Here is a 144,179-nt window from a genome sequence, read left to right on the forward strand (position 1 = left end):
TCTGGAACTGGTGACTGTGGTCCTCATCTGGGTCTCACCTGGACTTGGTGAATCTCGTTCCCACATGAACCACACCTGGACTTGGTGACTGTGGTGTTCTTGTAGACTCACATTTACCTGGTGACTCCGGTCCCCACTAGGGCCTCACCTGGATCTGATGACTCTGGCCTGCAAGTTGGCGTCACCTGGACCTGGTGAGTGGGGTTGCCACCTGAGCCTCACACATATCTGGTGACCCACGTCCCCACGTGGGCCTCTTGGACCTGGTGAATCTTGTCCTTATCTGGTACTCTTCCAGACCCAGGGACTCTGGTCACCACCTTGGCCTCCCTTGGGCCTGGTGAATCTGGTCCCATCTGGGCCTCACCCAGTCCTGGTGACTTTGTTCCCCACTTGGAACTGATTGCTGTGGACTCTTTTTGCCTCACCTGGAACTGGTGACTCTGATCCTATCTGCGCGTCACCCAGATCTGGTGACTCTGGAACTCACCTGGGCATCATTGATACCTGATTACTCTGTTCCACACCTGAGCCTCACCTGGACATGATGACTCTGGAACCTCTCTGGGCCTCACCCTGACCTGGTGACTCTGGTCCCCATCTTGATGTCACCTGGACCAGGTGATTCTGGAACCCCTCTAGGCCTCAACCAGATCTGGTGACTCTGGTCCTCAAATGGGCCTCACTTGGACCTAGTGAATATACACGATCTGGGCCTCATATGGACCTGGTGACTCTGGTCCCTACCTGGGATTCATCGGGACACGGTTCCTCTGCATGGCCTGCAGGTTGGCCTCACCTGGACCTGGTAACTCTAATCCCTACTTGGGCTTCATCGGGACACGGTTCCTCTGCATGGCCTGCAGGTTGGCCTCACCTGGACCTGGTGATTGGGGTTGCCACCAGGGCCTCACCCATATCTGGTGACACAGGTCCCCCCGTGGGCCTCACTTGGACCTGGTGAATCTGGTCCTTACCTGGTCCTCACCCAGAACTGGTAACTCTGGTCACCACCTGGGAATCACCTGGACCGGGTGAATCTGGTCCCCATCATGGCCTCACCCAGTCCTGGTGACTTTGTTCCCCACCTGGACCTGATTGCTGTGGACTTCTTCTTGGACTCACCTGGACCTGGTGACTCTGATCCTATCTGCGGGTCACCCAGACCTGGTGACTCTGGTCCTCACCTGGGCATCATTGGTACCTGGTGACTCTGTTCTACACCTGAGCCTCACCTGGACATGATGACTCTGGAACCTCTCTGGGCCTCACCCTTCCCTGGTGACTCTGGTCCCCATCTGGATGTCACCTGGACCAGGTGATTCTGGTACCCCTCTAGGCCTCAACCAGATCTGGTGACTCTGGTCCTCAACTGGGCCTCACCTGGACCTAGTGAATATGCTCCATGTGGGCCTCATTTGGACCTGGTGACTCTGGTCCCTACCTGGGCATCATAGGGATATGGTTCCACTGCATGGCCTACAGGTTGGCCTCACCTGGACCTGGTAACTCTGGTCCCTACCTGGGCATCATCGGGACATGGTTCCACTGCATGGCCTGCAGGTTGGCCTCACCTGGACCTGGTAACTCTGGTCCCTACCTGGGCATCATCGGGACACGGTTCCTCTCCATCGCCTGCAGGTTGGCCTCACCTGGACCTGGTGAGTGGGGTTGCCAATTGTGCCTCACCCATACATGGTGACACAGGTCCCCACGTGGGCCTCAGTTGGACCTGGTGAATCTGGTCCTTACCTGGTCCTTCCCCGGAACTGGTAACTCTGGTCACCACCTGGGAATCACCTGGGCCTGGTGAATCTGGTCCCCATCTGGGCCTCACCCAGTCCTGGTGACTTTGTTCCCCACATGGACCTGATTCCTGTGGACGCCTTCTTGGACTCACCTGGAACTGGTGACTCTGATCCTATCTGTGCATCACCCAGACCTGGTGAATCTGGTCCTCAACTGGGCATCATTTGTACCTGGTGACTCTTTCCACACTTGAGCCTCACCTGGACATGCTGACTCTGGATCCCCTCTGGGCCTACCCTGACATGGTGACTCTGGTCCCCGTCTGGATGTCACCTAGACCAGGTGAATCTGGAAACCCTCTAGGCCTCAACTTGTCCTGGTGACTCTGGGCCTCAACTGGGCCTCACCGGGACCTAGTGAACATGCTCCCACCTGCGCCTCATCTGGACCTGGTGACTCTGGTTCTACCTGGGCATCACCGGGACATGGTTACTCTATTCCCCACTGGGACAGACCTGATCCTGGTAACTCTGGTCCTGACGTTGGCATCTTCTGTACCAGGTGACTCTGGCTCAAACCTGGGTCTCACCAGTAACTAGTGACTCTGATCCAAAGCATGGCCTCACCTGACCTGGTGACTGTGGTTCTCATCGGACCTCACCTGGACCTCAGGTCTCTGGTCCCACCTGGGCCTCACCAGGACCTGGTGTCTCTGGTACCCACCTGGGCAGCATCAGGATATGGTTACACTGTTCACTATCAGTGACCCAGTCGGACCTATTAACTCTGGTCTTCACCTGGGCACAACTGGACATGGTGACACTGGTTCCCACATGGGTCTCACCTGGACATTGTGAGTCGGATCCCCACCTGGTCGTCACTGGTAACTGGTGATTCTCGTTCCCAAATGTACATCATGCGGTCCTGGTGGCTGCAGTGTTTCTAGATTCTCATGTACCTCGTGACTCTGGTCTCCACCAGGGCCTCACCGGGACCTGGTGAGTTTGGTTGCCACCTGCACCTCACCTGCACCTGATGATTCTGGTCTGCACGTGAGACTACCCTGGATATGGTGATGTGGTCCCCACCTCGGCTTCACTGCTTTGGGGACTCAGGTCCCCATCTGGGCCTCACCTGGCCCTGTTGACCATGGTCCTCAACCTGGCAAACCTGCGACCCGGTGACTGTGTTCCACAACTGGACCTGAACTGGACCAGGTGACTCTGGTCCCACTCAGGGTATCACCGTGCCCTAGTGACTGTGAACCCCACTTTGGCCTGACTTGGACCTGCTGACCCTGGTTACCACCTGCTCCTGACCTCGAAGTGTTGACTCTGGTTCTTTCAATGGCCTCCCGTGTACCTGGTGATCCTGGTCCCCACGTGGGCCTCACCTGGACGTGGTGACTCTTGTCACCCCCGGGGACTTCCTGGACCTGCTTACTGTGTTCCACACCTGGGCCTCAAGTAGACCTGTTGACCATGGTCCCCAAGCCGGCCTCACATGGACCTGTTGCCTCTGATCCCCACCGGGGCTTCACGTATACCTGGCAACTCTGGTCCTCACCTTCGCCTCATCTGGACCTAGTGACTCTGGTCCCCACCTGGGCTTCACCTGGATCTGATGACTCTGGTCCCCACCTGGACTTCACCTGGATCTGGTGACTCTGGTCCCCACCTGGACCTGACCTGCATCTGGTGACTCTCTTTACAACATGGACCTCTCCTGGATCTGGTGACTCTGGTCCTTAGTTTGGCCTCACCTGGACCTGGTGTCTCTCGTCCCCACTTGAACCTAACTCAGAACTGCTGAATCTTGCCCCAAACTAGGCCGCATCCAGACCTGGTGACTCTTGTCCCCACCTATGCCTCAATTCGACCTGATGAATATGGTCCTCACGTGGGCCTCACATGGACCTGGCACTCAGCTGGACCTGGGACTCAGCTGGATAGACTGGCTCTGGTTCCCAAAAGGGGTCACCTGATACTGGTGACTGTGGTTTTATTCTATGCCTCATTAGGACCTAATGATTCTGTTCCCCATCTGGGCCTGCATGGCCCTAGTGACTCTGGTCCTCACTCAGGCATCATTGGGACCTGGATACTCTATTCCACACTTGGGCCTCACTTTGACCAGGGACCTCTGGTCCCATTCTGGGCCTCAAACTAAACTGGTTACTCTGGTTCCCCCTCTGGGCCTCACCCTTACCTGGTGACTCTGGTCACCCCATGGGCTTCATTTGGGCCTGGTGAATCTGGTCCTTAGGTGGTCCGCACCTGGATCTGATGACTGGTCGCAACCTGGGCCTCTCCTGACTTGGTGAATCCTGTTGCCACCTGGGCCTCACTTGGACCTTGTGACTGTGGTCCCACCTGTACCTCACCTGGATCTGGTGGCTCTGGTTCCCATATGGGGCTCTCCTGGACCTGGTTCCTGTTATCTCCATCTGGCGTCACCTGTAACTCAATGACTCTGATCCATATTTGTGCCTCTCCTGCACCTGTTGACTCTGGTCCTTACCTGGGAATCATTGGGACCTGGATACTCTCTTATATACCTGGGCCTCACCTGGACCTGGTGACTGAGGTCCCACCTTGGCCTCACCTGGATGAGGTGACTAATTCCCACAGGGACCTCACCTGGTCCTGGTGACTCTGGTCCTCATATGGGCATCATGGGACCTGGTTTCTCAGTTCCACATAGGGGCCTCACCTGGACCTAGTGATTCTCGTCCCACTCTGGGCCTCACCCTGACGTGGTGAGTCTGGTCCCCACCTGGATATCACCAGAACCGGGTGACTCTGGTCCCCGACTGGGACTCACCCGGAGCTGGGGACACTGGTACTCAACTGGGCCTCAACAAGACCTGGTGAATCTACTCCTCACTCAGGCCTCGTCTGGACCTGTGACTCTTTTCCCACCTGGCATCAATGGGACATGGTTACACTGTTCCCCACCTGGGCCTCACCTGGACATGATAACTTTGCTCCACACTTTGGCCTCAACTGGTACTGATTACTCTGGTCCCCCCACCTAGGCCTCAATCTGGACCTGGTGACTGTGGTCCCCACCTGGGTCTCACCTGGCCCTGGTTACTCTTGTTCCCACATGAACCACACCAGGACCTGGTGACTGTGGTGTTCTTGTAGACTCACATTTACCTGGTGATTCTGGTCCCCACTAGGGCCTCACCTGGATCTGGAGACTCTGGCATGCAGGTTGGCCTCACCTGGAACTGGTGAGTGGGGTGACCACCTGGGCCTCACCCATACATGGTGACTCAGTTCCCCACGTGGGCCTCTTGGACCTGGTGAATCTTGTTCTTACCTGGTCCTGTCCCGGAGATGGGGACTCTGGTCACCACCTGGGACTCACTTGGACCTGGGGAATCTGGTCCCCATCTGGGTCTCACGCAGTCCTGGTCATTTATTCCCCACCTGGACCTGATTGCTGTGGACTCTTTCTTGGCCTCACCTGGAACTGGTGACTCTGATTCTATCTGCACATCACCCAGACCTGGTGACTCTGGTCCTCACCTGGGCATCGTTGGTAGCTGGTGACTCTGTTCCACACTTGAGCCTCACCTGGACATGATGACTCTGGAAAATCTCTGGGCCTCACTCTGACCTGGTGACTCTGATCCCCATCTGGATGTCACCTGGACCAGGTGATTCTGGTACCCCTCTAGGCCTCAACCAGATCTGGAAACTCTGGTCCTCAACTGGGCCTCACCTGGACCTAGTGAATATGCTCCATCTGGGCCTCATATGGACCTGCTGACTCTGGTCACTACCTGGGCATCATCGGGACATGTTTCCACTGCATGGCCTGAAGGTTGGCCTCACCTGGATCTGGTAACTCTGGTCCCAACCAGGGCATCATCGTGACATGGTTCCTCTGCAAGGCCTGCAGGTTGGCCTCACCTGGACCTGTTGCCTCTGATCATCACCGGTTCCTCACGTGTACCTGGTAACTCTGGTCCTCACCTGGGCCTCATCTGGACCTAGTGACTCTGGTCCCCACCTGGGCTTCACCTGGATCTGGTGACTCTGGTCCTCACCTGGACTTCACCTGGATCTGGTGACTCTGGTCCCCACCTGTTCCTCTCCCCGACCTGGTGACTCTCTTTCCAACATGGACCTCACCTGGATCTGGTAACTCTGGTCCTCAGTTTGGCCTCAACTGGACCTGGTGTCTCTCGTCCCCACTTTGACATAACTCAGAACTGCTGAATCATGCTCTATCTAGACCGCACCCAGACCTGGAGACTCTTGTCCCCAGCTATGCCTCAATTCGACCTGATGAATCTGGTCCTCACGTGGGCCTCACATGGTCCTGGGACTCAGCTGCATAGAGTGGCTCTGGTTCCCCAAGGGGCTCACCTGATACTGCTGACTGTGGTCTTATTCTATGCCTCACCAGGACCTAGTGATTCTGTTCCCAATCTGGGCCTCCATGGCCCTAGTGACTCTGGTCCTCACCCAGGCATCATTGGGACCTGGATACTCTATTCCACATCTGGGCCTCACTCTGACCAGGGACCTCTGGTCCCATTCTGGGCCTCAAACTAAACTGGTTTCTCTGGTCCCCCTCTGGACCTCACCCTTACCTGGTGACACTGGTCACCCCTTGGGCTTCATTGGGCTTGGTGAATCTGGTCCTTAGATTGTCCTCACTTGGATCTGGTGACTGGTCGCCACCTATGCCTCACCTGGACTCGGTGAATCATGTTTCCACCTGCGCTTCAGCTGGACCTTGTGACTGTGGTCCCACCTGGTTCTCACCTGGATCTGGTGGCTCTGGTTCCCATATGGGGCTCTCCTGGACCTGGTTCCTGTGGTCTACATCTGGCCTCACCTGGAACACAATGACTCTGATCCATATTTGTGCCTCTCCTGCACCTGTTGACTCTGGTCCTTACCTGGGAATCATTGGGACCTGGATATACCTGGGCCTCACCTGGAACTGGTGACTGTGGTCCCACCTGGGCCTCACCTGGACGAGGTGACTGGTTCCCACAGGGACCTCACCTGGACCTGGTGACTCAGGTCCTCATATGGCCATCATGGAACCTGGTTTCTCAGTTCCACATCGGGGCCTCACCTGAACCTAGTGATTCTCGTCCCCCTCTGGGCCTCACCCTGACGTGCTGACTCTGGTCTCCACCTAGATATCACCAGAACCGGGTGACTCTGGTCCCCCTCTGGGACTCACCCGGAGCTTGAGACACTGGTCCTCTGCTGAGCCTCCACAGGACCTGGTGATTCTACTCCTCACTTAGGCCTCGTCTGCACCTTGTGAGTCTTTTCCCACCTGGCACCAATGGGACATGGTAACTCTGTTCCCCACCTGGGCCTCACCTGGACATGAGAACTTTGCTCCACACTTTGGCCTCAACTGGTCCTGATGACCCTTTCCCCCCCACCTAGGCCTCAATCTGGACCTGGTGACTGTGGTCCCCAGCTGGGTCTCACCTGGACCTGGTGACTCTCGTTCCCACATGAACCACAACTGGATCTGGTGACTGTGGTGTACCTGTAGACTCACATTTACCTGGTGACTCCGGTCCCCACTAGGGCCTCACTTGGATCCGGGAAATCTGGCCGGCAGGCTTGCCTCACCTGGACCTGGTGAGTGGGGTTGCCACCTGGTCCTCACCTATACCTGGTGACTCAGGTCCCCACGTGGGCCTCTTGGACCTGGTGAATCTGGTCCTTACCTGGTCCTCTCCCAGAACCGGGGATCTGGTCACCACCTTGGCTTCACCTGGACCGGGTTAATCTGGGCCTCACCCAGTTCTGGTGACTTTGTTCTCCACCTGGACCTGATTGCTGTGGACTCTTTCTTGGCCTCACCTGGAACTGGTGACTCTGATCCTATCTGCGCGTCACCCAGATCTGGTGACTCTGGTCCTCACCTGGGCATCATTGGTACCTGGTGAGTCTGTTCCACACCTGAATCTCACCTGGACATGGTGACTCTTGAACCTCTCTGTGCCTCACCTTGACCTGGTGACTCTGGTCCCCGTCGAGATGTCACCTGGTCCAGGGGATTCTGGTACCCCTCTAGGTCTCAACCAGTTCTGGTGACTCTGGTCCTCAACTGGGCCTCACCTGGACCTAGTGAATCTGATTTATCTGGGCCTCATTTGGACCTGATGACTCCGGTCCCTACCTGGGCATCATCGGGACATGGTTCCACTGCATGGCCTGCAGGTTGGCATCACCTGGACCTGGTGAGTGGGTTTGCCACCTGGCCCTCACCCATACCTGGTGACACAGGTCCCACTTGGGCTTCACTTGGACCTGGTGAATCCGGTCCTTATCTGTTCCTCACCCGGAACTGGTAACTCTGGTCATCACCTGGGAATCACCTGGACCTGGTGAATCTGGTCCCCATCTGGGCCTCACCCAGTCCTGGTGACTTTGTTCCCCACCTGGACCTGATTGCTGTGGACTCCTTTTTGGCCTCACCTGGAACTGGTGACTCTGATCCTAACTGGACCTCACCCAGATCTGGTGACTCTGGTCCTCACCTGTGGACCATTATGACCTGGATACTCTGTTCCACACCTGAGCCTCAACTGGACATGATAACTTTGTTCCACAGTTGGGCCTCAACTGGTCCTGATGACACTGTTACCCTCTTAGGCCTAAATCCGGACCTGGTGACTGTCGTCCCAACCTGGGTCTCACCTTGAACTGGTGACTCTCGTTCCCACATGAACCACACATGGAGCTGGTGACTGTAGTGTTCTTGTAGACTCACTTTTACCTGCTGTCTCCAGTGCCGACTAGGGCCTCACGTGGATCTGGTGACTTTGGAATGCAGGTTGGCCTCACCTGGACCTTGTGAGTGGGGTTGCCCCTGGGCCTCACCCATACCTGGTGAGTCAGGTCCCCGCGTGGGCCTCTTAGACCTGGTAAATCTGGTCCTTACCTGTTCGTCTCCCAGCCCCGGGTTCTCTGGTCACCACCTGGGCCTACCTGGACCTGGTGAATCTGATCACCATCTGGGCCTCACCCAGGCCTGTTGACTTTGTTCCACTCCTGTATCTGATTGCTGTGGACTCTTTCTTGGCCTCACCTGGAACAGGTGACTCTGATCCTATCTGCCCGTCACCCAGACCTGGTGACTCTGGTCTTCACCTGGGCATCTATGGTTCCTGGTGACTCTGTTCCACACCTGAGCCTCACCTGGACATGATGACTCTGGAACCTCTCTGGGCCTCATCCTGACCTGGTTACTCTGGTCCCCATTGGATGTCACCTGGATCAGGTGATTCTGGTACCCCTCTAGGCCTCAACCAGTTCTGGTGACTCTGGTCCTCCACTAGACCACACCTGGACCTAGTGAATATGCTCCATCTGGGCCTCATTGGACCTGGTGATGCTGGTCCCTACCTGGGCATCATCGGGACATGGTTCCAATGCATCGCCTGCAGGTTGGCCTCACCTGGACCTGGTAACCCTGGTCCCTACCTGGAGATCATCAGGGCATGGTTCCACTGCATGGCCTGCAGATTGGCCTCACGGGGACCTGGTGCGTGGGGTTGCCACCTGGGTCTCACACATGCCTGATGACACAGGTCCCCACGTGGGCCTCACTTGGACTTGGTGAATCTGGTCCTTACCTGGTCCTCACCCGGAACTCGTAACTCTGGTCACCACCGGGGACTCACCTGCACCTGCTCACTGTGTTCCACACCTGGGCCTCAAGTAGACCTGTTGACCATGGTCCCCAAGCTGGCCTCACATGGACCTGTTGTCTCTGATCCCCACCTGGGCCTCACGTGTACCTGGTAACTCAGGTCCTCACCTGGGCCTCATCTTCACCTAGTGACTCTGGTCCCCACCTCTGCTTCACCTGGATCTGGTGACTCTGGTCCCCTCCGGGACTTCACCTGGATCTGGTGACTCTGGTCCCCACCTGGACCTCTCCTGGACCTGGTGACTTTGTTTCCAACATGGACCTCAGCTGGATCTGGTGACTCTGGTCCTCAGTTTAGCCTCACATGGACCTGGTAAATCTGGTCCCAACCTGGGCATCATCGTGACACCGTTCCTCTGCATGGCCTGCAGGTTGGCCTCACCTGGACCTGGTGAGTGGGGTTGCCACCTGTGCCTCACCCATACCTGGTGACACAGGTCCCCACGTGGGCCTCACTTGGACCTGGTGAATATGGTCCTTACTTGGTCCTCACCCGGAACTGGTAACTCTGGTCATCATCAGGGAATCTCCTGGACCTTGTGAATCTGGTCCCCATCTGGGCCTCACCCAGTCCTGGTGACTTTGTTCCCCACCTGGACCTGATTGCTGTGAAATCCTTATTGACCTCACCTGGAACTGGTGCCTCTGATCCTAACTGGCCTCACTCAGATCTGGTGACTCTGGTCCTCACCTGTGGACCATTATGACCTGGATACTCTGTTCCACACCTGAGCCTCACCTGGTCATGATGACTCTGGATCCCCTCTGGGCCTCAGCCTGACATTGTGACTCTGGTCCCCATCTGGATATCACCAATACCAGGTGAATCTGGTACCCCTCTATGCCTCAACTAGACCTGGTGACTCTGGTCCTCAACTGGGCCTCAACGGGACCTAGTGAACATGCTCCCCACCTGCGCCTCATCTGGACCTGGTGACTCTGGTTCTACCTGGGCATCATCGGGACATGGTTACTTTATTCCCCACTGGGACTGACCTGATCCTGGTAACTCTAGTCCTAACTTTGACCTCTTCTGTACCAGGTGACTCTGGCTCAACCTGGGCCTCACCTGTAACTGGTGACTCTGACCTAAGCATGGCCTCACCTGATCTGGTACTGTGGTTCCCATCGGGACCTCACCTGGACCTCATGTCTCTTGTCCCACCTGGGCTTCACCAGGCCCTCGTGTCTCTGGTCCCCACCTGGGTAGCATCAGGATATGGTTACACTGTTCACTAACAGTGACCCACCCGGACCTATTAACTGTGGTCTTCACCTGGGGAACACCTGGACATGGTGACACTGGTTCCCACCTAGGTCTCACCTGGATATGGTGAGTCTGATCCCCAACTGTGCCTCAATGTAACTGGTGATTCTCGTTCCCACATGGACATCATGTGGACCTGGTGGCTGCAGTGTTTCTATCTTCTCATGCACCTCGTGGCTTGGTCCCCACCAGGGCCTCAGCGGGACCTGTTGAGTGTGGTTGCAACCTGCACCTCACCTGGACTTTGCTGATTCTTGTCTGCCCCTGAGACTACCCTGGATGTGGTGACTGTGGTCCCCACCTGGGCTTCACCTGGATTTGGGGACTCCGGTCCCCATCTGGGCCTCACCTGGCCCTGATGACCATGGTCCTCAACTGGGCACAATTGGGACCCGGTGACTGTGTTCCACAACTGGACCTCACCTGCACCATGAGACTCTGGTCCCCCTCTGGGTCTCACCGTGCCCTAGTGACTGTGAATCCAACTTTGGCCTGACTTGGAAATGCTGACGCTGGTTGCCACCTGCGCCAGACCTCGAACTGTTGACTCTGGTTCGTTCAAGGGCTTACCCTGTACCTGGTGATCCTGGTCCCCACCTGGGACTCACCTGGACGTGGTGACTCTTGTCACCACCGGGGACTCACCTGGACCTGCTTACCTTGTTCCACATCTGGGCCACAAGTAGACTTGTTGACCATGGTCTCCAAGCCGGCCTCACATGGACCTGTTGCTTCTGATCCCCACCGGGGCCTCACGTGTACCGGGTATCTCTGGTCCTAACCAGGGCCTCATCTGGACCTACGGACTCTGGTCCCCACCTGGGCTTCACCTCATTCTGGTGACTCTGGTCCCACCTGGTCCTCTCCTGGACCTGGTGACTCTCTTTCCAACATGGACCTCACCTGGATCTGGTGCATCTGGTCCTCAGATTCGCCTCTCCTGGACCTGGTGTCTCTCATCCCCACTTTGACCTAACTCAGAACTGCTGAATCATGCCCCACCTAGGCCGCACCCAGACCTGGTGACTCTTGTCCCCAGCTATGCCTCAATTCGACCTGATGAATCTTGTCCTCACGTGGGCCTCAGATGGATGTGGGACTCAGCTGGATTGAGTGGCTCTGGTTCCCACAAGGGGCTCACCTGATTCTGGTGACTGTGGTCTTATTCTATGCCTAACCAGGAAATAGTGATTCTGTTCCCCATCTGCGCCTGCATGACCCTAGTGACTCTGGTCCTCACCCAGGCATCATTGGGATCTGGATAATCTATTCCACACCAGGGCGTCACTCTGACCAGGGACCTCTGGTCCCATTCTGGTTCTCAAACTAAACTGGTTACTCTGGTTATCCTCTGGGCCTCACCCTTACCTGGTGACTCTGGTCACCCCTTGGGCTTCACTTGGGCCTGGTGAATCTGGTCCTTAGCTGGTCCACACCTGGATCTGGTGACATGTCGCCACCTGGGCCTCACCTGGACTTGGTGAATCCTGTTGCCACCTGCGCCTCACCTGGTCCTTGTGACTGTGGTCCCACCTGGACCTCACCTGGATCTGGTGGCTCTGGTTCCCATATGGCGCTCTCCTGATCCTGGTTCCTGTGGTCTCCTTCTGGCCTCACCTAGAACACAATGACTCTGATCCATATTTGGGCCTCTCCTGGACCTGTGGACTCTGGTCCTTACCTGGGCATCATTGGGACCTGGATACTCTCTTATATAACTTGGCCTCACCTGGACCTGGTGAGTGTGGTCCCACCTGGGCCTCACCTGGACGAGGTAACTTGTTCCCCAGGGACCTCACCTGGTCCTGGTGTCTCAGGTCCTCATATGGGCATCATGGGAACTGGTTTCTCAGGTCCACATTGGGGCCTCACCTGGACTAGGGATTCTCGTCTCTCTCTGGGCCTCACCCTGACGTGGTGACTCTGGTCCCCACCTGGATATCACCAGAACCGGGTGACTCTGGTCCCCCTCTGGGACTCACCCACAGCTGGGGACACTGGTCCTCAAATGGGCCTCAACAGGACCTGGTGAATCTCCTCCTCACTTAGGCCTCGTCCGGACCTTGTGACTCTTTTCCCAACTGGCATCAATGGGACATGCTTACTCTGTTCCCCACCTATGTCTCTACTGGACATGAGAACTTTGCTCCACACTTTGGCCTCAACTGCTCCTGATGAATCTGGTCCCTCCACCTAGGCCTCAATTTGGAACTGGTGACTGTGGTCCCCACCTGGGTCTCAGCTGGACCTGGTGACTCTCGTTCCCACATGAAACACACCTAGACCTGGTGACTGTGGTGTTCTTGTAGACTCACATTTACCTGGTGACTCCAGTCCTACTGGGGCCTCACCTATTCTGGTGACTCGGGCCTGCATGGTGGCCTCACCTGGACCTGTTTAGTGGGGTTCCCACCTGGGCCTCACACATACCTGGTGACCACGTCCCCACGTGGGCCTATTGGATCTGGTGAATCTGGCCCTTACCTGGTCTTCTCCCAGACCCGGGGACTCTGGTCACCACCTTGGCCTCACCTGGGCCTGGTGAATCTGGTCCCCATCTGTGCCTCACCCAGTCCTGGTGACTTTGTTCCCCACTTGGACCTGATTGCTGTGGACTCTTTCTTGGCCTCACTTGGAACTGGTGTCTCTGATCCTATCTGTGTGTCACCCAGACCTGGTGACTCTCGTCCTCACTTAGACATCATTGGTACCTGATTACTCTGTTTCACACCTGAGCCTCCCCTGGACATGATGACTCTGGAACTTCTGAGGGCCTCACCCTGACTTGGTGACTCTGGTCCCCATCTGGATGTCACCTGGACCAGGTGATTCTGGTACCCCTCTAGGCCTCAACCAGATCTGGTGACTTTTGTCCTCAAATGGGCCTCACCTGGACCTAGTGAATATGCTCCATCTGGGCCTCATTTGGACCTGGAGACTCTGGTCACTCACTGGGCATCATCTGGAAATGGTTCCACTGCATGGCCTGCTGGTTTGCCTCACCTGGACCTGGTAACTCTGATCCCTACCTGGGTTTCATCGGGACACGGTTCCTCTGCTTGGCCTGCAGGTTGGCCTCATCTTGACCTGGTGAGTGGAGTTCCCACCTGGGTCTTACCCATGCCTGGTGACAGAGGTCCCCAAGTTGGCCTCACTTGGACCTGGTGAATTTGGTCCTTACCTAGTCCTCACCCGGAACTGGTAAATCTGGTCACCACCTGGGCATCACCTAGACCTGACTTTGTTCCCCACCTGGACCTGATTGCTGTGGACATCTTCTTGGCCTCACCTGGAAGTGGTAACTCTGATCCTAACTGGGTCTTTCCAAGATCTGGTGACTCTGGTCCTCACCTGTGGACAATTATGACCTGGATACTCTGTTCCACACCTGAGCCTCACCTGGACATGATGACTCTGGATCCTCTCTGGGCCTCACCCTGACATGGTTACTCTGGTCCCCATCTGGATGTCACCTAGACCAGGTGAATCTGGTACCCCTCTGGGCCTCAACCAGATCTGGTGACTCTGGTCCTCAACTGGGCCTCACCTGAACCTAGTGAATATGCTCTATCTGGGCCTCATTTGGACCTGGTGACTCTGGTCCCTACGTGGGTAACATCGGGACATGGTTCCACATAATGGTCTGCAGGTTGGCCTCTTCTTGACCTGGTAACTCTGGTCCCTACCTGGGCATCATCGGGACACGGTTCCTCTGCATGGCCTGCAGGTTGGCGTCACCTGGACCTCGTACCTCTGGTCCCTACCTGGGCATCATCGGGACACGGTTCCTCTGCATGACCTGCAGATTGGCCTCACCTGGACCTGGAGAGTGGGCTTGCCACCTGGGCCTCACCCATACCTGGTGACACAGGTCCCACGTGGGCCTAACTTGGACCTGGTGAATCTGGTCCTTACCTGGTCCTCACCCGGAACTGGTAACCCTTGTCACCACCTGGGAATCACCTGGACCTGGTGAATCTGGTCCCCATCTGGGCCTCACCCAGTCCTGGTTACTTTGTTCCCCACCTGGACCTGATTGCTGTGGACTAATTCTTGGCCTCACCTGGAACTTGTGACTCTGCTTTAACTGGGCCTCACCCAGATATGGTGACTCTGGTCCTCACCTGTGGACCATTATGACCTGGATACTCTGTTCCACACCTGAACCTGACCTGGACATGATGACTCTGGATGCCCTCTGGGCCTCACCCTGACATGGTGACTCTGGTCCCCATCTGGATGTCCCCTAGACCAGGTGAATGTGGTACGGCTCTAGGCGTCAAATAGACCTGGTGACTCTGGTCCTCATCTGGGCCTCACCTGGACCTAGTGAATAATCTCCCCACCTGCGCCTCGATGGACCTGGTGACTCTGGTTCTACCTGGGCATCATTGGGACATGGTTACTGTATTACCCACTGGGACTGACCTGATCCTGGTAACTCTGGTCCTGACTTTGGCCTCTTCTGTACCAGGAGACTCTGGCTCCACCTGGGCCTCACCTGTACCTGGTGACTCTGATCCTAAGCATGGCCTCACCTGACCAGGTGACTGTGGTTCCCATCGGGACCTCACCTGGACCTCATGTCTCCGGTTACACCTGGGCCTCACCAGGACCTGGTGTCTCTGGTACCCACCTAGGTAGCATCAGGATATGGTTACACTGTTCACTAATAGTGACCCAGCCAGACCTATTAACTCTGGACTTCACCTGGGCCACACCTGGACATGGTGACACTGGTTCGAACCTGGGTCTCACCTGGACATGGTGAGTCGGATCCCCACCTGGTCCTCACGTGTAACTGGTGATTCTCATTCCAGCATGGACATCACGTGGACCTGGTGGCTGCAGTGTTTCTAGCTTCTCATGTACCTCGTGACTCTGGTCCCCACCAGGGCTTCACCGGGACGTGGTGAGTGTGGTTGCCACCTGCACCTCACCTGGACCTGGTGATTCTGGTCTGCACCTGAGACTACCCTGAATCTGGTGACTGTGGTTCTCTCCTGGGCTTCACCTGGATTTGGGGACTCCGGTCCCCATCTGGGCCTCACCTGGCCCTGTTGACCATGGTCCTCAACTGGGCAAAATTGGGACCCTGTGACTGTGTTCCACAACTGGACCTCACCTGGACCAGGTGACTCTGGTCCCCCTCTGGGTCTCACCGTGCCCTTGTGACTGTGAACCCCACTTTGGCCTGGCTTCGACCTGCTGACCCTGGTTGCCACCTGCGCCTGACCTCGAACTGTTGACTCTGGTTCTTTCAAGGGCCTTCCCTGTACCTGGTGGTCCTGGTCGGACCTGGGCCACACCTGGACGTGGTGACTCCTGTCACCAATGGGTAGTCACCTGGACCTGCTTACTGTGTTCCACACCTGGGCCTCAAGTAGACCTGTTGACCATGGTCCCCAAGCCGGCCTCACATGGACCTGTTGACTCTGATCCCCACCGGGTGCTCACGTGTACCTGGTAACTCTAGTCCTCACCTGGGCCGCATCTGGACCTAGTGACTCTGGTCCCCATCTGGGCTTCACATGGATCTGGTGACTCTGGTCCCCACCTGGAATTCACCTGGATCTCGTGATTCTGGACTCCACCTGGACCTCTCCTGGACCTGGTGACTCTCTTTCCAACATGGACCTCACCTGGATCTGGTGACTCTGGTCCTCAGTTTGGCCTCACCTGGACCTGGTGTCTCTCGTCCCCACTTGGACCTAACTCAGAACTGCTGAATCTTGCCCCACCTAGGCCGCACCCAGACCTGGTGACTCTTGTCCCCAGCTATGCCTGAACACGACCTGATGAATCTGGTCCTCACGTGGGCCTCACATGGTCCTGGGACTCAGCTGGATAGAGTGGCTCTGGTTCCCACAAGGGGCTCACCTGATACTGCTGAATGTGGTCTTATTCTATGCCTCACTAGGACCTAGTGATTCTGTTCCCCATCTGGGCCTGCATGGCCCTAGTGACTCTGGTCCTCACCCAGGCGTCACTGGGACCTGGATACTCTATTCCACACCTGGGCCTCACTTTGACCAGGGACCTCTGGTCCCATTCTGGCCTCAAACTAAACTGGTTACTCTGGTTCCCCCTCTGGCCCTCACCCTGACCTGGTGACTCTGGTCACCCGTTGGGCTTCACTTGGGCCTGGAGAATCTGGTCCTTATGTGTTCCGCACCTGGATCTGGTGACTGGTCGCAAACTTGGCCTCACCTGGACTTGGTGAATCTTGTTGCCACCTGCGCCTCACCTGGACCTTGCGACTGTGGTCCCACCTGGACCTCACCTGGACGAGGTGACTGGTTCCCACAGGGACCTCACCTGGACCTGGTGACTCAGGTCCTCATATGGGCATCATGGGACCTGGTTTCTCAGTTCCACATCGGGGCCTCCCCTGGACCTAGTGATTCTTGTCCCCCTCTGGGCCTCACCCTGACGTGGTGACTCCGGTCCCCACCTGGATATCACCAGAACCGGGTGACTCTGGTCCCCCTCTGGGACTCACCCGGAGCTGGGGACACTGGTCCTCAGCTGGTCCTCCACAGGACCTGGTGAATCTACTCCTCACTTAGGCCTCGTCTGGACCTTGTGAGTCTTTTCCCATCTGGCATCAATGGGACATGGTTACTCTGTTCCCCACCTTGGCCTCACATGAACATGATAACTTTTATCCACACTTTGGCCTCAACTGGTCCTGATGACTCTGGTCCCCCACCTAGGCCTCAATCTGGACCTGGTGACTGTGGTCCCCACCCGGGTCTCACCTGAATCTGGTGACTCTCGTTCCCACATGAACCACACCTGTACCTGGTGACTGTGGTGTTCTTGTAGACTCACATTTACCTGGTGACACCGGTCCCCACTAGGGCCTCACCTGGTTCTGCTGACTGTGGCCTGTCGGTTGGCCTCATCTGGACCTGGTGAGTGGGGTTGCCACCTGAGGTTCACCCATACCTGGTGACTCAGGAACACACGTGGTCCTCTTTGACCTGGTGAATCTGGTCCTTACATGGTCCTCTCCCAGACCCAGGGACTCTGGTCACCACCTGGGCCTCACCTGGACCTGGTGATTCTCTTCTCCATCTGGGCCTCACCCAGTCTTGGTGACTTTGTTCCACACCTGGACCTGATTGCTTTGGACTCTTTCTTGGCCTCACCTGGAACTGGTGACTCTTATCCTCTCTGCGCGTGACTCAGGCCTGGTGACTCTGGTCCTCACCTGGGCATCATTGGTACCTGGTGACTCTGTTCCACACCTGAGCCTCACCTGGACATGATGACTCTGGAACCACTCTGGGCCTCATCCTGACCTGGTGACTCTGGTCCCCATCTGGATGTCACCTGGACCAGGGGATTCTGGTACCCCTCTAGGCCTCAACCAGATCTGGTTTCTCTTGTCCTCAACTGGGCCTCGGTTGGTCCTAGTGAATATGCTCCATCTTGGCCTCATTTGGACCCGGTTACTCTGGTCCCTACCAGGGCATCATGGGGACCTATTTCTACTGCATGGCCTGCAGGTTGGCCTCACCTGGACCTGGTAACTCTGGTCCCTACCTTGGCATTATCGGGACCCGGTTGCTTTGCATGGCCTGCAGGTAGGCCTCACCTGGAACTGGTGAGTGGGGTTGCCTCTTGGGCCTCACACATACCTGGTGACACAGGCCCCTACGTGGACCTCACTTGGACCTGGTGTATCTGGTAATTCTGCTCACCACCTGGGGATCACCTGGACCTGGTGAATCTGGTAACTCTGGTCACCACCTGGGAATCACCTGGACCTGGTGAATCTGTGTCCCCATCTGGGCCTCACCCAGTCCTGGTGACTTTTTTCCCCACCTGGCCCTGATTGCTGTGGACTCCTTCTTAGCCTCACCTGGAACTGTTGACTATGATCCTAACTCGGCCTCACCCAGATCTGTTGACTCTGGTCCTCACCTGTGGATCATTATGACCTGGATACTCTGTTCCACACCTGAGACTCACCTGGACATGATGACTCTGGATCCCCTCTGGTCCTCTCCCTGACATGGTGACTCTGGTCCCCATCTGGACGGCACCTAGACCAGGTGAATCTGGTACCCCTCTAGGCCTCAACTAGACCTGGTGACTCTGGTCCTCTACTGGGCCTCACGGGACGTAGTGAATATGCTCCCCAACTTCGCCTCATCTGGACATGGTGACTCTGGCTCCACCTGGGCCTCACCTGTAACTGGTGACTCAGATCCAAAGCATGGCCTCTCCTGACCTTGTGACTGTGGTTCCCATCGGGACCTCACCTGGACCTCATGTTTCTGGTCCCACCTGGGCCTCACCAGGACCTGGTGTCTCTGGTACCCACCTGGGTAGCATCAGGATATGGTTACACTGTTCACTAACAGTGACCCAGCCGGACCTATTAACTCTGGTCTTCACCTGGGCCACACCTGGACATGGTGACACTCGTTCCCACCTGGGTCTCACCTGGAAATGGTGAGTCAGATACCCACCTGGTCCTAACCTATAACTGTTGATTCTCGTTCCCACATGGACATCATGTGGACCTGGTGGCTGCGGTGTTTCTAGTTTGTCATGTACCTTGTGACACTGGTCCCCACCAGGGCCTCACCGGGACCTGGTGGGTGTGGTTGCCACCTGCACCTCGCCTGGACCTGGTGATTCTGGTCTGTACCTGAGACTACCCTGGATCTGGTGACTGTGGTCCCCACCTGGGCTTCACCTGGATTTGGGGACTCTCGTCCCCATGTGAGGCTCACCAGGCCCTGTTTACCATGGTGTTCAACTGGGCAAAATTGGGACGCGGTGACTGTGTTCCACAACTGGACCTCACCTGGACCATGTGACTCTGGTGCCCCTCTGGGTCTCACCATTCCCTAGTGACTGTGAACCCCACTTTCCCCTGACTTAGACCTGCTGACCCTGGTTGAAACCTGCGCCTGAACTCGAACTGTTGACTCTGGTTCTTTCAAGGGCCTCCCCTGTACCTGGTGATCCTGGTCCGAACCTGGGCCTCACCTGGACGTGGTGACTCTTGTCACCATGGGGACTCACCTGGACCTGCTTACTGTGTTCCACACCTGGGCCTCAAGTAGACCTGTTGACCATGGTCCCCAAGCCGGCCTCACATGGACCTGTTGCCTCTGATCCCCACCGGGGCCTCACGTGTACCTTGTAACTCTGGTCCTCACCTGGGCCTCATCTGGACCTAGAGACTCTGGTCCCCACCTGGGCTTCACCTGGATCTGGAGAATCTGGTCCCCATCTGGACTTCACCTGGATCTGGTGACTCTGGTCCCAATCTGGACCTCTCCTGGACTTGGTGTCTCTCTTGCCCACTTTGACCTAACTCAGAACTGCTGAATCTTGCCCCACCTATTACGCACGCAGACCTAGTGACTCTTGTCCCTAGCTATTCCTCAATTCGACCTGATGAATCTGGTCCTCACTTGGACCTCACATTTACCTGGGACTCAGCTGGAAAGAGTGGCTCTGGTTCCCACTAGGGGCTCACCTGATACTGCTGAAAGTGGTCTTATTCTATGCCTCACCAGAAACTAGTGATTCTGTTCCCCATCTGGGCCTGCATGGCCTTAGTGACTCTGGTCCTCACTCAGGCATCATTGGGACCTGGATACTCTATTCCACACCTGGGCCTCACTTTTACCAGGAACCGCTGGTCCCATTCTGGGCCTCAAACTAAACTGGTTACTCTGGTTCCCCCTCTTAACCTCACCCTTACCTGGTGACTCTGGTCACCCCTTTGGCCTCCCCTGGGCCTGGTGACTCTGGCCTGCAGGTTGGCCTCACCTGGACTTGATTAGTGGGATGCCACCTGGGCCTCACCCATACCTGGTGACTCAGGTCCCCACATGGGCCTCTTGGACCTGGTGAATCTGGCCCTTACCTGGACTTCTCCCAGACCCGGGGAATCTGGTCACAACATGGGCCTCACCAGGACCTGGTGAATCTGGTCCCCATCTGGGCCTAACCCAGTCCTGGTGACTATGTTCCCCAACTGGACCTGATTGCTCTGGACTCTTTCTTGCCCTCACCTTGAACTGGTGACTCTGATCCGATCTGTGCGTCACCCAGACCTGGTGATTCACGTCCTCACCTGGGCATCATTGGTACCTGGTTACTCTGTTCCACACCTGAGCCTCACCTGGACATGATGTCTCTGGGACCTCTCTGGGCCTCACCCTGACCTGGTGATATGGTCCCCATCTGGATGTCACCTGGACCAGGTGATTCTGGAACCCCTCTAGGCCTCAACTAGATCTGGTGACTCTTGTCCTCAAGTGGGCCTCACCTGGACCTAGTGAATATGCTCCATCTGGGCCTCATTTGGACCTGGTGACTCTGGTCACTCACTGGGCATCATCTGGAAATGGTTCCACTGCATGGCCTGCTGGTTTGCCTCACCTGGACCTGGTAACTCTGGTCCCTACCTGGGCATCATCGGGACATCTTGACCTGGTGAGTGGGGTTCCCACCTGGATCTTACCCATGCCTGGTGACACAGGTCCCCACGTGGGCCTCACTTGGACCTGGTGAATGTGGTCCTTACCTAGTCCTCACCCGGAACTGGTAAATCTGGTCACCACCTGGGCATCACCTAGTCCTGGTGACTTTGTTCCCCACCGGACCTGATTGCTGTGGACACCTTCTTGGCATTACTTGGAAGTGGTAACTCTGATCCCAACTGGGCCTCTCTCAGATCTGGTGACTCTGGTCCTCACCTGGGCCTCATCTGGACCTAGTGACTCTGGTCCCCACCTGGGCTTCACCTGGATCTGGTGACTCTGGTCCCCACCTGGACCTTTCCTGTAACTGGTGACTCTCTTTGAACATGGACCTCACCTGGATTTGGTGACTCTGGTCCCTCCTGGACCTCACCTCCATCTGGTGACTCTAGCCTGCTGGTTGGCCTCAACTGGACCTGGGGAGTGGGGTTGCCACCTGGGCCTCACACATAGCTGGTGACTCAGGTCCCCAGGTGGGCCTCATTTGGACCTGTTGAATCTGGTCCTTAGCTGGTCCTCTCCCAGCCCCGAGGACTCTGGTCACCACCTGGGAATAACCTGGACCTGGTGAATCTGGTCCAAATCTGGGCCCCACCAAGTCCTGGTGACTTTCTTCACCACCTGGACCTGATTTAGTAGACGCCTTCTTCTTCTTCTCAGTCACCTGGAACTGGTGACTCTGATCCTATCTGCGTGTCACCCAGATCTGGTGACTCTGGTCCTCACCTGGGCATCATTGGTACCTGGAGATTCTGTTCCACACCTGAGCCTCACCTGGACTCGATGACTCTGGAACCACTCTGGGCCTCACCCTGACCTGGTGACTCTGGTCCCCATCTGGATATCACCTCGATCAGGTGATTCTGGTACCCTTCTAAGCCGAACCAGATATGGTGAAACTGGTCCTCAACTGGGCCTCACCTGGACCAGGTGACTCTGGTCCCGCTCTGGGTCTCACCGTGCCCTAGTGACTGTGAACCCCACTTTGGCTTGACTTGGACCTCTTGACCCTGGTTGCCACCTGCGCCTGACCTCGAACTGTTGACTCTGGTTCTTTCAAGGGCCTCCCCGGGACCTGATGATCCTGGTCCCCACCTGGGCCTCACCTGGACGTGGTCACTCTTGTCACCACTGGGGACTCACCTGTACCTGCTTACTGTGTTCCACACCTGGGCCTCAAGTAGATCTGTTGACCATGGTCCCCAAGCCGGCCTCACATGGACCTGTGGCCTCTGATCCCCACCGGGGCCTCACGTGTACCTGATAACTCTGGTCCTCACCTGGGCCTCATCTGGACCTAGTGACTCTGATCCCCACCTGGGCTTCACCTGGATCTGGTGACTCTAGTCCCACCTGGACCTCTCCTGGACCTGGTGACTCTCTTTCCAACATGGACCTCAACTGGATATGGTGACTCTGGTCCTCAGTTTGGCCTCACCTGGACCTGGTGTCTCTCGTCCCCACTTTGACCTAACTCAGAACTGCTGAATCTTGCCCCACCTAGGCCGCACCCAGTCCTGGTGACTCTTATCCCCAGCTATGCTTCATTTCGACCTGATGAATAAGTTACTCACGTGGGCCTCCCATGGACCTGGGACTCAGCTGGATAGAGTGACTCTGGTTCCCACAAGGGGCTCACCGGATACTGCTGACTGTGGTCTTATTCCATGCCGAACCAGGACCTAGTGATTCTGTTCCCCATTAGGGCCTGCATGGGCCTAGTAACTCTGGTCCTCACTCAGCCATCATTGGGACCTGGATACTCTATTCCACACCTGGGCCTCACTTTGACCAGGCACCTCTGGTCCCATTCTGGGCCTCAAACTAAACTGGTTACTCTGGTTACCACTCTGGGTCTCACCCTTACCTGGTGACTCTGGTCACCCCTTGGGCTTCACTTGGGCCTGGTGAATCTGGTCCTTAGATGGTCCGCACCTGGATCTGGTGACTGTTGGCCACCTGGGCCTCATCTGTAGTTGGTGAATCCTGTTGCCACCTGCGCCTCACCTGGACCTTGTGACTGTGGTCCCACCTGGACCTCACCTGGATCTGGTGGCTCTGGTTCCCATATGGGGCTCTCTTGGACCTGGTTCCTGTGGTCTCCATCTGGCCTCACCTGGAACACAATGACTCTGTTTCATATTTGGGTCTCTCCTGGACCTGTTGACTCTGGTATTTACATGGGCATCATTGGGACCTGGGTACACACTTATATACCTGGGCCTCTCCTGGACCTGGTGACTGTGGTCCTACCTGGGCCTCACCTGGACGAGGTGACTGGTTCCCACAGGGACCTCACCTGGACCTGGTGACTCAGATCCTCATATGGGCATTATGGGAACTTTTTTCTCAGTTCCACATCGGGGCCTTCCCTGGACCTAGTGATTCTCGTCCCACTCTGGGCCTCACTCTGACGTGGTGACTATGGTCCCCACCTGCATATCACCAGAACCGGGTAACTCTGGTCCCCCTCTGGGACTCACCCGGAGCTGGGGACACTGGCACTCAACTGGGCCTCAACAGGAGCTGGTGAATCTACTCCTCACTTAGGCCTCTTCTAGACCTTCTGACTCTTTTCCCACCTGGCATCAATTGGACATGGTTACTCTGTTCCCCACCTGGGCCTCACCTGGACATGATAACTTTGCTCCACACTTTGGCCTCAACTGATCCTGATGATTCTGGTCCCCCCATCTAGACCTCAATCTGGACCTGGTGACTGTGGTCCCCACCTGGTTCTCACCTGGACCTGTGACTCTCGTTCCCACATGAAACACACCTGGACCTGATGACTGTGGTGTTCTTGTAGTCTCACATTTACCTGGTGTCTCCGGTCCCCACTAGGGCCTTACCTGGATCTGGTGACTCTGATCCTATCTGCGCGTCACTCAGACCTGGTGATTCTGGTCCTAACCTGGGCATCATTGGTACTTGGTGACTCTGTTCGAATCTGAGCCTCACCTGGACATGATGACTCTGGAACCTGGCTGGGACTCACCCTGACCTGGTGACTCTGATCACCATCTGGATGTCACTGGACCAGGTGATTCTGGTACCCCTCTAGGCCTCAACCAGTTCTGGTGCCTCTGGTCCTCAACTGGGCCTCACCTGAACCTAGTGAATATGCTCCATCTGGGCCTAATTTGGACCTGGTGACTCTGGTACCTACCTGGGCATCATCGGGACATGGTTCCACTGCATGGCCATGCAGGTTGGTCTCACATGAACCTGGTAACTCTGTTCCCAACCTGGGCATCATCGGGACATGGTTCCTCAGCATGGCCTGCAGGTTGGCCTCACCTTGAACTTGTGAGTGGGTTTGCCACCTGGGCCTCACACAGAGCTGGTGACTCAATTCCCCTCGTGGGCCTCACATGGACCTGGTGAATCTGGTCCTTACCTGGTCCTGTCCCAGACCCGGGGACTCTGGTCACCACCTGGGCCTCACCTGGACCTGGTGAATCTGGTCCCCATCTGTGCCTCACCCGGTCCTGGTGACTTTGTTCCCCACCTGGACCTGATTGCTGTGGACTCTTTCTTGGCCTCACCTGGAACTGGTGACTCTGATCCTATCTGCGCGTCACCCAGATCTGGTGACTCTGGGCCTCACCTGGGCATAATTGGTACCTGGTGACTCTGTTCCACGGCTGAGCCTAACCTGGACATGATGACTCTGGAACCACTCTGGACCTCTCCCTGACCTGATGCCTCTGGTCCCTATCTGGATGTCACCTGTACGAGGTGATTCTGGTACCCCTCTAAGCCTCAACCAGATATGGTGACAGTGGTCCTCAACTGGGCCTCACTGGACCTAGTGAATATGCTCCATCTGGGCCTCATTTGGACCTGGTGACTCTGTTCCCTACCTGGGCATCATCGGGACATGGTTCCACTGCATGGCCTTCATATTGGTCTCACCTGGACCTGGTAACTCTGTTCCCTACCTGGGCATCATCGGGACATGGTTCCACAGCATGGCCTGCAGGTTGGCCTCACCTGGACCTGGTAAGTCTTGTCCCTACGTGGGCATCATTGGTACATGGTTCCACTGCATGGCCTGCACGTTGGCCTCACCTGGACCTGATGAGTGGGATTTACACCTGGGCCTCACCCATACATGGAGGCACAAGTCCCCACGTGGCCCTAACTTGGACCTGGTGAATCTGGTCCTTACCTGGTCTTCACTTGGAACTGGTAACTCTGGTCACCACCTGAGAATCACCTGGACCTGGTGAATCTGGTCCCCATCTGGGCCTCACCTAGTCTTGGTGACTTTGTTCCCAACCAGGACCTGATTGCTGTGGACTCCTTCTTGTCCTCACCTGGAACTGCTGACTCTGATCCTAACTGGACCTCACCCAGATCTGTTGATTCTTGTCCTCACCTGTGGACCAATATGACCTGGATTCTTTGTTCCACACCTGAGCCTCACCTGGACATGATGACTCTGGATCCCCTCTGGGCCTCACCCTGTCCTGGTGACTCTGGTCCCCATCTGGATGTCACCTAGACCAGGTGAATCTGGTACCCCTCTAGGCCTCAACTAGACTGGGGGAATCTGGTTCTCAACTGGGCCTCACCGGGACCTAGTGAATATACTCCCCACCTGCGCCTCATCTGTACTTGGTGACTCGGGTTCTACCTGGGCATTATCGGGATATGGTTACTCTATTCCCCACTGGGACTCTCCTGATCCTGGTAACTCTGGTCCTGACTTTGGCGTCTTCTCTACTTGGTGACTCTGGCTCCACCTGGGCCTCACCTGTAACTGGTGACTCTGATCCTAAGCATGGCCTCACCTGACCTGGTGTCTGTGGTTCCCATCGGGACCTCACCTGAACCTCATGTCTCTGGTCCCACCTGGGCCTCACCAGGACCTGGTGTCTCTGGTACCCACCTGGGTAGCATCAGGATATGGTTACACTCTTCACTAACAGTGACCCAGCCGGACCTATTAACTCTGGTCTTCACCTGGGCCACACCTGGACATGGTGGCACTGGTTCCCTCTTGGGTCTCACGTGGACATGTGATTCAGATCCCTGCCTTATCCTCACCTGTAACTGGTGATTCTCGTTCTCACATGGACATCATGTGGATCTGGTGGCTGCAGTGTTTCTAGCTTCTCATGTACCTCGTGACTCTGGTCCCCACCAGGGCCTCACCGGTACCTGTTGTGTGTGGTTGCCACCTGCACCTCACCTGGACCTGGTGATTCTGGTCTGCGCCTGAGACTACCCTGGATCTGGTGACTGTGGTCCCCACCTGGGCTTCACCTGGATTTTGGGCTCTCGTTCCCATCTGAGGCTCACCTGGCCCTGTTGACCATGGTCCTCAACTGGGCAAAATTGGGACCCGGTGACTGTGATCCACAACTGGACCTCACCTGGACCAGGTGACTCTGGTCCCTCTCTGGGTGTCACTGTGCCCTAGTGACTGTGAACCCCACTTTGGTCTGATTGGACCTCCTGACCATGGTTGCCACCTGCGCCTGACCTCGAACTGTTGACTCTGGTTCTTTCAAGGGCCTCCCCTGGACGTGATGATCCTGGTGCCCACATGGGCCTGACCTGGACCTGGTGACTCTTGTCACCACCGGGAACTCACCTGGACCTGCTTACGGTGTTCCACACCTGGGCCTCAAGTAGACCTGTTGACCATGGTCCCCAAGCCAGCCTCACATGGACATGTTGCCTCTGATCCCCACCGGGGCTTCACGTGTACCTGGTAACTCTGGTCCTCATCTGGGTCTCATCTGGACCTAGCGACTCTGGTCCCTACCTGGGCTTCACCTGGATCTGGTGACTCTGGTCCCCACCTGGACTTCACCTGGATCTTCTGACTCTGGTCCACACCTGGACCTGACCTGCATCTGGTGACTCTGGTCCTCAGTTTGGCCTCATCTGGATCTGGCATCTCTCGTCCCCACTTTGACCTAACTCAGAACTGCTGAATCTTGCCCCACCTCGGCCGCACCCAGACTTGGTGACTCTTGTCCCCAGCTATGCCTCAATTCAACCTGATGAATCTGGTCCTCACGTGGGCCTCACATGGACCTGGGACTCAGCTGGATAGAGTGGCTCTGGTTCCCACAAGGGGCACACCTGATACTGGTGATTGTGGTCTTATTCTATGCCTCACCTGGTCCTAGTGATTCTGTTCTCATCTGGGCCTGCATGGCCCTAGTGACTCTGGTCCTCACCCAGGAATCATTAGGAACTGGATACTCTATTCCACACCTGTGCCTCACATAAACCATGGACCTCTTGTCCCATTCTGGGACTCAAACTAAACTAGTTACTGGTTCCCCTTTGGGCCTCACCCTTACCTGGTGACTCTGGACACCCCTTGGGTATCATATGGGCCTGGTGAATCTGGTCCTTAGCTTGTCCTCACTTTTTTATGGTGAGTGGTCGACACCTGGGCCTCACCTGGACTTGGTGAATCCTGTTGTCACCTGCGCCTCACCTCGACCTTGTGACAGTGGTCCAACCTGGACTTCACCTGGATCTGGTTGCTCTGGTTCCCATATGGGGCTCTCCTGGACCTGGTTCCTGTGGTCTCCATCAGGCCTCACCTGGAACACAATGACTCTGATGCATATTTGTGCCTCTCCTGGACCTGTTGACTCTGGTCCTTAACTGGGCATCATTGGGGCCTGGATACTCTCTTATATACCTGGTCCTCACCTGGACGTGGTGACTGTCGTCCCACCTGGACCTCACCGGGACGAGGTGACTGGTTCCCTCAGGGACATCACCTGAACCTCGTGTCTCAGGTCCTCATATGGGCATCATGGGACCTGGTTTCTCAGTTCCACATCGGGGCCTCAAGTGGACCTAGTGATTCTGGTCCCCCTCTGGGCCTGACCCTGACGTGGTGACTCTGGTCCCAACCTGGATATCACCAGAACCTGGTGACTGTGGTCCCCCTCTGGGACTCACCCTGAGCTGTGGACGCTGGTCCTCAACTGGGCCTCAACAGGACCTGGTGAATCTACTCCTCACTTAGGCCTCGTCTGGAACTTGTGACTCTTTTCCCACCTGGCATCAATGGGACATGATTACTCTGTTCCCCACCTGGGCCTTACCTGGACATGATAACTTTGCTCCGCACTTTAGCCTCAACTGGTCCTGATGACTCTGGTCCCCCCACCTAGGCCTCAATCAGGACCTGGTGACTGTGGTCCCCACCTGGGTCTCACCTGGACCTGGTGACTCTCGTTCCCAAATGAATCACACCTGGACCTGGTGACTGTGGTGTTCTTGTAGACTCACATTTACCTGGTGAGTCCGGTACCCACAAGGGCCTCACCTGCATCTGGTGACTCTGGCCTGCAGGTTGGCCTGACCTGGACCTGGTGAGTGGGGTTGCCACCTGGGCCTCACCCATACCTGGTGATTCATGTCCTGACGTTGGTCTGTTGGACCTGGTGAATCTGGTCCTTACCTGGTCCTGTCCCAGACCCGGGGACTCTGGTCACCACCTGGGCCTCACCTGGACCTGGTGAATCTGGTCCCCATCTGGGCCTCACCCAGTCCTGGTGACTTTGTTCCCCACGTGGACCTCATTGCTGTGGACTCTTTCTTGGTCTCACCTGGAACTGGTGACTCTGATCCTATCTGCGCGTCACCCAGATCTGGTGACTCTGGGCCTCACCTGAGCATCATTGGTACCTGGTGACTCTGTTCCACGCCTGAGCCTAACCTGGACATGATGACTCTGGAATCACTCTGGGCCTCTCCCTGAACTGATGCCTCTGGTCCCCATCTGGATGTCACCTGGACGAGGTGATTCTGGTACCCCTCTAAGCCTCAACCAGATCTGGTGACAGTGGTCCTCAACTGGGCCTCACTGGACCTAGTGAATATTCTCCATCTGGGTCTCATTTGGACCTGGTGATTCTGGTCCCTACCTGGGCATCATCGGGACATGGTTCCACTGCATGGCCTGCATATTGGCCTCACCTGGACCTGGTAACTCTGTTCCCTACCTGGGCATTATCGGGACATGGTTCCTCTGCATGGCCTGCAGGTTGGCCTCACCTGGACTGGTGAGTGGGGTTGTCACCTGGGCCTCACCCTTACCTGGTAACACAGGTCCCCACCTGGGAATCACCTGGGCCTGGTGAATCTGGTCCTTACCTGGTCCTCACTCAGTCCTGGTGACTTTGTTCCCCACCTGGACCTGATTGCTGTGGACGCATTCTTGGCCTCACCTGGAACTGGTGACTCTGATCCTAACTGGGCCTCACCCAGATCTGGTGACTCTGGTCCTCACCTGGGCATCATTGATACCTGGTTAGTCTGTTCCACACCTGAGCCTCACCGGGACATGATGACTCTGGAACCTCTCTGGGACTCACTCTGACCTGGTGACTCTGGTCCCCATCTGGATATCACCTGGACCAGGTGATTCTGGTACACCTCTAGGGCTCAAGGTGATCTGGTGACTCTGGTCCTCAACTGGGCCTACCTGGACCTAGTGAATATACCCCATCAGGGCCTCATTTGGACCTGGTGACTCTAGTCCGTACCTGGGCATCATCGGGATATGGTATTACGGCATGGCCTGTAGGTTGGCCTCACCTGGACCTGGTGAGTGGGGTTTTCCATAACTGGGCAAAATTGGGACCCGGTGACTGTGTTCCACAAGTGGCCTCACCTGGACCAAGTGACTCTGGTCCCCCTCTGGGTGTCACCAAGTCCTAGTGACTGTGAACCCCACTTTGGCCTGACTTGGACCTGCTGACCCTGGTTGCCACCTGCGCCTGACCTCGAACTGTTGACTCTGGTTCTTTCAAGGGCCTCCCCTGGACCTGTTGATCCTGGTCCCCACCTGGGACTCACCTGGACGTGGTGACTCTTGTCACCACCGGGCCCTCACCGGGACCTGCTTACTGTGTTCCACACCTGGGCCTCAAGTAGACCTGTTGACCATGGTCCCCAAGCCAGCCTCACATGGACATGTTGCCTCTGATCCCCCCCGGGGCCTCACGTGTACCTGGTAACTCTGGTCCTCACCTGGGCCTCATCTGGACCTAGTGACTCTGGTTCCCACCTGGACTTCACCTGGATCTGGTGACTCTGGTACACCCCAGGACCTCTCCTGGACCTGGTGACTCCTTTCCAACATGGACCTCATGTGGATCTGGTGACTCTGGTCCTCAGTTTGGCCTCACCCGGACTTGGTGTCTCTCGTCCCCACTTTGAACTAACTCAGAACTGCTGAATCTTGCCCCACCTAGGCCGCACCCAGACCTGGTGACTCTTATCCCTAGCTATGCCTAAATTCGACCTGATGAATCTGGTCCTCACGTGTGCCTCACATGTACCTGGGACTCAGCTGGATAAAGTGGCTCTGGTTCCCACAAGGGGCACACCTGATACTGCTGACTGTGGTCTTATTCTATGCCTCACCAGGACGTAGTGATTCTGTTCCCCATTTGGGCCTGCAGGGCCCTAGTGCCTCTGGTCCTCACCCAGGCATCATTGGGTGATGGACCCAATGATCCTCACCCTGGATACTCTATTCCACACCTGTGCCTCACTTTGACCAGGGACTTCTGGTCCCATTCTGGGCCTCAAACTAAACTGGTTACTCTGGTTCCACTGTAGGCCTCACCCTTACCTGGTGACTCTGGTCACCCCTTGGGCTTCACTAGGGTCTGGTGAATCTGGTCCTTAGTTGGTCCGCACCTAGATCTGGTGACTGGTTGCCACCTGGGCCTCTCCTGGACTTGGTGAATCCTGTTGCCACCTGTGCCTCACCTGGACCTGGTGACTGTTGTCCCACCTGGACCTCACCTGTATCTGGTGGCTCTGGTTCCCATATGGGGCTCTCCTGGACCTGGTTCCTGTGGTCTCCATCTGGCCTCACTTGGAACACAATGACTCTAAACAATATTTGGGCCTCTCTTGTACCTGTTGACTCTGGTCCTTTCTTGGGCATCACTGGGAGCTGGATACTCTGTTATATACCTGGGCCTCACCTGGACCGGTGACTGTGGTCCCACCTGAGCCTCACCTGGACGAGGTGACTGGTCCCCACAGGGAGCTCACCTGGACCTGGTGACTCAGATCCTCATATGGGCATCATGGGACCTGGTTTCTCACTTCCACATCGGGGCCTCACATGGACCTAGTGATTCTCGTCCCACTCTGGGCCTCACCCTGATGTGGTGAATCGGGTCCCCATCTAGGCCTCACCCAGTACTGGTGACTTTGTTCCCCACCTGGACCTGATTGCTGTGGACCCTTTCTTGGCCTCACCTGGAACTGGTGACTCTGAACCTATCTGCGCGTCACCCAGATCTGGTGACTCTGGCCCTCACCTGGGCATCATTGGTACCTGGTGACTCTGTTCCTCACCTGAGCCTCACCTGGACATGATGACTCTGGAACCTCTCTGGGCCTCTCCCTGACCTGGTGACTCTAGTCCCTAACTGGGCATCATCGGGACATGGTTCCACTGCATTGCCTGCAGGTTGGCCTCACCTGGATGTTGTAACTGTCGTCCTTACCTGGGTATCATCGGGACATGGTTCATCTGCATGGCCTGCAGGTTGGCCTCACCTGGACCTGGTGAGTGGGGTTGCCAATTGTGCCTCACCCATACCTGGTGACACAGGTCCCCACGTGGGCCTCAGTTGGACCTGGTGAATCTGGTCCTTACCTGGTCCTTCCCCAGAACTGGTAACTCTGGTCACCACCTGGGAATAACTTGGGCCTGCTGAATCTGGTCCCAATCTGGGCCTCACCCTGTCCTGGTGACTTTGTTCCCCACCTGGACCTGATTGCTGTGGACTCCTTCTTGGCCTCACCTGGAAATCGTGACTCTGATCCTAACTGGGCCTCCCCCAGATCTGGTGACTCTGGTCCTCACCTGTGGACCATTATGATCTGGATACTCTGTTCCACACCTGAGCCTCACCTGGACATGATTACTCTGGAGCCCCTCTGGACCTCACCTTGACATGGTGACTCTGGTCCCCATGTGGATGTTACCTAGACCAGGTGAATCTGGTACCCCTCTAGGCCTCAACTAGACCTGGTGACTGTGGTCGTCAACTGGGCCTCACCGGGACCTAGTGGATATGCTCCCCTCTTGCGCCTCATCTGAACCTGGTGACTCTGGTTCCACCTGGGCATCATTGGGACCTGGATACTCTCTTATATACCTCGGCCTCACCAGAACCTGATGACTGTGGTCACACCGGGGCCTCACCTGGACCTGGTGAATCTGGTCCCCATCTGGGCCTCACCCAGTCCTTGTGACCTTGTTCCCCACCTGGACTTGATTGCTGTGGTCCCATTCTTGGCCTCACCTGGAACTGGTGACTCTGATCCTATATGCGCGACTCCCAGATCTGGTGACTCTGGTCCTCACCTGGGAGTTATTGGTACCTGGAGACTCTGTTCCACACCTGAGCCTCATCTGGAACTGATGACTCTGGAACCTTTCTGGGTCTCACCCTGACCTGGTGACTCTGGTCCCCATCTGGATGTCACCTGGACCAGGTGATACTGGTACTCCTCTAGGCCTCAACCCGATCTGGTGACTCTGGTCCTCAACTGGGCCTCAACTGGACCTAGTGAATATGCTCCATCTGGGCCTGATTTGGACCTGGTAACTCTGGTCACTACCTCGGCATCATCGGGTCATGGTTCCACTATATGTCCTACAGGTTGCACTCACCTGGACCTGCTTACTGTGTTCCACACCTGGGACTCAAGTAGATCTGTTGACCATGGTCCCCAAGCCGGCCTCACATGAACCTGTTGCCTCTGGTCCCCACCGGGGCCTCACGTGTACCTGGTAACTCTGGTCCTCCCCTGGGCCTCATCTGGACCTAGTGACTCTGGTCCCCACCTGGACTTCACCTGGATCTCGTGACTCTGGTCCCCACCTGGACTTCAACTGGATCTGATGACACTGGTCCCCACCTGGACCTCACCAGGACCTGGTGACTCTGGTCCTCAGTTTGGCCTCACCTGGACCTGTTGACTCTTTTCCCCACTTTGACCTAACTCAGAACTGCTGAATCTTGCCCCACCTAGGCTGCACCCAGACCTGGTGACTCTTGTCCCCAGCTATGCCTCAATTCGACCTGATGAATCTGGTCCTCACGTGGATCTCACATGGACCTGGGACTCAGCTGGATAGAGTGGCTCTGGTTCCCACAGGGGCTCACCTGATACTGCTGAATGTGGTCTTATTCTATGCCTCACCAAGACCTGGTGATTCTGTTCCCCATCTAGGCCTGCATGGCCCTAGTAACTCTGTTCCTCACCCAGGCATCATTGGGACCTGGATACTCTATTCCACACCTGGGCCTCACTCTGACCAGTGACCTCTGGTCCCATTCTGGGCCTCAAACTAAACTGGTTACTCTGGTTACCGATCTGGGCCTCACCCTTACCTGGTGACTCTGGTCACCCCTTTGACTTACCTTGGGCCTGGTGAATCTGGACCTTAGCTGGTCCGCACCTGGATGTGGTGACTGGTCGCCACCTGGGCCTCCCCTGGACTTGGTGAATCCTGTTGCCAGTTGCGCCTCACCTGGACCTTGTGACTGTGTTCCCACCTGGACCTCACATGGATCTGGTGGCTCTGGTTCCCATATTGGTCTCTCCTGGACCTGGTTCCTGTGGTCTACATCTGGCCTCACCTGGAAAACAATGATTCTGATCCATATTTGGGCCTATCCTGGATCTGTTGTCTCTGGTCCTTACCTGGCCTCATTGGGACCTGGATACTCACTTATATACCTGGGCCTCACGTGGACCTGGTGAATGTGGTCCCACCTGGGCCTCACTTGGACGAGGTGCCTGATTCCCACAGGGATCTCACCTGGACCTGGTGACTCAGGTCCTCATATGGGCATCATGGGACCTGGTTTCTCAGTTCCACATCGGGGCCTCACCTGGACCTAGTGATACTCGTCCCCCTCTAGGCCTCACCCTGACGTGGTGACTCTGGTCTCCAGCTGGATATCACCAGAACCGGGTGACTCTGGTCCCCCTCTGGGACTCACCCGGAGCTGGGGACACTGCTCCTCAACTGGGCCTCAACAGGACCTGGTGAATCTACTCCTCACTTAGTCCTCGTCTGGACCTTGTGACTCTTTTCCGACCTGGCATCAATGGGACATGGTTACTCTGTTCCCCACCTGTGCCTCACCTGGACATGATAACTTTGCTCCGCACTTTGGCCTCAACATGTCCTGATGACTCTGGTCCCCACCTAGTCCTCAATCTGGACCTGTTGACTGTGGTCCCCACCTGGGTCTCACCTGGACCTGGTGACACTTGTTCCCACATGAACCACATGTGGACCTGGTGACTGTGGTGTTCTTGTAGACTCACATTTACCTGGTGACTCCGGTCCCCATTAGGGCCTCACCTGCAACTCGTAACTCTGGTCCATACCTGGGCATTATCGGGACACGGTTCCTCTGCATGGCCGGAAGGTTGGCCTCCCCTGGACCTGGTGAGTGGGGTTGCCATCTGGGCCTCACCCATACCGGTGACACAGGTCCCCACGTGGGCCTCACTTGGACCTGGTGTATCTGGAACTTACCTGGTCCTCACCCGGAAATGGTAACTCTGGTCACCACCTGGGAATCACCTGGACGTGGTGAATCTGGTCCCCATCTGGGCCTCACCCAGTCCTGGTGACTTTGTTCCCCACCGGGACCTGATTGCTGTGGACTCATTCTTGGCCTCACCTGGTACTGGTGAGTCTGATGCTATGTGGGCCTCACCCGGATCTGGTGACTCTGGTCTTCACCTGTGGACCATTATGACCTGGATACTCTGTTCCACACCTGACCCTCACCTGGACATGATGACTCTGGATCAACTCTGGGCCTCACCCTGACATGGTGACTCTGGTCCCCATCTGGATGTCACCTAGACCAGGTGAATCTGGTACCCCTGTAGGCCTCAACTAGACCTGGGCATTTTGGTCCTCAACTGGGCCTCACCGGGACCTAGTGAATATGCTCCCCACCTGCGCCTCATCTGGACCTGGTGACTCTGGTTCTACCTGGGCATCATTGGGACATGGTTACTCTATTCCCCACTGGGACTGACCTGATTCTGGTAACTCTGGTCCTGACCTTGGCCTCTTCTGTCCCAGGTGACTCTGGCTCCACCTGGTCCTCGCCTCTAGCTGGTGACTCTGATCCTAAGCATGGCCTCACCAGACCTGGTGACTGTGGTTCCCAATGGAACCTCACCTGGACCTCATGTCTCTGGTCCCTCCTGACACTCACCAGGACCTGGTGTCTCTGGTACCCACCAGGGTAGCATCAGGATATGGTCACTCTGTTCACTAACAGTGACCCAGGCGGAACTATTAACTCTGGTCTTCACCTAGGCCACACCTGGACAGGGTGTCACTAGTTCCCACCTGGGTCTCACCTGGACAAGGTGTGTCGGATCCCCACCTGGTCCTCACCTGTAACTGGTGATTCTCGTTCCCACATGGGCATCATGTGGACCTGGTGTCTGCAGTGTTTCTAGCTTCTCATGTACCTCGTGACTCTGGTTCCCACCAGGGCCTCACCGGGACCTGGTGAGTGTGGTTGCCACCTGCACCTCACCTGGACCTGGTGATTCTGGTCTGCACCTGAGACTACCCTGGATCTGGTGACTCTGGTCCCCACCTGGGCTTCACCTGTTTTTGGGGACTCCGGTCCCCATCTGGGCCTCACCTGGCCCTGTTGACCATGGTCCTCAACTGGGCAAAATTGGGACCCGGTGACTGTGTTCCACAACTGGACCTCATCTCGACCAGGTCACTCTGGTCCCCCTCTGGGTGTCACCGTGCCCTAGAGACTGTGAACGCCACTTTGGCCTTACTTGGACCTGCTGATCCTGGTTGCCACCTACGCCAGACCTCGAACTGTTGACTCTGGTTCTTTCAAGGGCCTCCCCTGTACCTGGTGATCCTTGTCCCCACCTGCTCCTCAACTGGATGTGGTGACACTTGTCCCAACCGGGGACTCACCTGGACCTGCTAACTGTGTTCCACGCCTGGGCCTCAAGTAGACCTGTTGACCATGGTCCCCAAACCGGCCTCACATGGACCTGTTTCCTCTGATCCCCACCGGGGCCTCACCTGTACCTGGTAAGTCTGGTCCTCACCTGGGCGTCATCTGGACCTAGTGACTCTGGTCCCCACCTGGGCTTCACCTGGATCTGGTGACTCTGGTCCCCAACTGGACTTCACCTGGATCTGGTGACTCTGGTCCCCAACTTCACCTCTGCTGGACCTGGTGACTCTCTTTCAAACATGGACCTCACCTGGATCTGGTGACTCTAGTCCTCAGTTTGGCCTCACCTGGACCTGGCGTCTCTCGTCCCCACTTTGACCTAATTCAGAACTGCTGAATCTTGCCCCAATTAGGCCGCTCCCATACCTGGTGACTCTTGTCCCCAGCTATGCCTCAATTCGACCTGATGAATCTGGTCCTCACGTGGGCCTCACATGGACCTGCTACTCAGCTGGATAGAGTGGCTCTGGTTCCCACATTGGGTTCACCTGATACTGGTGACTGTGGTTTTATTCTATGCCTCACCAGGACCTAGTGATTCTGTACCCCATATGGGCCTGCATGGTCCTAGTGACTCTGGTCCTCACCCAGGCATCACTGGGACCTGGATACTCTATTCCACATCTGGGACTCACTCTGACAATGGACCTCTGGTCCCATTCTGGGCATCAAACTAAACTGGCTACTCTGGTTCCCCCTCTGGGACTCACCCTTACCTGGTGACTCTGGTCACCCCTTGGGCTTCACTTGGGCCTGGTGAATCTGGTCCTTAGCTGGTCCGCACCTGGATGTGATGACTGTTCGCCACCTGGGCCTCACCTGGACTTGGTGAATCCTGTTTCCACCTGCGCCTCACCAGGACCTTCTGACTGTGGTCCCACCTGGGCCTCACCTGGATCTGGTGGGTCTGGTTCCCATATGGGGGTCTCCTGGTCCTGGTTCCTTTGGTCTCCATCTGCCTCAGCTGAAACACAATGACTCTGATCCATATTTGAACCTCTACTGGACCTGTTGACTCTGGTCCTTACCTGGGCATCTTTGGGAGCTGGATACTCTCTTATATAACTGGGCCTCACCGGGACCTGGTGACTGTGGTCCCACCTGGCCCTCACCGGGATGAGGTGACTCGTTCCCACAGGGAACTCACCTGGACCTGGTGACTAAAGTCCTCATATGGGCATCATGGGACCTGGTTTCTCAGTTCCACATCGGGGCCTCACCTGGACCTAGTGATTCTCGTCCCCCTCTGGACCTCACCCTGATGTGGTGACTCTGGTCCCCACCTGGATATCACCAGAACCGTGTGAGTCTATTTCCCCTCTGGGGCTCACCCAGAGCTTGGGATATTGGTCCTCAACTGGGCCTCAACAGGACCTGGTGAATCTACTCCTCACTTAGGCCTCGTCTAGACCTTGTGACTCTTTTCCCACCTGGCATCAATGGGACATGGTTACTGTGTTCCCCACCTGGGCCTCACCTCCACATGATAACTTTGCTCCACACATTGGCCTCAACTGGTCCTGATGACTCTGTTCCCCCCACCTAGGCCTCAATCTGGACCTGGTGACTGTGGTGCCCACCCGGGTCTCACCTGTACCTGGTGATTCTCGTTCCCACATGAACCACACCTGGACCTGGTGACTGTGGTTTTCTTGTAGACTCACATTTACCTGGTGACACTGGTCCCCAAGGGCCTCACCTGGATCTGGTGACTCTGGCCTGCCGGTTGGCCTCACCTTGACCTGGTGAGTGGGGTTGCCACCTGGGCCTCACACATAGCTGGTGACTCAATTCCCCTCGTGGGCCTCTTGGACCTGGTGAATATGGTCCTTACCTGGTCCTGTCCCAGACCCGGGGACTCTGGTCACCACCTGGGCCTCACCTGGACCTGGTGAATCTGGTCCCCATCTGGGCCTCACCCAGTCCTGGTGACTTTGTTCCCCACGTGGACCTCATTGCTGTGGACTCTTTCTTGGCCTCACCTGGAACTGGTGACTCTGATCCTATCTGCGCGTCACCCAGATCTGGTGACTCTGGGCCTCACCTGAGCATCATTGGTACCTGGTGACTCTGTTCCACGCCTGAGCCTAACCTGGACATGATGACTCTGGAACCACTCTGGGCCTCTCCCTGAACTGATGCCTCTGGTCCCCATCTGGATGTCACCTGGACGAGGTGATTCTGGTACCCCTCTAAGCCTCAACCAGATCTGGTGACAGTGGTCCTCAACTGGGCCTCACTGGACCTAGTGAATATTCTCCATCTGGGTCTCATTTGGACCTGGTGACTCTGGTCCCTACCTGGGCATCATCGGGACATGGTTCCACTGCATGGCCTGCATATTGGCCTCACCTGGACCTGGTAACTCTGTTTCCTACCTGGGCATTATCGGGACATGCTTCCTCTGCATGGACTGCAGGTTGGCCTCACCTGGACCTGGGGAGTGGGGTTGCCACCTGAGCATCACCCATGCTTGGTGACACAGGTACCCACGTGGGCTCACTTGGACCTGGTGAATCTGGTCCTTACCTGGTCGTCACCCGGAACTGGTAACTCTGGTTACCACCTGGGTATCACCTGGACCTGGTGAATCTGGTCCCCATCTGGCCTCACCCAGTCCTGGTGACTTTGTTCCCCACATCGACCTGATTGCTGTGGACCTCTCTTGGACCTGGTGACTCTCTTTCCAACATGGACCTCACATGGATCTGGTGACTCTGGTCCTCAGTTTGGCCTCACCTGGACCTGGCGTCTCTCGTCCCCACTTTGACCTAACTCAGAACTGCTGAAATTGCCCCACCTAGGCCGCACCCATACCTGGTGACTCTTGTCCCCAGGTATGCCTCATTTCGACCTAATGAATCTGGTCCTTACGTGAGCCTCACATCACCTGGGACTCAGCTGGATAGAGTGGCTCTGGTTCCCGCAAGGGACTCAAATGATACTGCTGACTGTGGTCTTATTCTATGCCTCACCAGGACCTAGTGATTCTGTTCCCCATCTGGGCCTGCATGGCCCTAGTGACTCTGGTCCTCACAGGCATCATTGGGACCTGGACACTATTCCACACCTGGGCCTCACTCTGACTAGGGACCTCTGGTCACATTCTGGGCCTCAAACTAAACTGGTTACTGTGGTTCTCCTTCTGGGAATCACCCTTAACTGGTGACTCTGGTCACCGCTTTGGCTTCATTTGGGCCTGGTGAATCTGGTCCTTAGCTTGTCCTCACTTAGATCTGGTGACTGGTCGCCACCTGGTCCTCACCTGGACTTGGTGAATCCTGTTGCCACCTGCGCCTCACCTGGACCTTGTGACTCTGGACCCACCTGGACGTCACCTGGATCTGGTGGCTCTGGTCCTCACTTTGGCCTCACCTGGACCTGGTGTCTCTCGTCCCCACTTGGACCTAACTCAGAACTGCTGATTCATTCCCCACCTAGGCCGCACACAGACCTGGTGACTCTTGTCCCCAGCTATGCCTCAATTAGATCTGATGAATCCGGTCCTCACGTGGGCTTCACATGGAACTGGGACTCAGCTGGATAGAGTGGCTCTGGTTCGCACAAGGGGCTCACCTGATACTGGTAACTGTGGTCTTATTCTATGCCTCACCAGGACCTAGTGATTCTGTTCCCCATCAAGGCCTGCATGGCCCTAGTGACTCTGGTCCTCACCCAGGCATCATTCGGAACTGGATACTCTATTCCACTCCTGGGCCTCTCTTTCACCACGGTCCTTTTGTCCCATTCTGGGCCTCAAACTAAACTGGTTACACTGTTTTCCCCTCTGGAACTCACCCTTACCTGGTGAAACTGGTCACCCCTTGGGATTCACCTGGGCCTGGTGATTCTGGTCCTTAGCTGGTCCGCACCTGGATCTGGTGACTGGTCGCCACCTGGGCCTCACCTGGACTTGGTGAATCATGTTGCCACCTGCGCCTCACCTGGACCTTGTGACTGTGGTCCCACCTGGACCTCACCTGGATCTGGTGGCTCTGGTTCCCATATAAGGCTCTCCTGGACCTGGTTCCTGTGGTCTCCATCTGGCCTCACCTGGAACACAATGACTCTGATCCATATTTGGGCCTCTCCTGGACCTCTTGTCTCTGTTACGTAATTGGGCATCATTGGGACCTGGATAATCTCTTATATACCTGGGCCTCACCTGGACCTGTTGACTGTGGTCACACCTCGGCCTCACCTGGACCTGGTGACTGTGGTCCCTCCTGGTCCTCTCCGAGACTAGATGACTGGTTCCCACTGGGACCACACCTGGACCTGGTGACTGAGGTCCTCATATGGGCATCATGGGGTGGTTTCTCAGTTCCACATCGGGGCCTCACATGGACCTAGTGATTCTCGTCCCCCTCTCGGCCTCACCCTGACGTGGAGACTCTGGTCCCCACCTGGATATCACCAGAACCGGGTGACTCTGGTCCCCTTCTAGGACTCACCCGGAGCTGGGGACACTGGTCCTCAACTGGGCCTCAACAGGGCCTGGTGAATCTACTCCTCACTTAGGCCTCGTCTGGACCTTGTGACTCTTTTCCCACCTGGCATCAATGGGATATGGTTACTCTGTTCCCCACCTGGGCCTCACTTGGACATGATATCTTTGCTCCACACTTTGGTCTCAACTGGTCCTGATGACTCTGGTCCCCCCACCTAGGCCTCAATCTGGACCTGGTGACTGTTGTCCTCACCTGGGTCTCACCTGGACCTGGTGACTCTCGTTCCCACATGAACCACAACTGGACCTGGTGACTGTGGTGTTCTTATAGACTCATATTTACCTGGTCACTCCGGACCCCACTATGGCCTCACCTGGATCTGATGACTCTGGCCTGCAGGTTGGCCTCACCTGGACCTGGGGAGTGGGGTTGCCACCTGGGCCACACCCATACCTGGTGACTCAGGTCCCCAAGTGGGCCTCTTGGATCTGGTGAATCTGGTCCTTACCTGGTCCTCTCTCAGACCTGGGGACTCTGGTCAACACCTGGACCTCACCTGGACCTGGTGAATCTGGTCTCCATCTGGGCCTCACCCAGTCCTGGTGACTTTGTTCCCCACCTGGACCTGATTGCTGTGGACTCTTTCTTGGCCTCACCTGGAACTGGTGACTCTGATCCTATCTGCGCGTTACCCAGATCTGGTGACTCTGGTCCTCACCTTGGCATCATGGTACCTGCTTACTCTGTTCCACACTTGAGCCTCACCTGGACATGACTACTCTGGAACCTCCCTGGGCCTCAGCCTGACATGGTGACACTGGTCCCCATCTGGAAGTCACCTAGACCAGGTGAATCTTGTACACCTCTTGGCGTCAACTTGACCTGGTGACTCTGGTCCTCAACTGGGCCTCACCGGGACCTAGTGAACATGCTCCCCAACTGCGCCTCATCTGGACCTGGTGACTCAGGTTCTACCTGGGCTTCATTGGGACATTGTTACTCTGTTCCCCACTGGGACTGACCTGATCCTGGTAACTCTGGTCCTGACTTTGGCCTCTTCTGTACCAGGTTACTCTGGCACCACCTGGGCCTCACTTGTAACTCGTGACTCTGATCCTAAGCATGGCCTCACCTGAAATGGTGACTGTGGTTCCCATCGGGACCTCACCTGGACCTCATGTCTCTGGTCCCTCCTGGGCCTCACCAGGACCTGGTGTCTCTTGTACCCACTGGGTAGCATCAGGATATGGTTACTCTGTTCACTAACAGTGACCCAGCCGGACCTATTAACTCTGGTCTTCACCTGGGCCACACCTGGACATGTTGAGTCGGATCCCCATCTGGTCCTCAACTGTAACTGGTGATTCTCGTTCCCCATGGACATCTTGTGGACCTGGTGGCTGCAGTGTTTCTAGCTTCTCATGTACCTCGTGACTCTGGTCCCCAGCAGGGCCTCACCGGGACCTGGTGAGTGTGGTTGCCACCTGCACCTCACCTGGATCTGGTGATTCTGGTCTGCACCTGAGACTATCCTGGATCTGGTGACTGTGGTCCCCACCTGGGCTTCACCTGGATTTGGGGACTCTGGTCCCCATCTGGGCCTCACCTGGCCGTGTTGACCATGGTCCTCAACTGGGCAAAACTGGGACCCGGAGGCTGTGTTCCACAACTGGACCTCACCTTGACCAGTTCACTCTGGTCCCCCTCTGGGTCTCACCATGCCCTAGTGACTGTTAACCCCACTTTGGCCTGACTTGGACTTGCTGACCCTTGTTGCAACCTGCTCCTGACCTCGAACTTTTGACTCTGGTTCTTTCAAGGGCCTCCCCTGTCCCTGGTGATCCTGGTCCCCACCTGGGCCTCACCTGGACGTGCTGACTCTTGTCAACACCGGGGACTCACCTGGCCCTTGTTACTGTGTTCTACACCTGGGCCTCAAGTAGACCTGTTGCCTCTGATCCCCACCGGGGCCTCAGTTGTCTGGTAACTCTGGTCATCACCTGGCCTCATCTGGACCTAGTGACTCTGGTCACCACCTGGGCTTCACCGGGATCTGGTGACTCTGGTCCCCACCTGGACTTCCCCTGGATCTAGTGACTCTGGTCCCCACCTGGACATCTCCTGGACCTGGTTACTCTCTGTCCAACATGGACCTCACCTGCATCTGGTGACTCTGGTCCTCTCTTTGCCCTCACCTGGACCTGGTGCCTCTCATCCCCCCATTGAACTAACTCAAAACTGCAGAATCTTGCCACACCTAGGCCGCACCCAGACCTGGTGTCTCTTGTCCCCAGCTATGCCTCAATTCGACCTGATGAATCTGGTCCTCACCTGGCCTCACATGGACCTGGGACTCAGCGGGATAGAGTGGCTCTGATTCCCACAAGGGAATCACCTGATTCTGCTGACTGTGGTGTTATCCTATGCCTCACCAGGACCTAGTGATTCTGTTTGCCATCTGGGCCTGCATGGCCCTAGTGACCCTGGTCCTCACCCAGGCATCATTGGGACCTGGATAATCTATTCCACACCTGCGCCTCACTTTGACGAGGGACCTCTGGTCCCATTCTGGGCCTCAAACTAAACTGGTTACTCTGGTTCCCCCTCTGAGCCTCAACCCTACCTGGTGACTCTGGTCACCCCTTAGGCTTCACATGGGCCTGCTGAAACAGGTCCTTAATTGGTCCGCACCTGGATCTGGTGATTGATCTCCACCTGGGTCTCACCTGGACTTGTTGAATTCTGTTGCCTCCTGCGCCTCACCTGGACCTTGTGACTGTGGTCCCACCTGGACCTCACCTGGATCTGGTGGCTCTGTTTCCCATATGGGGCTCTCCTGGACCTGGTTCCTGTGGTCTCCATCTGGCCTCACCTGGAACACAATGACTCTGATCCATATTTGGGCCTCTCCTGGACCTGTTGACTCTGGTCCTTACCTGGGCATCATTGGGTCCTGGATACTCTCTTATATTCCTGGGCCTCATCTGGACCTGGTGACTGTGGTCCCACCTGGGCCTCACCTGGACGAGGTGACTTGTTCCCACAGGGACCTCACCTGGACCTGGTGGCTCAGGTCCTCATATTGGCATCATGGGACCTGGTTTCTCAGTTCCACATCGGGGCCTCACCTGGACCTAGTGATTCTCGTCCCCTCTGGGCCTCACCCTGACGTGGTGACTCTGGTCCCAACCTGGATATCACCAGTACCGGGTGACTCTGGTCCCCCTCTGGGACTCACCCAGAGCTGGCGACACTTGTCCTCAGCTGGATCTCAACAGTACCTGTTGAATCTACTCCTCACTTAGGCCTCGTCTGGACCTTGTGACTCTTTTCCCACCTGGCATCAATGGGATCATTGTTACTCTGTTTCCCACCTGGGCCTCACCTGGACATGATAACTTTGCTCCACACCTGAGCCTCACCTGGACATGATGACTCTGGATCCACTCTGGGCCTTCTTCTGACATGGAGACTCTGGTCACCATCTGGATGTCTCCTAGACCAGGTGAATCTGGTACCCCTCTAGGCCTCAACCAAACCTGGTGACTCTAGTCCTCAACTGGGCCTTACCGGGACCTAGTGAATATGTTCCCCAACTGCGCCTCATCTGGATATGGTGACTCTGGTTCTACGTGGGCATCATCGGGACATGGTTACTCTATTCCCCACTGGGACCGACCTGATCCTGGTAACACTATTCCTGACTTTGGCATTTTCTGGTGAGTGTGGTTGCCACCTGCACCTCACCTGGACCTGGTTATTCTGGTCTGCACCTGAGACTCCCCTGGATCTGGTGACTGTGGTCCCCACCTGGGCTTCACCTGGATTTGGGGACTCCGGTCCCCATCTGGGCCTCACCTGGCCCTTTGACCATGGTCCTCAACTGGGGAAAATTGGGACCCTGTGACTGTGTTCCACAACTGGACCTCACCTGGACCAGGTGACTCTGGTCCCCCTCTGGGTCTCACCGTGCCCTAGTCACTGTGAACCCCACTTTGGCCTGACTTCGACCTGCTGACCCTGGTTGCCACCTGTGCCTGACCTCGAACTGTTGACTCTGGTTCTTTCAAGGGCCTCCCCTGTACCTAGTGATCCTGATGCCCACCTGGGCCTCACCTGCACGTGGTGTCTCTAGTCACCACACCTGGGCCTCAATTACACCTCTTGACCATAGTCCCCAAGCTCGCCTCACATGGACCTGTTACCTCTGATCCCCACCGGGGCCTCACGTGTACCTGGTAACTCTGGTCCTCACCAGGGCCTCATCTGCACCTAGTGACTCTGGTCCCCACCTGGACTTCACCTGGATCTCGTGACTCTGGTCCCCACCTGGAACTCACATGTATCTGGTGACTCTGGTCTCAGTTTGGCCTCACCTGGACTGGTGTCTCTCGTCCCCACTTTGACCTAACTCAGAACTGCTGAATCTTGCCCCACCTAGGCCGCACCCAGACCTGATGACTCTTGTCCCCAGCTATGCCTCATTTCGACCTGATGAATCTGGTCCTCACGTGGGCCTCACATGGACCTGGGACTCAGCGGGATAGAGTGGCTCTGGTTCCCACAAGGGGCTCACCCGATACTGGTGACTGTATTCTTATTCTATGCCTCACCAGGACCTAGTGATTCTGTTCCCCATCTGGGCCTGCATGGCCCTAGTGACTCTGGTCCTCACCCAGGCATCATTGGGACCTGGATACTCTATTCCACACCTGGGCCTCACTTTGTCCAGGGACCTCTGGTCCCATTCTGGGCCTCAAACTAAACTGGTTACTCTGGTTCCCCCTCAGGGACTCACCCTTACCTGGTGACTCTGGTCACCCCTTGGGCTTCACTTGCGCCTGGTGAATCTGTTTCTTAGCTGGTCCGCACCTGGATCTGGTGACAGGTCACCACGTGGGCCTCACCTGGACTTGGTGAATCATGTTGCCACCTGCGCCTCACCTGGACCTTGTGACTGCGGTCCCTCCTGGACCTCACCTGGATCTGGTGGCTCTGGTTCCCATATGGGGCTCTCCTGGACCTGGTTCCTGTGGTCTCCATCTGGCCTCACCTGGAACACAATGACTCTGATCCATATTTGGGCCTCTCCTGGACCTGTTGACTCTGGTCCTTACCTGGGCATCATTGGGACCTGGATACTCTCTTATATACCTGGGCCTCACCAGGACTTGGTGACTGTGGTCCCACCTGGGCCTCACCTGGACGGGGTGACAGGTTCCCACAGGGACATCACCTGGACCTGGTGACTCAGGTCCTCATATGGGCATCTTGGGACCTGGTTTCACAGTTCCACATCGGGGCCTCACCTGGACCTAGTGATTCTCGGCCCCCTCAGGGCCTCACCCTGACTTGTGACACTGGTCCCCACCTGGATATCACCAGAACCGGGTGACACACCCCGAGCTGGGGACACTGGTCCTCAGGTGGGCCTCAACAGGACCTGTGAATCTACTCCAAACTTAGGCTTCGTATGGACCTTGTGACTCTTTTCCCACCTGGCATCAATGGGACATGGTTACTCTGTTCCCCACCTGGGCCTCATCTTGACATGATAATTTGCTGTACGCTTTGGCCTCAACTGGTCCTGATGACTCTCGTCCCCCAACCTAGGCCTCAATCTGGACTGGTGACTGTCGTCCCCAACTGGGTATCAGCTGGACCTGGTGACTCCCGTTCCCACATGAACCACACCTGGACCTGGTGACTGTGGTGTTTTTGTAGACTCACATTTACCTTGTGACTCCCGTCCCCACTAGGGCCTCACCTGGATCTGGTGACATTGGCCTGCATGCTGGCCTCACCTGGACCTGGTAACTCTGGTCCCTACCTGGACATCATCGGGACACGGTTCCTCTGCATGGCCTGCAGGTTGGCCTCACCGGACCTGGTGAGTGGGGTTGCCACCTGGGTCTCACCCATACCTGGTGACACAGGTCCCCACGTGGGCCTCACTTGGACCTGGTGAATCTGGTCCTTACCTGGTTCTCACCCGGACCTGGTAACCCTGGTCACCACCTGGGAATCACCTGGACCTGGTGAATATGGTCCCCATCTGGGCCTCACACAGTCCTGTTGACTTTCTTCCCCACCTGGCCCTGATTGCTGTGGACTCCTTCTTGGCCTCAACTGGAACTGGTGACTCTGATCCTAACTGGGCCTCACCCAGATCTGGTGACTCTGGTCCTCACCTGTGGAACAATATGACCTGGATACTCTGTTCCACACCTGAGCCTCACCTGGACATGATGACTCTGGATCCCCTCTGGTAATCAGCCTGACATGGTGACTCTGGTCCCCATCTGGATGTCACCTAAATCAGCTGAATCTGGTACCCCTCTAGGCCTCAACTAGACCTGGTGACTCAGGTCCTCAACAGGGCCTCAACGGAACCTAGTGAATATGCTCCCCACCTGCACCTCATCTGGACTTGGTGACACTGGTTCTATCTGGGCATCATTGGGACATGGTTACTCTGTTCCCCACTGGGACTGACCTGATCCTGGTAACTCTGGTCCGGACTTTGACCTCTTCTGTACCAAGTGACTCTGGCTCCACCTGGGCCACACCTTTAACTGGTGACTCTGATCCTAAGCATGGCCTCACCTGACCTGGTGACTGTGGTTCCCATCGGGACCTCACCTGGACCTCTTGTCTCTGGTCCCACCTCGGCCTCACCAGGGCCTGGTGTCTCTGGTACCCACCTGGTAGAATCAGGACATGGTTACACTGTTCACTAACAGTGACCCAGCCGGACCTATTAACTCTGGTCTTCACCTGGGCCACACCTGGACATGGTGACACTGGTTCCCACCTGGGTCTCACCTGGACATGGTCACTCGGATCTCCACCTGGTCCTTACCTGTAACTGGTGATTCGTGTTCCCACATGGACATCATGTGGACCTGGTGGCTGCAGTGTTTCTAGCTTCTCATGTACCTCGCGACGCTGTTCCCCACCAGGGCCTCACCGGGACCTGGTCAGTGTGGTTGCCACCTGCATCTCACCTGCACCTGGTGATTCTGGTCTGCACCTGAGACTACCCTGGATCTAGTGACTGTGGTCCCCACCTGGGCTTCACCTGGATTTGGGGACTCCGGTCCCCATCTGGGCCTCACCTGGCCCTGTTAACCATGGTTCTCAACTGGGAAAAATCGGGACGCGGTGACTGTGTTCCACAACTGGAACTCACCTGGACCACGTGAGTCTGGTTCCCCTCTGGGTCTCACCGTGCCCTAGTGACTGTGAAACCCACTTTGGCCTGACGTGGACCTGCTGACCCTGGTTGGAAGCTGCGCCTGACCTCGAACTGTTGACTCTGCTTCTTTCAATGGCCTCCCCTGTACCTGGTGATCCTGGTCTCCACCGGGCCTCACCTGGACGTGGTGACTCTTGTCACAACTGGGGACTCACCTGGACCTGCTTACTGTTTCCACACCTGGGCCTCAATAGACCTGTTGACCATGGTCCCCAAGCCGGCCTCACATGGACCTGTTGCCTCTGATCCCCACCGGGGCCTCACGTGTACCTGGTAACTCTGGTCCTCACCTGGGCCTCATCTGGACCTAGTGACTCTGGTCCCCACCTGGGCTTCACATGGATCTGGTGACTCTGGTCCCCACCTGGACTTCACCTGTATCTGGTGACTCTGGTACCCACCTGGACCTCTCCTGGACCTGGTGACTCTCTTTCCAACATGGAGCTCACCTGGATCTGGTGAATCTGGTCCTCAGTTTGGCCTCACCTGGACCTGGTGTCTCTCGTCCCCACTTTCACCTAACTCAGAACTGCTGAATCTTCCCCCACCTAGGCCGCACCCAGACCTGGTGACTCTTGTCCCCAGCTATGCCTCAATTCGACCTGTTGAATCTGGTCCTCACGTGGGCCCCACAAGGACCTGGTACTCAGCTTGATAGAGTGGCTCTGGTTCCCACAAGGGGCTCACCTGATACTGCTGACTGTGATCTTAGTCTATGCCACACCAGGACCTGGTGATTCTGTTCCCCTTCTGGGCCTGCATGGCTCTAGTGACTCTGGTCTTCACCCAGGCATCATTGGGACCTGGATACTCTATTCCACACCTGGGCCTCACTTTGACTAGGGATCCCTGGTCCCATTCTGGGCCTCAAATTAACTGGTTACTCAGGTTCCCCCTCTGAGCCTCACCCTTACCTGGTGACTCTGGACACCCCTTGGGCTTCACTTGGGCCTGGTGAATCTGGTCCTTAGCTGGTCCGCACCAGGATGTGGTGACTGGTCGCCACCTGGGCCTCACCTGGACTTGGTGAATCCTGTTGCCACCTGCGCCTCACCTGGACCTTGTGACTGTGGTCCCACCTGGACCTCACCTGGATCTGGTGACTCTGACCTGCAGGTTGGCCTCACCTGGACCTGGTGATTGGGGTTGCCACCTGGGGCTCATCCATACCTGGTGACTCAGGTCCCCAAGTGGGCCTCTTGGAGCTGGTGAATCTGGTCCTTACCTGGTCCTCTCCCAGAGTCGGGGACTCTGGTCACCATCTGGGCCTCACCTGGTCCTGTTGAATCTGGTCCCCATCTGGGCCTCACCCAGTCCTGGTGACTTTGTTCCCCACTTGGACCTGATTGCTGTGGAGTCTTTCTGGGCCTCATCTGGATCTGGTGACTCTGATCCTATCTGCGCGTCACCCATACCTGGTGACTCTGGTCCTCACCTGGGCATAATTGGTACCTGATGACTCTGTTCCACACCTGAGCCTCACCTGGACATGATGACTCTGCAACCTCTCTAGGCCTCACCCTGACCTGGTGACTCTGGTCCCCATGTGGATGTCACCTGGACCAGGTGAATCTGCTACCCCTCTAGGTCTCAACCAGATCTGGTGACTCTGGTCCTCAACTGGGCCTCACCTGCACCTAGTGAATATGCTCGGTCTGTCCTCATTTGGACCTGGTGACTCTGGTCCCTACCTGGGCATCATCGGGACATGGTTCCACTGCATGACTTGCAGGTTGGCCTCACCTGGACCTGGTAAATATTGTCCTACCTCGGCATCATCAGGACATGGTTCCACTGCATGGCCTGCAGCTTGGCATCACCTGGACCTGGTAACTCTAGTCCCTACGTGGGCATCATCGAGACACGGTTCCTCTGCATGGCCAGCAGGTTGTCCTCACATGGACCTGGTGAGTGGGGTTGTTACCTGGACCTCACCCATACCTGGTGACACAGGTCCGCACGTGTGCCTCACTTGGATCTGGTGAATCTGGTCCTTACCTGGTCCTCACCTGGAACGGTAACTCTGGTCACTACCTGGGAATAACCATGACCTGGTGAATCTGGTCCGCATCTAGTCCTCACCCAGTCCTGGTGAATTTTTTCCCCATCTGGACCTGATTGCTGTGGACTCCTTCATGGCGTCAACTGGAACCAGTGACTCTGATCCTAACTGGGCCTCTCTGAGATCTGGTGACTCTGGTCCTCACCTGTGGACCATTATGACCTGGATACTCTGTTCCACACCTGAGCCTCACCTGGACATGATGACTCTGGAACCCCTCTGGGCCTCAGCCTGACATGGTGACTCTGGTCCCCATCTGGATGTCACCTAGACCAGGTGATTCTGGTACCCCTCTAGACCTCAACTAGACCTGGTGACTCTGGTCCTCAACTGGGCCTCACCGGGACCTAGTGAATATGCTCCCCACCTGCGCCTCATCTGGACCTGGTGACTCTGGGTCTACCTGGGCATCACCGGGACATGGTTACTCTATACCTCAATGGGACTGACCTGATCCTGGTAACTCTGTTCCTGACTTTGGCCTCTTCTGTACCAGGTGACTCTGATCCACCTGGGCTTCACCTGTAACTGGTGACTCTGATCCTAATATGGCCTCACCTGACGTGGTGACTGTGGATCCCAGTGGGACCTCACCTGGAACTCATGTCTCTGGTCCCACCTGGGCCTCACCAGGACCTGGTGTCTCTGTTAACCACCTGGGTAGCATCAGGATATGGTTACACTGTTCACTAACAGTGACCCAACCGGACCTATTAACTCTGGTCTTCACCTGGGCCACACTGGACATGGTGACACTGGTTCCCACCTGGGACTCACCTCTACATGGAGAGTCAGTTCACCACCTGGTACTCACCTGTAACTGGTCATTCTCGTTCCCACATGGACATCATGGGGACCTTTTGGATGTAGTGTTTCTAGCTTCTCATGTACCTCGTGACTCGGGTCCCCACCAGTGCCTCACCGGGACCTGGTGAGTGTGGTTGCCACCTGCACCACACCTGGACCTGGTGATTCTGGTCTGCACCTGACACTACCCTGGATCTGGTGACTGTGGTCCCCACCTGTGCTTCACCTGGATTTTGGGACTCCGGTCCCCACCTCGGCCTCACCTGGCCCTGTTGACCATGGACCTCTACTGGGCAAAATTGGGACCTGGTGACTGTGTTCCACAACTGGACCTCACCTGGACCAGGTGACTATGCTCCCCCTCTGGGTCTCACCGTGCCCTAGTGACTGTGAATTCCACTTTGGCTTGACTTGGACCTGCTGACCCTGGTTGCCACCTGCGCCTGAACTTGAACTGTTGACTCTGGTTCTTTCAAGGGCCTCCCCTGTACCTGGTGATCCTGCTCCCACCTGGGACTCACCTGGACGTGGTGACCCTTGTAACCACGGGGGACTCACCTGGACCTGCTTACTGTGTTCCACACCTGGGACTCAAGTGGACCTGTTGATCATGGTCCCCAAGCCGGCCTCACATGGACCTGTTGCCTCTGATCCCCACCGTAGCCTCACGTGTACCTGGTAACTCTGGTCCTCACCTGGGCCTCATCTGCACCTAGTGACTCTGGTCCCCACCTGGGCTTCACCTCGATCTGGTGACTCTGGTCCCCACCTGGACTTCACCTGGATCTAGTGACTCTGGTTCCCACCTGGACCTCTCCTGGACCTGGTGACTCTCTTTCCAACATGGACCTCACCTGGATCTGGTGACTCTTGTACTCAGTTTGGCCTCACCTGGACCTGGTGTCTCTCGTCCCCACTTTGACCTAACTCAGAACTGCTGAATCTTTCCCCACCTAGGCCGCACACAGACCTGGTGACTCTTGTCCCCAGCTATGCCTCAATTCGACCTGGTGAATCTGGTCCTCACGTGGGCTTCACATGGACCTGGGACTCAGCTGGATAGAGTGGCTCTGGTTCCCACAAGGGGCTCACCTCATACTGGTGACTGTGGTCTTTTTCTGTGACTCACCAGGACCTAGTGATTCTGTTCCCCATCTGGGCCTGCATGGCCCTAGTGACTCTGGTCCTGACCCAGGCATCATTCGGAACTGGATACTCTATTCCACACCTGGGCCTCACTTTGACCACGGACCACTGGTCCCATTCTGGGCCTCAAACTAAACTGGTTACTCTGGTTCCCCTTCTGGGCCTCACCCTTACCTGGTAAATCTGGTCACCCCTTGGGCTTCACTTGGGCCTGGTGGATCTGGTCCTTAGCTGGTCCGCACATGGATCTGGTGACTGTTCGCCACCTGGGCCTCACATGGACTTGGTGAATCCTGTTGCCACCTGCACCTCACCGGGACCTTCTGACTCTTTTCCCACCTGGCATCAATGGGACATCGTTACTCTGTTCCCCACCCGGGCCTCACCTGGACATGATAACTTTGCTCCACAATTTGGCCTCAACTGGTCCTGATGACGCTGGTCCCCCCACCTAGGCCTCAATCTGGACCTGGTGACTGTGGTCCCCACCTCTTTCTCACCTGGACCTGGTGTCTCTCGTTCCCACATGAACCACACCTGGACCTGGTGATGGTGGTGTTCTTGAAGACGCACATTTACCTGGTGACTCCGGTCCCCACTAGGGCCTCACCTGGATCTGGTGACTCTGGCCTGAAGGTTGTCCTCACCTGGACCTGGTGAGTGGGGTTGCCAACCCATACCTGGTGACTCAGTTCCACACGTGGGCCTCTTGGACCTGTTAATCTGGTCGTTAACTGGTCCTCTCCCAGACCCGGGGACTCTGGTCCCCAACTGGGCCTTATCTGGACCTGTGAATCTGGTCCCCATCTGGGCCTAAACCAGTCCTGGTGAATTTGTTCCCCATCTGAATCTGATTGCTGTGGACTCTTTCTTGGCCTCACCGGGAACTGGTGACTCTGATCCTATCTGCGCGTCACCCAGACCTGGTGACTCTGGTCCTCACCTGGGCATCATTGGTACCTGGTGACTCTGTTCCACACCAGAGCCTCACCTGCACATGATGACTCTGGAACTCTCTGGGCCTCACCCTGACCTGGTGATTCTGGTCCCCATCTGGATGTCACCTGGACCAGGTGTATCTGGTACCCCTCTAGGCCACAACCAGATCTGCTGACTCTGGTTCTCAACTGGGCCTCACCTGGACCTAGTGAATATGCTCCATCTGGGCCTCATTTGGACCTGGTGACTCTGGTCACTTCCTGGGCATCATCGGGACATGGTTCCACTGCATGACATGCAGGTTGGCCTCACCTGGACCTGGTAACTCTGGTCCCTACCTGGGCATCATCGGGACATGGTTCCACACATGGCCTGCAGTTTGGCCTCACCTGGACCCGGTAACTCTAGTTGCTACCTGGGCATCATCGGGACATGGTTCCTCTGCATGGCCTGCAGGTTGGGCTCACCTGGACCTGGTGAGTGGCGTTGTCACCTTGGCCTCACCCATGCCTGGTGACACAGGTCCCCACGTGGGCCTCACTTGGACCTGGTGAATCTGGTCCTTACCTGGTCCTCACCCGAAACTCCTAAATCGGGTCACCACCTGGGAATCAACTGAACCTGGTTAATCTGGTCCCCATCTGGTCCTCATCTAATCCTGGTGACTAAGTCACCCCACCTGGACCTGATTGCTGTGGACTCCTTCTTGGCCTCACCTGGAACTGGTGACTCTGATCCTAAGCATGGCCTCACCTGACCTGGTGACTGTGGTTCCCATCAGGACTTCACCCGGACCTCATGTCTCTGGTCCCACCTGGGCTTCACCAGGACCTGGTGTCTCTCGTACCCACCTGGGTAGCATTAGGATATGGTTACACTGTTCACTAACAGTGACACAGCCGGACCTATTAACTCTGGTCTTCACCTGGGCCACACCTGGACATGGTGACACTGGTTCCCACCTGGGTCTCACCTGGACATGGTGAGTCGGATCCCCACCTGGTCCTCATTTGTAACTGGTGATTCTCGTTCCCACATGGACATCATGTGGACCTGGTGGCTGCAGTGTTTCTAGCTTCTCATGTACCTCGTGACTCTGGTCCCCACCAAGGACTCACCGGGACCTGGTGTGTGGTTGCCACCTCCGCCTCACCTGGACCTGGTGATTCTGGTCTGCACCTGAGACTAACCTGGATCTGGTGACGTGGTCCCCACCTGGGCTTCACCTGGATTTGGGGACTCCGGTCCCCACCTGGGCCTCACCTGGCCCTGTTGTCCATGGTCCTCACCTGGGCAAAATCGGAACCGGTGACTGTGTTCCACAACTGGACCTCACCTGGACCACATGACTCTGGTCCCCCTCTGGGTCTCACCGATCCCTAGTGACTGTGAAACCCACTTTGGCCTGACTTGGACCTCCTGACACTTGTTGCCACCTGCGCCTGACCTCGAACTGTTGACTCTGGTTATTTCAAGGTCCTCCCCTGTACCTGGTGATCCTGGTCCCACCAGGGCCTCATCTGGACATGGTGACACTTTTCAACACGGAGGACTCACCTGGACCTGCTTACTATGTTCCACTCCTGGGCCTCAAGTAGACCTGTTGACCATGGTCCCCAAGCCGGCCTCACATAGACCTGTTGCCTCTGATCCCCACCGAGGCCTCACGTGTACCTGGTAACTCTGGTCCTCACCTGGGCCTCAACCGGACATAGTGACTCTGGTCCACAACTGGGCTTCACGTGATCTGGTGACTCTGGTCCACATCTGGACCTCTCCTGGACCTGGTGACTCTCTTTCCAACATGTACCTCACCTGGATCTGGTGACTCTGGTCCTCAGTTTGGCCTCACCTGGACCTGGTGTCTCTCGTCCCCATTTTGACCTAACTCAGAACTGCTGAATCTTGCCCCACCTAGGCCGCACCCAGACCTGGTGACTCTTGTCCCCAGCTATGCCTCAATTCGACCTGATGAATCTGGTCCTCACGTGGGCCTCACATGGGCCTGTGACTCAGCTGGATAGAGTGGCTCTGGTTCCCACAAGGGGCTCACCTGATACTGCTGACTGGGGTGTGTTTCTATGCCTCACCAGGACCTAGTGATTCTGTTCCCCATCTGGTCCTACATGGCCCTAGTGACTCTGGTCCTCACCCAGGCATCACTGGGATCTGGATACTCTATACCCCACATGAGCCTCACTTTGACCAGGGACCTCTGGTCCCATTCTGGGCATCAAACAAAATGGTTACTATGGTTCCCCCTCTGGGCCTCACCCTTACCTGGTGACTCTGGTCACCCCTTGGGGTTCACTTGGGCCTTGTGTCTGGTCCTTAGCTGGTCCGCACCTGGATGTGGTGACTTGTCGCCACCTGGGCTTCACCTGGACTTGGTGAATCCTGTTGCCACCTGCACCTCACCTGGACCTTGTGACTGTGGCCACACATGGACCTCACCTGGATCTGGTGGCTCTGGTTCCCATATGGGGCTCTCCTGGACCTGGTTCCTGTGGTCTCCATCTGGCCTCACCTGGAACACAATGACTCTGATCCATATCTGGACCTCTCCTGGACCTGTTGACTCTGGTCCTTACCTAGGCATCATTGGGACCTGGATACTCTCTTATATACCTGGGCCTCACCTGGACCTGGTGACTGTGGTCCCACTTGGGCCTCACCTGGACGAGGTGACTGGTTCCCACAGGGACCTCACCTGGACCTGGTGACTCAGGTCCTCATATGGGCATCATGGAACCTGGTTTCTCAGTTCCACATCGGGGCCTCACCTGGACCTAGTGATTCTCTTCCCCCTCTGGGCCTCTTCCTGACGTGCTGACTCTGGTTCCCACCTGGATATCACCAGAACCGGGTGACTCTGGTCCCCCTCTGGGACTCACCCGGAGCTTGGGACACTGGTCCTCAGCTGGGCCTCAACAAGACCTGGTGAATCTACTCCTCACTTAGACCTCGTCTGGACCTTGTGACTCTTTTCCTACCTGGCATCAATGGGACATGGTTACTGTGTTCCTCTCCTGGGCCTCACCTGGACATGATAACTTTGCTCCACACTTTGGCCTCAACTGGTCCTGATGACTCTGGTCCCCCCACCTAGGCCTCAAGCTGGACCTGGTGACTGTGGTCCCCACCTCTTTCTCACTTGGACCTGGTGACTCTCGTTCCCAGATGAACCACACGTGGATCTGGTGACTGTGGTGTTCTTGTAGACTCACATTTACCTGGTGACTCCGGTCCCCACTAGGGACTCACCTGGATTTGGTGACTCTGGCCTGCAGGTTGGCCTCACCTGGACCTGGTGAGTGGGGTTGCCACCTGGGGCTCACCCTTACATGGTGACTATGGTCCCCATCTGGATGTCACCTTGACCAGGTGAATCTGGTACCCCTCTGGGCCTCAACTAGACCTGGTGACACTGGTCCTCAACTGGGCCTCACCGGGACCTAGTGAATATGCTCCCCACCTGCGCCTCATCTGGACCTGGTGACTCGGGTTCTACCTGGGCATCATCGGGTCATGGTTACTCTATTCCCCACTGGGACTGAACTGATCCTGGTAACTCTGGTCCTGACTTTTGGTTCTTCTGTACCAGGTGACTCTGGCTCCAACTGGGCCTCACCTGTATCTGTTGAATCTGATCCTAAGCATGGACTCACCTGACCTGATGTCTGTGGTGCCCATGGGACCTCACTTGGTCCTCATGTCTCTGGTCTCACCTGGGCCTCACCAGGACTTGGTGTCTCTCGTACCCACCTGGGTAGCATCAGGATATGGTTACACTGTTCACTAACAGTGACCCACCCGGACCTATTAACTCTGGTCTTCACCTGGGCCACACCTGTACATGGTGACACTGGTTCCCACCTGGGTCTCACCTGAACATGGTGAGTCGGATCCCCACAGGGTCCTCTCCTCTAACTGGTGATTCTCCTTCCCACATGGACATCATGTGGACCTGGTGGCTGCAGTGTTTCTACCTTCTCATGTACCTCGTGACTCTGGTCCCCACCAGGGCCTCACCGGGTCCTGGTGAGTGTGGTTGCCACCTGCACCTCACCTGGACCTGGTGATTCTGGTCTGCAACTGAGACTACCCTGGATCTGATGACTGGGGTCCCAACCTGGGCTTCACCTGGATTTGGGCACACCGATTCCCATCTGGGCCTCACCTGGCCCTGTTGACCATGGTCCTCAACTGGGCAAAATTGGGACCCGGTGACTGTGTTCCACACCTGGACCTCACCTGGACCAGTTTACTCTGGTCCCCCTCTGGGTCTCACCGTTCTCTAGTGACTCTGAACCCCAATTTGGCCTGATTTGGACCTGCTCACCCTGTTTGCCACCTGCGCCTGACCTCGCACTGTTGACTCTGGTTCTTTCAAGGGCCTCCCCTGTACCTGGTGATCCTGGTGCCCACCTGGGCCTCACCTGGACCTGGTGACTCTTGTCACCACCGGGGACTCACTTGGACCTGGTTACAGTGTTCCACACTGGGCCTCAAGTAGAACTCTTGACCATGGTCCCCAAGCCTGCCTCACATGGACCTGTTGCCTCTGATACCTACCGGCGCCTCACGTGTACCTGGTAACTCTGGTCCTCACCTGGGCCTCATCTGGACCTAGTGACTCTGGTACGCATCTGGGCTTCACCTGGATCTGGTGACTCAGATCCCCACCTGGACCTCTCCTGGACCTGGTGACTCTCTTTCCAACATGGACCTCACCTGGATCTGGTGACTCTGGTCCTCAGTTTGGCCTCCCCTGGACCTGGTGTCTCTCGTCCCCACTTTGACCTCACTCAGAACTGCTGAATCTTGCCCCACCTAAGCCGCACCCAGACCTGGTGACTCTTGTCCCCAGCTATGCCTCAATTCGACCTGATGAATCTGGTCCTCACGTGGGCCTCACATGGACCTGGGACTCAGCTGGATAGAGTGGCTCTGGTTCCCACAAGGGGATCACCTGATACTGCTGAATGTGGTCTTATTCTATGTCTCACCAGGACCTAGTGATTCTGTTCCCCATCTGGTCCTGCATGGCCCTAGGTACTCTGGTCCTCACCTAGGCATCATTGGGTCCTGGATACTCTATTACACACCTGGACCTCACTTTGACCAGTGACCTCTTGTCCCATTCTGGGCCACAAACTAAACTGGTTACTCTGGTTACACTTTGGGCCTCACCCTTCCTGGTGACTCTAGGCACCCCTTGGGCTTCACTTGGCCCTGGTGAATCTAGTCCTTAGCTGGTCCACACCTGGATCTGGTGACTGGTCGCCATCTGCGCCTCACCTGGGCTTGGTGAATCCTGTTGCCATCTGCGCCTCCCCTGGACCTTGTGACAGTGGTCCCACCTGGACCTCACCTGGATCTGGTGGCTCTGGTTCCCATATGGGGCTCTCCTGGACCTGGTTCCTGTGGTCTCCATCTGGCCTCACCTGGAACACAATGACTCTGATCCATATTTGGGCCTCTCCTGGACCTGTTTACTCTGTCCTCACCTTGGCATTATTGGGACCTGGATACACTCTTATATACCTGGGCCTCAGCTGGACCTGGTGACTGTGGTCCCACCTGGCCTCAGCTGGACGAGGTGACTGGTTCCCACAGGGACCTCACCTGGACCTGGTGACTCAGGTCCTCATATGGGCATCATGGTTCCTGCTTTCTCAGGTCCACATTGGGGCCTCACCTGGACCTAGTGATTCTCGTCCCCCTCTGGGCCTCACCCTGACGTGGTGACTCTGGTCCCCACCTGGATATCACCAGTACTGGGTGACTCTGGTTCCCCTCTGGGACTCACCCAAAGCTGGGGACACTGGTCCTCAACTGGGCCTCAACAGGACCAGATGAATCTACTCCTCACTTAGACCTCGTCTGGACCTGTGACTCTTTTCCCACCTGACATCAATGGGACATGGTTACTCTGTTCCCCAACTGGGCCTCACTTGGATATGATAACTTTGCTCCACACTTTGGCCTCAACTGGTTCTGATGAATCTGGTCCCCACACCTAGGCCTCAATCTGGACCTGGTAACTGTGGTCCCCACCTGGGTCTCTCCTGGACCTGGTGACTCTTGTTCCTACATGAAACACACCTGGACCTGGTGACTGTGGTGTTCTTGTAGACTCACATTTACCTAGTGACTCTGGTCCCCACTGGGCCTCACGTGGATCTGGTGACTCTGGCCTGCAGGATGGCCTCACCTGGACCTGGTGAGTGGGGATGCCACCTAGGACACACCCATACCTGGTGACTCAGGTCCCCACGTGTGCCTCTTGGACCTGGAGATTCTGGTCCTTACCTGGTCCTCTACTAGACCCGGGGACTCCGGTCACCACCTGGACCTCACCTGGACCTGGTGAGTGAATCTGGTCTCCATCTGGGCCTCACCCATTCCTGGTGACTTTGTTCCCCACCTGGACCTGATTGCTGTGGACTCTTTCTTGGCCTTACCTGGAACTGGTGGCTCTGATCCTATCTGAGCGTCACCGAGACCTGGTGACTCTGGTCCTCACCTGGGCATCATTGGTACCTGGTGACGCTGTTCCACACCTGAGCCTCACCAGGACATGATGACTCTGGAACCTCTCTGGGCCTCACCCTGACATGGTGACTCTTGTCCCCATCTGGATGTCAACTGGACCAGGTGATTCTTGTACCACTCTAATACTCAACCAGATCTGGTGACTCTGGTCCTCAACTGGGCCTCACCTGGACCTAGTGAATATGCTCCAACTGGGCCTCATTTGGACCTGGTGACTCTGGTCCCTTCCTGGGCATCATCGGGACATGGTTCAGCTGCATGGCCTTCAGGTTGGCCTCACCTGGACCTGGTAACTCTGGTCCCTACCTGGGCATCATCAGGATATTGTTCCTCTACATGGCCTGCAGGTTGGCCTCACATGGAGCTGGTGAGTGGGGTTGGCACCTGGGCCTCACACATACATGGTGACACAGCTCCCCCGTGGGCCCAGTTTGACCTGGTGATTCTCGTCCTTACCTGGTCCTCACCCGTACCTGGTAACCCTGGTCACCATCTGGGAATCACCTGGACCTGGTGAATCTGGGCCCCATCTGGTCGTCACCCAGTCCTGGTGACTTTGTTCCCCTCTGGACCTGATTGCTGTGGACTCCTTCTTGGCCTCAACTGGAAGTGGTGAGTCTGATCCTACCTGGGCCTCACCCAGATCTGGTGACTCTGGTAATCACCTGTGGACCATTATGACCTGGATACTCTGTTAAACACCTGAGCCTCACCTGGACATGATGACTTTGGATCCCCTCGGGGCCTCACCCTGACATGTGACTCTGGTCCCCATCTGGATGTCACCTGGACCAGGTGATTCTGGAACCCCTCTAGGCCTCAACCAAATCTGGTGACTCTTGTCCTCAACTGGGCCTCACCTGGACCTAGGGAATATGCTCCATCTGGGACTCATTTGGATCTGGTGACTCTGGTCACTCACTGGGCATCATCGGGAAATGGTTCCACTGCATGGCCTGCTGGTTTGCCTCACCTGGACCTGGTAACCCTGGTCCCTACCTGGGCATCATCGGGTCATCTTGACCTGGTGAGTGGGGTTCCCTCCTGGATCTTACCCATGCCTGGCGACACAGGTCCCCACGTGGGCCTCACTTGGACCTGGTGAATGTGGTCCTTACCTAGTCCTCACCCGGAAGTGGTAAACCTGGTCACCACCTGGGCATCACCTAGTCCTGGTGACTTTGTTCCCCACCTGGACCTGATTGCTGTGGACACCTTCTTGGCCTCACCTGGAAGTGGTAACTCTGATCCTAACTGGGCCTCTCCCAGATCTGGTGATTCTGGTCCTCACCTGTGGACCATTATGATCTGGATACTCTGTTCCACACCTGAGCCTCACCTGGACTGTTGACTCTGGATCCCCTCTGGGCACACCCTGACATGGTTACTCTGGTCCCCACCTGGATGTCACCTAGACCAGGTGAGTCTGGTACCCCTCTGGGCCTCAACCAGATCTGGTGACTCTGGTCCTCAACTGGGCCTCAATGGACCTAGTGAATATGCTCCATCTGGGCCTCATTTGGACCTGGTGACTCTGGTCCCTACGTGGGCTACATCGGAACATGGTTCCACATAATGGTCTGCAGGTTGGCCTCTTCTTGACCTGGTAACTCTGGTCCCTATCTGGGCATCATCGGAACACGGTTCCTCTGCATGGCCTGCAGGTTGGCGTCACCTGGACCTCGTAACTCTGGTCCCTACCTGGGCATCATCGGGACACGGTTCCTCTGCATGGCCTGCAGGTTGGCCTCACCTAGACCTGGTGAGTGGGCTTGCCACCTGGGCCTCACCCATACCTGGTGACACAGGTCTCACGTGGGCCTCACTTGGACCTGGTGAATCTGGTCCTTACCTGGTCCTCACCCGGAACTGGTAACCCTTGTCACCACCTGGGAATCACCTGGACCTGGTGAATCTGGTCCCCATTTGGGCCTCACCCAGTCCTGGTGACTTTGATCCCCACCTGGACCTGATTGCTGTGGACTCCTTCTTGGCCTCAACTGGAACTTGTGACTCTGCTCCTAACTGGGCCTCACCCAGATCTGGTGACACTGGTCCTCACCGGTGGACCATTATGACCTGGATACTCTGTTCCACACCTGAACCTCACCTGGACATGATGATTCTGGATGCCCTCTGGGCCTCACCCTGACATGGTGACTCTGGTCCCCATCTGGACGTCCCCTAGACCAGGTGAATCTGGTACACCTCTAGGCGTCAACTAGACCTGGTGACTCTGGTCCTCATCTGGGCCTCACCTGGACCTACTTAATATTCTCCCCACCTGCGCCTCGATGGACCTGGTGACTCTGATTCTACCTGGGCATCATTGGGACATGGTTACTGTATTACCCACTGGGACTGCCCTGATCCTGGTAACTCTGGTCCTGACTTTGGCCTCTTCTGTACCAGGTGACTCTGGCTCCACCTGGGCCTCACCTGTACCTGGTGACTCTGATCCTAAGCATGGCCTCACCTGACCTGGTGACTGTGGTTCCCATCGGGACCTCACCTAGACCTCATGTCTCCGGTTACACCTGGGCCTCACCAGGACCTGGTGTCTCTGGTACCCACCTGGGTAGCATCAGGATATGGTTACACTGTTCACTAACACTCATCCAGCAGGACCTAATAACTCTGGTCTTCACCTGGGGCACACCAGGACATGGTGACACTGGTTCCCACCTAGGTCTCACCTGGACATGGTGAGTCGGATCCCCACCTGTTCCTCACCTGTAACTGGTGATTTTCGTTCCCACATGGACATCATGTGGACCTGGTGGCTGCAGTGTTTCTAGATTCTCATGTACCTCGTTACTCTTGTCACCACCAGGGACTCACCTGGACCTGGTTACTGTGTTCCACACATGGGCGTCAAGTACACTTGTTGACCATGGTCCCCAAGCCGGCCTCACATGGACCTGTTGCGTCTGATCCCCACCGTGGCCTCACGTGTACCTGGTAACTCTGGTCCTCACCTGGGCCTCATCTGGACCTAGTGACTCTGGTCCCCACCTGGGCTTCACTTGGATCTGGTGACTCTCGTCCCCACCGGGACTTCACCTGGATCTGGTGACTCTGGACCCACCTGGACCTCTCCTGGACCTGGTGACTCTCGTTCCAACATGGACCTCACCTGGATCTGGTGACTCTGGACCACTTTTTGGCCTCACATGGACCTGGTGTCTCTCGTCCCCACTTGGATCTAACTCAGAACTGCTGAATCTTGCCCCACCTAGGCTGCACCCAGACCTGGTGACTCTTGTCCCCACTATGCCTCAATTCGACCTGATGAATCTGGTCCTCACGTGGGCCTCACATGGACCTGGGACTCAGCTGGATAGAGTGGCTCTAGTTTCCACAAGGGGGTCACCTGATACTGCTGACTGTGGTCTTATTCTATGCCTCACCAGGACCAAGTGATTCTGTTACCCATTTGGGCCTACATGGCCCTAGGTACTCTGGTCCTCACCCAGGCATCATTGGGACCTGGATACTCTACTCCACACCTGGGCCTCACTTTGACCAGGGACCTCTGGTCCCATTCTGGGCCTCAAACTAAACTGGTTACTCTGATTCCCCTCTGGGCCTCACCCTTACCTGGTGACGCTGGTCACCCCTTGGGCTTCACCTGGGCCTGGTGAATCTGGTCCTTAGCTGATCCTCACCTGGATCTGGTGACTGGTCGCCACCTGGGCCTCACCTGGACTTGGTGAATCCTGTTACCACCTGCGCCTCACCTGGACCTTGTGACTCTGGTCCCACCTGGACCTCACCTGGATCTGGTGGCTCTGGTTCCCATATGGGGCTCTCCTGGTCCTGGTTCCTGTGGTCTCCATCTGGCCTCACCAGGAACACAATGACTCTGATCCATATTTGGGCTTCTCCTGGACCTGTTGACTCAGGGCCTTACCTAGGCATCATTGGGACCTGGATACTCTCTTATATAACTGGGCCTAACCTGGAACTGGTGACTGTGGTCCCCCTGGGCCTCACCTGGACGAGGTGACAGTTTCCCACAGGGACCTCAACTGGACCTGGTGATTCAGGTCCTCATACGGGCATCATGGGACCTGGTTTCTTAGTTATACATCAGGTCCTCACCTGGACCTAGTGATTTTCGTCCCGCTGTGGGCCTCACTCTGACGTGGTGACTCTGGTCCCCACCTGGATATCACCAGTACTGGGTGACTCGCCCCCTCTGGGACTCCCCCGGAGCTGGTTACACTGGTCTTCAACTGGGCCTCAACAGGACCTGGTGAATCTACTTCTCACTTAGACCTCGTCTGGACCTTGTGACTCTTTTCGCACCTGGCATCAAAGGGACATTGTTACTCTGTTCCACACCTGGGCCTCACCTGAACATGATAACTTTGCTCCACACTTTGGCCTCAACTGGTTCTGATGACACTGGTCACACAACCGAGGCCTCAATCTGGACCTGGAGACTGTCGTCTCCACCTGGGTCTCACCTGGACCTGGTGACTCTCGTTACCACATGAACCACACCTAGACCTGGTGACTGTGGTGTACTTGTAGACGCACATTTACCTGGTGATTCCAGTCCCCAGTAGGGCCTCACCTGGATCTGGTGACTCTGGCCTGCAGGTTGGCCTCACTTGGACCTGGTGAGTGGGGTTGCCACCTGGGCCTCACCCAAACCTGGTGACTCAGGTCCCCACGTGGGCGTCTTTGACATGTTAATCTGGTCCTTACCTGATCCTCTCCCAGACCCGGGGACTCTGCTCACCACCTGGGCCTCACCTGGACCTGGTGAATCTGGTCCCCATCTGGGCCTCACCCATTCCTGGTGACTTTGTTCGCCACCTGGACCTGATTGTTGTGGTCTCCTTCTTGGCCTCACCTGGAACTGGTCACTCTGATCGTATCTGCACGTCACCCAGATCTGGTGACTCTGGTCCTCACCTGTTGATCATTATGACCTGGATACTCTTTCCACACCTGAGCCTCACCTGGACATGATGACTCTGGATCCACTCTGGGCCTCCCCATGACATGGTGATTCTGGTCCCCATCTGGATGTCACCTAGACCAGGTGAATCTGGTACCCCTCTAGGCCTCAACCAAACCTGGTGACTCTAGTCCTCAAGTGGGCCTCACCGGGACCTAGTGAATATGCTCCCCACCTGCGCCTCATCTGGACATGGTGACTCTGGTTCTACGTGGGCATCATCGGGACATGGTTACTCTATTCCCCACTGGGACTGACCTGATCCTGGTAACTCTGGTCCTGACTTTGGCCTCTCTGTACCAGGTGTTTCTGGCTCTAAGTGGCCCTCACCTGTAACTGGTGACTCTGATTCTAAGCATGGCCTCAACTGACCTGGTGACTGTGGTTCCCATCGGGACCTCACCTGGACCTCATGTCTCTGGTCCCACCTGGGCCTCACCAGGGCCTGGTGTCTCTGGTACCCACCTGGGTAGCATCAGGATATGGTTACACTGTTCACTAACAGTGACCCAGCTGGACCTATTAACTCTGGTCTTCACCTGGGCCACACCTGGACATGGTGACACTGGTTCCCACCTGGGTCTCCCCTGGACATGGTGACTCAGATCCCCAATGGTCCTCACCTGTAACTGGTGATTCTCGTTTCCACATGGACATCATGTGGACCTGGTGGCTTCAGTGTTTCTAGCTTCTCATGTAACTCGTGACTCTGGTCCCCACCAGGCCCTCACCGGGACTTGGTCAGTGTGGTTGCCACCTGCATCTCACCTGCACCTGGTGATTCTGGTCTGCACCTGAGACTACCCTGGATCTAGTGACTGTGGTCCCCACCTGGGCTTCACCTGGATTTGGGGACTCCGGTCCCCATCTGGGGCTCACATGGCCCTGTTGACCATGGTCCACAACTGGGCAAAATTGGGACGCGGTGACTGTGTTCCACAACTGGAACTCACCTGGACCACGTGACTCTGGTTCCCCTCTAGGTCTCACCGTGCCCTAGTGACTGTGAAACCCACTTTGGCCTGACTTGGACCTGCTGACCCTGGTTCCCACCTGAGACTGACGTCGAACTGTTGACTCTGGTTCTTTCAAGGGCCTCCCCTGTACCTGGTGATCCAGGTCCCCACCGGGCCTCACCTGGAAGTGGTGACTCTTGTCACCACTGGGGACTCAACTGGACCTGCTTACTGTGTTCCACACCTGGGCCTCAATAAACCTGTTGACCATGGTCCCCAAGCCTACCTCACATGGACCTGTTGCCTCTGATCCCCACCGGGGCCTCACGTGTACGTGGTTACTCTGGTCCTCACCTGGGCATCATTGGTCCTGGTGACTCTGTTCCACACCTGAGGCTCCCCTGGACATGATGACTCTGGATCTCCCTGGCTATCAACCTGACCTGGTGACTCTGGTCCCCATATGAATGTCAGCTGGACCAGGGGATTATGGTACCCCTGTGGGCCTCAACGAGGTCTGGTGACTCTGGTCCTCAACTGGACCTCACCTGGACCTAGTGAATATGCTCCATCTGGGCCTCCTTTGGACCTGGTGACTCTGGTCCCTACCTGGGCATCATCGGGACATGGTTCCACTGCATGGCCTGTAGGTTGGCCTCACCTGGACCTGGTAACTCTCGTCCCTACCTGGGCATCATTGGGACCTGGTTCCTCTGCATGGCCTGCAGGTTGGCCTCACCTGGACCTGGTGAGTGGGTTTCTCACCTGGGTCTCACCCTTGCCTAGTGACACAGGTCCCCACGTGGGCCTCACTTGGACCTGGTGAATCTGGTCCTTACCTGGTGGTCACCCGGAACTGGTAACTCTGGTCACCACATGGGAATCACCTGGGCCTGGTGAATCTGGTCCCCATCTGGGCCTCACCCAGTCCTGTTGACTTTCTTCCCCACCTGGACCTGATTGCTGTGGACTCCTTCTTGGCTAACCTGGAACTGCTGACTCTGATGCTAACTGGGCTTCACCCAGATCTGGTGACTCTGGTCCTCACCTGTGGACCATTATGACCTGGATACTCTGTTCCACACCTGAGCCTCACCTGAATATGTTGACACTGGATCCCCTCTGGGCCTCAGCCTGAAATGGGGTCTCTGGTCCCCATCTGGATGTCACCAGACCAGGTGAATCTGGTACCCCTCTAGGCCTCACCTAGACCTGGTGACTCTGGTCCTCAACTGGGCCTCAACGGGACCTAGTGAACATGCTCCTCACCTGCGCCACATCTGGGCCTGGTGACTCTGGTTCTACCTGGGCATCATCGGGACATGGTTACTCTATTCCCACTTGGAGTGACCTGATCCTGGTAACTCTGGTCCTGACTGGCCTCTTCTGTACCAGGTGACTCTGGCTCCACCTGGGCCTCACCTGGAACTGGTGACTCTGATCCTAAGCATGGCCTCACCTGACCTGGTGACTGTGGTTCCCATCGGAACCTCACCTGGACCTCATGTCTCTGGTCCCAACTGGGCCTCACCAGGACCTGGTGTCTCTGGTATCCACCTTGGTAGCATCAGGATACGGTTACACTGTTCACTAACAGTGACCCAGCCGGACCTGTTAACTCTGGTCTTGACCTGGTCCACACCTGAACATGGTGACACTGGTTCCCACCAGGGTCTCACCTGGACATGGTGAGTCAGATCCCCACCTGGTCCTCACCTGTAACTGGTGATTCTCATTCCCACATGGACATTATGTGGAACTGGTGGCTGCAGTGTTTCTAACTTCTCATGTACCTCGAGCATCTGGTCCGCACCAGGGCCTCACCGGGACCTGGTGTGTGTGGTTGCCACCTGCACCTCACCAGGACCTGGTGATTCTGGTCTGCACCTGAGACTACCCTGGATCTTGTGACTGTGGTACCCACCTGGGCTTCACCTGGATTTGGGGTCTCCGGTCCCAATCCGGGCCTCACCTGGCCCTGTTGTCCATGGTCTTCAACTGGACAAAATTGAGACCCGGTGACTGTGTTCCACAACTGGACCTCACATGGACCACGTGACTCTGGTCCCCCTCTGGGTCTCACCGTGCCCTAGTGACCGTGAACCCAACTTTGGCCTGACTTGGACGTGCTGACCCTGGTTGCCACCTGCGCCTGACCTCGAACTGTTGACTCAGGTTCTTTCAAAGGCCTCACCTGCACCTGGTGATCCTGGTCCCCAATTTGGCCTCAATTGGACGTGGTGACTCTTGTCACTACTGGGGACTCACCTAGACAGGCTTACAGTGTTCCACACCTGGGCCTCAGGTAGACCTGTTGAACATAGTCCCCTAGCCGGCCTCACGTGGCATTTTGGCTGTGATCCCCGCCGGGGCCTCACGTGTACCTGTTAACTCTGATCTTCACCTGGGCCTCATCTGGACCTAGTGACTCTGGTCCCCACCTGGGCTTCACCTGGATCTGGAGACTCTCCTCCCCACCTGGACTTCACCTCGATCTGGTGACTCTGTTCCACACCTGGACCTCTCCTGGACCTGGTGACTCTCTTTCCAACATGGACCTCACCTGGATCTGGTGACTCTGGTCTCAGTTTGGCCTCACCTGTACTGGTGTCTCTCGTCCCCACTTTGACCTAACTCAGAAATGCTGAATCTTGCCCCACCTAGGCCGCACCCAGACCTGGTGACTCTTGTCCCCAGCTATGCCTCAATTCGACCTGATGAATCTGGTCCTCACGTGGGCCTCACATGGACCTGGGACTCACCTGGATAGAGTGGCTCTGGTTCCCACAAGGGGCACACCTGATACTGGTGATTGTGGTCTTATTCTATGCCTCACCAGGATGTACTGATTCTGTTCCCCATCTGGGCCTGCATGGCCCTAGTGACTCTGGTCCTCACCCAGGCATCATTGGGACCTGGATCCTCTATTCCACACCTAAGGCTCACTTTGGCCCGGGACCACTGGTCCCATTCTGGGCCTCAAACTAAACTGGTTACTCTGGTTCCCCTCTGGGCCTCACCCTTACCTGGTGACTCTGGTCACCCCTTGGGCTTCACTTGCGCCTGGTGAATCTGGTCCTTAGCTGGTCCACATTTGGATCTGGTGACTGGTCGCCCCCTGGCCTCACCTGGACTTGGTGAATCCTGTTGCCGTAAGCGCCTCACCTGGACCTTGTGACTGTGGTCCCACCTGGAAGTCACCTGGATCTGGTGGCTCTGGTTCCCATATGGGGCTCTCCTGGACCTGGTTCCTGTGGTCTCCATCTGGCCTCACCTGGAACACAATGACTCTGATCCATATTTGGGCCTCTCCTGGACCTGTTGACTCTGGTCCGTACCTGGGCAACATTGGGACCTGGATACTCTCTTATATACCTAGGCCTCTCCTGGACCTGTTGACTGTGGTCCCACCTGGGCCTCACCTGGATGAGGTGACTGGTTCCCACAGGGACCTCACCTGGACCTGGTGGCTCAGGTCCTCATATGGGCATCATGGGACCTGGGTTCTCAGTTACACATCGGGGCCTCACCTGGACCTAGTGATTCTCGTCCCCCTCTGGGCCTCACCAGGACGTGGTGACTCAGGTCCCCACCTGGATATCACCAGAACCGGGTGACTCTGGTCCCCCTCTGGGACTCTCCCGGAGCTGGGGACACTGGTCCTCAACTGGGCCTCAACAGGACCTGGTGAATCTACTCCTCACTAAGGCCTCGTCTGGACCTTGTGACTCTTTTCCCACCTGGCATTTTGGGACATGGTTACTCTGTTCCCCACCTGGGCCTCACCTGGACATGATAACTTTGCTCCACACTTTGGCCTCAACTGGTCCTGATGAATCTGGTCCCCCGACCTAGGCCTCAATCTGGACCTGGTGACTGTGGTCCCCACCTGGGTCTCACCTGGACCTGGTGACTCTCGATCCCACATGAACCACACCAGGATCTGATGACTGTGTTGTTCTTGTAGAATCACTTTTAACTGGTGAATCCAGTCCCCACTAGGTCCTCACGTGGTTCGGGTGACTTGGCCTGAAGGTTGGCCTCACATGGACCTGGTTAGTGGGGATGCAACTTGGGCCTCACCCATACCTGGTGACTCAGGTCTCCACGTGGGCCTCTTGGACCTGGTGAATCTGGTCCTTACCTGGTCCTCTCCCAGACCCGGGGACTCTGGTCACCACCTGGGCCTCACCTGGACCTGGTGAATCCGACCCCATCTTGGCCTCACTCAGTGCTGGTGACTTGTTCCCCACCTTGACCTGATTGCTGTGGACGCTTTCATGGCCTCACCTGGACCTGGTGACTCTGATCCTATCTGCGTGTCACCCAGACCTGGTGACTCTGGTCCTCACCTGGGCATCATTGGTACCTGGTGACTCTGTTCCACACCTGAGCCTCACCTGGACATGAGGCTCTGGCCTCTGGAACTACTCTGGGCCTAACCCTGACCTGGTGACTCTGGTCTCCATCTGGATGTCACATGGACCAGGTGATTCCGGTACCCCTCTAGGCCTCAACCAGTTCTGGTGACTCTGGTCCTCAACTGGGCCTCACCTGGACCTAGTGAATATGCTCCATCTGGGTCTCATTTGGACCTGATGACTCTTGTCCCTTCCTGGGCATCATCGGGACATGGCTCCACTGCATGACCTGCAGGTTAGCCTCACCTGGACCTCGTAACTCTGGTCCCTACCTGGGCATCATCGGGACATGGTTCCTCTGCATGGCCTGCAGGTTGCCCTCACCTGGACCTGGTGAGTGGGGTTGACACCTGGGCCTCACCCATACCTGGTGACACAGGTCCCCACGTGGGTCTCACTTGGACATAGTGAATCTGGTCCTTACCTGGACCTCACCCGGAACTGGTAACTCTGGTCACCACCTGGGAATCACCTGGACCTGGTGAATCTGGTCCCCATCTGGGCCTCACCCAGTCCTGGTGACTTTATTCCCCACCTGGACCTGATTGCTGTGGACTCCTTCTTGGACTCACCTTGAACTGGTGACTCGGATCCTAAATGGGTCTCACCCAGATCTGGTGACTCTGGTCCTCCCCCGTGGACCATTATGATCTGGATGCTTTGTTACACACCTGAGCCTCACCTGGACATGATGACTCTGGATCCCCTCTGGGCCTCAGCCTGACATGGTGACTCTGGTCCCCATCTGGATGTCACCTAGACCAGGTGAATCTGGTACCCCTCTAGGCCTCAACTTGACCTGGTGACTCTGGGCCTCAACTGGGCCTCACCGGGACCTAGGGAACATGCTCCCCACCTGCGCCTCATCTGGACCTGGTGACTCTGGTTCTACCTGGGCATCATCGGGAAATGGTTACACTATTCCCCTCTGGGACTGACCTGATCCTGGTAACTCTGGTCCTGACTTTGGCCTCTTCTCTACCTGGTGAATCTGGCTCCACCTGGGTCTCACCTGTAACTGGTGACTCTGATCCTAAGTATGGCCTCACCTGACCTTGTGACTGTGGTTCCCATCGGGACCTCACCTGCTCCTCATGTCTCTTGTCTCACCTGGGCCTCACCAAGACTTGGTGTCTCTCGTACCCACTTGGGTAGCATCAGGATATGGTTACACTGTTCACTAACAGTGACCCAGCCGGACCTATTATCTCTGGTCTTCACCTCGCCACACCTGGACTTGGTGACACTGGTTCCCACCTTGGTCTCACCTGGACTTGGTGAGTCGGATACCCACAGGGTCCTCACCTCTAACTGGTGATTCTCATTCCCACATGGACATCATGTGGACCTGGTGGCTGCAGTGTTTCTAGCTTCTCATGTACCTCGTGACTCTGCTCCCCACCAGGGCCTCACCGGGACCTGGTGAGTGTGGTTGCCACCTGCACCTCACCTGGACCTGGTGATTCTGGTCTGCACCTGAGACTACCCTGGATCTGGTGACTATGGTCCCAACCTGGGCTTCACCTGGCCCTGTTGACCATGGTCCTCATCACGGCAAAAATGGGACCCAGTGACTGTGTTCCACACCTGGACCTCACCTGGAGCAGGTGACTCTGGTCCCCCTCTGGGTCTCACCGTGCAGTAGGGACTGTGAACCCCACTTTGGCGTGACTTGGACCTGTTGGCCATGTCTATGTCTTCCTCTGTGAGATTTCTGTTCATGTCTTTTGCCCATTTCATGATTGGATTGTTTGTTTCTTTGGTGTTGTGTTTGATAAGTTCTTTATAGATCTTGGAAACTAGTCCTTTATCTGATATGTCATTTGCAAATATCTTCTTCCATTCTGTAGGTTGTCTTTGAGTTTTGTTGACTGTATCTTTTGCTGTGCAAAAGCTTCTTATCTTGATGAAGTCCCAATAGTTCATTTTTGCTTTTGTTTCTTTTGCCTTCGTGGAGTATCTTGCAAGAAGTTACTATGGCCGAGTTCAAAAAGGGTGTTGCCTGTGATCTTCTCTAGGATTTTGATGGAATCTTCTCTCACATTTAGATCTTTCATCCATTTTGAGTTTATCTTTGTGTATGGTGAAAGAGAGTGGTCTAGTTTCATTCTTCTGCATGTGGATGTCCAATTTTCCCAGCACCATTTATTGAAGAGACTGTCTTTCTTCCAATGGATAGTCTTTCCTCCTTTATCGAATATTAGTTGCCCATAAAGTTCAGGGTCCACTTCTGGATTCTCTATTCTGTTTCACTAATCTATGTGTCTGTTTTTGTGCCAGTAGACTCTAGTTCTTTCAAGGGCCTCAACTGTACCTGGTGATCCTGGTCCCCACCTGCGCCTCACCTGGACGTGGTGAAACTTGTCACCACCGGGGACTCACCTGGACTTGGTACTGTGTTCCAAACCTGGGCCTCAAATAGACCTGTTCACCAAGGTCCCCAAGCCGGCCTCACCAGGACCTGTTGCCTCTGATCCCCACCGGGGCCTCACATGTATTTCGTAACTCTGGTCCTCAGCTGGGCCTCAGATGGATCTGGTGACTCTGGTCCCCACCTGGAAGTCACCTGGATCTGGTGACTCTGGTCCCCACTTGGACCTCTCCTGGACCTGGTGACTCTCTTTCCAACATGGACCTCACCTGGATCTGGTGAATCTGGTCCTCAGTTTGGCCTCACTGGACCTGGTGTCTCTCGTCCCCACTTTGACCTAACTCAGAACTGCTGAATCTTGCCCCACCTAGGCCACACTCAAACCTGGTGACTCTTCTCCCCAGCTATGCCTCAATTCGATCTGATGAATCTGGTCCTCACGTGGGCCTCACATGGACCTGGGACTCAGCTGGACAGAGTGGCTCTCGTTCCCACAAGGGGTTCACCTGATACTGGTGACTGTGGTCTTATTCTATGCCTCACCAGGACCTGGTCATTCTGTTCCCCATCTGGGCCTGCATGGCCCTAGTGACACTGATCCTCACCCAGGCATCATGGGACCTGGATACTCTATTCCACACCTGAGCCTCACTTTGACCAGGGACCTCTGGTCCCATTCTGGGCCTCAAACTAAACTGGTTACCCTGGTTCCCCCTCTGGTACTCACCCTTACATGGTGACTCTGGTCACCCCTTGGTTTTCACTTGGGCCTGGTGAATCTGGTCCTTTGCTGGTCCGCACCTGGATGTTGTGACTGGTCGCCACCTGGGCCTCACCTGGACTTGGTGAATCCTGTTGCCACCTTGGCCTCACCTGGACCTTGTGACTGTGGTCCTACCTGGACCTTACCTGGATCTGGTGGCTCTAGATCCCATATGGGGTTCTCCTCGACCTGGTTCCTTGGTCTCCATCTGGCCTCACTTGGAAAACAATGACTCTGATCCACATTTGGGCCTCTCCTGGATCTGTTGACTCTGGTCCTTCCCTGGGCATCATTGGGACCTGGATACTCTCTTATATACCTGGGCCTTACCTGGTCCTTGTGACTGTGGCCCACGTGGGCCTCACCTGGACGAGGTGACTGGTTCCCACAGGGCCCTCACCTGGACCTGGTGACTCAGGTCCTCATATGGGCATCATGGGACCTGGTTTCTCAGTTCCACATCGGGGCCTCACCTGGACCTAGTGATTCTCGTCCCCCTCTGGGCCTCTCCGTGACGTGGTGACTCTGGTCCCCACCTGAATATCACCAGAACCGGGTGACTCTGGTCCCTCTCTGGGTCTCACCCGGAGCTGGGGACACCGGTCCTAAACAGGGCCTCAACAGGACTAATTGAATCTACTCCTCACTTTGGCCTCGTCTGGACCTTGTGACACTTTTCCCACCTGGCATCAATGGGACATGGATATTCTGTTCACCACCTGGGCCTCACCTGGACATGGTAACTTTTCTCCACACTTTGGCCTCAACTGGTGCTGATGACTCTGGTCCCCCGACCTAGGTCTCAATCTGGACCTGGTGACTGTGGTCCCCACCTGGGTCTCACCTGGACCTTGTGACTCTCGTTCCCACATGAACAACACCTGGACCTGGTGACTGTGGTGTTCTTGTAGACTCACATTTACCTGGTGACTCCGGTCCCCACTAGGGCCTCAACTGGATCTAGTGACTCTACCAAAATTTGGCCTCACCTGGACCTGGTGAGTGGGGTTGCCACCTGGGCCTCACCCATACTTGGTGACTCAGGTCCCCGCGTGGGCCTCTTGGACCTGGTGAATCTGGTCCTTAACTGGTTCTCTCCCAAACCTGGGGACTCTGGTCACCACCTGGGCCTCACGTGGACCTGGTGTATCAGGCCCCATCTGGGCCTCACCCAGTCCTGGTGACTTTGTTCCCCACCTGGACCTGATTGCTGTGGACTCCTTCTTGGCCTCACCTGGAACTGGAGACTATGATACTAACTGGGTCTCACCCAGATCTGGTGACACTGGTCCTCACCTGTGGACCATTATGACCTGGATACTCTGTTCCACACGTGAGCCTCACCTGGACATGATGACTCTAGATACCCTAGGGGCCTCACCCTGACATGGTGACTCTGGTCCCCATCTGGATGTCACCTAGACCAGGTGAATCTGTTACGCCTCAAGGGCTCAAATAGACCTGGTGACTCTGGTCCTCAACTGGGCCTCACCGAGACCTAGTGAATATGCTCCCCACCTGCGCCTCATCTGGACCTGGTGACGCTGGGTCTACCTGGGCATCATCGGAACATGGTTACTCTGTTCCCCACTGGGACTGACCTGATCCTGGTAACTCTGGTCCTGAATTTGGCCTCATCTGTACCAGGTGACTCTGGCTCCACCTGGGCCTCACATGTAACCTGTGACTCTGATCTAAGCATGGCCTCCCCTGACCTGGTGACTGTGGTTCCCATCGGGACCTCACGTGGACCTCATGTCTCTGGTTGCACCTGGGGCTCACCAGGACCTGGTGTCTCTGGTATCCACCTGGGTAGCATCAGGGTATGGTTACACTGTTCACTATCAGTGACCCAGCCGGACCTATCAACTCTGGTCTTCACCTGGGCCACACCTGGACATGGTTACACTGGTTCCCACCTGGGTCTCATCTGGACATGGTGAGTCGGATCCCCACCTGGTCCTCAACTGAAACTGGTGATTCTCGTTTCCACATGGACATCATGTGGACCTGGTAGCTGCAGTGTTTCTAGCTTCTCATGTACCTCGTGACTCTGGTCCCCACCAGGGCCTCACCGGGACCTGGTGAGTGTGGTTGCCACCTTCACCTCACCTGGACCTGGTGATTCTGGTCTGCACCCGAGACTACCCTGATCTGGTGACTGTGGTCCCCACTTGGGCTTCACATGGATTTGGGGACTCCGGTCCCCACCTGGGCCTCACCTGGCCTTGTTGACCATGGTCCCCAACGGGGAAATTAGGGACCCAGTGACTGTGTTCCACAACTGGACCTCACCTGGACCAGGTGACTCTGGTCCCCCTCTGGGTCTCACCGTGCCCTACTTTCTGTGAAGCCCACTTTGGCCTGACTTGGACCTGCTGACCCTGGTTGCCACCTGCGCCTGACCTCGAGCTGTTGACTCTGATTCTTTCAAGGGCCTCCCCTGTACCTGGTGTTCCTGGTCCCCACCTGGGCCTCACCTGGACCTGGTGACTCTTGTCACCACCGGGGACTCACCTGGACCTGCTTACTGTGTTCCACACCTGTGTCCCAAGTAGACCTGTTGACCATGGTCCCCAGGCGGGACTCACATGGACCTGTTGCCTCTGATCCCCACCGGGGCCTCACGTGTACATGGTAACTCTGTCCTCACCTGGGCCTCATCTGGATCTGGTGACTCTGGTCCCTACCTGGACTTCACCTGGATCTGGTGACTCTGGTCCCCACCTGGACCTCTCCTGGACCTGGTGACTCTCTTTTCAACATGGTTCTTCCCTGGATTTGGTGACTCTGTTCCTCAGTTTGGCCTCCCCTGGACCTGGTGTCTCTCGTTCCCTCTTTGACCTAACTCAGAACTGCTGAATCTTGCCCCACCTACGCCGCACCCAGACCTGGTGACTCTTGTCCCCAACTATGCGTCAATTCGACCTGATGAATCTGGTCCTCACGTGGGCCTCTCATGGACCTGGGACTCAGCTGGGTAGAGTGGCTCTGGTTCCCACAAGTGGCTCACCTGATACTGCTGACTCTGGTCTTATTCTATGCCTCACCTGGACCTAGTGATTCTGTTCCCCATCTGGGCCTGCATGGCCCTAGAGACTCTGGTCCTCACCCAGGCATCTTTGGGACCTGGATACTCTATTCCACACCTGGGCCTCACTTTGACCAGGGACCTCTTGTCCCATTCTCGGCCTCTAACTAAACTGGTTACTCTGATTCTCCCTCTGGGCCTCACCGTTACCTGGTTTCTCTGGTCACCCCTTTGAGATTCACATGGGCCTGGTGAATCTGGTTCTTAGCTGATCCGCACCTGGATCTGGTGATTGGTCGCCACCTGGGCCTCACCTGGACTTGGTGAATCCTGTTGCCACCTGCGCCTCACCTGGACTTTGTGACTGTGGTCCCACCTGGACCTCACCTGGATCTGGTGGCTCTGGTTCCCATATGGGGCTCTTTTGGACCTGGTTCCTGTGGTCTCCATCTGGCCTCCCCTGGAACACAATGACTCTGATCCATATTTGGGCCTCTCCTGGACCTGTTGACTCTGGAACTTACCTGGGCATCATTGGGACCTGGATACTCTCTTATATACCTGGGCCTCACCTGGAACTGGTGACTGAGGTCCCACCTGGGCCTCACCTGGACGAGGTGACTGGTTCCCACAGGGACCTCCCCTGGGACTGGTGACTCAGGTCCTCATATGTGCATCATGGGACCTGTTTTCTCAGTTCCACATCGGGGCCTCACCTGGACATAGTGATTCTCATTCCCCTCTGGGCCTCATCCTGACGTGGTGACTCTGGTCCGCACCTGACTCACACCAGAACCGGGTGACTCTGGTCCCCCTCTGGGAATCACCCAGAGCTGGGGACACTGATACTCAACTGGGCCTCAACAGGACCTGGTGAATCTACTCCTCACTTAGGCCTCGTCTGGACCTTGTGACTCTTTTCCCACCTGGCATCTATGGGACATTTTTACTCTGTTCCCCACCTGGGCCTCACTTGGACATGATAACTTTGCTCCATACTTTGGACTCAACTCGTCCCGATGACTCTGGTCCCCCCACCTAGGCCTCAATCTGGACCTGGAGACTGTCATCCACACCTGGGTCTCACCTGGACCTTGTGACTCTCGTTCCCACATGAATCACACCTGGACCTGGTGACTGTGGTGTACTTGTAGACTCACATTTACCTGGTGACTCTGGTCCCTCTAGGGCCTCACCTGGATCTGGTGACTCTGGCCTGCAGGTTGGCCTCACCTGGACTTGGTTAGTGGGATGCCACCTGGTCCTCACCCATACCTGGTGACTCAGGTCCCCACGTGGGCCTCTTGGACCTGGTGAATCTGGCCCTTACCTGGTCTTCTCCCAGACCCTGGGAATCTTGTCACAACCTGAGCCTCACCTTGACCTGGTGAATCTGGTCCCCATCTGGGCCTAACCCAGTCCTGGTGACTATGTTCCCCACCTGGACGTGTTTGCTCTGGACTCTTTCTTGCCCTCACCTTGAACTGGTGACTCTGATCCTATCTGTGCCTCACCCAGACCTGGTGACTCTCGTCCTCACCTGGGCATCATTGGTACCTGGTTACTCTATTCCACCCCTGACCCTCACCTGGACATGATGTCTCTGGGACCTCTCTGGGCCTCACCCTGACCTGGTGATCTGGTCCCCATCTGGATGTCACCTGGACCAGGTGATTCTGGAACCCCTCTAGGGCTCAACCAGTTCTGGTGACTCTTGTCCTCAACTGGGCCTCACCTGGACCTAGTGAATATGCTCCATCTGGGCCTCATTTGGAAAGGTGACTCTGGTCCCTACGTGGGCAACATCGGGACATGGTTCCCATAATGGTCTGCAGGTTGGCCTCCTCTTGACCTGGTAACTCTGGTCCCTATCTGGGCATCATCGGGACACGGTTCCTCTGCATGGCCTGCAGGTTGGCGTCACCTGGACCTCGTACCTCTGGTCCCTACCTGGGCATCATCGGGACACGGTTCCTCTGCATGGCCTGCAGGTTGGCCTCACCTAGACCTGGTGAGTGGGCTTGTCACCTGGGACTCACCCATACCTGGTGACACAGGTCTCACGTGGGCCTCACTTGGACCTGGTGAATCTGGTCCTTACCTGGTCCTCACCCGGAACTGGTAACCCTTGTCACCACCTGGGAATCACCTGGACCTGGTGAATCTGATCCCCATCTGCGCCTCACCCATTCCTGGTGACTTTGATCCCCACCTGGACCTGATTGCTGTGGGCTCCTTCTTGGCCTCAACTGGAACTTGTGACTCTGCTCCTAACTGGGCCTCACCCAGATCTGGTGACTCTGGCCCTCACATGTGGACCATTATGACCTGGATACTCTGTTCCACACCTGAACCTCACCTGGACATGATGATTCTGGATGCCCTCTGGGCCTCACCCTGACATTGTGACTCTGGTCCCCATCTGGATGTCCCCTAGACCAGGTGAATCTGGTACCCCTCTAGGCGTCAACTAGACCTGGTGACTCTGGTCCTCATCTGGGCCTCACCTGGACCTAGTGAATATTCTCCCCACCTGCGCCTCACTGGACCTGGTGACTCTGATTCTACCTGGGCATCATTGGGACATGGTTACTGTATTACCCACTGGGAGTGACCTGATCCTGGTAACACTGGTCCTGACTTTGGCCTCTTCTGTACCAGGTGACTCTGGCTCCACCTGGGCCTCACTTGTACCTGGTGACTCTGATCCTATGCATGGGCTCACCTTACCTGGTGACTGTGGTTCCCATCGAGACCTCACCTGGACCTCATGTCTCCGGTTACACCTGGGCCTCACCAGGACCTGGTGTCTCTGGTACCCACCTGGGTAGCATCAGGATATGGTTACACTGTTCAAAACAGTGACCCAGCCAGACCTATTATTCTGGTCTTCACTTGGGCCACACCTGCACATGGTGACACTGGTTCCCACCTGGGTCTCACCTGGACATGGTGACTCGGATCCCCACCTGCTCCTCACCTGTAACTTGTAATTCTCGTTCCCACATGGACATCATGTGGACCTGGTGGCTGCAGTGTTACTAGCTTCTCATGTACCTCGTGACTCTGGTACCCACCGGGGCCTCACCGGGACTTGGTGAGTGTGGTTGCCACCTGCACGTCACCAGGACCTGGTGATTCTGGTGTCCACCTGAGACTACCCTGGATCTGGTGACTGTGGTCCCCACCTGGGCTTCACCTGAATTTGGGGACTCCGGTCCCCATCTGGGCCTCACCTGGCCCTGTTGACCATGGTCCTCAACTGTGCAGAATTGGGACCCGGTGACTGTATTCCACAACTGGATCTCACCTGGAAAAGGTGACTCTGGTCCCCCTCTGGTTCTCACTTTGCCCTAGTGACTGTGAACCCCACTTTGGCCTGACTTGGTCCTGCTGACCCTGGTTGCCACCTGCGCCTGACCTCAAACTGTTGACTCTGGTTCTCTCAAGGGCCTCCCCTGTACCTGGTGATCCTGGTCCCCAATTGGTCCTCACCTGGACGTGGTGACTCTTCTCACCACCGGGGACTCACCTGGACATGATTACTTTGTTCCACACCTGGGCCTCACGTAGACCTGTTGACGATGGTCCCCAAGCCGGCCTCACGTGGACCTTTTGGCTCTGATCCCCACCGGGGGCTCACGTGTATCTGGTAACTTTGATCCTCACCTGGGCCTCATCTGGACCTAGTGACTCTGGTCCCCACCTGGGCTTCACCTGGATCTGGTGAGTCTGGTCCCCACCTGGACTTCACCTGGATCTGGTGACTCTGGTCCCCACCTGGACCTCTCCTGGACCTGGTGACTCTCTTTCCAACATGGACCTCACCTGGATCTGGTGACTCTGGTCCTCAGTTTGGCCTCACTTGGACTGGTGTCTCTCGTCCCCACTTTGACCTAACTCAGAACTGCTGAATCTTGCCCCACCTAGGCCGCACAGAGACCTGGTGACTCTTGTCCCCAGCTATGCCTCAATTCAACCTGATGAATCTGGTCCTGACGTGGGGCTCACATGGACCTAGGACTCAGCTGGATAGAGTGGCTCTGGTTCCCACAAGGGGCACACCTGATACTGGTGATTGTGGTCTTATTCTATGCCTCACCAGGACCTAGTGATTCTGTTCCCCATCTGGGCCTGCATGGCCCTAGTACTCTGGTCCTCACCCAGGCATCATTGGGACCTAGATACTCTATTCCACATCTGGGCCTCACTTTGACCAGGGACCTCTGGTCCTATTCTGGGCCTCAAACTGAACTGGTTACTCTGGTTCCCCTCTGGGCCTCACCCTTACCTGGTGACTCTGGTCACCCCTTGGGCTTCACTTGGGCCTGGTGAATCTGGTCCTTAGCTGCTCCGCATCTGTATCTGGTGACTGGTGGCCACCTGGGCCTCACCTGGACTTGGTGAATCCTGTTGCCACCTGCGCCTCACCTGGACCTTCTGACTGTGGTCCCAACTGGACCTCACCTGGATCTGGTGGCTCTGGTTCACATATGGGGCTCTCCTGGACCTTGTTCCTGTGGTCTCCATCTGGCCTCACCTGGAACACAATGACTCTGATCCATATATGGTCCTCTCCTGGACCTGTTGGCTCTGGTCCTTACCTGGTCATCATTGGGACTTGGATACTCTCTATACACCTGGGCCTCACCTGGACCTGGTGACTGTGGTCCCACCTGGGCCTCTCCTGGACGAAGTGACTGGTTCCCACAGGGACCTCACCTGGACCTGGTGACTCAGGTCCTCATATGGGCATCATGGGACCAGGGTTTTCAGTTCCACATCGGGGTCTCATCTGTACCTAGTGATTCTCGTCCCCCTCTGTGCCTCACCCTGATATGGTGACTCTTCTCCCCACCTGGATGTCACCAGAACCGCGTGACACTGGTCACCCTCTGGGAGTCACCCGGAGCTGGGGACACTGCTCCTCAACTGGGCCTCAACAGGACCTGGTGCATCTGTCCTCACTAAGGCCTCGTCTGGACCTTGTGAATCTTTTCCCACCTGGCATCAATGGGACATGGTTACTCTTCCCACCTGGGCCTCACATGGACATGATAACTTTGCTCCACACTTTGGCCTCAACTGGTCCTGATGATTCTGGTCCCCCGACCTAGGCGTCAATCTGGACCTGGTGACTGTGGTCCCCACCTGGGTCTCACCTGGACCTGGTGACTCTCGTTCCCACATGAACCACACCAGGTCCTGGTGACTGGGTTGTTCTTGTATAATCACTTTTAACTGGTGACTCCAGTCCCCACTAGGGCCTCACGTGAATCGGGTGACTTGGCCTGCAGGTTGGACTCACATGGACCTTGTTAGTGGGGATGCCACTTGGGTCTCACCCATACTTGGTGACTCACGTCTCCACCTGTGCCTCTTGGACCTGGTGAATCTGGTCCTTACCTTGTCCTCTCCCAGACCCAGGGACTCTGGTCACCACGTGGGCATCACCTGGACCTGGTGATTCCGGTCCCCATTTGGGCCTCGCTCAGTCCTGGTGACTTTGTTCCCCACCTTGACCTGATTGCTGTGGACTCTTTCATGGCCTCACCTGGACCTGGTGACTCTGATCCTATCTGCTTGTCACCCAGACCTGGTGACTCTGGTCCTCACCTGGGCATCCTTGGTACCTGGTGACTCTGTTCCACACCTGAGCCTCACCTGGACATGAGGCTCTGGACTCTCGAACCACTCTGGGCCTAACCCTGACCTGGTGACTCTGGTCTCCATCTGGATGTCACATGGACCAGGTGATTCTGGTACCCCTCTCGGCCTCAACCAGTTCTGGTGACTCTGGTCCTCAACTGGGCCTCACCTGGACCTATTGAATATGCTCCATCTGGGCCTCATTTGGACCTGGTGACTCTGGTCCCTACCTGGGCATCATCGGGACATGGATCCACTGCATGGCCTGTAGGTTGGCCTCAGCTGGACCTGGTAACTCTGGTCCCTGCCTGGGCATCATCGGGACACGGTTCCTCTGCATGGCCTCCAGGTTGGCCTCACCAGGACCTAGGGAGTGGGGTTGCCACCTGGGGCTCACCCATACCTGGTGACACAGGTCCACACGTGGGCCTCACTTGGACGTGGTGAATCTGGTACTTACCTGGTCCTCACCCGGAACTCCTAACTCGGGTCACCACCTGGGAATCACATGAACCTGGTTAGTCTGGTCCCCATCTGGTCCTCATCCAGTCCTGGTGACTTTGTCACCCCACCTGGACCTGATTGCTTTGGACTCCTTCTTGGCCTCACCTGGAACTGGTGACTCTGATCCTTACTGGGCCTCACCCAGATCTGGTGACTCTGGTCCTCACCTATGGACCATTAGGACCTGGATACTCTGTTCCACACCTGACCCTCACCTGGACATGATGACTCTGGATCCCCTCTGGGCCTCACCCTGACATGATGACTCTGGTCCCCATCAGGATGTCACCTAGACTGGGTGAATCTGGTATCCCTCTAGGACTCAACTTGACCTGGTGACTCTTGTCCTGAACTGGGCCTCACGGGGACCTAGTGAACATGCTCCCCACCTGCGCCTCATCTGGATCTGGTGACTCTGGTTCTAAATGGGAATCACTGGGACCTGGATACTCTCTTATATACCTGGGCCTCACCTGGACCTGGTGACTGTGATCCCACCTGGGCCTCACCTGGACGAGGTGACTGGTTCCCACAGGGACCTCACCTGGACCTGGTGACTCAGGTCCTCATATGGGCATCATTGGACCTGGTTTCTGAGTTCCACATCGGGGCCTCACCTGGACGACTCTGACTCTGGTCCCCACCTGGATATCACCAGGACCGGGAGACTCTGGTCCCCCTCTGGGAATCACCCGGGGCTGTCGACACTTGTCCTCAGCTGGGCCTCAACAGGACCTGGTGAATCTACTCCTCACTTAGGCCTCGTCTGCACCTTGTGACTCTTTTCCCACCTGGCATCAATGGGACATGGTTACTCTGTTTCCCACCTGGGTCTCACCTGGACATGATTACTTTGCTCCACACTTTGGCATCAACAAGTCCTGATGACTCTGGTCCCCCTACCTAGTCCTCAATCTGGACCTGGGGACTATGGTCCCCACCTGGGTCTCACCTGGACCTGGTGAATCTCGTTCCCACATGAACCACACCTGGACCTGGTGACTGTGGTGTTCTTGTAGACTCACATTTACCTGGTGACTCAGGTCCCCATGTGAGCCTCTTGGACCTGGTGAATCTGGTCCTTACCTGGTCCTCTCCCAGACCCGATGACTCTGGTCACCACCTGGGCCTCACCTGGATCTGGTGAATCTGGTCCCAATCTGTGCCTCACCCATTCTTGATGACTTTGTTCCACACCTTGACCTGATTGCTGTGGACTCTTTCTTGGCCTCACCTGGAACTGGTGACTCTGATCCTATCTGCGCGTCACCCAGACCTGTTGACTCTGGTCCTTACCTGGGCATCATTCGTACCTGGTGACTCTGTTCCACACCTGAGCCTCACCTGGTCATGATGACTCTGGAACTTCTCTGGGCCTCACCCTGACCTGGTGGCTCTGGTCCCCATTAGGACGTAACCTGGACTGGGTGATTCTGTTTCCCATCTAGGCCTCAAGCAGATCTGGTGATTCTGGTCCTCAACTGGGCCTCACATGGACTTAGTGAATATGCTCCATCTTGGCCTCATTTGGACCTGGTGACTCGGGTCCCTAACTAGGCATCATCGGGACATGGTTCTGCGCATCGCCTGCAGGTTTGCCTCACCTGAACCTGGTGAGTGGGATTGCCACCTGTGGCTCACCGATACCTGGTGACTCAGGTCCCCACGTGGGCCTCTTGGACCTGGTGAATCTGGTCCTTACCTCGTCTTCTCCCAACCTGGGGACTCTGGTCATCACCTGGGCCTCACCTGGAGAAGGGAAACTGGTCCCCATCTGGGCCTCACCCAGTCCTGGTGACTTTGTTCCCCACCTGGAACTGATTGCTGTGGACTCTTTCTTTGCCTCACCTGCAACTGGTGACTCTGATCCTATCTGCGCGTCACCCAGATGTGTTGATTCTGGTCCTCATGTGGGCATCTTGGTACCTGGTGACTCAGTTCCACACCTGAGCCTCACCTGGACATGATGACTCTGGAACCTCTCTGGGCCTCACCCTGTCCTGGTGACTCTGGTCCCCATCTGGATGTCACCTGGAGCAGGCGATTTTGGTACCCCTCTGAGCCTCAACCAGGTCTTGTGACTCTGGTCCTCAACTGGGCCTCACCTGGACTTAGTGAATATGCTCCATCTGGGCCTCATTTGGACCTGGTAACTCTGGTCCCTACCTGGCATCATCGGGACATGGTTCCACTGCATGGCCTGTAGGTTGGCCTCACCTGGACCTGGTAACTCTCGTCCCTACCTGAGCATCTTTGGGACCTGGTTCCTCAGCATGGCCTGCAGGTTGGCCTCACCTGGAACTGGAGAGTGGGTTTGTCACCTGGGCCTCACCCTTGCCTAGTGACACAGGTCCCCACGTGGGCCTCACTTGGACCTGGTGAATCTGGTCCTTACCTGGTGGTCACCCGGAACTGGTAACTCTGGTCACCACATGGGAATCACCTGGGCCTGGTGAATCTGGTCCCCATCTGGGCCTCACCTAGTCCTGTTGACTTTCTTCCCCACCTGGACCTGATTGCTGTGGACACCTTCATGGCTAACCTGGAACTGCTGACTCTGATGCTAACTGGGGCTACCCTTACCTGGTGACTCTGGTCACCCCTTGGTTTTCACTTCGGCCTGGTGAATCTGGTCCTTAGCTGGTCCACACCTGGATCTGGTGACAGGTCGCCACCTGGGCCTCACCTGGACTTGGTGAATCCTGTTGTCACCTGCGCCTCACCTGGACCTTGTGACTGTGGTCCCACCTGGACCTCACCTAGATCTGGTGGCTCTGGTTCCCATATGGCGCTCTCCTGGTTCTGGTTCCTGTGGTCTCCTTCTGGTCTCACTTAGAACACAATGACTCTGATCCATATTTGGGCCTCTCCTGGACCTGTTGACTCTGGTCCTTACCTGGGCATCATTGGGACCAGGATACTCTCTTATATACCTTCGCCTCACCTGGACCTTGTGACTGTGGTCCCACCTGGGCCTCACCTGGACCTGGTGACTCAGGTCCTCATATGGGCATCATGGGACCTGGGTTCTCAGGTCCACATTGGAGCCTCACCTGGACCTAGTGATTCTCGTCCCCCTTTGGGCCTCACCCTGACGTAGTGACTCTGGTCCCCACCTGGATATCACCAGAACCGGGTGACTCTGGGCCCCCTCTGGGACTCACCCAGAGCTGGGGACACTGGTCTTCAACTGGGCCTCAACAGGACCTGGTGAATCTACTCCTCACTTAGGCCTCGTCTGGACCTTGTGACTCTTTTCCCAAATGGCATCAATGGGACATGGTTACTCTGTTCCCCAACTAGGTCTCAACTGGACATGATAACTTTGCTCCACACTTTGGCCTCAACTGGTCCTGATGAATCTGATCCCCTCACCTAGGCCTCAATCTGGAACTGGTGACTGTGGTCCACACCTGGGTCTCACCTGGACCTGGTGACTCTCGTTCCCACATGAACCACACCTGGACCTGGTGACTGTGGTGTTCTTGTAGACTCACATTTACCTGGTGACTTCGGTCCCCACTGGGGCCTCACCTGGATCTGGTGACTCTGGCCTGCAAGTTGGCCTCACCTGGACCTGGTGAGTGGGGATGCCACCTGGGCCTCACCCTTACCTGGTGACTCAGGTCCCCACGTGGGCCCCTTGGACCTGGTGAATCTTGTTCTTACCTGGTCCTCTCCCACACCCGGGGACTCTGGTCACCACCTGGGCCTCACCTGGACCTGGTGAATCTGGTCCCCATCTCGGCCTCACACAGTCCTGGTGACTTTGTTCCCCACCTGGGTCTGATTGATGTGGACTCTTTCTTGGCCTCACCTGGTACTGGTGACTCCGATCCTATCTGCGAGTCACCGAGATCTGGTGACTCTGGTCCTACCCTGGGCATCATTGGTACCTGTTGACTCTGTTCCACACCTGAGTCTCACCTGGACATGATGACTCTGGAAACTCCCTGTGTGTCACCCTGACCTGGTGACTCTGGTCTCCATCTGGATGTCACCTGGGTCAGGTGATTCTGGTACCCCTCTAGGACTCAACCAGATCTGGTGACTCTGGTCCTCAACTGGGCCTCACCGGGACCTAGTGAATATGCCCCATCTGGTCCTCATTTTGATTTTTTTTATTTATTTATTCATAGAGATGCAGAGAGAGAGAGAGAGAGAGAGAGAGAGGCAGAGACACAGGCAGAGGGAGAAGCAGGCTCCATGCAGGGAGCCTGACGTGGGACTCGATCCAGGGTCTCCAGGATCACGCCCTGGGCTGCAGGCGGCGCTAAACCGCTGCGCCACCGGGGTTGCCCCTGGTCCTCATTTTGACCTGGTGACTCTGGTCTCTACCTGGGCATCATCGGGACATGGTTTCACTGCATGGCCTACAGGTTGGCCTCACCTGGACCTGGTAACTCTGGTCCCTACCTGGGCATAATAGGGACACGGTTCCTCTGCATGGCCCGCAGGTTGGACTCACCTGGACCTGGTGAGTGGGGTTACCACCTGAGCCTCACCCATACCTGGTGACACAGGTCCCCACGTGGGCCTCATTTGGACCTGGTGAATCTGGTACTTACCTGGTCCTCACCCGGAACTGGTAACTCTGGTCACCACCTGGGAATCACCTGGACCTGGTGAATCTGGTCCTGATCAGGGCCTCCCCCAGTCCTGGTGACTTTGTTCCCCACCTGGACCTGATTGCTGTGGACTCCTTCTTGGCCTCACCTGGAACTGGTGACTGATCATATCTGTGTGTCACCCAGACCTGGTGACTCTGGTACTCACCTGGGCATCATTGGTACCTGGTGACTCTGTTCTACACCTAAGCCTCACCTGGACATGATGACTCTGGAACCTCTCTGGGCCTCACCCTTCCCTGGTGACTGTGGTCCCCATCTGGATGTCACCTGGACCAGGGGATTCTCGTACCCCTCTAGTCCTCAACGAGATCTGGTGCCTCTGGTCCTCAACTGGGCCTCACCTGACCTAGTGAATATGCTCCATGTGGGCCTCATTTGGACCTGGTGACTCTGGTCCCTACCTGGGCATCATCGGGACATGGTTACACTGCATGGCCTGCAGGTTGGCCTCACCTGGACCTGGTAACTCTGGTCCCTACCTGGGCATCATCGGGACATGTTTCCACTGCATGGCCTGCAGGTTGGCCTCACCTGGACCTGGTACTCTGGTCCCTACCTGGGCATCATCGGGACACGGTTCCTCTCCATCACCTGCAAGTTGGCCTCACCTGGACCTGGTGAGTGGTGTTGCCAATTGTGCCTCACCCGTTCATGGTGACACAGGTCCCCACGTGGGCCTCAATTGGACCTGGTCCTTACCTGGTCCTTCCCCGGAACTGGTACCTCTGGTCACCACCTGGGAATCACCTGGGCCTGGTGAATCTGGTCCCCATCTGGCCTCACCCAGTCCTGGTGACTTTGTTCCCCACATCGACCTGATGCTGTGGACGCCTTCTTGGCCTCACCTGGAACTGGTGACTCAGATCCTATCTGCGCATCACCCAGACCTGGTGAATCTGGTCCTCAACTGGGCATCATTGGTACCTGGTGACTCTGTTCCACACCTGAGCCTCACCTGGACATGATGACTCTGGAACCTCTCTGGGCCTCACCCTGACCTGGGGACTCTGGTCCCCATCTCGATGTCACCTGAACCAGGTGATTCTGGTACCCTTATAGGGCTCAACCAGATCTGGTGACTCTGGTCCTCAACTGGGCCTCACCTAGACCTAGTTAATATGCTCCATCTGGGCCTCATTTGGACATGGTGATTCTGATCCCTACCTCGGCATTACCGGGACATGGTTCCACTGCATGGCCTGCTGGTTGGCCTCACTTGGACCTGGTAACTCTGGTCGCTACCTGGGCATCATCGGGACATGGTTCCTCTGCATGGCCTGCAGGTTGGCCACATCTTCACCTGGTGAGTGGGGTTCCCACCTGGGTCTTACCCATGCCTGGTGACACAGGTCCCCACGTGGGCCTCACTTGACCTGGTGAATGTGGTCCTTACCTAGTGCTCACCCGGAACTGGTAAATCTGGTCACCACCTGGGCCTCACCTGGACTTCGTGAATCCTGTTGCCACCTGCGCCTCACCTGGACCTTGTGACTGTAGTCCCACCTGGACCTCACCTGGATCTGGTGGCTCTGGTTCCTATATGGGGCTCTCCTGGACCTGGTTCCTGTGGTCTCCATCTGGCCTCACCTGGAACACAATGACTCTGATCCATATTTGGGCCTCTCCTGGACCTGTTGACACTGGTCCTTACCTGGGCAACATTGGGACCTGGATACTCTCTTATATACCTGGGCCTCACCTGGACCTGGTGACTGTGGTCCCACCTGGGCCTCACCTGGACGAGGTGACTGGTTCCCACAGGGACCTCACCTGGATCTGGTGACTCAGGTCCTCATATGGATATCATGGGACCTGGTTTCTGAGTTCCACATCGGGGCCTCACCTGGACCTAGTGATTCTCGTCCCCCTCTGGGCCTCACCCTGACGTGCTGACTCTGGTCCCCCCCTGGATATCACCAGAACCGGGTGACTCTGGTCCCCCTCGGGACTCACCCGGAGCTGGGGTCACTGGTCCTCAACTGGGCCTCAACAGGACCTGGTGAATCTACTCCTCACTTAGGCCTCGTCTGGACCTTGTGACTCTTTTCCCACCTGGCAACAATGGGACATGGTTACTCTGTTCCCCACCTGGGCCTCACATGGACATGATAACTTTGCTCCGCACTTTGGCCTCAACTGGTCCTGATGACCTTCGTCCCCCAACCGAGGCCTCAATCTGGACCTGGAGACTGTCGTCCCCACGTGGGTCTCACCTGGACCTGGTGACTCTCGTTCCCACATGAACCACACCTGGACCTGGTGACTGTGGTGTACTTGTAGACTCACATTTACCTGGTGACTCCGGTCCCCACTAGGGCCTAACCTGGATCTGGTGACTCTGGCCTGCAGGTTGGCCTCACCTGGACTTGGTTAGTGGGATGCCACCTGGGCCTCACACATACCTGGACTCAGGTCCCCACGTGGGCCTCTTGGACCTGGTGAATCTGGCCCTTACCTGGTCTTCTCCCAGACCCGGGGAATCTGGTCACAACCTGGGCCTCATGTGGACCTGGTGAATCTGGTCCCCATCTGGGCCTAACCCAGTCCTGGTGACTATGTTTCCCACCTGGAACTGATTGCTCTGGACTCTTTCTTGGCCTCACTTGGTACTGGTGACTCTGATCCTATCTGTGCGTCACCGAGACCTGGTGACTCTGGTCCTCACCTGGGCATCATTGGTACCTGGTTACTCTGTTCCACACCTGAGCCTCACCTGGACATGATGTCTCTGGGACCTCTCTGGGCCTCACCCTGACCTGGTGATCTGGTCCCCATCTGGATGTCACCTGGACCAGGGGATTTTGGAACCCCTCTAGGCCTCAACCAGTTCTGGTGACTCTTGTCCTCAACTGGGCCTCATCTGGACCTAGTGAATATGCTCCATCTGGGCCTCATTTGGACATGGTGACTCTGGTCACTCACTGGGCATTATCGGGAAATGGTTCCACTGCATGGCCTGCTGGTTTGCCTCACCTGGACCTGGTAACTCTGGTCCCTAGCTGGGCATCATCAGGACATGGTTCCTCATCATGGCCTGCAGGTAGGCCTCATCTTGACCTAGTGAGTGGAGTTCCCACCTGGGTCTTACCCATGCCTGGTGACACAGGTCCCCACGTGGGCCTCACTTGGACCTGGTGAATTTGGTCCTTACCTAGTCCTCACCCGGAACTGGTAAATCTGGTCACCACCTGGGAATCACCTAGACCTGGTGACTTTGTTCCCCACCTGGACCTGATTGCTGTGGACACCTTCTTGGCCTCACCTGGAAGTGGTAACTCTGATCCTAACTGGGCCTTTCCCAGATCTGGTGACTCTGGTCCTCACCTTCGGACAATTATGACCTGGATACTCTGTTCTACACCTGAGCCTCACCTGGACATGATGACTCTGGATCCCCTCTGGGCCTCACCCTGACATGGTTACTCTGGTCCCCATCTGGATGTCACCTAGACCAGGTGAATCAGGTACCCCTCTGGGCCTCAACCAGATCTGGGGCCTCTGGTCCTCAACTGAGCCTCACCTGGACCTAGTGAATATGCTCCATCTGTGCCTCATTTGGACCTGGTGACTCTGGTCCCTACGTGGGCAACATCGGGACATGGTTCCACATAATGGTCTGCAGGTTGGCCTCTTCTTGACCTGGTAACTCTGGTCCCTACCTGGGCATCATCGGGACACGGTTCCTCTGCATGGTCTGCAGGTTGGCGTCACCTGGACCTCGTACCTCTGGTCCCTACCTGGGCATCATCGGGACACGGTTCCTCTGCATGGCCTGCAGATAGGCCTCACCTGGACCTGGAGAGTGGGCTTGCCATCTGGGCCTCACCCATACCTGGTGACACAGGTCTCACGTGGGCCTCACTTGGAACTGGTGAATCTGGTCCTTACCTGGTCTTCACCCGGAACAGATAACCCTTGTCACCACCTGGGAATCACCTGGACCTGGTGAATCTGGTCCCCATCTGGGCCTCACCCAGTCCTGGTGACTTTGTTCCCCACCTGGAGCTGATTGCTTTGGACCCTTTCTTGGCCTCACCTGGAACTGGTGACTCTTATCCTCTCTGTGCGTGACTCAGGCCTGGTGAATCTGGTCCTCACCTGGGAATCATTGGTACCTGGTGACTCTGTTCCACACCTGAGCCTCACCTGGACGTGATGACTCTGATACCTCTCTGGGCCTCATCCTGACCTGGTGACTCTGGTCCCCATCTGGATGTCACCTGGACCAGGTGATTCTGGTACCCCTCTAGGGCTCAACCAGATCTGGTGTCCTGGGTCCTCAACTGGGACTCGGCTGGACTTAGTGAATATGCTCCATCTTGGCCTCATTTGGACCTGGTGACTCTGGTCCCTACCTGGGCATCATGGGGACCTGGTTCCACTGCATGGCCTGCAGGTTGTCCTCACCTGGACCTGGTAACTCTGGTCCCTACCTTGGCATTATCGGGACCCGGTTACTTTGCATGGCCTGCAGGTAGGCCTCACCTGGACCTGGTGAGTGGGGTTGCCACTTGGGCCTCACGCATACCTGGTGACACAGGCCCCTACGTGGGCCTGACTTGGACCTGGTGTATCTGGTAATTCTGGTCACCACCTGGGAATCACCTGGACCTGGTGAATCTGGTAACTCTGGTCACCACCTGGGAATCACTTGGACCTGGTGAATCTGTGTCCCCATCTGGGCCTCACCCAGTCCTCGTGACTTTTTTCCCCACCTGGACCTGATTGCTGTGGACTCCTTCTTAGCCTCACCTGGAACTGTTGACTCTGATCCTAACTGGGCCTCACCCAGATCTGTTGACTCTGGTCCTCACCTGTGGACCATTATGACCTGGATACTCTGTTCCACACCTGAGACTCACCTGGACATGATGACTCTGGATCCCCTCTGGGCCTCTCCCTGACATGGTGACTCTGGTCCCCATCTGGAAGGCACCTAGTCCAGGTGAATCTGGTACCCCTCTATGCCTCAACTAGACCTGGTGACTCTGGTCCTCTACTGGGCCTCAACGGGACGTAGTGAATATGCTCTCCACCTTCGCCCCATCTGGACCTGGTGACTATGGCTCCACCTGGGTCTCACCTGTAACTGGTGACTCGGATCCTAAGCATGGCCTCACCTGACCTGGTGTCTGTGTTTCCCATGGGACCTCATGTCTCTGGTCCTCATGTCTCTGGTCCTCATGTCTCTGGTCCCACCTGGGCCTCACCAGGACCTGGTGTCTCTTGTACCCACCTGGGTAGCATCAGGATATGGTTACACTCTTCACTAACAGTGACCCAGCCGGACCTATTAACTCTGGTCTTCACCTGGGCCCCACCTGGACATGGTGGCACTGGTTCCCTCTTGGATCTCACGTGGACATGTGATTCAGATCCCTGCCTGATCCTCACCTGTAACTGGTGATTCTCGTTCCCACATGGACATCATGTGGATCTGGTGGCTGCAGTGTTTCTAGCTTCTCATGTACCTCGTGACTCTGGTCCCCACCAGGGCCTCACCGGTACCTGTTGTGTGTGGTTGCCACCTGCACCTCACCTGGACCTGGTTATTCTGGTCTGCGCCTGAGACTACCCTGGATCTGGTGACTGTTGTCCCCACCTGGGCTTCACCTGGATTTTGGGCTCTCGTTCCCATCTGAGGCTCACCTGGCCCTGTTGACCATGGTCCTCAACTGGGCAAAATTGGGACCCGGTGACTGTGATCCACAACTGGACCTCACCTGGACCAGGTGACTCTGGTCCCCCTCTGGGTGTCACCGTGCCCTAGTGACTGTGAACCCCACTTTGGCCTGACTTGGACCTCCTGACCATGGTTGCCACCTGCGCCTGACCTCGAACTGTTGACTCTGGTTCTTTCAAGTGCCTCCCCTGGACGTGGTGATCCTGGTGCCCACATGGGCCTGACCTGGACCTGGGGACTCTTGTCACCACCGGGAACTCACCTGGACCTGCTTACGGTGTTCCACACCTGGGCCTCAAGTAGACCTGTTGACCATGGTCCCCAAGCCAGCCTCACATGGACATGTTGCCTCTGATCCCCACCGGGGCTTCACGTGTACCTGGTAACTCTGGTCCTCATCTGGGTCTCATCTGGACCTAGCGACTCTGGTCCCTACCTTGGCTTCACCTGGATCTGGTGACTCTGGTCCCCACCTGGACTTCACCTGGATCTTCTGACTCTGGTCCACACCTGGACCTGACCTGCATCTGGTGACTCTGGTCCTCAGTTTGGCCTCATCTGGATCTGACATCTCTCGTCCCCACTTTGACCTAACTCAGAACTGCTGAATCTTGCCCCACCTCGGCCGCACCCAGACTTGGTGACTCTTGTCCCCAGCTATGCCTCAATTCGACCTGATGAATCTGCTCCTCACGTGGGGCTCACATGGACCTGGGACTCAGCTGGATAGAGTGGCTCTGGTTCCCACAAGGGGCTCACCTGATATAGCTGACTGTGGTCTTATTCTATGCCTCACCTGGTCCTAGCGATTCTGTTCCCATCTGGACCTGCATGGCCCTAGTGACTCTGGTCCTCACCCAGGAATCATTAGGACCTGGATACTCTATTCCACACCTGTGCCTCACATTGACCATGGACCTCTCGTCCCATTCTGGGACTCAAACTAAACTAGTTACTGGTTCCCCTTTGGGCCTCACCCTTACCTGGTAACTCTGGTCACCCTTTGGGCTTCACTTCACCAGATGAACCACACCTGGACCTGGTGACTGTGGTGTTCTTGTATACTCACATGTACCTGGTGACTCCAGTCCCCACTAGGGCCTCACCTGGATCTGGTGACTCTGGCCCGCCGGTTTGCCTCACCTAGACCTGGTGAGTGGGGTTGCCACCTAGGCCTCACACATAGCTGGTGACTCAGGTCCCCACGTGAGCCTCTTGGACCTGGTGAATCTGGTCGTTACCTGGTCCTTTCCGAAACCCGGGGACTCTATCCCCACCTGGGCCTCACCTTGACCTGGTGAATCTGGTCCCATCTGGGTCTCACCCTCGTCTGGTGACTTTGTTCCCCACCTGGACCTGATTGCTGTGAACTATTTCTTGGCCTCACCTGGACATGATGATGCTGGATGCCCTCTGGGCCTCAGCCTGACATGGTGACTCTGGTCCCCATCTGGATATCACCAGAATCGGGTGACTCTGTTCCCCCTCTGGGACTCACCCGGTGCTGGGACACTGGTCCTCATCTGGGCACAACTGGACCTGGTGAATCTACTCCTCACTTAGGTCTCGTCTGGACTTTGTGACTCTTTTCCCACCTGGCATCAATGGGACATGGTTAGTCTGTTCCCACTGGGCCTCACCTGGACATGATAACTTTGCTCCACACTTTGGCCTCAACTGGTCCTGATGACTCTGATCCCCCCACCTAGGCCTCAAACTGAACCTGATGACTGTGGTCCCCACCTGGGTCACACCTGGACCTGGTGGTCTCGTTCTTACATGAACCACGCCTGGACCTGGTGACTCTGGCGTTCTTGTAGACTCACTTTTACCTGGTGAATCTGGTCCCCACTAGGGACTCACGTGGATCTGGTGACTCTGGCCTGCAGGTTGGTCTAACCAGGACCTGGTGAGTGGGGTTGCCACCTGGGCCTCACCCATACCTGGTGACTCAAGTCCCTACGTGGGGCTCTTGGACCTGGTGAATCTTGTCCTTTCCCGGTCCTCTCCTAAACCCGGGGACTCTTGTCACCACCTGGGCCTCACCTGGACCTGGTGAATCTGGTCCCCATCTGGGCCTCACCCAGTCCTGGTGACTTTGTTCCCCACCTGGACCTGATTGCTGTGCCCTTTCTTGGCCTCACCCGGACTGGTGAGTCTGATCCTATCTGTGCGTCACCCAGACCGGGTGACTCTTGTCCTCACCTGGGCATCATTGGTACCTGGTGACTCTGTACCACACCTGAGGCTCACCTGGAAATGTTGACTCTGGAACCGCTCTGGGCCTCACCCTGACCTAGTGACTCTGGTCCCCATCTGGATGTCACATAAACAAGGTGATTCTGGTACCCCCTAGGACTCAAACAGATCTGGTGACTCTGGTTTTCAAAGGGGACTCACCTGTACATAGTGAATATGCTCCATCTGGGCCTCATTTGGACCTGGTGACTCTGGTCCATACCTGGGCATCATCGGGATATGGTTCCACTGCATGCCCTGCAGGTTGGCCTCACCTGGACCTGGTAAGTCTGGTCTCTACCTGGGCATCATCTTGATATGTTTCCAGTGCATGGCATGCAGGTTGGCCTCACCTGGACCTGGTAAATATTCTCCCTACCTGGGCATCATCGGGATATGGTTCCACTGCATGGCCTGCAGGTTGGCGTCACCTGGACCTGGTGAGTGTTATTGCCACCTGGGCCTCACCCATACCTGGTGACTCAGGTCCACGTGGGCCTCTTGGACCTAGTGAATCTGATCCTTACCTGGTCCTTTCCCAGAACGGGGACTCTGGTCACCACCTGTGCCTTACCTGGACCTGGTGAATCTGTTACCCCTCTAGGTCTCAACAAGATCTGGTGACTCTGATCCTATCTGCGCGTCACCCAGACCTGGTGACTCTGGTCCTCACCTGAGCATCATTGGGACCTGGTGACTCTGTTCCACACCTGAGCCTCACCTGGACATGATGACTCTGGAACCTCTCTGGGACAACCCTGACCAGGTGACTGTGGTCCCCATCTGGATGTCACCTGGACCAGGTGATTCTGGTACCCTTCTAGGCCTCAACCAGATCTGGTGACTCTGGTCCTCAACTGGGCCTCACTTGGACCTAGTGAATATGCACCATCTGGGCCTCTTTTGGACCTGGTGACTCTGGTCCCTACCTGGGCATCATCGGGACATGGTTCCACTGCATGGCCTGCAGGTTGGCCTCACTTGGACCTGGTAAGTCTGGTCCCTACATGGTCATCATCGGGACATGGTTCCTCTGCACGGCCTGCAGGTTGGCCTCACCTGGACCTGGTCAGTGGGGTTGCCACCTGGGCCTCACCTATGCCTGGTGACACAGGTCCCCACGTGGGCCTCACTTGGACCTGGTGAATCTTGTCCTTACCTGGTCCTCACCCGGAACTGGTAAGTCTGGTCACCACCAGGATATCACCTGGATCTTGTGTATCTGGTCCCCATCTAGGCCTCACCCAGTCCTGGTGACTTTGTTCCCCACCTGGACCTGATTTCTGTGGACTCCTTCTTGGCCTCACCTGGAACTGGTGACTCTGGTCCCCACCTGGACCTCTCCCGGACCTGGTGACTTTCTTTCAAACATGGACCTCACATGGATCTGGTGACTCTGGTACTCAGTTTGGCCTCACCTGGAACTGGCGTCTCTCGTCCCCACTTTGACCTAACTCAGAACTGCTGAATCTAGCCCAACTTAGGCAGCACCCAGACCTGGTGACTTTTGTCCCCAGCTATGCCTCAATTCGACCTAATGAATCTGGTCCTCACGGGAGCCTCACCTGGACCTGGGACTCAGCTGTAGAGTGATTCTGGTTCCCGCAAGGGGCTCAGCTGATACTGCTGACTGTGGTCTTATTGTATGCCTCACCAGGACCTAGTGATTCTGTTCCACATCTGGGCCTGCATGGCCCCAGTGACTCTGGTCCTCACCCAGGCATCATTGGGTGATGGACCCAATGATCCTCACCCTGGATACGCTATTACACACCTGGGCCTCACTTTGACCAGGGACCTCTGGTCCAGTTCTGAGCCTCAAACTAAACAGGTTACTCTGGTTCCCCCTCTGGGGCTCACCCTTACCTGGTGACTCTGGTCACCCTTTGGGCTTCACTTCGGCCTGGTGAATCTGGTCCTTAGCTGGTCCGCGCCTGGATGTGGTGACTGGTCGCCACCTAGTCCTCACCTGGACTTGTTGAATCCTGTTGCCACCTGCGCCTCACCTGGACCTTGTGACTGTGGTCCCACCTGGACCTCACCTGGATCTCGTGGCTCTGGTTCCCATATGGGGCTCTCCTGGACCTGGTTCCTGTGGTCTCCATCTGACCTCACCTGGAACACAATGACGCTGATCCGTATTTCGGCCTCTCCTGGACCTGTTGACTCTGGTCCTTACCTAGGCATCATTGGGACCTCGATACTCTCTTATATACCTGGGCCTCACCTGGACCTGGTGACTGTGGTCCCACCTGGGCCTCACCTGGACGAGGTGACTGGTTCCCACAGAGACCTCACATGGACCTGGTGACTCAGGTCCTCATATGGGCATCATGGTACCTGGTTTCTCAGTTCCACATCGGGCCTCACCTGGAGCTAGTGATTCTCGTCCCCCTCTGGGCCTCATCCTGACGTGGTGACTCTGGTCCCCACTGGATATCATCAAAAACTGGTGACTCTGGTCCCCCTCTGAGACTCTCCGGAGCTGTGGACACTGGTCCTCAACTGGGCCTCAACAGGACCTGATGAATCTACTCTTCACATAGGCCTCGTCTGGAACTTGTGACTCTTTTCCCACCTGGCATCAATGGGACATGGTTACTCTGTTCCCCACCTGGGCCTCACCTGGACATGATAATTTTGCTCCACACTTTGGCCTCAACTGGTCCTGATGACTCTGGTCCCCCCACCTAGGCCTCAATCAGGACCTGGTGACTGTGGTCCCCACCTGGGTCTCACCTGGACCTGGTGACTCTCGTTCCCAAATGATTCACACCTGGACCTGGTGACTGTGGTGTTCTTGTAGACTCACATTTACCTGGTGAGTCCGGTACCCACAAGGGCCTCACCTGCATCTGGTGACTCTGGCCTGCAGGTTGGCCTCCCCTGGACCTGGTGAGTGGGGTTGCCACCTGGGCCTCACCCACACCTGGTGATTCAGGTCCTCACGTTGGTCTCTTGGACCTGGGGAATCTGGGCCTTACCTGGTCCTCTCCCAGACCCGGGGACTCTGGTCACCACCTGGGCCTCACCAGGAACTGGTGAATCTAGTCCCCATCTGGGCCTCCCCCAGTCCTGGTGACTTTGTTCCCACATGGACCTGATTGCTGTGGACGCTTTCTTGGCCTCACCTGGAACTGGTGACTCTGATCCTATTGTGCATCTCCCAGATCTGGTGACTCTGGTCCTGACCTGGGCATCATTGATACCTGGTTAGTCTGTTCCACACCTGAGGCTCACCGGGACATGATGACTCTGGAACCTCTCTGGGACTCACTCTGACCTGGTGACTCTGGTCCCCATCTGGATATCACCTGGACCAGGTGATTCTGGTACACCTCTAGGGCTCAAGGTGATCTGGTGACTCTGGTCCTCAACTGGGCCTCACCTGGACCTAGTGAATATACCCCATCTGGGCCTCATTTGGACCTGGTGACTCTAGTCCGTACCTGGGCATCATCGGGATATGGTATCACAGCATGGCCTGCAGGTTGGCCTCACCTGGACCTGCTGAGTGGGGTTTTCCTCAACTGGGCAAAATTGGGACCCGGTGACTGTGTTCCACAAGTGGTCTCACCTGGACCAAGTGACTCTGGTCCCCCTCTGGGTGTCACCATGTCCTAGTGACTGTGAACCCCACTTTGGCCTGACTTGGACCTGCTGACCCTGGTTGCCACCTGCGCCTGACCTCGAACTGTTGACTCTGGTTCTTTCAAGGGCCTCCCCTGGACCTGGTGATCCTGGTCCCCACCTGGGTCTCACCTGGACGTGGTGACTCTTGTCACCACCGGGGCCTCACCGGGACCTGCTTACTGTGTTCCACACCTGGGCCTCAAGTAGACCTGTTGACCATGGTCCCCAAGCCAGCCTCACATGGACATGTTGCCTCTGATCCCCACCGGGGCCTCACGTGTACCTGGTAACTCTGGTCCTCACCTGGGCCTCATCTGGACCTAGTGACTCTGGTTCCCACCTAGACTTCACCTGGATCTGGTGACTCTGGTCCACCCCAGGACCTCTCCTGGACCTGGTGACTCCTTTCCAACATGGACCTCATGTGGATCTGGTGAATCTGGTCCTCAGTTTGGCCTCACCTGGACCTGGTGAATCTGGTCCCAATCTGGGCCTCACCCTGTCCTGGTGACTTTGTTCCCCACCTGGACCTGATTGCTGTGGACTCCTTCTTGGCCTCACCTGGAACTGGTGACTCTGATCCTAACTGGGCCTCCCCCAGATCTGGTGACTCTGGTCCTCACCTGTGGACCATTATGATCTGGATACTCTGTTCCACACCTGAGCCTCACCTGGACATGATTACTCTGGATCCCCTCTGGACCTCACCCAGACATGGTGACTCTGGTCCCCATGTGGATGTCACCTAGACCAGGTATATCTGGTACCCCTCTAGGCCTCAACTAGACCTGGGCATTTTGGTCCTCAAATGGGCCTCACCGGGACCTAGTGAATATGCTCCCCACCTGCGCCTCATCTGGACCTGGTGACTCTGGTTCTACCTGGGCATCATCGGGACATGGTTACTCTATTCCCCACTGGGAATGACCTGATCCTGGTAACTCTGGTCCTGACCTTGGCCTCTTCTGTCCCAGGTGACTCTGGCTCCACCTGGTCCTCGCCTCTAGCTGGTGACTCTGATCCTAAGCATGGCCTCACCAGACCTGGTGACTGTCGTTCCCAATGGAACCTCACCTGGACCTCATGTCTCTGGTCCCTCCTGACCCTCACCAGGACCTGGTGTCTCTGGTACCCACCAGGGTAGCATCAGGATATGGTTACACTGTTCACTAACAGTGACCCAGGCGGAACTATTAACTCTGGTCTTCACCTGGGCCACACCTGGACAGGGTGTCACTGGTTCCCACCAGGGTCTCAACTGGACATGGTGTGTCGGATCCCCACCTGGTCCTCACCTGTAACTGGTGATTCTCGTTCCCACATGGACATCATGTGGACCTGGTGGCTGCAGTGTTTCTAGCTTCTCATGTACCTCGTGACTCTGGTCCCCACCAGGGTCTCACCGGGACCTGGTGAGTGTGGTTGCCACCTGCACCTCACCTGGACCTGGTGATTCTGGTCTGCACCTGAGACTACCCTGGATCTGGTTACTCTGGTCCCCACCTGGGCTTCACCTGTTTTTGGGGACTCCGGTCCCCATCTGTGTCTCACCTGGCCCTTTTCACCATGGTCCTCAACTGGGCAAAATTGGGACACGGTGACTGTGTTCCACAACTGAACCTCATCTCGACCAGGTCACTCTGGTCCCCTCTGGGTGTCACCGTGCCCTATAGACTGTGAACCCCACTTTGGCCTGACTTGGACCTGCTGACCCTGGTTGCCACCTACGCCAGACCTCGAACTGTTGACTCTGGTTCTTTCAAGGGCCTCCCCTGTACATGGTGATCCTTGTCCCCACGTGCTCCTCAACTGGACGTGGTGACACTTGTCCCAACCGGGGACTCACCTGGACCTGCTTACTGTGTTCCACACCTGGGCCTCAAGTAGACATGTTGACCATGGTCCCCAAACCGGCCTCACATGGACCTGTTGCCTCTAATCCCCACCGGGACCTCACGTGTACCTTGTAACTCTGGTCCTCAACTGGGCGTCATCTGGACCTAGTGACTCTGGTCCCCACCTGGGCTTAACCTGGATCTGGTGACTCTGGTCCCCACCTGGACTTCACCTGGATCTGGTGACTCTGGTCCACACCTGGACCTCTCCTGGACCTGGTGACTCTCTTTCAAACATGGACCTCACCTGGATCTGGTGAATCTGGTCCTCAGTTTGGCCTCACCTGGACCTGGCGTCTCTCGTCCCCACTTTGACCTAACTCAGAACTGCTGAATCTTTCCCCAATTAGGCCGCACCCATACCTGGTGACTCTTGTCCCCAGCTATGCCTCAATTCGACCTGATGAATCTGGTCCTCACGTGGGCCTCACATGGACCTGCTACTCAGCTGGATAGAGTGGCTCTGGTTCCCACATTGGGTTCACCTGATACTGGTGACTGTGGTTTTATTCTATGCCTCACCAGGACCTAGTGATTCTGTACCCCATATGGGCCTGCATGGTCCTAGTGACTCTGGTCCTCACCCAGGCATCCCTGGGACCTGGATACTCTATTCCACATCTGGGACTCACTCTGACCAGGGACCTCTGGTCCCATTCTGGGCCTCAAACTAAACTGGTTACTCTGGTTCCCCCTCTGGGACTCACCCTTACCTGGTGACTCTGGTCACCCTTTGGGCTTCACTTGGGCCTGGTGAATCTGGTCCTTAGCTGGTCCGCACCTGGATGTGGTGACTGTTCGCCACCTGGTTCTCACCTGGACTTGGTGAATCCTGTTGCCACCTGCGCCTCACCAGGACCTTGTGACTGTGGTCCCACCTGGAACTCACCTGGATCTGGTGGGTCTGGTTCCCATATGGGGGTCTCCTGGACCTGGTTCCTGTGGTCTCCATCTGCCTCAGCTGAAACACAATGACTCTGATCCATATTTGAACCTCTACTGGACCTGTTGACTCTGGTCCTTACCTGGGCATCTTTGGGAGCTGGATACTCTTATATAACTGGGCCTCACCGGGACCTGGTGACTGTGGTCCCACCTGGCCCTCACCGGGACGAGGTGACTCGTTCCCACAGGGACCTCACCTGGACCTGGTGACTCAAGTCCTCATATGGGCATCATGGGACCTGGTTTCTCAGTTCCACATCGGGGCCTCACCTGGACCTAGTGATTCTCGTCCCCCTCTGGACCTCACCCTGACGTAGTGACTCTGGTCCCCACCTGGATATCACCAGAACCGTGTGAGTCTGTTTCCCCTCTGGGACTCACCCAGAGCTTGGGATATTGGTCTTCAACTGGGCCTCAACAGGACCTGGTGAATCTACTCCTCACTTAGGCCTCGTCTAGACCTTGTGACTCTTTTCCCACCTGGCATCAATGGGACATGGTTACTCTGTTCCCCACCTGGGCCTCACCTCCACATGATAACTTTGCTCCACACTTTGGCCTCAACTGGTCCTGATGACTTTGTTCCCCACACCTATGCCTCAGTCTGGACCTGGTGACTGTGGTGCCCACCCGGGTCTCACCTGTACCTCGTGATTCTCGTTCCCACATGAACCTCACCTGGACCTGGTGTCTGTGGTGTTCTTGTAGACTCACATTTACCTGGTGACACTGGTCCCCACTAGGGCCTCACCTGGATCTGGTGACTCTGGCCTGCCTGTTGGCCTCACCTTGACCTGGTGAGTGGGGTTGCTTCCTGGGCCTCACACATAGCTGGTGACTCAATTCCCCCCGTGGGCCTCTTGGACCTGGTGAATCTGGTCCTTACCTGGTCCTGTCCCAGACCCGGGGACTCTGGTCACCACCTGGGCCTCACCTGGACCTGGTGAATCTGGTCCCCATCTGGGCCTCACCCAGTCCTGGTGACTTTGCTCCCCACGTGGCTCTCATTGCTGTGGACTCTTTCTTGGCCTCACCTGGAACTGGTGACTCTGATCCTATCTGCGCGTCACCCAGATCTGGTGACTCTGGGCCTCACCTGAGCATCATTGGTACCTGGTGACTCTGTTCCACGCCTGAGCCTAACCTGGACATGATGACTCTGGAACCACTCTGGGCCTCTCCCTGAACTGATGCCTCTGGTCCGCATCTGGATGTCACCTGGACGAGGTGATTCTGGTACCCCTCTAAGCCTCAACCAGATCTGGTGACAGTGGTCCTCAACTGGGCCTCACTGGACCTAGTGAATATTCTCCATCTGGGTCTCACTTGGACCTGGTAACTCTGTTCCCTACCTGGGCATTATCGGGACATGGTTCCTCTGCATGGACTGCAGGTTGGCCTCACCTGGACCTGGGGAGTGGGGTTGCCACCTGAGCCTCACCCATGCTTGGTGACACAGGTACCCACGTGGGCTCACTTGGACCTGGTGAATCTGGTCCTTACCTGGTCGTCACCCGGAACTGGTAACTCTGGTCACCACCTGGGTATCACCTGGACCTGGTGAATCTGGTCCCCATCTGGGCCTCACCCAGTCCTCAAGACTTTGTTCCCCACCTGGACCTGATTGCTGTGGACTCCTTCTTGGCCTCACCTGGAACTGGTGACTCTGATCCTAACTGGGGCTCACCCAGATCTGGTGACTCTGGTCCTCACCTGTGGACCATTATGATCTGGATCTCTGTTCAACACCTGAGCCTCACCTGGACATGATGACTCTGGGTCCCCTCTGGGCCTCACCCTGACATGGTGACTCTGCTCCCTATCTGGATGTCACCTAGACCAGGTGAATCTGGTACCCCTCTAGGACTCAACTAGACCTGGGGATTCTGGTCCTCAAGTGCGCCTCACCGAGACCTAGAGAATATGCTTCCCACCTACTCCTCATCTGGATTTGGTGACTCTGGTTCTACCTGCGCATCATCGGGACATGGTTACTCTATTCCCCACTGGGACTGAGCTGATCCTGGTAACTCTGGTCCTGACTTTGGCCTCTTCTGTACCAGGTGACTCTGGCTCCTCCTGGGCCTCACCAGTAACTGGTGACTCTGATCCTAAGCATGGCCTCACCTGACCTGGTGACTGTGTTTCCCATCGGGACCTCACCTGGACCTCATATCTCTGGTCCCACCTGGGCCTCACCGGGACCTGGTGTCTCTGGTACCCACCAGGGTAGAATCAGGATATGGTTACACTGTTCACTAACAGTGACCCAGCCGGACCTATTAACTCTGGTCTTCACCTGGGCCACACCTGGACATGGTGACACTGGTTCCCACCTGGGTCTCACCTGGACATGGTGAGTCGGATCCCCACCTGGTCCTCACCTGTAACTGGTGATTCTCGTTCCCATATGGACATCCTGTGGACCTAGTGGCTGCAGTGTTTCTAGCTTCTCATGTACCTCGTTACTCTGGTCCCCACCGGGGCCTCACCGGGACCTGGTGAGTGTGGTTGCCACCTGCACCTCACCTGGACTTGGTGATTCTGGCCTGCACCTGAGACTACCCTGTATCTGGTGACTGTGGTCCCCACCTGGTCTTCACCTGGATTTGGGGACTCCGGTACCCTTCTGGGCCTCACCTGGCCCTGTTAACCATGGTCCTCAACTGGGCACAATTGGGGCCCGGTGACTGTGTTCCACAAATGGACCTCACCTGAACCAAGTGACTCTGGTCCCCCTCTTGGTCTCACCGTGCCCTAATGACTGTGAACCCCACTTTGGCCTGACTTGGACCTGCTGACCCTGGTTGCCACCTGCGCTTGACTTCGACCTGTTGACTCTGGTTCTTTCTTTTTTCTTTTTTTTTTTAATTTATTTTTTATTATTGGTGTTCTATTTACTAACATACAGAATAACCCCCAGTGCCCGTCACCCATTCACTCCCACCCCCCGCCCTCCTCCCCTTCTACCACCCCTAGTTCGTTTCCCAGAGTTAGCAGTCTTTACGTTCTGTCTCCCTTTCTGATATTTCCCACACATTTCTTCCCCCTTCCCTTATATTCCCTTTCACTATTATTTATATTCCCCAAATGAATGAGAACATATAATGTTTGTCTTTCTCCGACTGGCTTACTTCACTCAGCATAATACCCTCCAGTTCCATCCACGTTGAAGCAAATGGTGGGTATTTGTCATTTCTAATAGCTGAGTAATATTCCATTGTATACATAAACCACATCTTCTTTATCCATTCATCTTTCGTTGGACACCGAGGCTCCTTCCACAGTTTGGCTATCGTGGCCATTGCTGCTATAAACATCGGGGTGCAGGTGTCCCGGCGTTTCATTGCATTTGTCTCTTTGGGGAAAATCCCCAACAGTGCAATTGCTGGGTCGTAGGGCAGGTATATTTTTAACTGTTTGAGGAATCTCCACACAGTTTTCCAGAGTGGCTGCACCAGTTCACATTCCCACCAACAGTGTATGAGGATTCCCTTTTCTCCGCATCCTTTCCAACATTCGTTGTTTCCTGTCTTGTTAATTTTCCCCATTCTCACTGGTGTGAGGTGGTATCTCATTGTGGTTTTGATTTGTATTTCCCTGATGGCAAGTGATGCAGAGCATTTTCTCATGTGCATGTTGGCCATGTCTATGTCTTCCTCTGTGAGATTTCTGTTCATGTCTTTTGCCCATTTCATGATTGGATTGTTTGTTTCTTTGGTGTTGAGTTTGATAAGTTCTTTATAGATCTTGGAAACTAGTCCTTTATCTGATATGTCATTTGCAAATATCTTCTCCCATTCTGTAGGTTGTCTTTGAGTTTTGTTGACTGTATCCTTTGCTGTGCAAAAGCTTCTTATCTTGATGAAGTCCCAATAGTTCATTTTTGCTTTTGTTTCTTTTGCCTTCGTGGATGTATCTTGCAAGAAGTTACTATGGCCGAGTTCAAAAAGGGTGTTGCCTGTGTTCTTCTCTAGGATGTTGATGGAATCTTGTCTCACATTTAGATCTTTCATCCATTTTGAGTTTATCTTTGTGTATGGTGAAAGAGAGTGGTCTAGTTTCATTCTTCTGCATGTGGATGTCCAATTTTCCCAGCACCATTTATTGAAGAGACTGTCTTTCTTCCAATGGATAGTCTTTCCTCCTTTATCGAATATTAGTTGCCCATAAAGTTCAGGGTCCACTTCTGGATTCTCTATTCTGTTTCACTGATCTATGTGTCTGTTTTTGTGCCAGTAGACTCTAGTTCTTTGAAGGGCCTCAACAGTACTTGGTGATCCTGGTCCCCACCTGGGACTCAACTGGACGTGGTGACTCTTTTCACCACCGGGGACTCACCTGGACCTGCTTACTGTGTTACACACCAGGGCCTCAAGTAGACCTGTTGACCATGGTCCCCAAGTCGGCCTCACATGGACCTGTTGCCTCTGATCCCAACCGGGGCCTCACGTGTACCTGGTAAGTCTGGTCCTCACCTGGACCTCATCGGGACCTAGTGACTCTGGTCCCCACCTGGGCTTCACGTGGATCTGGTGACTCTGATCCCGACCTGGACTTCACCTGGTTCTGGTGACTCTGGTCCCCACCTGGACCTCTCCCGGACTGGTGACTCTGTTTCCAACATGGACCTCACATGGATCTGGTGACTCTGGTCCTCAGTTTGGCCTCACCTGGACCTGGCGTGTCTCGTCCCCACTTTGACCTAACTCAGAACTGCTGAATCTTGCCCCACCTAGGCCGCACACAGACCTGGTGACTCTTGTCCCCAGCTATGCCTCAAATCGAACTAATGAATCTGGTCCTCACGTGAGCCTCACATGGACCTGGAACTCAGCTGGATAGAGTGGCTCTGGTTCACGCAACGGGATCAAATGATACGGCTGACTGTGGTCTTATTCTATACCTCACGAGGACCTAGTGATTTGTCCCGATCTGGGCCTGCATGGCCCTAGTGACTCTGGTCCTCACCCATGCATTATTGGGACCTGATACACTATTCCACACCTGGGCCTCACTCTGACTAGGGACCTCTGGACCCATTCTGGCCCTCAAACTAAACTGGTTACTCTGGTTCCCCCTCTGGGACTCACCCTTACCTGGTGACTCTGGTCACCCCATGGGCTTCATTTGGGCCTGGTGAATCTGGTCCTTAGCTTGCCCTCACTTCGATCTGGTGACTGGTCGCCAGCTGGGCCTCACCTGGACTTGGTGAATCCTGTTGCCACCTGCGCCTCACCTGGACCTTGTGACGTTGGTCCCACCAGGACCTCACCTGGATCTGGTGGCTCTGCTTCCCATATGGGGCTCTCCTGGACCTGATTCCTGTGGTCTCCATCAGGCATCACCTGGAACAAAATGACTCTGGTCCATATTTGGGCCTCTCCTGGACTGTTGACTCTGGTCCTTACCTGGGCATCATTGCGACCTGGATACGCTCTTATATACCTGGGCCTCACCTGGACCTGGTGACAGTGGTCCCACCTGGGCCTCACCTGGACGAGATGACTGGTTCCCACAGGGACCTCACCTTGACCTGCTGACTCAGGTCCTCATATGGGTATCATGGGACCTGGTTTCAGTTCCACAATGGGACCTCACCTGGAGCTAGTGATTCTCGTCCCCCTCTGGGATCACCCTGACGTGGTGACTCTGGTCCCCACCTGGATATCACCGGAACCGTGTGACTCTGGTCCCCCTCTGGGACCCACCCGGAGCTGGGGACACTGGTCACCACCTGGGCTCACCTGGACCTGGTGAATCTGGTCCCCATCTGGGCCTCACCCAGTCCTGGTGACTTTGTTCCCCACCTGGACCTGATTGCTTTGGACTGTTTCTTGGCCTCACCTGGAACTGGTGACTGAGATCATATCTGCGCGCACCCAGTCATGGTGACTCTGGTCCTCACCTGGGCATCATAGGTACCTGGTGACTCTGTTCCACACCTGAGCCTCACCTGCACATGTTGACTCTGGAACCACTCTGGGCCTCACCCTGACCTGAAGACTCTGGTCCCCATCTGGATGTCACCAAGACCAGGTGAATCTGGTACCCCTCTGGGCCTCAACTAGACTTGGTGACACTGGTCCTCAACTGGATCTCACCGGGACCTAGTGAATATGCTCCCCACCTGCGCCTCATCTGGACCTGGTGACTCTGGTTCTACCTGGGCATCATCGGGTCATGGTTACTCTATTCCCCACTGGGACTGACCTGATCCTGGTAACTCTGGTCCTGACTTTTGGCTCTTCTGTACCAGGTGATCTGGCTCCACCTGGGCTTCACCTGTAACTGTTGAATCTGATCCTAAGCATGGACTCACCTCACCTGATGTCTGTGGTGCCCATGGGACCTCACTTGCTCCTCATGTCTCTGGTCTCACCTGGGCCTCACCAGGACTTGGTGTCTCTCGTACCCACCTGGGTAGCATCAGGATATGGTTACACTGTTCACTAACAGTGACCCAGCCCGACCTATTAACTCTGGTCTTCACCTGGGCCACACCTGGACATGGTGACACTGGTTCCCACCTGGGTCTCACCTGGTCATGGTGAGTCGGATCCCCACAGGGTCCTCACCTCTAACTGGTGATTCTCGTTCCCAAATGGACATCATGTGGACCCGGTGGCTGCAGTGTTTCTAGATTCTCATGTACCTCGTGACTCTGGTCCCCACGAGGGCATCACCGGGACCTGGTGAGTGTGGTTGCCACCTGTACCTCACCTGGAACTGGTGATTCTGGTCTGCATCTGAGACTACCCTGGATCTGGTGACTATGGTCCCAATCTGGGCTTCACCTGGATTTGGGCACTCCGATTCCCATCTGGGCCTCACCTGGCCCTGTTGACCACGGTCCTCAACTGGGCAAAATTGGGACCCGGTGACTGTGTTCCACACCTGGACCTCACCTGGACCAGGTGACTCTGGTCCCCCTCTGGGTCTCACCGTGCTCTAGTGACTGCGAACCCCACTTTGGCCTGACTTGGACCTGCTGACCCTGGTTGTCACCTGCGCCTGACCTCGAAATGTTGACTCTGGTTCTTTCAAGGGCCTCCCCTGTACCTGGTGATCCTGGTCCCCACCTCGGCCTTACCTGGACCTTGTGACTCTTGTCACCACCGGGGACTCACTTGGACCTGGTTACAGTGTTCCACACTGGGCCTCAAGTAGAACTCTTGACCATGGTCCCCAAGCCTGCCTCACATGGACCTGTTGCCTCTGATACCTACCAGCGCCTCACGTGTACCTGGTAACTCTGGTCCTCACCTGGGCCTCATCTGGACCTACTGACTCTGGTCCCCTCCTGGGCTTCACCTGGATCTGGTGACTGTGATCCCCACCTGGACTTCACCTGGATCTGGGGACTCTGGTCCCCACCTGGACCTCTCCTGGACCTGCTGACCTGGTAACTGTGGTCCCCACTTGGGTCTCTTGGACCTGGTGACTCTTTTTCCCACATGAACCACACCTGGACCTGGTGACTGTGGTGTTCTTGTAGACTCACATTTATCTAGTGACTCTGGTCCCCACTAGGGCCTCACGTGTATCTGGTGACTCTGGTCTGCAGGTTGGCCTCACCTGGACCTGGTGAGTGGGGTTGCCACCTGGGACACACCCATACCTGGTGACTCAGGTCCCCACGTGTGCCTCTTTGACCTGGTGAATCTGGTCCTTACCTGGTCCTCTACTAGACCCGGGGACTCCGGTCACCACCTGGGCCTCACCTGGACCTGGTGAGTGAATCTGGTCTCCATCTGGGCCTCACCCAGTCCTGGTGACTTAGTTCCCCACTTGGTCCTGATTGCTGTGGACTCTTTCTTGGCCTTACCTGGAACTGGTGGCTCTGATCCTATCTGCACGTCACCCAGATCTGGTGACTCTAGTCCTCAACTGGGCCTCACCTGGACCTAGTGAATATGCTCCATCTGGGCCTCATTTGGGCCTGGTGACTCTGTTCCCTACCTGGGCATCATCGGGACATGGATCCACTGCATGGCTTGCAGGTTGGCCTCACCTGGACCTGGTAACTCTGGTCCCTACATGGGCATCATCGGGACATGGTTCCTCTACATGGCCTGCAGGTTGGCCTCACCTGGACCTGGTGAGTGCGGTTGCCACCTGGGCGTCACCCATACCTGGTGACAAAGGTCCCCACGTGGGCCTAGATTGGACCTTGTGAATCTGGTCCTTACCTTATACTCACCCGGAACTGGTAAATCTGGTCACCACCTGGGCCTCACCCTGACTTGGTGATTCTGGACCCATCTGGATTTTACCTAGACCAGGTGAATCTGGACCCCTCTACGCCTCAACTAGAACTGGTGACTCTTGTCCTCAACTTGGCATCACCGGGACCTAGTGAATATGCTCCCACCTGCGCCTCATATGGACCTGGTGACTCTGGTTCTTCCTGGGCATCATCGGGACATGGTTACTCTATTCCCCACTGGGACTGACCTGATCCTGGTAACTCTTTTCCTGACTTTGGCCTCTTCTGTACCAGGTGACTCTGGCTCAACCTGTGCCTCACCTGTAACTGGTGACTCTGATCCTAAGCATGGTCTCACCTGACCTGCTGACTGCGGTTCCCATGGGGACCTCACCTGGACCTCATGTCTCGGGTCCCTCTTGGGCCTCACCAGGACCTGGTGTCTCTGGTAACCATCTATGTAGCATCAGGTTATGGTTACACTGTTCAATATCAGGGACTCTGGTCCCCATCTGGATGTCACCTGGACCAGGTGATTCTGGTACCCCTCTAGGCCTCAACCATTTCTGGTGACTCTGGTCCTCAACTGGGCCTCACATTGACCTAGTGAATATGCTTCATCTGGGCCTCATTTGGACCTGGTGACTCTGGTCCCTACGTGGGCAACATCGCGACCTGGTTCAACATAATGGTCTGCAGGTTGGCCTCTTCTTGACCTGGTAACTCTGGTCCCTACCTGGGCATCATCGGGACACGGTTCCTCTGCATGGCCTGCAGGTTGGCGTCACCTGGACCTCGTACCTCTGGTCCCTACCTGGACATCATCGGGACACGGTTCCTCTGCATCGCCTGCAGGTTGGCCTCACCTAGACCTGGTGAGTGGGCTTGCCACCTGGGCCTCACCCATACCTGGTGACACAGGTCTCACGTGGGCCTCACTTGGACCTGGGGAATCTGGTCCTTACCTGGTCCTCACCCGGAACTGGTAACCCTTGTCACAAAATGGGAATCACCTGGACCTCGTGAATCTGGTCCCCATCTGGGCCTCACCCATTCCTGGTGACTTTGATCCTCACCTGGACCTGATTGCTGTGGACTCCTTCTTGGCCTCACCTGGAACTTGTGAATCTGCTCCTAACTGGGCCTCACCCAGATCTGGTAACTCTGGTCCTCACCTGTGGACCATTATGACCTGGATACTCTTTTCCACACCTGAACCTCACCTGGACATGATGACTCTGGATGCCCTCTGGGCCTCACCCTGACATGGTGACTCTGGTCCCCATCTGGATGTCCCCTAGACCAGGTGAATCTGGTACCCCTCTAGGCGTCAACTAGACCTGGTGACCTGGTGCTCATCTGGGCCTCACTTGGACCTAGTGAATATTCTACCCACCTGCGCCTCGCTGTACCTGGTGACTCTGATTCTACCTGGGCATCATTGGGACATGTTTACTGTATTACCCACTGGGACTGACCTGATCCTGGTAACTCTGGTCCTGACTTTGGCCTCTTCTGTACCAGGTGACTCTGGCTCCACCTGGGCCTCACCTGTACCTGGTAACTCTGATCCTAAGCATGGGCTCACCTGACCTGGTGACTGTGGTTCCCATCGGGACCTCATTTGGACCTCATGTCTCCGGTTACACCTGGGCCTCATCAGGACCTGGTGTCTCTGGTACCCACCTGGGTAGCATCAGGATATGGTTACACTGTTCACTAACACTCATCCAGGCGGACCTAATAACTCTGGTCTTCACCTGGGGCACACGAGGACATGGTGACACTGGTTACCACCTGGGTCTCATCTGGACATGGTGAGTCGGATCCCCACCTGGTCCTCACCTGTAACTGGTGATCCTCGTTCCCATATGGACATCATGTGGACCTGGTGGCTGCAGTGTTTCTAGCTTCTCATGTACCTCGTGACTCTGGTCCCCACCAGGGCCTCACCGGGACCTGGTGAGTGTGGTTGCCACCTGCACCTCACCTGGACCTGGTGATTCTGGTCTGCACCTGAGACTACCCTGGATCTGGTGACTGTAGTCCCCACCTGGGCTTCACCTGGATTTGGGGACTCCGGTCCCCATCTGGGCCTCACCTGGCCCTGTTGACTATGGTCCTCAACTGGGCAAAATTAGGACCCGGTGACTGTGTTCCACAACTGGACTTCACCTGGACCAGGTGACTCTGGTCCCACTCTGGGTCTCACCGTGCCCTAGTGACTGTGAACCCCACTTTGGCCTGACTTGGACCTGTTGACCCTGGTTGCCACCTGCGCCTGACTTCGAACTGTTTACTCTGGTTCTTTCAAGAGCGTCCCCTGGACATGGTGATCCTGGTGCCCACATGGGCCTCACCTGGACCTGGTGACTCTTGTCACCCCCGGGAACTCACCTGGATCTGCTTACTGTGTTCCGCACCTGGGCCTCTAGTAGACCTGTTGACCATGGTCCCCAAGCCGGCCTCACATGGACTTTTTGCCTCTGATCCCCACCGGGGCTTCACGTGTACCTGGCAACTCTGGTCCTCACCTTCGCCTCATCTGGACCTAGTGACTCTGATCCCCACCTGGGCTTCACCTGGATCTGATGACTCTGGTCCCCACCTGGACTTCACCTGGATCTGGTGACTCTGGTCAACACCTGGACCTGACCTGCATCTGGTGACTCTGGTCCTCAGTTTGGCGTCACCTGGACCTGGCGTCTCTCGTCCCCACTCTGACCTACCTCAGCACTGCTGAATCTTGTCCCACCTAGGCCGCACCCAGACCTGGTTCCTCTTGTCCCCAGCTATGCCTCAATTCGACCTGATGAATCTGGTCCTCACGTGGGCCTCACATGGACCTGCTACTCAGCTGGATAGAGTGGCTCTTGTTCCCACATGGAGCTCACCTGATTCTGGTGACTGTGGTTTTATTCTATGCCTCACCAAGACCTAGTAATTCTGTTCCCCATCTGGGCCTGCATGGCACTAGTGACTCCGGTCCTCACCCAGGCATCATTGTGACCGGGATACTCTATTCCACACCTGGGCTTCACTCTGACCAGGGACCTATGGTCCCATTCTGGGCCTCAAACTAAACTGGTTACTCTGGTTCCCCCTCTGGGCCTCACACTAACCTGGTGACTCTGGTCACCCCTTTGGCTTCACTTGGGCCTGGTGAATCTTGTCCTTAGCTGGTTCTCACCTGGATCTGGTGACTGGTCTCCTCCTGGGCCTCACCTGTACTTGGTGAATCCTCTTGCCATCTGCGCCTCACCTGGACCTTGTGACTGTGGTCCCACCTGGAACTCACCTGGAACTGGTGGCTCTGGTTCCCATACGGGGCTCTCCTGTACCTGGTTCCTGTGGTCTCCTTCTGTCCTCACCTGGAACACAATGACTCTGATCCATATTTGTGTTCTCCTGGACCTGTTGACTCTGGTCCTTACATGGGCATCATTGGGACCTCGATACTCTCTTATATACCTCGACCTCACCTGGACCTGGTGACTCAGTTCCTCATATGGGCATCATGGTAACTGGTTCTCAGTTTCACATCGGGGCCTCACCTGGACCTAGTGATTCTCGTCCCGCTCTGGGCCTCAACCTGACGTGGTGACTCTGCTCCCCACCTGGATATCACCAGAACTGTGTGACTCTGGTCCCCCTCTGGGACCCACCCGTAGCTGGGGACACTGCTCCTCAACTGGGCCTCAACAGGACCTGGTGAATCTACTCCTCACTTATGCCTCGTCTGGACCTGTGACTCTTTTCCCACCTGGCATCAATGGGACATGGTTACTCTTTTCCCCACCTGGGCCTCACCTGGTCATGATAACTTTGCTCCACACTTTGGCATCAACTTGTCCTGATGACTCTGGTCCCCCCACCTAGGCCTCAATCTGGATCTGGTGACTGTGGTCCCCACCTGGGTCTCCCCTGGACCTGGGGACTCTCGTTCCCACATGAACCACACCAGGACCTGTTGACTGTGGTGTTCTTGTAGACTCACATTTACCTGGTGACTCTGGTCCCCACTAGGGCCTCACCTGGATCTGGTGACTCTGGCCTGTAGGTTGTCCTCACCTGGACCTTGTGAGTGGGGTGCCACCTGGGCCTCACCCATACCTGGTGACTCAGGTCCCCACTTGGGCCTCTTGGACCTGGTGAATCTGGTAATTCTGGTCTCCACCTGGGAATCCCCTGGACCTTGAGAATCTGGTCGCCATCTCTGCCTCACACAGTCCTGGTGACTTTGCTCACCACCTGGACCTGATTGCTGTGGACTCCTTTTGGGCCTCACCTGGAACTGGTGAGTCTGATCCTAACTGGGCCTCACCCAGATCTGGTGACTCTGCTCCTCACCTGTGGACCACTATGACCTGGATACACTGTTCCACACCTGAGCCTCACCTGGACATGATGACTCTGGATCCTCTCTGTGCCTCACTCTGACATGGTGACTCTTGTCCCCATCTGGATGTCACCTAGACCAGGTGAATCTGGGACCCCTGTCGACCTCAACCAGACCTGGTGACTCTGGTCCTCAACTCGGCCTCACCTGGACCTAGTGAAAATGCTCCCAACCTGCGCCTCATCTGGACGTGGTGACTCGGGTTCTACCTGGGCATCATCGGGGCATGGTTACTCTATTCCCCAATGGGACTGACCTGTTCCTAGTAGCTCTGGTCCTGTCTTTGACCTCTTCTGTACCAGGTCACTCTGGCTCCACCTGGGCCTCACCTGTAACTGGTAACTCTGATCCTAAGCATGGCCTCACCTGACCTGGTGACTGTGGTTCCCATCGGGATCTTACCTGGACATCATGTCTCTGGTCCCACATGGGCCTCACCAGGACCTGGTGTCTCCGGTACGCACCTGGGTAGCATCAGGATATGGTTACACTCTTCACTAACAGTGACCCAGCCGGACCTATTAACTCTGGTCTTCACCTGGGCCACACCTGGACATGGTGACACTGGATCCCACCTGGGTCTCAACTTGACATGGTGAGTCGGATCCCCACCTGGTCCTCACGTGTAACTGCTGATTCTCCGGCCCACATGGACATCATGTGGACCTGGTGGCTGCAGTGTTTCTAGCTTCTCATGTACCTTGTGACTCTGGTCCCCGCCAGGGCCTCACTGGGTCCTGGGGAATGTGGTTGCCACCTGCACCTCACTTGGACCTGGTGATTATGGTCTGCACCTGAGACTCCCCTGATCTACTGACTGTGGTCCCCACCTGGGCTTCACCTGGATATTTGGACTCCGGTCCCCATCTGGGCCTCACCTGGCCCTGTTGAACATGGTCCTCAACTGGGCAAAATTGGGACCCGGTGTCTGTGTTCCAAAACTGGACGTCACCTGGACCAGGTGACTCTGGTCCCCCTCTGGGTCTCACCGTGCCTAGTGACTGTGAACCCCACTTTGGCCTGACTTGGACCTGCTGACCCTGGTTGCCACCGGCGTCTAATCTCCAACTGTTGACTCTGGTCCTTTCAACGTCCTCCCCTGTACCTGGTGATCCTGGTCCCGACCTGGGCCTCAACTGGACGTGGTGACTCTTGTCACCACCGGGGACTCACCTGGACCTGCTTACTGTGTTCCACACCTGGGCCTCAATTAGACCTGTTGACCATGGTCCCCAAGCCGGCCTCACATGGACCTGTTGCCTCTGATCCCCACCGGGGCCTCACGTGTACCTGTTAACTCCTGTCCTCACCTTGGCCTCATCTGGTCCTAGAGACTCTGGTCTCCACCTGGGCTTCACCTGGATCTGCTGACTCAGGTCCCCACCTGGACTTACCTGGATCCGTGGACTCTGGTCCTCACCTGGACCTCTCCTGGACCTGGTGACTCTCTTTACAACATGGTCCTCACCTGGATCTGGTGACTCTGGTCCTCAGTTTGGCCTCACCTGGAGCTGGTGTCTCTCGTCCCCACTTGAACCTAACTCAGAACTGCTGAATCTTGCCCCAACCTAGGCCGCATCCAGACCTGGTGACTCTTGTCCCCACCTATGCCTCAATTCGACCTGATGAATCTGGTCCTCACGTGGGCCTCACATGGACCTGGCACTCAGCTGGACCTGGGACTCAGCTGGATAGAGTGGCTCTGGTTCCCAAAAGGGGTCACTGATACTGCTGACTGTGGTCTAATTCTATGCCTCATCAGGACCTAATGAATCTGTTCCCCATCTGGGCCTGCATGGCCCTAGTGACTCTGGTCCTCACCCAGGCATCATTGGGACCTGGATACTCTATTCCACACTTGGGCCTCACTTTGACCAGGGACCTCTGGTCCCATTCTGGGCCTCAAACTAAACTGGTTACTCTGGTTCCCCCTCTGGGCCTCACCCTTACCTGGTGACTCTGGTCACCCCATGGGCTTCATTTGGGCCTGGTGAATCTGGTCCTTAGGTGGTCCGCACCTGGATCTGATGACTGGTCGCCACCTGGGCCTCTTCTGACTTGGTGAATCCTGTTGCCACCTGGGCCTCACTTGGACCTTGTGACTGTGGTCCCACCTGGACCTCACCTGGATCTGGTGGCTCTGGTTCCCATATGGGGCTCTCCTGGACCTGGTTCCTGTTATCTCCATCTGGCGTCACCTGGAACTCAATGACTCTGATACATATTTGTGCCTCTCCTGCACCTGTTGACTCTGGTCCTTACCTGGACATCATTGGGACCTGGATACTCTCTTATATACCTGGGCCTCACCTGGACCTGGTGACTGAGGTCCCACCTTGGCCTCACCTGGATGAGGTGACTGGTTCCCACAGGGACCTCACCTGGTCCTGGTGACTCAGGTCCTCATATGGGCATCATGGGACCTGGTTTCTCAGTTCCACATAGGGGCCTCACCTGGACCTAGTGATTCTCGTCCCACTCTGGGCCTCACCCTGACGTGGTGAGTCTGGTCCCCACCTGGATATTACCAGAACCGGGTGACTCTGGTCCCCGTCTGGGACTCACCCGGAGCTGGGGACACTGGTACTCAACTGGGACTCAACAAGACCTGGTGAATCTACTCCTCACTCAGGCCTCGTCTGGACCTGTGACTCTTTTCCCACCTGGCATCAATGGGACAAGGTTACACTGTTCCCCACCTGGGCCTCACCTGGACATGATAACTTTGCTCCACACTTTGGCCTCAACTGGTACTGATTACTCTGGTCCCCCCACCTAGGCCTCAATCTGGACCTGGTGACTGTGGTCCCCACCTGGGTCTCACCTGGCCCTGGTTACTCTTGTTCCCACATGAACCTCACCTGGACCTGGTGGCTGTGGTGTTCTTGTAGACTCATATTTACCTGGTGACTCCGGTCCCACTAGGGCCTCACGTGGATCTGGTGACTCTGACATGCCAGTTGGCCTCACCGGGACCTGCTGAGTGGGGTGGCCACGTGGGCCTCACACATACCTGGTGACTCAGGTCCCCACGTGGGCATCTTGGACCTGGAGAATCTGGTCCTTACCTGGTCCTCTCCCAGACCCGGGGACTCTGGTCTCCACCTGGGCCTCACCTGCACCTGGTGAATCTGGTCCCCATCTGGGCCTCACCCAGTGATGGTGACTTCGTTCCACACGTGGACCTCATTGCTGTGGACTCTTTCTTGGCCTCACCTGGAACAGGTGACTCTGATCCTATCTACGCGTCACCCAGACCTGGTGACTCTGACCCTAACCTGGGCATCATTGGTACCTGGTGACTCTGTTCCACACCTGAGCCTCACCTGGACATGATGACTCTGGAACCTCTCTGGGACTCACCCTGACTTGGTGAGGCTGGTCCCCAACTGGATGTCACCTGGACCAGGAGATTCTGTACCCCGATAGTTCTCAACCAGATCTGGTGACTCTGGTCTTCAACTGGGCCTCACCTGGACCTAGTGAATATGCTCCATCTGGGCCTCATTTGCACCTGGTGACTCTGGTCCCTACCTCGGCATCATCGGGACATGGTTCCACAGCATGGCCTGCAGGTTGGACTCACCTGGACATGGTAAGTCCTGTCTCTACCTGGGCATCATCGGGACATGGTTCCTCTGCATGGCCTGCTGGTGGCCTCCCCTGGACCTGTAGAGTGGGGTTGCCACCTGGGCCTCACCCATACCTGGTGACTCAGGTTCCCACGTGCGCCTCACTTGGACCTTGTGAATCTGCTCCTTACCTGGTGCTCACCCGGAACTGGTAACTCTGGTCACCACCTGGGAATCACCTGGACCTGGTGAATCTGGTCCCCATCTGGGCCTCACCCAGTCCTGGTGACTTTGTTACCTACCTGGACCTGATTGATGTGGACTCCTTCTTGGCCTCACCTAGAACTGGTGACTCTGATCCTAACTGGGCCTCACCCAGATCTGGTGACTCTGGTCCTCACCTTTGGACCATTATGACCTGGATACTCTGTTCCACACCTTACCTCACCTGGACATGATGACTCTGGATCCCCTCTGGGCCACAGCCTGACATGGTGACTCTGGTCCGCATCTGGATGTCACCTAGACCAGGTGAATCTGGTACCCCTCTAGGCCTAAACTAGCCCGGGGGAATCTGGTCCTCAACTCGGCCTCACCGGGACCTAGTGAATATGCTCCCCACCTGCACCTCATCTGGACGTGGTGACTCGGGTTCTACTTGGGCATCATCGGGACATGGTTACTCTATTCCCCACTGGGACTGACCTGATCCTAGAAACTCTGGTCCTGACTTTGGCCTCTTCTGTACCAGGTGACTCTGGCTCCACCTGGGTCTCACCTGTAACTTGATACTGTGATCCTAAGCATGGCCTCACCTGACCTGGTGACTGTGGTTCCCATCAAGACTTCAACTGGACCTCATGACTCTGATCCCACCTGGGCCTCACCAGGACATGGTGTCTCTGGTACCCACCTGGGTAGCATCAGGATATGGTTACACTGTTCTCTAACAGTGACCCACCCGGACCTATTAACTCTGGTCTTCACCTGGGCCTCACCTGGACCTGGTGTCTCTCGTCCCCACTTTGACCTAACTCAGAACTGCTGAATCTTGCCCCACCTAGGCCGCACGCAGACCTCGTGACTCTTGTCCCCAGCTCTGCCTCAATTCGATCTGATGAATATGGTCCTCACGTGGGCCTCACATGGAATGGGACTCAGCTGGATAGAGTGGCTCTGGTTCCCACAAGGGGCTCACCTGATACTGCTGACTGTGGTCTTATTCTATGCCTCACCAGGACCTAGTGATTCTGTTCCCCATCTGGGCCTGCATGGCCCTAGTGACTCTGGTCCTCACCCAGGCATCATTGGGACCTTGATACTCTATTCCACACCTTGGACTCACTCTGACCACGGACCTCTGGTCCCATTCTGGGCATCAAACTAAACTGGTTACTCTGGTTGCCCCTCTGGGCCTCACCCTTACCTGGTGACTCTGGTCACCCCTTGGGCTTCACTTGGGCCTGGTGAATCTGGTGCTTAGCTGGTCCTCACCTGGCTCTGGAGACTTGTCGCCACCTGGGCCTCACCTGGACCTGGTGAATCCTGTTGCCACCTGCGCCTCACCAGGACCTTGTGACTGTTGTCCTACCTGGACCTCACCTGGATTGGTGGCTCTGGTTCCCATATGGGGCTCTCCTGGACCTGGTTCCTGTGGTCTCCATCAGGCATCACCTGGAACAAAATGACTGTGATCCATATTTCGGCCTATCCTGGACCTGTTGACTCTGGTCCTTACCTGGCCATCATTGGAACCTGGAGACTCTCTTATATACCTGGGCCTCACCTGGACCAGGTGACTCTGGTCCCCCTCTGGGTGTCACCGTGCCCTAGTGACTGTGAACCCCAGTTTGGCCTGACTTGGACCTGCTGACCCTGGTTGCCACCTGCGTCGGGCCTCGAACTGTTGACTCTGGTTCTTGCAAGGTCCTCCCCTGGACCTGGTGATCCTGGTCCCCACCTGGGCCTCACCTGGACGTGGTGACTCTTGTCACCACCAGGGACTCACCTGGACCTGCTTACAGTGTTCCACACCTGGGCCTCAAGTAGATGTGTTGACCATGTTCCCCAAGCCGGCCACATGGACCTGTTGCCTCTGATCATCACCGGTGCCTCACGTGTACCTGATAACTCTGGTCCTCACCTGGGCCTCATCTGGACCTAGTGACTCTGGTCCCCACCTGGGCTTCACCTGGATCTGGTGACTCTGGTCCTCACCTGTGGACCATTATGACCTGGATACTCTGTTCCACACCTGAGCCTCAACTGGACATGATAACTTTGTTCCACAGTTGGGCCTCAACTGGTCCTGATGACACTGTTACCCTCTTAGGCCTCAATCCAGACCTGGTGACTGTCGTCCAAACCTGGGTCTCACCTGGAACTGGTGACTCTCGATCCCACATGAACCACACATGGAGCTGGTGACTGTAGTGTTCTTGTAGACTCACTTTTACCTGCTGTCTCCGGTGCCGACTAGGGCCTCACGTGGATCTGGTGACTTTGGCATGCAGGTTGGCCTCACCTGGACATTGTGAGTGGGGTTGCCCCTGGGCCTCACCCATACCTGGTGAGTCAGGTCCCCGCGTGGGCCTCTTGGACCTGGTAAATCTGGTCCTTACCTGGTCGTCTCCCAGCCACGGGGTCTCTGGTCACCACCTGGGCCTACCTGGACCTGGTGAATCTGATCCCCATCTGGGCCTCACCCAGGCCTGTTGACTTTGTTCCACTCCTGTATCTGATTGCTGTGGACTCTTTCTTGGCCTCACCTGGAACAGGTGACTCTGATCCTATCTGCCCGTCCCCCAGACCTGGTGACTCTGGTCCTCACCTGGGCATCTTTGGTACCTGGTGACTCTGTTCCACACCTGAGCCTCACCTGGCCATGATGACTCTGGAACCTCTCTGGGCCTCATCCTGACCTGGTTACTCTGGTCCCCATCTGGATGTCACCTGGACCAGGTGATTCTGGTACCCCTCTAGGCCTCAACCAGGTCTGGTGACTCTGGTCCTCCACTGGACCACACCTGGACCTAGTGAATATGCTCCATCTGGGCCTCATTGGACCTGGTGATTCTGGTCCCTACCTGGGCATCATCGGGACATGGTTCCACTGCATCGCCTGCAGGTTGGCCTCACCTGGACCTGGTAACCCTGGTCCCTACCTGGACATCATCAAGGCATGGTTCCACTGCATGGCCTGCAGATTGGCCTCACGTGGACCTGGTGAGTGAGGTTGTCACCTGGGCCTCACTCATGCCTGGTGACACAGGTCCCCACGTGGGCCTCACTTGGACCTGGTGAATCTGGTCCTTACCTGGTCCTCACCCGGAACTCGTAACTCTGGTCACCACCGGGGACTCACCTGGACCTGCTTACTGTGTTCCACACCTGGGCCTCAAGTAGACCTGTTGACCATGGTCCCCAAGCTGGCCTCACATGGACCTGTTGTCTCTGATCCCCACCTGGACCTCACGTGTACCTGGTAACTCTGGTCCTCACCTGGGCCTCATCTTGACCTAGTGACTCTGGTCCCCACCTCTGCTTCACCTGGATCTGGTGACTCTGGTCCCCACCGGGACTTCACCTGGATCTGGTGACTCTGGTCCCCACCTGGACCTCTCCTAGACCTGGTGACTCTGTTTCCAACATGGTCCTCACCTGGATCTCGTGACTCTGGTCCTCAGTTTGGCCTCACCTGGACCTGGTGTCTCTCATCCCCACTTTGACCTAACTCAGAACTGCTGAATCTTGCCCCACCTAGGCCGCACAAAGACCTGGTGACTCTTGTCCCCAGCTATGCCTCAATTCGACCTGCTGAATCTGGCCCTCACGTGGGCCTCACATGGACCTGGGACTCAGCTGGATAGAGTGGCTCTGGTTCCCACAAGGGGTTCACCTGATACTGGTGACTGTGGTCTTATCCTATGCCTCACCAGGACCTAGTGATTTTGTTCGCCATCTGGGCCTGCATGGCCCTAGTGACTCTGGGCCTCAACCAGGCATCATTGGGACCTGGATACTCTATTCCACACCTCGGCCTCATTTTGACGCGGGACCTCTGGTCCCATTCTGGGCCTCAAACTAAACTGGTTACTCTGGTTCCCCCTCTGGACCTCACCCTTACGTGGTGACTCTGTTCACCCATTGGTCTTCACATGGACCTGGTGAATCTGGTCCTTCGCTGGTCCGCACCTGGATGTGGTGACTGGTCACCACATGGGTCTCACCTGGACTTGGTGAATCCTGTTGCCACCTGTGCCTCACCTGGACCTTGTGACTGTGGTCCAACCTGGACCTCACCTGGATCTGGTGGCTCTGGTTCCCATATGGGGCTCTCCTGGACCTGGTTCCTGTGGTCTCCATTTGGCCTCACCTGGAACACAATGACTCTGATCCATATTTGGGCCTCTCCTGGAACTGTTGACTCTGGTCCTTACCTGGGCATCTTTGGGACCTGGATACTCTCTTATATACTTGGGACTCACCTGGCCCTGGTGACTATGGTCCCACCTGGGCCTCACCTTGATGAGGTGACTGGTTCCCACAGGGACATCACCTGGACCTGGTAACTCAGGTCCTCATTTGGGCATTATGGGACCTTTTTTCTCAGTTGCACAACGGGGCCTCATCTGAAACTAGTGATTCTCGTCCCCCTCTGGGCATCACCCTGACGTGGTGAGTCTTGTCCCCACCTGGATATCACCAGAACCGGGTGACTCTGGTCCCCCTCTGGGACTCACTCAGAGCTGGGGACACTGGTGCTCAACTGGACGTCAACACGACATGGTGAATCTAGTCCTCATTTAGGCCTCTTCTGTACCTTCTGACTCTTTTCTCACTTGGCATCAATGGGACATGGTTACTCTGTTCCCCACATGGACATCACCTGGACATGATAACTTTGCTCCACACTTTGGCCTCAAATGATCCTGATGACTCTGGTCCCCCCACCTATGCCTCAATCTGGACCTGGTGACTATGGTCCCCACCTGGGTCTCACCTGGACCTGGTGACTCTCGTTCCCACATGAACCACACCTGGACCTGGTGACTGTGGTTTTCTTGTACACTCACATTTACCTGGTGACTCCAGTCCCCACTAGGGACTCACCTGGATCTGATGACTCTGGCCTGCAGGTTGGCCTCACCTGGACTGGAGAGGGGGGTTGCCACCTGGGCCTCACCCATACCTTGTGACTCAGTTCCACACGTGGCCCTCGTGGACCTGGTGAATCTGGTCCTTACCGGGTACTCTCCCAGACCCGGGGTCTCTGGTCACCACCTCGCCTCTCCTGGACCTGGTGAATCTGGTCCCCATCTGGGCCTCACCCAGTCCTGGTGACTTTGTTCCCCACCTGGACCTGATTACTGTGGACTCCTTCTTGGCCTCACCTGGAACTGGTGACTCTGATCCTGTCTGCGCGTCACCCAGACCTGGTGACTCTGGTCCTCACCTGTGGACAATTATGACCTGGATTCTCTGTTCCACATGTGTGCCTTACGTGGACATGATAACTCTGGATCCCTTCTGGGCCTCAGCCTGACATGGTGACTCTGGTCCCCATCTGGATTTCACCTAGACCAGGGGAATCTGGTACCCCTCTAGGCCTCAACCAGATCTGGTGACTCTGGTCCTCAACTGGGCCTCACCTGGACCTAGTGAATATGCTCCATCTGGGCCTCATTTGGACCTGGTGACTCTGATACCTACCTGGGAATCATCGGGACATGTTCGACTGCATGGCCTGCAGGTTGGCCTCACCTGGACCTGAGAACTCTAGTCCCTACCTCGGCATCATCTGGACATGGTTCCTCTGCATGGCTTGCAGGTTGGCCTCACTTGTTTCTGGTGAGGGGGTTGTCACATGGGCCTCACACATGCCTGGTGACACAGGTCCCCACTTGGGCCTCACTTGGACCTGGTGACTCTGGTCCTTACCTGGTCCTCACCCGGAACTCGTAACTCTGTTCACCACCTGGGAATAACCTGGACCTGGTGACTCTGGTCCCCATCTGGATGTCACCTGGACCAGGTGTTTCTGGTACCCCTCTAGGCCTCAACCAGAACTGGTGACTCTGGTCCTCAACTGGGCCTCACTGGGACCTAGTGAACATGCTCCCCACCTGCGCCTCATCTGGACCTGGTGACTCTGGTTCTACCTGGGCATCATAGGGACATGGTTACTCTATTCCCCACTGGGACTGACCTGATCCTGGTAACATTGGTCCTGACTTTGGCCTCTTCTGTACTTAGTGACTCTTGCTCCACCTGGGCCTCAGCTGTAACTGGTGACTCTGATCCTAAGCATGGCCTCACCTGACCTGGTGACTGTGGTTCCCATCGGGACCTCACCTGGACCTCATGTCTCTGGTCCAACCTGGGCCTCACCAGGACCTGGTGTCTCAGGTACCATCCTTGGTAGCATCAGGATATGGTTACACTGTTCACTAACAGTGACCCAGCCGGACCTATTAACTCTGGTCTTCACCTGGGCCACACCTGGACATGGTGACACACGTTCCCACCTGGGTCTCACCTGGACATGATGAGTCGTATCCCCACCTGGTCCTCACCTGTAATTTGTGATTCTCGTTCCCACATGGACATCATCTGGACATGGTGGCTGCAGTGTTTCTAGCTTCTCATGTACCTCGTGACTCTGGTCCCCACCAGGGCCTCACCGGGACCTGGTGAGTGTGGTTGCCACCTGCACCTCACCTGGACCTGGTGATTCTGGTCTGCACCTGAGACTACCCTGTATCTGGTGACTGTGGTCCCCACCTGGACATCACCTGGATTTAGGGACTCCGGTCCCCATCTGGGCCTCACCTGGCCCTATTGATCAAGGTCTCATCTGGGCAAAATTGGGACCCGGTGACTGTGTTCCACAACTGGACCTCACCTGGACCATGTGACACTGGTTCCGCTCTGGGCCTCACCGTACCCTAGTGACTGTGAACAACACTTTGGCCTGACTTGGACCTGCTGACCCTGGTTGCCACCTGCGCCTGACCTCGAACTGTTGACTCTGGTTCTTTCAAGGGCCTCCCCTGGACCTGGTGATCCTGGTCCCCACCTGGGACTTACCTGGACGTGGTGACACTTGTCACCACCGGGGACTCACCTGGACCTGCTTACTGTGTTCCACACCTGGGCCACAAGTATACCTGATCACCATGGTCCCCAAGACAGAATCACATGGACCTGTTGCCTCTGATCCCCACCGGGGCCTCACGTGTACCTGGTAACTCTGGTCCTCACCTGGGTCTCATCTGGACCTAGTGACTCTCGTCCCCACCTGGGCTTCACCTGGATCTGGTCACTCTGGTCCCCACCTGGAATTCACCTGGATCTGGTGACTCTGGTCCCCACCTGGACCTCACCTGGATCTGGTGACTCTGGTCCTCAGTATGGCCTCACCTGGACCTAGTGTCTCTCATCCCCACTTTGACCTAACTCAGAACTGCTGAATCTTGCCCCATCTAGGCCGCACCCAGACCTGATGACTCTTGTCCGCAGCTATGCCTCAATTCGACCTGATGAATCTGGTCCTAACGTGGGCCTCACATGGACCTGGGACTCAGCTGCATAGAGTGGCGCTGGTTCCCACAAGGGCCTCCCCTGATACTGGTGACTGTGGTCTTATTCTATGCCTCAACAGGAACTAGTGATTTTGTTCCCCATCTGGGCCTGCATGGCCTTAGTGACTCTAGTCCTCACCCAGGCATCATTGGGACCTGGATACTCTATTCCACACCTGGGCCTCACTTTGACCCGGGATCTCTGGTCCCATTATGGGCCTCAAACTAAACTGGTTACTCTGGTTGCCCCTCTGGGCCTCACCCTTACCTGGTGGCTCTAGTCACCCCGTGGGCTTCACTTGGGGCTGGTGAATCTGGACCTTAGCTGGTTTTCACCTGGATGTGGTGACTGGTCGCCACCTGGGCCTCACCTGGACTTGGTAAATCCTGTTGCCACCTGCACCTTACCTTGACCTTGTGACTGTGGTCCCACCTGAACCTCACCTGGATCTGGTGGCTCTGGTTCCCATATGGGGCTCTCCTGGACCTGGTTCCTTGGTCTCCATCTGGCCTCACCTGGAACACAATAACTCTGATCCATATTTGGGCCTCTCCTGAACCTGTTGACTCTGGTCCTTACCTGGGCTTAATTGGGACCTGGATACTCTCTTATATACCTTGGCCTCACTTGGACCTGGTGACTGTGGTCCCACCTGGGCCTCACCTGGACCGGGTGACTGGTTCCTGCAGGGACCTCACCTGGACCTGGTGACTCAGATCCTCATATGGGCATCATGGGACCTGGTTTCTCATTTCCACATAAGGACCTCATCTGGACCTAGTGACTCTCGTCCCCCTCTGGGCCTCACCATGACGTGGTGACTCTTGTCCCCACCTGGATATCACCAGAACCGGGTGACTCTGGTCCCCTTCTGGGACTCACCCGGAGCTGGGGACACTGGTCCTCAACTGAGCCTCAACAGGACCTGGTGAATCTACTCCTCACTTAGGCCTCGTCTGGACCTTGTGACTCTTTTCCCACCTGGCATCAATAGGACACGGTTACTCTGTTCCCCACCTGGGCCTAACCTGCACACGATAACTTTGCTCCACACTTTGGCCTCAAATGGTCCTGATGACTCTCGTCCCCCCACCTAGGCCACAATCTGGACCTGGTGACTGTGGTCCCCACCAGGCTCTCACCTGGACATGGTGACTCTCGTTCCCACATGAACCACACCTGGACCTGGTGACTGTGGTGTTCTTGTAGACTCACATTTACTTGGAGACTCTGGTCCCCACCTGGATCTGGTGACTCTTGCCTGCAGGTTGTCCTCACCTGGACCTGGTAACTCTAGTCCCTATATGGGCATCTTCGGGACGTGGTTCCACTGCAAGGCCTGCAGGATGGCCTCACCTGGACCTGGTGAGTGGGGTTACCACTTGGGCCTCACGCATACTAGGTGACACAGGTCCCCACGTGGGTCTAACTTGGATCTGGTGTATCTGGTAATTCTGGTCACCACCTGAGAATCACCTTGACTTGGTGAATCTGGTAAATCTGGTCACCACCTGGGAATCACGTGGACCTGGTGAATCTGGTTCCCATCTGGGCTTCACCCAGTCCTGATGACTTTGTTCCGCACCTGGACCTGATTGCTGTGGACTCCTTCTTGACCTCACCTGGAACTGGTGACTCTGATCCTAACTGGGCCTCACCCAGATATGGTGACTCTGGTCCTCACCTATGGAAAATTATGACCAGGATACTCTCTTCCACACCGGAGTCACACCTGCACATGATGACTCTGGAACCTCTCTAGGCCTCACCCTGACCTGGTGATTCTGGTCCCCATCTGGATTTCACCTGGTCCAGGTGATTCTGGTACCCCTCTAGGGTCAACCAGATCTGGTGACTCTGGTCCTCACCTGGGCCTCACCTGGACCTAGTGAATATAATCCATCTGGGCCTCTTTGGACCTGGAACTCTGGTCCCTACCTGGGCATCATCGGAACATGGTTACTCTGCATTGCCTGCAGGTTGGCCTCACCTGGACCTGGTGAGTGTGGTTGCCACCTGGGTCTCACCCATACCTGGTGACACGGGTCCCCACGTGGGCCACACTTCGACCTGGTGAATCTGGTCCTTACCTGGCCCTCACCCGGAACTGGTAACTCCGGTCATCATCTGGGAATCTCCTGGACCTTGTGAATCTGGTCCCCATCTGGGCCTCCCCAGTCCTGGCGACATTGTTCCCCACCTGGACCTGATTGCTGTGGACTCCTTCTTGGCCTCACCTGGAACTAGTTACTCTGATCCTAAGTGGGCCTCACATAAATCTGCTGAATCTGGTCTTAACCTGTGGACCATTATGACCTGGATACTCTGTTCCACATCTGAGCCTCACCTGGACATGATGAGTCTGGAACCACTCTGGGCCTCACCCTGACCTTGTGACTCTGGTCCCCATTAGGATGTAACCTGGACCAGGGGATTCTGGTACCCCTCTAGGCCTCAACCAGATCTGGTGACTCTGGTCCTCAACTGGGACTCACCTGGACTTAGAGAATATGCTCCATCTTGGCCTCATTTGGACCTGGTGACTCTGGTCCCTACCTGGGCATCATCGGACATGGTTCCTCTACATGGCCTGCAGGTTGGCCTCACCTGGAACTGGTGAGTGGGATTGCCACCTGGGGCTCACCCATACCTGGTGACTCAGGTCCCCATGTCGGCCTCTTGGACCTGGTGATTCTGGTCCTTACCTGGTCCTCTCCCAACCTGGGGTCTCTGGTGATCACCTGGGCCTCACCTGGACAAGGTGAATCTTGTCCCCATCTGGGCCTCACCCAGTCCTGTTTACTTTGTTCCGCACCTGGAGCTCATTGCTGTGGACTCTTTCTTTGCCTCACCTGGAACTGGTGACTCTGATCCTATCTGCGCGTCACCCAGATCTGGTGACTCTGGTCCGCATCTGGGCATCATTGGTACCTGGTGAGTCTGTTCCACACCTGAGCCTCACCTGGACATGATGACTCTGGAACCTCTCTGGGCCTCACCCTGACCTGGTGACTCTGATTCCCATCTGGATATCACCTTGACCAGGTGATTCTGGTACCCCTCTGGGCCTCAACCAGATCTGGTGACCCTGGTCCTCAACTGGGCCTCACCTGGACCTAGTGAATTTGCTCGATCTGGGCCTCATTTGGACCTGGTGACTCTGGTCCCTACCTGGGCATCATCGGGACATGGTTCCACTTCATGGCCTGCAGGTTGGCCTCACCTGGACCTGGTAAATCTGGTTGCTACATGGGAATCATCGGGACATGGTTCCTATGCATGGCCCGAAGGATGGCCTCTCCTGGACTTGGTGAGTGTGGTTGCCATCTGTGCATCACCCATACCTGGGGACACAGGTACCCACTTGGGCCTCACTTGGACCTGGTGAATCTGGTCCTTACCTGGTCCTCAGCCGGAACTGGTAACTCTGGTCACCACCTGGGAATCACCTGGACCTGGTGAATCTGGTCCCCATCTGGGTCTCACCCAGTCCTGGTGACTTTGTTCCCCACCTGGACCTGATTGCTGTGGACTCCTTCTTGGCCTCACCTGGAACTGGTGACTCTGATCCTAACTGGACCTCATCCAATCTGGTGACTCTGGTCCTCACCTGGGGACCATTATGACCTGGATATTCTGTTCCACACCTGAGCCTCACCTGGACATGATAACTTTGCTCCACACTTGGGTCTCAAATGGTACTGATGACTCTGGTCCCCCTCCTAGGCGTCAATCTGGACCTGGTGACTGTCGTCCCCACCTGGGCCTCACCTGGACCTGGTGAGTGTGGACCCACCTGGGCCTCACCTGGACGAGGTGACTGGTTCCCACAGGGACCTCACCTGGACCTGGTGACTCAGCCCCTCATATGGGCTTCATGGGACCTGGTTTCTCAGTTCCACATCGGGGCCTCACCTGGACCTAGTGATTATCGTCCCCCTGTGGGCCTCACCCTGAAGTGGTGACTCTGGTCCCCACCTGGATATCACCAGAACGTGGTGACTCTGGGTCCCCTCTGGGACTCAACTGGACCTGGGGAAAGTGGTCCTCAACTGGGCCTCACAGGACTTGGTGAATCTACTCCTCACTTAGGCCTCGTCTGGACCTCGTGACTCTTTTCCCACCTGGCATCAATGGGACATGGTTAATCTGTTTCCCACCTGGGCGTCACCTGGATATGATAAGTTTACTCCACACTTTGGCCTCAACTGGTCTTGATGACTCTGGACCCCCAACTAGGCCTCAATCTGGAACTGATGACTGTGGTCCCCACCAGGGTCTCACCTGGACCTGGTGACTCTCGTTCCCACATGAACAACACTTGGACCTGGTGACTGTGGTGTTCTTGTAGACTCACATTTACCTAGTGAAACAGGTCCCCACTAGGGCCTCACCTGGATCTGGTGACTCTGGCCTGCAGTTTGGCCTCACCTGGACTGGTGAGTGGGGATGCCACCTGGGCCTCACCCATACCTGGTGACTCAGGTCCCCACGTGGGCCTCTTGGCCCTGGTGAATCTGGTCCTTAACTGGTCCTCTCCCAGTCCCGGGGACTCTGGGAACCACCTGGGGCTCACGTTGACCTGGTGAATCTGGTCCCCATCTGGGCCTCACGCAGTCCTGGTGACTTTGTTCCCCACCTGGGCCTGATTGCTGTGGACTCATTCTTGGCCTCACCTGGAACTGGTGACTCTGATACTATCTGCGCGTCACCGAGATCTGGTGACTCTGGTCCTACCCTGGGCATCATTGGAACCTGTTGACTCTGTTCCACACCTGAGCCTCACCTGGACATGATGACTCTGGAAACGCTCTGTGTCTCACCCTGACCTGGTGACTCTGGTCTCCATCTGGATGTCACCTGGACCAGGTGATTCGGGTACCCCTCTAGGACTCAACCAGATCTGGTGACTCTGGTCCTCAACTGGGCCTCACTGGGACCTAGTGAATATGCTCCCCAACTGTGCCTCATCTGGACCTGGTTACTCTGGTTCTACCTGGGCATCATCGGGACACGGTTACTGCATTCCGCACTGGGACTGACCTGATCCTGGTAACTCTGGTCCTGATTTGGCCTCTTCTGTACCAGGTGACTCTGGGTCCACCTTCGGTTCACCGGTTACTGGTGACTCTAATCCTAAGCATGGCCTCAACTGACCTGGTGATTGTGGTTCCCATCGGGACCTCACCTGGACCTCATGACTCTGGTCCAACCTGGGCCTCACCAGGACCTGGTGTCTCTGGTTCCCACCTGGGTAGCATCAGGATCCGGTTACACTGTTCACTAACATTGACCCAGCCGGACCTATTAACTCTGGTCTTCACATGGGCCACACATCGACATGGTGACACTGGTTCCCACCTGGGACTCACCTGGACATGTTGAGTCGGATCCCAACCTGGTCCTCACCTGTAACTGGTGATTGTCGTTCCCACATGGACATCATGTGGACCTGGTGGCTGCAGTGTTTCTAGCTTCTCATGTACCTAGTGACTCTGATCCCCACCAGGGCCCCACCGGGTCCTGGTGACTTTGGTTTCACCTGAACCGCACCTGGACCTGGTGATTCTGGTCTGCACCTAAGACTACCCTGGATCTGGTGACTGTGGTACCCACCTGGGATTCAACTGGATTTGGGGACTCCGGTCCCCATCTGGGCCTCACCTGGCCCTGTTGACCATGGTCCTCAACTGGGCAAAATTGGGACCCGGTGACTGTGTTCCACAACTGGACCTCACCTGGACCAGGTCACTCTGGTCCCCCTCTGGGTCTCACGTGTCCTAGTGACTGTGAACCCCACTTTGGCCTGACTTGGACCTGCTGACCCTGGTTGCCACCTGAGCCTGACCTCGAACTGTTGACTCTGGTTCTTTCAAGGGCCTCCACTGTACCTGGTGATTCTGGTCCCCACCTGGGCCAAACCAGGACGTGGTGACACTTGTCACCAACAGGGAATCACCTGGACCTGCTTACTGTGTTCCACACCTGGGCCTCAAGTAGACCTGTTGACCATGGTCCCTAAGCCGGCCTCACATGGACCTGTTGCCTCTGATCCCCACCGGGGCCTCACTTGTACCTGATATCTCTGGTCCCCACCTTGACCTCATCTGGACCTAGTGACTCTGGTCCCCACCTGGGCTTCACCTGGATCTGGTGACTCTGGTCACCCCTTTGACTTCTATTGGGCCTGGTGAATCTGGACATGAGCTGGTCCGCACATGGATGTGGTGACTGGTCGCCACCTGGGCCTCCCCTGGACTTGGCGAATCCTGTTGCTAATTGCGCCTCACCTGGACCTTGTGACTGTGTTCCCACCTGGACCTCACATGGATCTGGTGGCTCTGGTTCCCATATTGGGCTCTCCTGGACCTGGTTCCTGTGGTCTCCATCTGGACTCACCTGGAAAACAATGACTCTGATCCATATTTGGGCCTATCCTGGATCTGTTCTCTCTGGTCCTTACCTGGCCTCATTGGGACCTGTATACTCACTTATATACCTGGGCCTCACCTGAACCTGGTGACTGTGGTCCCACCTGGGCCTCACTTGCACGAGGTGCCTAGTTTCCACAGGGACCTCACCTGGACCTGGTGACTCAGGTCCTCATATGGGCATCATGGGACCTGGTTTCTCAGTTCCACATCGGGGCCTCACCTGGAACTAGTGATTCTCGTCCCCCTCTGGGCCTCACCCTGACGTGGTGACTCTGGTCCCCACCTGGATATCACCAGAACCAGGTGACTCTGGTCCACCTCTGGGACTCACCGGGAGCTGGGGACACTGGTCCTCATCTGGGCCTCAACAGGACGTGGTGAATCTACTCCTCACTTAGGCCTCGTCTGGACCTTGTGACTCTTTTCCCACCTGGCATCAATGGGATATGGTTACTCTGTTCCCCACCTGGGCCTCACCTGGACATGATAACTTTGCTCCACACATTGGCATCAACTTGTCCTGATGACTCTGGTCCCCCACCTAGTCCTCAATCTGGACCTGTTGACTGTGGTCCCCACCTGGGTCTCACCTGGACCTGGTGACTCTTGTTCCCACATGAACCACATGTGGACCTCGTGACTGTGCTGTTCTTGTAGACACATTTACCTGGTGACTCCGGTCCCCATTAGTGCCTCACCTGCAATTCGTAACTCTGGTCCCTACCTGGGCATTATCGGGACACGGTTCCTCTGCATGGCCCGAAGTTTGGCCTCCCCTGGACCTGGTGAGTGGGGTTGCCATCTGGGCCTCACCCATACCGGTGACACAGGTACCCACGTGGGCCTCACTTGGACCTGGTGAATATGGTCCTTACCTGGTCCTCACCCGGAACTGGTAACTCTGGTCACCACGTGGGAATCACCTGGACCTGGTGAATCTGGTCCACATCTGGGCCTCACCCAGTCCTGGTGACTTTGTTCCCTACCGGGACCTGATTGCTGTGGACTCTTTCTTGGCCTCACCTCGTACTGGTGCGTCTGATGCTATGTGTGCCTCACCCAGATCTGGTGACTCTGGTCTTCACCTATGGACCATTATGACCTGGATACTCTGTTCCACACCTGACCCTCACCTGGACATGATGACTCTGGATCAACTCTGGGCCTCACCCTGACATGGTGACTCTCGTCCCCATCTGGATGTCACGAAGGCCAGGTGAATCTGGTTCCCCTCTAGGCCTCAACTACACCTGGGCATTCTGGTCCTTAACTGGGCCTCACCGGGACCTAGTGAATATGCTCCCCACCTGTGCCTCATCCGGACGTGGTGACTCGGGTTCTACCTGGGCATCATCGGGACATGGTTACTCTATTCCCTACTGGGACTGACCTAATCCTTGTAACTCTAGTCCTGACTTTGGCCTCTTCTGTCCCAGGTGACTCTGGCTCCACCAGGGACTCACCTCTAACTGGTGACTCTGATCCTAAGCATGGCCTCACCAGACCTGGTGACTGTGGTTCCCAATGGAACCTCACCTGGACCTCATGTCTCTGGTCCCTCCTGACCCTCACCAGGACCTGGTGTCTCTGGTACCCACCAGGGTAGCATCAGGAAATGGTTACACTGTTCACTAACAGTGACCCAGCCGGACCTATTAAGTCTGGTCTTCAACTGGGCCACACCTGGACATGGTGTCACTGGTTCCCACCAGGGTCTCACCTGGACATGGTGAGTCGGATCCCCACCTGGTCCTCACCTGTAACTGATGATTCTCGTTCCCACGTGGACATAATGTGGACCTGGTGGCTGCAGTGTTTCTAGCTTCTCATGTACCTCGTGACTCTGGTCCCCACCAGGGCCTCACCGTGACTTGGTGAGTGTGGTTGACACGTGCACCTCACCTGGACCTGGTGATTCTGGTCTGCACCTGAGACTACCCTAGATCTGGTGACTCTGGTCCCCACCTGGGCTTCACCTGGATTTGGGGACTCCGGTCCCCATCTGGTCCTCACCTGGCCCTTTTGATCATGGTCCTCACCTGGGCCAAATTGGGACCCGGTGACTGTGATCCACAACTGGACCTCACCTAGACCAGGTCACTCTGGTCTCCCTCTAGGTGTCACCGTGCCCTAGTGACTGTGAACCCCACTTTGGCATGACTTGGACCTGCTGACCCTGGTTGCCACCTACGCCAGACCTCGAACTGTTGACTCTGGTTCTTTCAAGGGCCTCCCCTGTACCTGGTGATCCTTGTCCCCACCTGCTCCTCAACTGGACGTGGTGACACTTGTCCCAACCAGGGACTCACCTGGACCTGCTTACTGTGTTCCACACCTGGGCCTCCAGTAGACCTGTTGACCATGGTCCCCAAGCCGGCCTCACATGGACCTGTTGCCTCTGACCCCCACCGGGGCCTCACGTGTACCTTGTAACTCTGGTCCTCACCTGGGCCTCATCTGGACCTAGTGACTCTGGTCCCCACCTGGGCTTCACCTGGATCTGGTGACTCTGGTCCCCTACTGCACCTCTGCTGGACCTGGTGACTCTCTTTCAAACATGGACCTCACCTGAATCTGGTGACTCTGGTCCTCAGTTTGACCTCACCTGGACCTGGCGTCTCTCGTCCCCACTTTGACCTAACTCAGAACTGCTGAATCTTGCCCCAATTAGGCCGCACCCATACCTGGTGACTCTTGTCCCCAGCTATGCCTCAATTCGACCTGATGAATCTGGTCCTCACGTGGGCTTCACATGGACCTGCTACTCAGCTGGATAGAGTGGCTCTGGTTCCCACATGGGGCTCACCTGATACTGCTGACTGTGGTCTTATTCTATGCCTAACCAGGACCTAGTGATTCTGTTCCCCATCTGGGCCTGCATGGTACTAGTGACTGTGGTCCTCACCCAGGCATCATTGGGACCTGGATACTCTATTCCACATCTGGGACTCACTCTGACCAGGGACCTCTGGTCCCACTCTTGGCCTCAAACTAAACTGGTTACTCAGGTTCCCCCTCTGGGCCTCACCCATACCTGGTGACTCTGGTCACCCCTTTGGCTTCATTGGGCTTGGTGAACCTGGTCCTTAGCTTGTCCTCACTTGGATCTGATGACTGGTCGCCACCTGGGCCTCACCTGGACTCGGTGAATCCTGTTTCCACCTGCGCCTCACCTGGACCTTTTGACTGTGTTCCCACCTGGTTCTCACTTGGATCTGGTGGCTCTGGTTCCCATATGGGGCTCTCCTGTACCTGTTTTCTGTGGTGTCCATCTGGCCTCACCTGGAACACAATGAATCTGATCCATATTTCGGCCTCTCCTGGACCTGTTGACTCTGGTCCTTACCTGGGCATCATTGGGACATGTATACTCTCTTATATACCGGGGCCTCACCTGGACCTGGTGACTGTGGTCCCACCTGATCCTCACCTGGACGAGATGACTGGTTCCCACAGGGACCTCACCTGGACCTGGTGACTCAGGTCATCATATGGGCATCATGGGACCTGGTTTCTCAGTTCCACATCGGGGCCTCACCTGGACCTAGTGATTCTCGTCCCGCTCTGGGCCTCACCCTGACGTGGTGACTCTGGTCACCACCTGTATATCACCAGAATCAGTGACTCTGGTCTCCGTCTGGGACTAACCCGGAGCTGGGGACAGTGGTCCTAAACTGGGCCTCAACAGGACCTGGTGAATCTACTCCTCACTTAGGCCTCGTCTGGACCTTGTGACTCTTTTCTCACCTAGCATCAATGGGACATGGTTACTCTGTTCCCCACCTGGGCCTCACCTGGACATGATAACGTTGCTCCACACTTTGGCATCAACTTGTCCTGATGACTCTGGTCCCCACACCTAGGCTTAATCTGGACCTGGTGACTGTGGTCCGCACCTGGGTCTCACCTGGACCTGGTGACTCTTGTTCCCACATGAATCACACCAGGACCTGTTGACTGTGGTGTTCTTGTAGACCCATATTTACCTGGTGACTCCGGTCCCCACTAGGGCCTCACCTGGATCTGGAGACTCTGGCCTGCAGGTTGGCCTCACCTGAACCTGGTGAGTGGTGTGCCACCTGGGCCTCACCCATACCTGGTGACTCAGGTCCCCACGTGGGCCTCTTGGACCTGGTGAATCTGGTCCTTACCTGGTCCTCTCCCGGACCCGGGGACTCTGGTCACCACCTGGGACTCACCAAGACCTGGAGAATCTGGACCCCATCTGGGTCTCACCCAGTCCTGGTGACTTTGTTCCCCACCTGGACCTGATTGCTGTGGACTCATTCTTGGCCTCACCTGGAACTCGTGACTCTGATCCTATCTGCGCGTCACTCAGACCTGGTGACTCTGGTCCTAACCTGGGCATCATTGGTACCTGGTGACTCTGTTCGACACCTGAGCCTCACCTGGACATGATGACTCTGGAACCTGGCTGGGCCTCACCCTGACCTGGTAACTCTGGTCCCCATCTGGATGTCACCTGGATCAGGTGATTGTGGTATCCCTCTAGGCCTCAACCAGATCTGGTGCCTCTGGTCCTCACCTGGACCACACCTGGACCTAGTGAATATGCTCCATCTGGGCCTCATTTGGACCTGGTGACTCTGGTCCCTACCTGGGCATCATCGGGACATGGTTCCACTGCATGGCCTGCAGGTTGGCCTCACCTGGACCTGGTAACTCTGATCTCTACCTGGGCATCATCGAGACATGGTTCCTCTGCTTGGCCTGCAGGTTGGCCTCACCTGGACCTGGTGAGTGGTGTGTCAACCTGGGCCTCACACATGCAATGTGACACAGGTCCCCACGTGGGTCTCACTTGGACCTGGTGAATCTCGTCCTTACCTGGTGCTCACCCGGAACTGGTAACTCTGGTCGCCACCTGGGAATCACATGGACCTGGTGAATCTGGTCCCCATCTGGGCCTCACCCAGTCCTGGTGACTTTGTTCCCCACCTGGACCTGATTGCTGTGGACTCTTTCTTGACCTCACCTGAAATTTGTGACTCTGATCCTATCTGCGCGTCACACAGACCTGGTGATTCTGGTCCTCACCTGGGCATCATTGGTACCTGGTGACTCTGTTCCACACCTGAGCCTCACCTGGACAAGTTGACTCTGGAACCTCTCTGGGCCTCACCCTGACCTGGTGACTCTGGTCGCCATCTGGATGTCACCTAGACCAGGTGAATCTGGTACCCCTCTAGGCCGCAAATAGACTGGGGGAATCTGGTCCTCAAATGGGCCTCACCGGGGCCTAGTGAATATACTCCTCACCTGCGCCTCATCTGTACGTGGTGACTCGGGTTCTACCTGGGCATCATCGGGACATGGTTACTCTATTCCCCACTGGGTCTGACCTGATCCTAGTAACTCTGGTCCTGACTTTGGCGTCTTCTCTACTTGGTGACTCTGGCTCCACCTGGGCCTCACCTGTAATTGGTGACTCTGATCCTAAGCATGGCCTCACCTGACCTGGTGACTGTGGTTCTCATCGGGATCTCACCGGGACCTCATGTCTCTTGTCCCACCTGGGCCTCACCAGGACCTGGTGTCTCTGTTACCCACCTTGGTAGCATCAGGATATTGTTACACTGTTCACTAACAGTGACCCAGCCGGACCTATTAACTCTGGTCTTCACCTGGGCCACACCTGGACATGGTGGCACTGGTTCCCACCAGGGTCTCACGTGGACATGGTGATTTGGATCCCTGCCTGGTCCTCACCTGTAACTGGTGATTCTCGTTCCCACATGGACATCATGTGGATCTGGTGGCTGCAGTGCTTCTACCTTCTCATGTACCTCGTGACTCTGGTCCCCAACAGGGCCTCACCGGGACCTGTTGTGTGGTTGCCACCTGCACCTCACCTGGACCTGGTGATTCTGGTCTGCACCTGAGAATACTCTGGTTCTGGTGACTGTGGTCCCCACCTGGGCTTCACCTGGATTTGGGGCTCTGGTTCCCCTCTGGGCCTCACCTGGCCCTGTTGACCATGGTCCTCAACTGGACAAAATTGTGACCCGGTGACTGTGATCCACAACTGGACCTCAACTGGACCAGGTTACTCTGGTCCCCATCTGGGTGTCACTGTGCCCTAGTGACTGTGAACCCCACTTTGGCCTGACTTGGACCTCCTGACCATGGTTGCCACCTGCGCCTGACCTCGAACTGTTGACTCTGGTTCTTTCAAGGGCCTCCCCTGGACATGGTGATCCTGGTGCCCACATGGGCCTCACCTGGACCTGGTGACTCTTGTCACCACCGGGAACTCACCTGGACCTGCTTACTGTGTTCCACACCTGGGCCTCAAGTAGACCTGTTGACCATGGTCCCCAAGCCGGCCTCACATGGACCTGTTGCCTCTGATCCCCACCGGGGCTTCACGTGTACCTGGTAACTCTGGTCTTCAACCGGGGCTCATCTGGACCTAGCGACTCTGGTCCCCACCTGGGCTTCACCTGGATCTGGTGACTCTGGTCCCCACCTGGACTTCACCTGGATCTGGGGACTCTGGTCCACACCTGGACCTGACCTGCATCTGGTGACTCTGGTCCTCAGTTTGGCCTCACCTGGATCTGGCATCCCTCCTCACCACTTTGACCTAAATCAGAACTGCTGAATCTTGCCCCACCTCGGCCGCAACCAGACCTGGTGACTCTTGTCCCCAGCTATGCCTCAATTCGACCTGATGAATCTGGTCCTCACGTGAGCCTCACATGGACCTTGGACACAGCTGGATAGAGTGGCTCTGGTTCCCACAAGGGGCTCACCTGATACAGCTGACTGTGGTCTTATTCTATGCCTCACCTGGTCCTAGTGATTCTGTTCCCATCTGGGCCTGCATGGCCCTAGTGACTACCTGGACCCTGTGACTGTGGTCCCACCTGGATCTCACCTGGATCTGGTGGCTCAGGTTCCCATATAGGGCTCTCCTGGACCTGGTTCCTGTGGTCTCCATCTGGCCTCACCTGGAACACAATGACTCTGATCCATATTTGGGCCTCTCCTGTTCCCGTTGACTATGGTCCTTACATGGGCATCATTGGGACCTTGATACTCTCTTATATACCTGGGCCTCACCTGGACCTGGTGACTTTGGTCCCACCCGGGCCTCTACTGGATGAGGTGACTGGTTCCCACAGGGACCTCACCTGGACCTGGTGACTCAGGTCCTCATATGGGCATCATGGTACCTGGTTTCTCAGTTCCACATCGGGGCCTCACCTGTACCTAGTGATTCTCGTCCCCCTCAGGACCTCACCCTGACGTGGTGACTCTGGTCCCCACCTGGATATCACCAGAACCGGGTGACTCTGGTCCCCCTCTGGGCTCACCCGGATATGGGGACACTGGTCCTCAACTGGGCCTCAATAGGACCTGGTGAATCTACTCCTCACTTAGGCATCGTCTGGACCTTGTGACACTTTTCCCACCTGGCATCAATGAGACATTGCTACTCTGTTCCCCACCTGGGCCTCACCTGGACATGATAACTTTGATCCACACTTTGGCCTCAACTGCTCCTGATGACTCTCGTCCCCCCTCCTAGGCCTCAATCTGGACCTGGTGACTGTGGTCCCCACCTGGGTCTCACCTGGACCTGGTGACTCTCGTTCCCAGGTGAACCACACGTGGACCTGGTGACTGTGGTTTTCTTGTAGACTCACATTTACCTGGTGACTCCGGTCCCCACTAGGGCCTCACCTGGATCTGGTTACTCTGGCCCACCGGTTGGCCTCACCTGGACCTGGTGAGTGGGGTTGCCACCTAGGCCTCACACATAGCTGGTGACTCAGGTCCCCACGTGAGCCTCTTGGACCTGGTGAATCTGGTCCTTACCTGGTCCTTTCCTAGACCCGGGGACTCTATCCCCACCTGGGCCTCACCTGGACCTGTTGAATCTGGTCCCCATCTGGTTCTCACCCAGGTCTGGTGACTTTGTTCCCCACCTGGACCTGATTGCTGTGAACTCTCTCTTGGCCTCACCTGCAACTGGTGACTCTGATTCTATCTGGGCCTCACCCAGATCTGGTGACTCTGGTCCTCACTTGGGCATCATTGGTACCTGGTGACTCTGTTCCACACCTGAGCCTCACCTGGACCCGATGACTCTGGGACCACTCTGGGCCTCCACTTGACCTGGTGACTCTCGTCCCCATCTGGATATCACCTGGACCAGATGATTCTCTTACCCTTCTAAGGCTCAAGCAGATATGGTGAAACTGGTCCTCAACTGGGCCTCACCTGGACCTAGTGAATATGCTCCATCTGGGCCTTATTTGGACCTGGTGACTTGGTCCCTACCTGGGCTCATCGGGACATGGTTCCACTGCATTGCCTGCAGATTGGCCTCATCTGGACCTGGCAAATCTGGTCCCAACCTGAGCATCACCAGGACATGGTTCCTCTGCATGGCCTGCAGGTTGGCCTCACCTGGACCTGGTAAGTGGGGTTGCCACCTGGGCCTCCCACATACCTTGTGACACAGGGCCCCACGTGGGCCTCTCTTTGACATGGTGAATCTGGTCCTTACCTGGTCCTCACTCGGAACTAGTAAGTCTGGACACAACATGGGAATCATCTGGACCTGGTGAATCTGGTCCCCATTGGGCCTCACCAAGTCCTGGTGACTTTGTTCCCCACCTGGACCTGATTGCTGTGGACTCCTTTGGGCCTCACCTGGAACGGGTGACTCTGATCGTAACTGGGACTCACCCAGATCTGGTGACTCTGGTCCTCACCTGTGGACCATTATGAACTGGATACTCTGTTCCACACCTGAGACTCACCTGGACATGATGAAGCTGGATCCCCTCTGGGCCACAGCCTGACATGGTGACTCAGGTCCCCATCTGGATATCACCAGAATCGGTGACTCTGTTCCTCCTCTGGGACTCACCCGGAGCTGGGACACTGGTCCTCAACTGGGCACAACTGGACCTGGTGAATATACTCCTCACTTAGGTCTCGTCTGGACCTTGTGACACTTTTCCCACCTGGCATCAATGGGACATGGTTACTCTGTTCCCTCTGAGCCTCACCTGGACATGATAACTTTGCTCCACACTTTGACCTCAACTGGTCTTGATGACTCTGATCCCCGCACCTAGGCCTCAAACTGAACCTAGTGACTGTGGTCCCCACCTGGGTCACACCTGGACCTGGTGACTGTGGTCCCCACATGGGTCTCACCTGGACCTGGTGGTCTCGTTCCTACATGAACCACGCCTGGACCTGGTGACTCTGGCGTTCTTGTAGACTAACTTTTACCTGGTGAATCCGGTCCCCACTAGGGACTCACGTGGATCTGGTGACTCTGGCCTGCAGCTTGGTCTCACCAGGACCTGGTGAGTGGGGTTGCCACCTGGGCCTCACCCATACCTGGTGACTCAAGTCCCTACGTGGGCCCCTTGGACCTGGTGAATCTTGTCCTTACCCGGTCCCCTCCTAGACCCGGGGACTCTTGTCACCACCTGGGCCTCACCTGGACCTGGTGACTCAGGTCCTCATATGGGCATCATGGGACCTGGGTTCTCAGTTACACATCGGGGCCTCACCTGGACCTAGTGATTCTCGTCCCACTCTGGGCCCCACCCTGACGTGGTGACTCAGGTCCCCACCTGGATATCACCAGAACCGGGTGACTCTGGTCCCCCTCTGGGACTCTCCCGGAGCTGGGGACACTGGTCCTCAACTGGGCCTCAACAGGACCTGGTGAATCTACTCCTCACTAAGGCCTCGTCTGGACCTTGTGACTCTTTTCCCACCTGGCATCTTTGGGACATGGTTACTCTGTTCCCCACCTTGGCCTCACATGGACATGATAACTTTGCTCCACACTTTGGCCTCAACTGGTCCTGATGACTCTGGTCCCCCGACCTAGGCCTCAATCTGGACCTGGTGACTGTGGTCCCCACCTGGGTCTCACCTGGACCTGGTGACTCTCGTTCCCACATGAACCACACCAGGATCCGATGACTGTGTTGTTCTTGTAGAATCACTTTTAACTGGTGACTCCAGTCCCCACTCGGTCCTCACGTGGATTGGGTGACTTGGCCTGGAGGTTGGCCTCACATGGACCTGGTTAGTGGGGATGCCACTTGGGACTCACCCATAGCTGGTGACTCAGGTCTCCACGTGGGCCTCCTGGACCTGGTGAATCTGGTCCTTACCTGGTCCTCTCCCAGACCCGGGGACTCTGGTCACCACCTGGGCCTCACCTAGACCTGGTGAATGCGACCCCATCTTGGCCTCACTCAGTCCTGGTGACTTTGTTCCCCACCTTGACCTGATTGCTGTGGACTCTTTTATGGCCTCACCTGGACATGGGGACTCTGATCCTATCTGCGTGTCACCCAGACCTGGTGACTCTGGTCCTCACCTGGGCATCATTGGTATCTGGTGACTCTGTTCCACACCTGAGCCTCACCTGGACATGAGGCTCTGGCCTCTGGAACCACTCTGGGCCTAACCCTGACCTGGTGACTCTGGTCTCCATCTGGATGTCACATGGACCAGGCGATTCTGGTACCCCTCTAGGCCTGAACCATTTCTGGTGACTCTGGTCCTCAACTGGGCCTCACCTGGACCTATTGAATATGCTCCATCTGGGCATCATTTGGACCTGGTGACTCTGGTCCCTACCTGGGCATCATCGGGACATGGATCCACTGCATGGCCTGCAGGTTGGCCTCAGCTGTACCTGCTAACTCTGGTCCCTACCTGGGCATCACCGGGACACGGTTCCTCTGCATGGCCTCCAGGTTGGCCTCACCTGGACCTAGAGACTGGGGTTGCCACCAGGGGCTCACCCATACCTGGTGACACAGGTCCCCACGTGGGCCTCACTTGGACCTGGTGAATCTGGTCCTTATGGTCCTCACCAGGACCTGGTAATCCTGGTCACCACCTGGGAATCACCTGGACAGGGTGAATCTGGTCCCCATCTGGGCCTCAACAGTCCTGTTGACTTTCTTCCCCACCTGGACCTGATTGCTGTGGACTCCTTCTTGGCCTCAACTGGAACTGGTGACTCTGATCCTAACTGAGCCTCACCCAGATCTGGTGACTCTGGTCCTCACCTGTGGACCATTATGACCTGGATACTTTGTTACACACCTGAGCCTCACCTGGACATGATGACTCTGGATCCCCTCTGGGCCTCAGCCTGACATGGTGACTCTGGTCCGCATCTGGATGTCACCTAGACCAGGTGAATCTCGTACCCCTCTAGGCCTCAACTAGACCTGGTGTCTCTGGTCCTCAACAAGGCCTCAACGAGACCTAGTGAATATGCTCCCCACCTGCGCCTCATCTGGACCTGGTGACACTGGTTCTATCTGGGCATCATCGGGACATGGTTACTCTGTTCCCCTCTGGGACTGACCTGATCCTGGTAACTCTGGTCCTGACTTTGGCCTCTCTGTACCAGGTGATTCTGGCTCTAACTGGGCCTCACCTGTATCTGGTGACTCTGATTCTAAGCATGGCCTCACCTGACCTGGTGTTTGTGGTTCCCATAGGGACCTCACCTGGACCTCATGTCTCTGGTCCCTCCTGGGCCTCACCAGGGCCTGGTGTCTCTGGTACCCACCTGGTTAGCATCAGGATATGGTTACACTGTTCACTAACAGTGACCCAGCCGGACCTATTAACTCTGGTCTTCACCTGGGCCACACCTGGACATGGTGTCACTGTTTCCCACCTGGGTCTCACCTGGATATGGTGAGTCGGATCCCCACATGGCCCTCACCTGTAACTGGTGATTCTCGTTCCCACATGGAAATCATGTGGACCTGTTGGCCGCAGTGTTTCTAGCATCTTTTTTTTTAATTTTTATTTATTTATGATAGTCACAGAGGGAGAGAGAGGCAGAGACACAGACAGAGGGAGAAGCAGGCACCATGCACCGGGAGCCCGACGTGGGATTCGATCCCGGGTCTCCATGATCGCTCCCGGGGCGTAAGGCAGACGCCAAACCGCTGCGCCACCCAGGGATCCCATCTGTTTGTAGCTTCTCATGTACCTCGTGACTCTGGTCCCCACCAGTGCCTTACCGGGACCGGGTGAGTTTGGTTGCCACCTGCACCACACCTGGACCTGGTGGTTCTGGTCTGCTCCTGAGACTACCCTGGATCTGGTGACTGTGGTCCCCACCTGGGCTTCACCTAGCCCTGTTGACCATGGTCCTCATCACGGAAAAATGGCACCCGGTGACTGTGTTCCACACCTGGACCTCACCTGGAGCAGGTGACTCTGTTCCCCCTGTGTGTCTCACCGTGCTCTAGTGACTGTGAACCCCACTTTGGCCTGACTTGGACCTGCTGACCCTGGTTGCCACCTGCGCGTTACCTCGAACTGTTGACTCTGGTTGTTTCAATGGACTCCCCTGTAGCTGGTGATCCTGGTTCCCACCTGGTCCTCACCTGGGCCTGGTGACTCTTGTCACCACCGGGGACTCACTTGGACCTGGTTACAGTGTTCCACACTGGGCCTCAAGTAGAACTCTTGACCATGGTCCCAAGCCAGTCTCACATGGACCAGTTGCCTCTGATACATACCAGCGCCTCACGTGTACCTGGTAACTCTGGTCCTCACCTGGGCCTCATCTGGACCTAGTGACTCTGGTCCCGACCTGGGCTTCACCTGGATCTGGTGACTCTGGTCCCCACTTGTACCTCTCCTCGACCTGGTGACTCTCTTTCCAACATGGGCCTCACCTGGATCTGGTGACTCTGGTCCTCAATTTGGCCTCACCTGG

This window comes from Canis lupus, chromosome 29, assembly GCF_048164855.1.
Source record: "Canis lupus baileyi chromosome 29, mCanLup2.hap1, whole genome shotgun sequence".
In the NCBI taxonomy this organism is placed as follows: Eukaryota; Metazoa; Chordata; class Mammalia; order Carnivora; family Canidae; genus Canis; species Canis lupus.